Source organism: Micropterus salmoides, unplaced genomic scaffold, assembly GCF_014851395.1.
Source record: "Micropterus salmoides isolate LMB-PRFRI ecotype aquatic unplaced genomic scaffold, ASM1485139v1 Ms_hic_scaffold_12, whole genome shotgun sequence".
Lineage (NCBI taxonomy): Eukaryota > Metazoa > Chordata > Actinopteri > Centrarchiformes > Centrarchidae > Micropterus > Micropterus salmoides.
In genome coordinates, this window is record NW_024040263.1 from 1,367,629 (window position 1) to 1,489,524 (window position 121,896).

The window sequence follows — 121,896 nt, forward strand, 5'->3', positions numbered from 1 at the left end:
TTACCCAACTACAATTTCTAATTCAATACAAACTAAATATTTTTTTAATTATACCATAATCTATTATACTATACTACTATAATAATATTTTCTTTAGGCACAAGACAAAACGTTACTTAATATACTTATAGGTCAATATAATAATTTATTTTGCTTTGTTGCAACTTTCACCATAAATAAAAGCAAAATTTGCATTAATTCATTTAAGATAAAACCAGTCAGTGAATGCTTAATTGAGTTTAGTTCCTTTAAAAAAAATCCATCACCATTACTGAAAAAAATTAAACAAGCACCATAAAAATAAATAGTCTAAAATTAACGCTGCCTGTTAATTACAAAGTGCTGTGGAAAGAGTCACCTCTAGCCTGATTGACAGGTCACCATGGACTTGTCAATCAAAATAAAAACTTTATCGTCTATTTTTCTTTAATTTGACCAAAATTCACTCAATGAACATCATGTTGTGTTAAAGAAGACTTGAAACTAATGACAGAGACCATACACTCATTACGAAAGTGGTTACTGAAGTAATAAGTCAGCTGAGAAGTATCGCTATTTAAAAGTTACTTCTAACGGGAACGGGACTTATTTTTGCAACCAGAGGTGCCGCCTCCTGCTGGCCGTTCGATAGAAAGGGCTTAAATTACTTCCGGGTGGCCTCACTTTTCAGACCCGGAGGTTCCCGCTTTAAAATATGTAAGCCAGGCAGGAAACTAGAGCATTATTAAAGAAGAAAAGATGGCAGACTGAAACACAATATTCAACATGAAGACATCTCCTCTGCTCTCTCTCTCTCCAACACCTCAATGTGCAGGATGAGTGATTGTTCTGCAGCTGTCACTCGTCCATGCAGTGCAGGACAGTGTTAGTCAGCTCAGAGGCAATCTGTACAGCTCTGTACTGTAAACTCAGCTCTGTGTTTATTAAAAACACCCTGCTTGATTTAAGGATTGGGATTCATCCTCTATACACAGTTAAATAGGCTATATTAGTGCTTAGGCTTAAACTAAAGAAAGCAGTGCAGATACTACAAACTGCACTGCTCATGAACACAAACCCACACACTCAAAATGCAGTGCTATAATCGTCTGTATCCTTTTATATTAGGCTCTGTCAAGACTTTCAGCCCCACAGCCCACATGTCGGCAACATGCAAACACATGCATGAGCACTTACACAGATACGCAGAGCATTCAAATTGTGTAACATGCCTGTTTTATGTAAGTGTGTCACACACCCACTCCCTGGGAGTTTGACAGTTTGCAGAGCACTGAGGTAAATAGCAAGAGGAGAGAGAGAGAGAGAGAGAGAGAGACAGAGGGGATGACAAAGTGGGATGCTTGATAAATACTAGTCAAGCAGAACAAATTCATCAAGACAGTTCTATTTCTTTTAAACTGGTACTTATATAGTTAGCATTATATGTATTTCTGAAACTATTAGTTGGTTAATCAACAAAACATTTGCTGGTTATAATGGATGTTTGCTGCATATCATTAATACTTTGAGTTCTGTAAAGTGCTGTGTAAGAAATAATGTTAACATCCCAATGAAACAGTTGGAGGTGTTTTTTAATTTTAATTTTTTAACAGAAATCAGTTCATTGAATACATTAGCATTATAAGCACTTTTTTTTTTCACAACACTTAAGCAAAACGAACAGAAAAAATCTGTGCTGCTATGTTTTCGTGTCATTAATGGGCACTGCTTGTCTCCTCTGATCTCTGTTGCTGGTGTTTCACAGAGGGCGGGGCTCAGTGCACGCACACACACGCCATCATACTGAGGTCAATGCGCTAGCAAGACCTCACCACTTCAATAAAACACCAAAAGAGCGACCACATCGGCAGATGCAATACTAGAGCTTGTTGTAGACTTTGTGGCTGTATGGGCGGAGTGAGATATTCCGGTCAAGCTTTGTAAACGAGGAGAAGCGGTGCCCACATGAGTGTAGCCTCTGTCACACCCACTTATTACAAGGTGTGTTTATGCAGCATATGGAGGCTGACCCATGGGAAGAAATTATTAGTAATCAACTATGGTAATAACCTATTTAGGACAGTACATGCATTGCAACAATACATTTATCGTGAATTGTCCCCATTAAATAATTGTACATACATTTGAATATTTATACGTGCATAATGCATGATTACATTTTCTTATTCAATTGTTGAAATTGTATTCATCCACTACATGATTACAAACTCTTTCTGAAGGCAAAATGTGCTGTAACTAAAAGCCCTGTGAGAGTGTTTACTCTGATCATTGGTTAGATGTGTTTGAGGCAGGAGCAAGAAAGTAAGAGCAAGAAGAGGGTCCTGAGGAAGGTCCTCTCTGGCCGAATATCTAGAAGGCAACATACTTTGTTGGTAGTTTAGTCAGACCTCGATTCTCCAGATAGTTGCTAGCAACTTTTGATTTCGCTCATCTACATCCCAGCATACAAAACGCACCTGGCTACAGAGTACAAACAGAGTTGGACTGAGGTTGTATCATGATCCCTCCACAAACAAACTACTGCAGTTGAATTTTATTTGTTATTTGAGACCATTTCCTCTAAAAGGTCTCGGTGTGGCTCTTTAGTTCCAAAAATCAAACCATTCAAAAAACAAACAAACTGGAGTCCGATTCAACCAGCTCAAACAAAGATTTGAAAACGCCCTTAATGTGAGAATAAAAATAATAACTAGTTGATGCTCTAAATTAATATACTGTTGTATGTGTATAGAAATATTCTCCTCACCCCATTCTTTCTATTTGTTCATACAACTAGGTGGTCTTGGTAGGATGTTGGCTGAATTGAATTGCCTCACAGCAGAACGCATCCATTTTGTGTGGAGTCTGCATGTTTTCCTTGTGTTCATACGATTTTCCTGGGTTACGGAGGTGCTGGTTTGCGTTCATTGTCTGGAGACTTTAAATTACCTTAAGGTGTGCACGTGAGTGTGTTTGTCTGCGGATGTTAGCCCTGTTAAGAGTTCTTCCCTGCCTTCTACCCATCGCAGCACAGAAAACCAAATGAATGCATGTACTAGGCTCTGAGTTATCCGTCTAACACCAACAGGCATATTCAAATGCTCTCCTCCAGTTTGATGGAGCAGAAAATGCACGGCGATTGCATCATCCATTTTCCAACAAGCAGGCTGTTGTGTTTCCTTCCATCTGCTCCCAGTGAAATATGTGATGTTCCACCATCTATCACCACAGATTTTCATTTAACCGGGATGCGTCTGCTCAAGCTGTGCAACAATGTGCCTGGGAAAGAGGTCTAAGGTAACACAACATGTGTAAACAATTACAAAACATGCTCAGTGTCTGAGTCTGTGTGAGTGGAAATCAACAAGGGGCATTTCACCTTGTAGATTGGACTTTGTGTGTAAGTTCCAGACACATGCTGTATTTCACAAGAGCGGTCAGAGGTTAGAAGCAGGAAGTTGACGCATCCCTAGAGCAGGCTCAGCATATTACTTACAGAAACTTTGACAGAGAGAAAAACATCTCTTCTTGGGGGGGATAAAACTTTTCATCTTCACGTTACAAAAACACTTTCACCTACTTTTCTTAACACCTACCGTATGTATCTCTAATTATTCAAAAATCTTTATAATTCATAATTATTGTTTTCGATGGACGATTTTTGTTTCTATTGCTCTAAATGTTGTTTTAGAGAAGTTTTTACCATGGTTTAAATCTTATTTCAGAGGACTGCATGAATGTGATTGCCTCGTTGGAGGGGTCTAATTGCTGCATTTAGACCGACAGTAACCCTGCATGTAAAAACTCAGCCCTCGTATTCATTTGAATGGAGCTAGTCTGTCAGCACACGGGGGTTGCCAAAACAGGAGGCTCTGGCAAAACAACACAGGGCAAAATACATGAACCTGGCAGTACCCGGCAAGGTGTTGCACCATGATAACAGTCTAGAATTGTACAATCTTGTCTGTAAGCATTTCAAACCACTGCGCAGTGTTTTGGCAATATTTCCTTGTCTCACCAGTACCTTATACACCACACCCTCACCAATGCAGCCCCTGCTTAGAGACTGGGGGTTTTCATTACAGGTATGCATGGGGCTTGCTGGCCTACTGGACCTTGTTGTGTATCCACAAATATGAAATTGTTAAAAAACAAAATGAACCTTAATTCAGTATCCTAATGTTTAAATATACTGCAAAGATGAGTATGTATCATAAAGTTGGCAGATATGTGTTTGTGTTTGTGTTAAATGTTTTTAAATGTTTTGCTTTGACAGAAAATATAGCAAGAGAAATCATTTTTTGATTATTATTCATTTTATTTCTTTATTTTTACCCTTTCAGGACTCATCTCATACTGTTGTTTGTAGTAAAATTGTTGAATACATCGCTGAAGTCATCATAATAAACTTATGTTGCCGTGTTAAGAAATGCATTTCTTAACCACCATTACAATAATGCTGTATAAACATTTTGTTTCGTGAGAGATAGCTTTAGAACAGACAGAATGAATCTATTTTTACTTTGGCTCTTATTCTTTCCTTACTCTTAACTCTGACAAGAAGTATATCTACACAGTCAGGATATAACAAGTGTAATTGCATAAATACATTGATAAGCCACTCAAAGTATTACTTTAGTGTATGTTGTGATTTATTTTAATTGTACGCAAAATGATGAAATGATGAAAATTTGAAAATGTTAAAAATTGTGGAAATGAAAACGTTGCTCATGCTGAGGCAAGTGTCACCGTACAGGCAGAAAAACCTCCAGCTAAGAAGCTCAAAATGGCTCGTAACATCAGGTTATATAAAACTAGAACCAGAAAGAAATCAAAAAGGACATGCCAACTTCCAGTGAGGAAATTCTACAGTTGAGTTCTGCAGTTGAGGTGTGCACTGCAGATCAACAAACAGCCAAGGGGAGTCTAGTGCTTGATTGACTGCATCGCCGAAAATAAGGTACTAATACAGCAATATGTTTTGGCATCGAATCCGGCCATGTTTCAGTGACTGTTGGAGAGAGGGCATGGACTGTTTGAGAGAGAGGCAATTTTCTTTTCAACTTTCTATCTGGACAGTGCCCTTTCTTCCCAAGAGAGGGTGTTGTGAGAATGAGAAAAATGTGAAGAAAAGGACACTGGAAGCAACTGGTTCTGGTTCTTGGTCCAGTTCTTGATCTTCATAGATACTGTTTGACTGCCTGGCACATATACCAGCCATATAGTAAAATTATTCGCCTGTGCTTTTACCCTGAGGTCTGTGTTTTAAGACTGTACTTTTGCAATCAGAGCTAAGCAGTCAACAATTATCAAAGTGAAAGTATGAAAGATGTTTTCTTTGATATACTGTTTTATATTTTAATGTGTCTCTGCAGTCTCTTGTGCTGTGACCTTTGCTCGACCTCCGTGGCCTATGGTTGAACATGATCAGATTTCAGAATAGATGGTGATTTCCAGTAAAAAGAGGAAACAAAAGTCTGCTCTTGCTGGCAACTCGACCCTTTAGATGAATAAAAAAGGTCTCCCTGAGGGCATGTGTGTGTATCTCGCTCACATGAAGGGAGGCGAGAAAGGAGGAGGTGAATCATTATTTTGATCAGCAAAGAAAGCACTGTTTGCTAATGTTACATCAACAGTTGTGAAGAGACAAGCATCTTCATTTTGTGGCTATAGGAGCAGGGGAGGCCTTTCTCTCCTTTTCAAGTCAGAAAGAGATGAGGAGAATAGAATGAGTGTTGACATGAATTGATTTAATTTATTCTGCATTTGGAGTGATGCATTTAAAACTGATTTTTTTTATTTGCGCATGCATTCAAGATTATGTAAGAGAAGGGAGGTTCATTTATTTTGTTTGAGAAGTGTGGCCTACTATGTTTGGCCTTTACGCATTAAACATTTAAAGGATTATATTAGCATGAGCTATAGAGACCTGCATGATATGTTTTATTACCTTATTTGGAGAACTGTTTGTGAACTGAGGCAAAGGGGTGTTGCAACTATTGGACAGAAGGACCATCTACCCATAAACGGAGATGTAATGTAAATACCAATCAATGTGATGATCAAGTTCTGATAGCCAATGATTGTTTGAGAAAAGGGTGGGGTCCTCCCTGTCCATTTCTTTATTTAAGTTGCTGACCCTAGAGCTTGGGGCGGAAGTAGTTGGTATGAGTTGATGATTGGTTAGATGGGATTTTTGCTCTGCTGTTAATTCCTTTTTCTTTTTAAATACTTAGTTTAAAAGCTCACTGGTGAGGCGGAAGAGGTACTCCTTTTTAAAAAGGGAGGACTAAACCTCTTGTCTGGAGGGTCTAGGTAGAGCCTAGGATATTGTAGGGAATTTAGTGAAGAACTTTGTAACTGCTTTTTAGCATTTTTTGGAAAGAAATACTTTTCTCTTTGGGTGAACGCCCCAGGAGAAACTAAAAGGCTTTTCCAATTTCTCTTCGTCTTCTTCCCCTCTTCTGGACCGGTGAGTTAGTATTTACTTACTTTAACATCCACAACACTACAGACGGTCAGGCCAGTACCTAGTTTTGAACCTAGCTTGTTATCAGAGGTCGCCCTTTTTCCTAAGTGGTATCTGAATTCATAATGCGGGGTTCCTTGCAGTGGGCCACTTGTTGATACAACTGGAAAAGCTGCAGCTGAATTTTCCGGCCTGGGTTCTACCATAAAATTAGTATGTGCAGTCACAGTCCTGGCTGGTTAGACTTCAGATTGTGTGCCATATTATGCAAGCATCATATTGTAGTTACAGTTAGTATGGAGCTTTCAGCACACTGAAATAGCATTTATGGGAATCTTTTAGAGAGCTGTTCAATCAGAACTCATAAATAATTTGGTAAAACGTGATGGAAATGGGCACAGAGTTCAGACCTGAGGCTGGCATGCAGGCAGTTGCAGTACAAAAACAAGCAGGAGAAAGTGTGTTTTTAAAAAAACTGTGAGTGCAGATTTCTCCTCTAAATACATTTTTGTATTGGTCTAATCTCACTCAACTTTTGACTCAAAAGAAACACATAGATGTCAACCAGAACATGGTCATTAATCTGTAAATATGTAATATACATGTATTTATGAATGGGCAAACTTAGGACATGAGATGTAATAATAATAATAATAAATTTTATTTATAATGCACTTTACATTTCAGGGAAATCTCAAAGTGCTACAACAACAAGGGGTTAAAAACAGTTCCAGAAAATAACAATCGCAATAAAACACCGTAACAAAAAATTTAAAACCATGACTGTTAAAAGGCCTTTTGAAATAAAAAAGTCTTTAGGCCCTTCTTAAAAACCTCCAGAGTTTGTGGGGCCCTTAGGGGCTCTGGGAGGGCATTCCAGAGCCGTGGGGCGACTGCCTGGAAGGCCCTGTCTCCCATGGTGGAGAGTTTATTCCTTGGTTGGTGCAGGCAGTGGGTAGAGGTGGAGGAGCGGAGGTTTCTTAAGGTGGTGAGTGGGGTGAGGAGTTCACTGAGGTAGGCATGTTAAGATGTAAGATGTTAAGAATAATCGAGTAGAAGTCACTCCATCGCTACTATCCCATACCAATTAAAACAAACTTACCATTGTGTCAAGTAATTAATTAATTCAGTAATTGCTGCAAGAGCCCTGCATGTGATGAGACCATATATTGGATGCCTTCTATACGTTTGTTTGTGTTTTCTTCTGATGTCATGCGAATTCCTGTTATTGCAGGACACAAAGCCAGGACCTATCTATTGCAGTCATTTTCCGTTTCAGTCCAGCACAATTGTGTTGATGTGAAAACAAAACGTGAACAATACTAGCAAACGGTGTAGCACAACCCACGTTATTGGTGAACACAGATTGCCAAAGAATCATGCTAAGGGTTACAGAGAGGAATGAAATGAAAGAAGTGAGAAACATCTGTGATATTGTACATATGAATATTTGTGTATTTCTGGCTGAATTAAATTGCTGCATCATCATTCAAAAGTGCAAAGCATTCACCTGCTCTCTTTCAAAGCCCTCCTTTATTCTCATCACTTCCCTTAATTTTGTCCCTTGCATTTTCCTATTTCTCTCTCTGCTTTCCATTTCCTCTGTTCCTCTTCACTTTTATTGCTCTCTAAAGCTGCAGTACAATGGCTCCTCCATCCTTTTTATTTGGATGTGTTCATCCTCTATCATTTTTTGCCTCTTTTCTTCTGCTTTCAATGACCAACTCCCTGTGATTTTTACATTATATAGTCTCTTCCTCTCTCTTTTGAAGCCTGTCCAATGTTTAGTGCACTCAAGCAAGCTGAACACTGTCTACATACAGTCCCCTCCAAAAGTATTGGAACGGTAAGGCAAATTCCTTTGTTTTTGTTGTTCACTGAAGACATTTGGGTTTAAGATCAAAAGATGAGCATGAGACAAGAGTTCAGAATTTCAGCTTTTATTTCCTGGTATTCACATCTAGATGTGTTAAAACAACTTAGGACATACCACCGTTTGTACTAGACCACAGCATTCTTAGGTGAGCAAAAGTAATGGAACAAATAATCTTAAAGTAAATAACATTTAATATTTGGTGGCATAACCCTTGCTTGCAATAACTGCCTCAAGCCTGCGACCCATCGACATCAGCAAACTGTTGCCTTCTTCATTTGTGATGCTATTCCAGGCTTTTACCACAGCTTCTTTCAGTTCTTGTTTGTTTCGGGGTGTTTCTCCCTTCAGTCTCCTCTTAAGGAGGTGAAATGCAGCTCTGTTGGGTTAAGGTCAGGTCATTGACTTGGCCAGTCTGAAACCTTCCACTTTTCCTCCCTGATGAAGTCCTTTGTTTTGTTGGCAGTGTGCTTTGGCTCATTGTCCTGCTGCATGATAAACTTCCTCCCCATTAGTTTCAATGCATTTCTCCGTAAATTGGCAGACAAAGTGTTTCTGTCCACTTCTGAATTCATTCTGCTGCTACCATCATCAGTTACATCATCAATAAATATTAATGAGCCTGTTCCAGAAGCAGCCATGCACGCCCAAGCCATGACATCACCTCCACCATGCTTCACAGATGAGCTTGTATGCTTCGGATCAGAAGCAGTTCCTTTCTTTCTCCAAACTTTGGCCTTTCCATCACTTTGATAGAGATTAATCTTGGTCTCATCAGTCTATAAGATTGTGTTCCAGAACTTTTGCAGCTCGTCTCTGTACTTCTTTGCAAATTTCACTCTGGCCTTACGATTCTTCCTGCTGATGAGTGGTTTGCATCTTGTGGTGTGGCCTCTATATTTCTGCTCTGACTCTTCTTCCAACAGTGGATTGTGATATCTTCACCCCTGCACTGTGGAGGTCGTTGCTGATGTCACTTACTGATGTTTTGGGGGTTTTCTTCACAGCTCTCATGATACTTCTGTCATCCACTGCTGTTGTTTTCCTTGGCCGACCTGTTGGACGTCTGTTGCTCAGTACACCAGTAGTTTCTTTCTTTTTCAGGACATTCCAGATTGTTGTGCTTGCTATGCTCAATGTTTGTCCAATGGCTCTGGTCAGTTTTCCTTCTTTTCTCAGCTTGACAATGGCTTGCATCTCTCCCATAGACAGCTCTCTGGTCTTCATGTTGGTTTATCCTCTTTAACAGGAAATGCAGTATTTACAGGTTTGAACCAAGGATGAAAACTTAGACTAGTCATGCAGAGCTATTTAATGTTTGGACAATCAACCTAAAAGGCAACACCTGGGCAACAAGAAACATCTGTCAGCCACATGTTCCAATAGTTTTGCTCACTTGAAAAATGGTTGGGTTCAAACAAAAGGTGGTATGTCCTGAGTTGTTTAACACATCTAGATGTGAATACCAGGAAATGAGAGCTGACATTCTGAACTCTTGTCTCATACTCATCTTTTGATCTTAAACCCAAATGTCTTCAGTGAACAACAAAAACAAAGTAATTTGCCTTACTGTTCCTATACTTTTGGAGGGGACTGTAGTTATGTATTTTATCTGCGGCTGGGCACATTATTATCGCATTAACGCATTAATTAATGCCAAAAATAATTTAATTGCATGTTAACGCAGTTTATATTATAATTATTATTATTATTTAAAAGTCCGTTTCTCACTGGCTCCGAATACACATACTTTCAAACAATAGGTCACAGGAGGGGTGAGATGTTGATCAGCCTGCAAATCACCCACCCAAACAAGCAGTGGAGGGAGGCTTCAACAGACTACTTGGATGCAGGAAGTAGATAAAGAAAAGCAAGACAAGCAATCAAATGCCATAGCGAAGTGGATAGCTACACACTGCATGCAGATTAGTATTGGGGAAGATGTCGGTCTTAGGAACGGACTTAAAATCGCAACATAGTCGCTTGGCCCTGCGGGTTCTCTCAGGTCATCAGAAAGGGAGACAAGTGCTCCGCGAGGAAACGGTAGGCGCTCTATGAATAGTAACCATGGCAACGGCTTCTGTTTACTACACAGCTGTAGCCTATTTAAGTTAAAATTATACATAACTTTACCTGATAGGCCTACATCTAGTTTTGTGGGGATGCTGACATGCAAATTCCCTCCTGTTGATGTCCCATTTAGACTAACAGGACATAAAAGAAAAACATATATATATATATATATATATATATATATATATATACATATTTCTGCTCCACAAAATGCTTTGGCCTTAACTTCAACCTTTAATTTTCTCAACCTAAGGCCAGTATACGCATTATGCATTATGCAGTCTTGCAGGTTTATTGAATGTCCACATTCTTAGTCTCAGTCTGTGTCAGATTATATGATAAGAGAGCAGATATTGGGGAATTCTGCAAAAAACCCAGATTACATCCAATGCTAACATTTGTTTTTAACTGGCTTTCCACAAAATGTGCACATGGCAACTACAGTATGGTTAAGGTTAGGGAAAGAAAATATAAAAAATATAGAAAGAAAACAATAATTGAAGTTTTGTGACCAAACTCAAAGACACCCTTGGCTCGCTACATATAAGACACACAAAGGATAATGGGCTGATTCCTAATTGTTGGCATGTACATGTGGGTCGCAACAGAAATTGCATTGTGATTAGGTCCTACATTTTCACTGTTATTGTGAGAATTTTGATGCTGGCAGTTTTTGGATACCAAAGCTACATCGCCCAATGGCGGGACATGCCTGTAGGACCACAGTTGTGGACTGCCGACGAGAAGATTTCATTACATTTCTCACACAGCTGTAAACTTTTGTGTGGGATAGCCCACAATAAGGACATTAACAATACATCATACCTGGGGTGGCAAAAGACAAAGGTGACAAAGCCACAGAAGCAAGGCCAAAGGGAGTGCAATCCCCACACAAGCAGCAAGGGAGCACCTGTCTTCAGTTCTGTCACTTTGCAGGATCTGGTAAGTACCTTGTTTAAATGCAAATCCTGGCAGCTGTAACTTAAGTCTAGCTCACCATCCTTTACTGTTTTTATAAGTACAGTTTCTTAGACAACAGATATTCCATTTGATATTTTTTCTACTATCAAAATTGCTTGGGGAAGCATATGTTGAAAGAAGTAGTAGTTCAAAGATTATTTTAAGATCCCAGGTTTGTTAATGAGATTGAGAATGAGAAGTGTGAGATATTTTATTTGGAAATTGTTATTTGCAAATTGTTTGGGTGTTCTTTTGCTGAGGATGTAACACAGCTAAATCGGGCTTTCCTTATGCTATTGTTATTGGCCACAACTTGTCAACCAAAGCATTTATGGAGCAACTTTATCATTCATTTGGAAATGTGAGTCCATTGTAAGTCTAATATACATTCTGTTTTAGCTTTGGCTCTTGAGAGAAATATTTAGTGGCTACTTACTAACCGTGTGTCCGTCTGCCATGTGGTGCTGAGCCGGTAGTGTACAGTGGGTTTTTAGAGTTTTTTTGCTGAAAACAGCTGCCTGCTGCAGCCAAAACCGCGAGAAACTTCATAAAAATAAGGAGAGCTGCAGATTTGGGTGAAACTTCTTAGTCGGATCATTACTACCATTACTAAGTGACCCCTTTAACATTGTCACGTTGTTTTCACATTGCCATTTGATACATTAGTTATAACTGCTTTAAAGATAAATTAATAAGTCTAGAGTAGCAAGTCACTATTGTCAATTGGATTTCTGTTTTCAGTAGTCATGACACACATGTGTACACCACCGGCATACACATCTGTCATGCCTCTTTGTCTCAAGGGGAACATGATTCTCTTTGGTGCTTCAGAGACCCTTCTTACTTAACAGCTGTCCACTTGAAGTGATAGCTCCAATCTCTCTCTCCCTCTCTTCCCTCGCCTGCTTTAGCACATACTGTATGTTCCACTTTCCTTAAATATGCTTTACTTTCCCATAACTTCAATTAAAATTTAAAAGATTTAGCTTTGTGCTAGTTCAACTTCAGTGGATGATTCCTAATGATTTCTATGATTGACACCTTACCTTTTGTGTGGTTCCACTTTCAGGTCAAAATGTAAAATACCATGTTGCTGCTTAGCTCTACAGTAGACAGTCAGACAGATAAACAGTTGAACAAAACATTTCTTGAAGAACAGTATAAGTATAGTATATACATGTACTTGGCTTGTTCCTCCAAAATAATGAGCTAAATCATCTCAGTGCTCATTTTATATGGCTGGCATCCTGGTGATGTTTAGTCATTGTGGACTGCACTGCCAATAAAACATTGTTCTATTTGCCAGAGAATGACAGGGAGAAGAGAGAGGAGGTAAGAGGAGGGTACGAACAGATGGAGACTCTACAGGCTGAGCAAGAAATAAAAAAAGAAACCAACGATCAAGGTAAAAAAAAAAAAAGGTGAATATGATTAAAACTATTAAAAAAAAATAAATATCTAACTACCTAATACAACTGATTAAACTTTCTGCTCAATCTCACTTTTCTTTTTGTTGTAAAATAACTATAATAAATGTTCCAGCAGAAATCATTGCTCATTGACTGCAATGCTGTTCAGTAAGTGTTAGTGATCTTAGCAGGTTAATCAACTGACAACTGTAATGAGATGAAGGCTTTTGCTGAAAAATACAAATGATCTTGATTTTCTGGAGACAGTCAGAGAGTCACTTATATATTAACACAGACAATTATCTACATATGATTAAATCATCTTTACTTGTTCAGAATGATACAATGCTGCTGGCGTCATGTCAGTGACCTTTTGGTTGCAAATATGATCTCAGAACGATATGCAAGATCTGTTTTTGTACAAATCATTTTGAGAAATGTTCAATATCAAATCAGGTCTGATACAATTCTGATCCTTTGTTAATTGTAACCCTTGTACACCAGGTATCGCAGCTGTTCTGCTCCTTTACAACACACTGATTGAATAACAAAGTCGCTTTGTTGCTTTGAGTATCATTTTACATTATCTGTAAATTGCTGCTGTTGGTTAATAACTGCATCTGTGTTTGGTTGATGGACAGTGCAGTAGATGAAAATATTATGTCTGCATCGAGCCAAACTTTCTAAGGATATTTAACAAAATACTAAGTGTGACGATGAACCAAAATCTGTCAGGAAAGGGATAAAAAAGACAGAGATGCAATTAAATCAATGCACAACAACAGATCTTAACCAAATTCTGTGCCTGTATTGTGTTTGTAAAGGATTATGAGTGCATATCGATTTGTCTTGAGAACCACACTATAGAAATATAAAAATTAATATACTACATCATGTCAGAAATAAAAAATGTACATGAGCTATCTGCTGTATAGCTGCAAGCCAAAAAAAAAAATTGTCACAGATATTTCCAGTATTTGTTTCAAGTGCAGAGAGAGATCCCAGCTTCTTAAAATCACGTAACTGCAAATATTTCAATCTGCATTTCCTGTTTGCATGAATATGACTAGTTTGAGTGAAATACCATCCGTTGTTTAATGTCAAGACCGAAGATTGTAAAGTTTATTTTATATGTGTTGTTTTATACTTTTTATTCATGCATCTATGTGTTAACGGCTCTAAATAAATACAGTATGACTGAAATACACAAGCAGCAAAAGAAACAAAGGAAGTATGAATTTATTTTATTTTATTCAAAATGTCAATATATCGTTTTCAATGATGACTGAGACGCATTTAACCTTTTGACAGATTTGATGTCATTGATGAGCCATCAGCAGGCGAGTCCCTGCACTTGATGATATTGGATCATATCTGACATTCAAACGCCTCTGCTAGAGTGAGAGCTTGATGCAACAGTCTGTGGGAGTGGAACTACGCAGAGGCCATTGATTACCTCGTGGGTGTGCTAACAACCATGCTTTGCTTCACAAAAAACATAAATATATAATGTGTAAGTCTTTACTGCTACACTGATACACTTGAGCAGTGTATTATTGATGTAAACCATCAGACACACAAAAAATTAAATAGTAAGAGAAGAACAGAGCAGAATAAAAGTTTACTCACTGGGTTGACATCATGTGCTTCTTACCAGTACCAGCTCAAAACATGCAGGGAAATTCTGATTATTTTATATAATTTTGCCACCTTCATCCACCCCTGTTAAATATCATATACTAAACCTTTACTGTCAAAAACCAATGCTACAGGGCTTCCCCCACTATGATGCTATAGGGATCTCGAGTGTGCCGAGGGGTCTTGACCTTGTGTCCATTTGTGACGAGTCAGGGAGTGAGAACGGGTTGATCAAGCATAGCTATTCTTAAATGTTTAATGGACTACAGATAAACCTTGTATATTTTCATTCTATACGTATATTCTTTACATATTATTCTATATCCAATATATAGAAATACAATTATTTTTATTTTATTTATGCAATGAACTATATGAATTGAATTGTTTGTATTTTCCTGTAGCTTTGGCAATACTGTTGTATTAACATTCATGCCAATACAGCAAATTCCATTTTGACCTGACTTCTTTTCTCCCCGAGATGGAAGAATTTAGAAAGTTGCGTGACGCTGCAGAGAGCCCCCAGCTGCAGTTGTGCATGGATCATGCTTAAAATTGGGGCATACAGGGACAGCGACAGAAGATCGCAGAGCGACCGGGCACGGTGCAGACGGTTGGTGATTGTTCCCTCTGGCTGGATGAAGCACGATCTGCTGGCATTTCCTCACGTCATTCCAGCATACTATAGCTGTTTCTGCTGGGGTTTCCCAAAGCAGTTTTACAGGAGTGCTGTCCCAAATACAATCAGGATGGGCAGGTACATACAATTTCCACATACTCGGGACACACTGAATGAAACAAACCAAGGTTTTTACTCTGTGGCTGCTTTCCCTCCCGACTCTCCATGGTGGAAACCATTAAACACACGAAACCCTCATTTAAATACTGCCACCTCCGTTGTGTTTGCACCTGTTGTCATCTACACAATAATTCTTAGTTGATCACCCATAACAGGTACTACAATTACACATGCAATATTTTAGAACACGCAATTTGGTACTCTGTATTCGGGATGTTAGTAAATCCGGCCCTTTATGCATTAATCCATCCTCCATAATCCATGCATTCCACATTTGCGTACCTTTAAATCACATATTGTTGTGGCGTGGTCCTTGCTAGTGAACTGTCTGTCAAAAACAGTCACAGCTAACTAACAGTGTGGTAGAAAGTGTGAGAAAAATCCCCTGCCTTTTCCAGTTGGGTGGTGCGTCGCCCGGTCCCCCTAATGAACAAATCGCCTCTGTTTCTACATGCAGAAGAGACATTAAGAAAGAAGCAGATAAAACTGGCTTAGTGTGCATAAATATTTATAGTGGGCAATTACATTTAAATCTTGTTTGTTATAAAAAAAAGTATTTACTACATTTTTCTAAAAAAAATACATATTATGTCAGGTAGAAGATCACAGGGCAAAATGTTGTCCAGGTAATGATAAAACAATAAAAACTATTACTACTACAAAGATTCTGAGATTTAACGTCATTCTCACTGGTTGACCAATCTTATTACACTACACCAATACCCATAATGCCTCTGGCTTCCTCCATAGATTCAGGAAAAATTGTTTTAATGAACAAGAACAACAGTCACAGCAATGACAACAGCAATGAAAGAAACAAAAATAACTATGACAAAAATGGTAACAAAAATGGAGTTGCAAACAGCAATTACAGCAGGAAAGAGGATCAGGCTAGCATCGCTAATTATGATCCTCCACAATGTCCAGCTTTGAATAGGCTGCTCCTCCTTCAGGCCAAAATCATCATGTCAGCTGGATCCAATGAGCCAGAACCAGCCAACCCTACCGACTGAGACCGGTGTCTTTGTGCATCACCCTTGCCTGGCTGCTGGAGTCCCCATGGTGGCCAATTTCCTTGTAATGTTCCTTCTTCCATTGCTTATAAGGCCAGCTCTCGCATGGGAGGGGGGTGGGGGGTGGGGGTGGGGGTGCTTTAACAGTGCCTTACAAAACTAGTGCACTTGACAGAGCACAGAGAGATACAAGGTGTGTGTGTGTGTGTATGATGGATCATAGTCACAGAAGTCAAGAGGGTTAAGCTCTTCCATCTGGAGTGTGACATCCCCACTCACCCCCACCCCACTCCTCTTCGTTTTGCTCCACACTACCATTCATCCTAATCACAGTCTTTTTCAGTCACTCTCAACACAGGGCAAACTCTCTCTTATGTCTTTCCTCCCCAACTGCCTGTCAGCCAGCGCACCTTGGGACTACAGTGACTGTTGGCAGTTTCTGAAGGGACTTCCTCTTTTAGGAAGTTTAATATTTGCTTAACTATACCACAATGCAGCTATTATACCGGAACAGGCCAACAGTTTGGCTTATTAGGGAGCTAAAAATCAAAGCAAAGAAAGTGATGCTTTCTGTTCCTGTCCCCCTTGTACCATTATCCAAGTCTTCTTTAGTTCAACAGGCCACATTTACACTTTCCAAAATTTGGCCCCTCAATGCGGCAATTTCAAGGCTTGATTTCACTTTGCCACGAAACTTGAACCTTATGTTCAAATTGCAGCCTATTTGTTTATTTTATCACTTAACAACCATGGGCCTAAGCCTGCGTGTGGCAAAAAGTGTGTTGGCCAAGAAAAGTTGGCCCCAGCTAAATGTTTTGTGGTCATCGGCCATCTGCAGCCGGTTACATTTCTGTTCTTCCATATTATCCCTTGTTTAATACTGCTAAAAAAAACAGCTCTTCGGGTTAACTACAGTCACTCGATGCATCTTTAGAAAGTGTACAGGACTTTAAAGGGGCATTCTATATATTTTACATGTTTAAGTCCATTCCAGTGACATCACTTGAGTTATCTTGACTTTGGGTTGCAGCCTACAAATTGTAACAGAAAGAATGTTACAAAATGATAAAAACAACAACAGTAAACATACAGTGTTCCCTGCTCTTCCCTTCATTTTCCACTTCATGTCTATTTTTGTCCACTTGGGAAATTTGATAAAACATATAGTTTGACTTTTGGTCTATCTATACTCAGTAAAGATGTAATATTTATTTTAATATTTAATATGAACAGAAATCAAATCTATAAATGTATTTTTTTTATCACGCTAATTCAAGTCCTCAAGTTGCCAGGGATCTCATCCATCCATCGTCAACCGCTTATCCTGCGTACAGGGTTGCGGGAGGCTGGAGCCAATCCCAGCTTACATCGGGCGAAAGGCGGGGTACACCCTGGTCAGGTCGCCAGTCCATCGCAGGGCCACACATAGACAAACAACCACTCACGCTCACACCTAAGGACAATTTAGGGTCACCAATTAACCTAGTCTGCATGTCTTTGGATGGTGGGAGGAAGCCAGAGCACCCGGAGAAAACCCACGCAGAACCCGCAACCTTCTTGCTGTGAGGCGACAGTGCTAACCACTGCACCACCACGCCGCCCACCAGGGATCTCAATTAGTAATTTATTTGTATACTAAAACAGACACATGAACACCACTCTTAAAAAGTTGCATCTGTTGTAAATTTAACAAAATGTCTTTTCTTTATCATGACCCTTGAACCATTCTGATCTTGTTCTTTCTTCAAACACAAAACAAACATCATCCAATAAACTAACACATAGTTTTTCATCAAGACCATCACAATAGATGCAATGTGTGTGTAGAAGTTATGACTATAATGATTTCTTATAACACTAATGGAGTGTATATCAGTTCAATAAAACTGTAAGTTGTCATATATTTTATCAGAAACAATGTCACCTATTGAGATTGGAGGCTGTACAGATTGTAAAGCCCCTTGAGGCAAACTGTGATTTGTGATACTGGGCTATAAATAAAAATGACTTGACTTGACATATCTCATTATATGGCACATGTCTTGGTTTGAAAGAACTCCTTCCTCAGTTCTCTGTTGTACTGTTGTAAATCATCGTCGAGTCACAGTATCACTTTGCCTGTGTACTGGACCCATTTAACCACCAAGAAGTGATAAGGGAGCGATCTATAATCTCTGACTGACATGGGTTATCACAGAGGCAGAGGGCAAAAGGTCAATACAAAGAGGAGAGAGGGGATGCATGGAGTGAGAGCAGGTGATGAATGGAAGGGAAGATGGTAGTAACAGGGGAAAAAAGGAAGGGATGGAGATCAAATGGGAGGTTTAAGTAGTAATCCACACAATTTTTTCATGAAGCTCAGACCAACGTAACCAATTTGTAAATGCTTTTACACACACAAGACACAACAAACTGGGTTACTGGGAGAAATTAGGTCAAGGCAGGAAATCACAGAACAACCTGTACAACCTGGTTGCTGTAAAACCTTCATTTACATGCTGCTGCTCAGTAATCACAATATTTCCCAAGTCCAACCATATTATGGAAACAAGGCTGGTGTGTTTTGACGGTACTACTTACAGTGAGAGAGTGCAGTTTTCCAATGCGTGTGAATTTTGCAATATTTTGATGCGCAGCCTTTTTTTTTTTTTTACACCTCTAAAAGCTGTAATTGTCTGTTTTGGATCAGACTTTTTGTCAATTTTTTTGGGATACAACACAACCTGCTACCAAGGATTAGCAATGAGATCAATTACGGATTTATGAATAATTACCGTTATCGCTCAATCCTGTAAATGACAACAAGATTCTGCATGCTGATCAAATGTCAAATTTAAATTAAATGTAATTTAAAGCTTCTTTTCACATGATTTCCACGATGACTTATACTGTATCAAATTTTCAGCCCCTATTTACTAGAAAAACAACTATATAGGTTGATTATACAGCAGCTTATTAAGACCCATATTTACCTTTGTTGTTAGGGCGCGACCTCTAGTGGCAGTATGACGGTGGCAAAGGAATAAGTCAGGTGACATAGTATAAAGAGCGACAAAGTTTACGAAACGAGGTGATGAGGGTCGACAAATGAGTCAAACACAGGCCTGTCACTTATGAGACCGAGGATGACTTATTTAAAGTTTTAAATGAAATAACATTACATAAGGGATTTATGTCACCTGAGTTAATGATGTGACTTAATGTATTTATTTTAACCCAATCCACAATCTTTTCCTAAACCTAACAAAGTAGTTTTGTTGCCTAAACACTAAGTTAACCATGTTTTCAAGTCATGTGACTTGTAGCAAATATTAAATATTAAAATATTTTTATTAAATATTAAAATATTTTTACGGCCCTGGCTTTTCCTTTATCCCACCTACTGCTAACACAGTCATTCTACACTGTACATGACCCTAACCCCACAGAAAGTACAATAAGCAAAATCTAAACCAGGACATCAATCTGTAAACCCTGCAAACTCCCTTTGAACTGTGAACACATAAACAACGGTAGACTTCTTTTTAGCAATATCACAACACTCCCAGATCCCAGTCATTAACTTCATAAGAAGAATTGTATTATTATCGAAAGGAACAATGGCCGAAGCTACCAAAAAACGACCAAAGTTGTTACTTTAAGGGCATGTAAACTCTTTCATTCAGCCTACACTGCAACAACAAAATTATTTTCCATCTAATAAATGGAATTCCTATAACTTAAATTAGAGATAGAGATATGGTTGTCGACGGTGTGCAGGTGAAGTGATGCAACAGCTTTACAGATGGTACAGGAGCAGAAGCAAAAATAACAGTATACAGTGTGCCAATAGAGGTGGGTGGATTTGGTTTGGTTACAAAGGCAGAGAAAGAGAGACCAGGAGAGAGAGACAAATAAAATGGAAAAAAAGCTTTCAAAGGACACAAATTACATGGTTCCAATAAAAATCACTAAATATAATTAAAAACACAGGCATTTAGACTCAAACATGCGCGTGCCTCTCTCTCTGTCTCAGAAGGCCGAGTGTCTCTTTTGCTTCATGGCTCCCTTGTTTCCTCTCATTGCTCATCGCTCTCTCCTGTCTATCTTCGTGTGCTTGGCTTTGCTTTAATTATCAGCTGGCTGCCACCGACACAGAATAACCATTCCTGACAACCAGGTGTGGAATGACAGGGATGCACACACTTTCTTGCACCCCAACATACACACACACACACACACACGCATGCACACACAGACACACACACACGCGCACAGAGACTCACACTTAAACAGCATGCATGCAATCATGGGCCTCTACAAACATAAACAATGGGAGACACCAGCAGATATGAACACACACACACACACACACACACTGTAGTCTCTCAAAAAGTTGTGGGAGTGGTAAACAATGATGGCAATATTGCAGGCTAGTTGGAAATGAGAGAGTGGGCGAGCAAGGATTAATTACAGGTACGGAGGAAATGGAGAGAATAGGAAGAACGAGAGGACAGAGCGAAAATATAAGGTCAAGAAGAGGCGCTTGAGAGCAGAGAGAAAGAGAAGGGAATGTGAAAGAATACAGCTGTGCCAAAGACCGAAGCCATGTTTGCATGTAATTATCATGCAAATTTTAAGCTGACTTTTGAAATGTTGCAAAAAAATTAGAAAAAACTAAATGTGAAATAGTTGCGTTTCCATCAGCTAGTTTGGAGCGAATGAAACCAGGCTACGGCAAACGTGGTTAAGTCAGTAGTTGACGTTACGCATGGCTGTAATAAACAGGACGTATGTGTTCCAAACCAGAAGCAAAACCAGCCGCATGGACCTGAGAACCATTGATCTTAGAAAAATGGAGAGAGGTCCAGAGAGGTCCAGAGAGGTCCAGAGAGGTACCAACAGCGGAAACAGCTGATCAGACGTGAGTTACACGTTCGCTACATCAGAATTTATTTGGTAAAAGTGTTTCCATCTCCCATTTAGCGCATCAACTCTTTTTCAACGAAGGCAAAAACCACCTCAAGCAAGCGTAAAAACTTCTTTTTCTTTTCAAATTTTGCCGTTTCCATCAACCTTTTCTAATGCCATACTTCAAAATGCGCATAAAAAATCATTGATGGAAACACAGCTAGTGTGCAGGTTAAGGAGGAAGAGGAAGAAGAGCAAGAGAGGTTGGAAAAAAGTGGTGCTTTTTGGCTGAACAGTTAGAACGTTAGCATTAGAAATATTTGATTTATACAAAGGATACCCATGCTAACAGGTAAAACGAAAATGACAGACTGTCATCAGTAAACAACGATGGTTGTTTAAACATAAAGCTACCTCTGTTTACGGTCTCCTGACAAGCATCTTTTGCGGTTAATCGAATAATGATGGTTGACTGTAACAAAAAAAGATTTCTTTTAATCTATGTTTAACCTTAAACAAGTATTGGGCCAAAACCTAACCAAACCTTATAAATAGGTGGCTTCAAGACTGTCATGTGAATATTTTTCGTAATGGTCATTTCGAAGGAATTTGGAAAGCAGAAACTGGTCTCCAATGTCGCAGTACTGTTCTGTATTGTTAGCAGAGTATGCGTTGCTATATTTAGTCTCCCATAGTGTTATGCTAAAGATGCATGTTGCATGTGTTTATTGAATGGCACCTTTTGATGAGGTCATCAGGAAATACTCAGGAATATCTTCAGACAGGCATTCTTTCTGATTTGTAATGATTCGAAGTTCATCTACGTTTAGCCACAAACGAGCATCATCGGTATGTAAATGGTCTTTAAAATATCATTTATCACTTCAGAGGGATTTTTTCATGCTAGTTGAATCTTAGATTGAGCATTTATATTTCTTCATGTTAGCCTATGCTGGTTGCTGTACAAGCTAGATAGCCCAGTATAACCTCAAAGCTAAATACCTTTAAATAACCATTTCATTGTGTTGAACTAATAACTTATAGCAGCCACTTGTTCATGTCTCTTTTTTAGTTTTACCCTAGTGAATGATTCACCTACCTCCAGTGTGGTGATTAGAGGAGGAGTTAAACCTGTCAACTTGCACAAGGGGTTGTAAGAAGGACGGAACAGTCACTAACAAGCTTAAGATGCACTTTATTCGCACTGTTAAATGCACTTCTACCCACACTGCATTCATATTGTGTTAAACATTGCATTTGTGGTATATTGGTAATCATACATGCTGTTTATTAAAACAAGAAGGACTTTCAATACTCTCACAGAGCATTGATCTATTCTTCTAAACTTCTATACAATGATCGCCCACTGCATCAAAAAAAAGACAGATTTACTGCTCCATGTATGATTAGTATTGTATAGTTGCACTGAGACTGCCGTTGCCTTTGCATTTGTGTTGCACTCTGTCCGTGTTGCATTGTGTTCTCATTGTGTTGCATCACATGGAAGTGCCAAACTTTAAAGATAATAAATTTTTACTAAGCCATACACCACATTGAAATAATGAGCAGTAAAGTTCATACTGGTTCTCTGGAGTAATAAGTCATGTACATTTTTTAAACAATTAGCACTCCACATATGCTATGATGTTCCAATTCCAGAAACATTAATATACAGTATCTTGTGCTGGGACAAAAATTATTCAAAACAGCCTTTAACTGGAAACTTTCACACTTGTATCTGGCTGCTACTTGTGGGTGTATTGTAGGTTGTCTCGGTGCAGGTTTTGTTTAGAGTTTGGCACAAATAGCGAAGCGTTATGCACAATGATAAAGAATGAACAGATGCCTTCACCCCTCTGCTCCACTTTCACATAAGAGCACTCTGTAGAGAGGACAAACAAAACCACTGGAGCAACAATGTAGTCCAAGTAACTACAGTCTTGACAAACTTAGTGTCAAAATGGCAGATGGTAAAATGCATAATGAAGGAGTGTGCAAGAGAAAGAGAATGTAGAAGTGATGTAGGAAGTGTGTGTGAAAAAATGTATGTTATTAAGAACTGAGGTGTCTGTGCTATGTGCTCAACAGTGTCATTTACCCCATAATCCCTTGTTACTCTGCTATTCTCTGCCAGTTAGCCCACTTAAATCCTCCAGAGGCACACACATGCACACATGTCTAATCAGTTCACTTGATTAGGGTGCTGTTCAGTGACTACTATGGTAGGATTGTAATTGTCAGGCTTTCTTCCACTTTAATCACTTTCACCTGTCTTTTTTTTTTTATCTCTCACACAAAATATAAGTGTCCTCCTCACGCACACACAAACATATCTTCAGTGCTGCATGTGTGTGATGAGCCATCCCACAGAGGTACACAGTTCAGACCCTGCTGCTGCATTATTATCCAAAGTATCACAGCGCATCTACCAAGTAGCATTGGAATACTGTTCAATGGGACTTTTAAAAAAGGACAAATTAGCTTCCTCTTCTAAGGTTTATGTAATGACATGACACAATAAACAAGACAAAAATGCATTACTCCCACATCAAGAAATAAGATTCGCTTTTCATGCAGTGCAGTAGGGCAGATAGGTAGAACGTCCTGGCAACACTTCAGTTTTATTTCACCACTAGTTATGTACTATTCAGTGTGATCATTTGATGTACATACTCATACATGCAGAAACATGTTTGATAAACAATACTTACTTCATCGCTTTAGGGCGATGTTTCTTACTTTTTAATTCAACTCAAATTCAGACGCAACTGCCATGTTCAGAGAGACAGTGCACGCTTCTGTTTACAGTAATAAAGGTCTTGTTAGTTTTACTGCTCACAGTAATAAAGAAATGGAGAACAATTATTATAAGCTGCCTACCCAAATCTAGCAATAATTTTTTCGTTTATTCGATTAATCTAACGACTTATTTATTTATGATTATTCTAAAGATAATTACTTGATTGTATAACAATTATTTATCCAAAATAAACGTCAAAAACTTGTCTCATTAATAATTCAATCATCCTTTTAACTGCATTTACCATAAAGGCTCTAATACGTGTGCACTCCAAATTTGTGACAAAATTTGTGACAAACCAGGCTTTGTCACAAATGAGTGACAGTGAAAACATTCAGTGCTGTCCAAACCCTTAGTTAACGTTACTGTAATTACTTTAAAAGAAAAGTGGTTGTCTCGAGTTGGATGCCCAAGTGTGAGAAAGTGCAAGTTTACCACAGTGGGGAGCATTGGCGCAAAGAAGTTTTTAATAGTTATATTTTCGGTTCATTTTGAAACTATGGCGGAACAAATCCTCCGCTCTAGTCATGTTATTTAATGGGAAACAGTGTAAGTTGATTAAAATGATAATGCTACTATGGAACCAGTAAAGCAAGAATGTTGTGGGGACTTAATAATTAATACAATATGCCCATCCCCTTTGGCATTGTCAAAGAGTTCAGAAGCTGAACAACCCAGCACAGTAGAAATAAAAATGTTAATCCCCTGCTCTGTTGACTCTGCATTTTGACTCCAAATGACCAACCACCCCTTTGCAGTTTGGGAGTCGAGGAAGTGCTCTGCTGGTGTCAACTCGTCATAACGATTTGTGTGCCCAAGGAGCACAGCCTCCATAAATGAGGAAGGCAGAAACCTAAATATAGATATGATGGAGGGGGAAGCACAAACACTCCACGACAAACACTATCAAGGCTGGGTCAGAGGCAAGACAGGAAGACCACTTTACACACACCCTGAATAAAATAAATACGACCGTAAGAATGACAGTACATTATGAACTGCTACTAGATATGACAGAAAGCAGCTTGTTAAATTCAGTGTAGTGCTCATACAATTAGTCATTTCATCAATTAATTAATCAACATGAAATTAACCGACATCGATTAATCATGGAAGACAATGACCAAGCAAAAACAAACATTCTCTGGCTTCTTAAATGTGAAGATTAGGTGTATCTCTGTCTGTACATTACTGCAATCTGAATATCATTGGGTTTTCGACTGTTGGTCAGAAAAAACAAACACTTTAAACCAATTATTATGGCCACTTTCACAATTTTCAAACATTTTATAAACTACTCGACTGATCGATTAATCAAAAAATAATCTCTGGATCAATTACTGATATAAATAATAACTAACTGCGACCTGTGTTCAGTGTCTAGTCTAAATTTAGTGGCTCATTTGCCAGGACTGGTAAACTAACAAGACTAAAGCTCTGTAACCACGCTAGCAGCTCTGTGTGGCTGAACTAAGGCACAGTTGTGGTTTGAGCTAAATTCTAACATCAACATGCAAACATGGTCACCATGACACAGCTAACACGCTGATGTTTAGCAGGTGCAATGTTTACCATGTTCGCAAACATGTGCCAGCATTTGCTAATTTGCAATAACGTGCAGCTGAGGATGATGAAAATGCCATTATTTTTGCAGATGTTTGGTCATAAAGAAAATTATTTGATTCCATCTACTGAGACATTTCTCTCAAAATCTGCTAATGGTAAAGTCAAGAGATCACCATAGTCAGAGGGATTCATCCTCTGGGGACTGTGAATGTCTGCACAAAATCAAAACCATGGCAAATAATTACATAATTGTTGAAATACTGTATTTGAGTCTAGACCCAAGTGGTGGACTGAGCAACCAATTTACATTGCCATCTCAGAGGCACGTGGCTAGTGTGGCTAAAAACATTCACTGGATAAAAATATTTTTTTAACCACGTACCTAACCCAACCACACAAGTTAGACTTAATTGTTTTGTGATCGGCACTCATTTCAACAGCGTGTACAATAGGGACAAAGTAAGAGAAACGATGTGTGTAAATCCCATTGAAACTTTATTATCTCATAATGTTATTGGCCTGTGTTTTATATGCCTCTTGATTTATTTGTGAAATGAATTTCTGGACATAATGGTGGTAATAACAACAATACAAAACCACAAAGAAATTATATTCACAGCGAGGGAGTCTCCTGTCATTTGCTCTGTTCATCAGCTGTGTTCACTGACTGCATCTCCTCTACCTGTCAGCCCCCTGGCACTCAATTCTCCTTGCACCACTGGGCTGCACTGTGTGTGTAGGTGGCCCCAACCTTCCCTGTGAGGATATTTAAAGTCTTTTGGGATGGTTGGCAAGATAGAAGAGACAACACCTGTGTGTGTTAATAGTGTGTGTGTGTGGTGTGTGTGTGTGTGTGTGTGTGTGTGTGGTGTGTGTGTGTGTGCGTGTGTGTGTGTGTGTGTCAGCCTCATCTCCAATGACAATGATCTGTGGTCCAAGTCAGGGGCCCTAAGTTATGAGAGCACATTGATCCCAGCGAACCTTGGAGTGATTGAGGGTTGTTTGTGTGGACAGTGGCTCCCATTACTGAGTGCAGCATTGTGGATGAGAGGATAGAAAGCATATGGTCTTGGTGAATAACCTGGATTGTTCATAAAGACAGCACACCACTTCACGAGGTTGTTCGTTTCATCAAGGTTTCCCCCAGGAAAGTGGTTAGCAGAGGTGGTAAGTGATGTGCTGCTATAATAATTACTGTAGTTAATAGATAAGGCAATTGATCTATCAATCACTTGCTGAGCTGAATCAGATCCAGCCCCTCCTCACCAGAAAAATGACTGTAGGTAGATTGTTCCTGCAGATTATTACAACCCATATTTCCGTTCATTGTTAGGCCGCAACCGCTACCGCTAGTGGCCGTATGACGGTAGCAAAGGAGGAAGTCAGGCGACATAGCAGAAAGAGCGACAAATTTCCGCGTAAGGGGGTCGTTGGGGTGGATCGATGGGTCATGTAAACTCTTTTCACCCAGTTGAGCACAGTTCAAATCCTGTGTGAAAACAAGTGAACGTTCACTTATTAAGAGTTTAAAGTTAAATAGTGTTAATGACACATGTTAATCACATGAGTTATTTAGCATATTTATTTTAACCCAAACCCTGATCTTTTCCTAAACCTAACCACAACATTAACCACATGTTTAACGTCACATGACTTACGTAACGTACTTAGGGTCCGGTAAGCCTTTTGCAGGACTCTGATAATTGACCTATTTTGTCATTCAGGTGTGAGGACATGTTGGACAGATCATGACACATCTTTTTGTTATCAAAATAGTTACTAGATGATTATTTAAACAATCGCCTCACTCATTCAATACAACAAATCTCCAGATTTGACTATCTGCATATTCCTTTTACACTTCTATGCACAATCTTGGGGTATTTTTCTTGACCCGTAACACCCTTCCGGGTTCACAGAAAGGTTTACATGTTTTTTCGCAGCAGTATCATTTCAGTTCAAAAGTATGAGAACTGCTAGTGGTACACGTCAGCCTTTACTAACGTCTGACAATCACCACCTGTCTGTGAGAGTTTTCAAAACACCCTTGAGGCAACTGATGTCCAAAAAAGTAGTTGGTACTCAAACTTAAGGTGCATCTGTCACAAAAACTGCTCAATTATTTAACATAGCACTGAACAGTCTTTGACAAAGAGGAAAAGCGAGTTGTAATTCAAAGCTTGCTGACAGGGACAGACTCAGCAGAGAAGTTGCTAAAAGCATCAACGTACACACTCAAGAACTGAATTGTAGAGCTAAAATCAACACCTCTGTGACACAGTCTCGACAAAAATTATACATCAAGCGGTTCTCAAACCTGGTGTTTATAGCAGAGCTGTCATTCAAAATCTAAGGCAGTAAAAAATTACTTCTAGCCTGCTATGAGGAGAACAAACTGTGGAGCCTTCAGCGATCTAAAAGTATTATCATTGCTTTCCATCATTTTCCCTACATCTGGACAGGTTTACATTTAGAAAAAGTCAGAGGGTGTCTTCAAACCACAGTGAACAGTTAACTATAGTGTAACTGTAATCGTACAGCCAAATATTTCTTGGGAGTCGTTAAGTCAAACAACCCTTCTGCAGGGTCATATATAGAGGGTCAGCATTGCTTTATATGCTTGCTATCATTGGCAGTATTCTTGTCTCTTGCCATGTGCTGCCACATTGCTATGTTTCTTGGCACTTTAACACCACCAACTGTCAATCAATGCAATTCGATTAAAACACTGCTCCATAACGTCAGCAGTGGTCAAATGCTTCACAAAGTACCATCACATACAAAGCAAGCATATCACTGTAAAAATACTACGGACAGACGCACACACACAAATACAAATGCACGGGAGCTAAGAATCTCAAGGCGACCCTGTTTACTCTTCCTCCAAGCTCTCCACTGTAGGTCACCTACACTTCCTCTGCCTCTAACTGTGATTGGCTCATGGTCATTGGCCTGCGACCCCCACCCCCTCCAAACCGCCACCTTGGCCAGAGAGATGGTGTCTGACCAAGTTGAATTATCAGGATAAGGGGATTAGATGGGGGTGGGGGCTGACCTTGAGGGAATGTCAGTTTGTTCTGGTGCTCACTTTCCCTCTGTTCTGCTCTCTCTCAAATGCTCCTTCCATATTTGTATAGTGATATCTTCTCCTCCCCTAGCAGTATATGGGAGGTCATGTTGTTCCTACTGAAAGTCAGTCCCAGTGTCAGAGTGCAGTTGTGCTTTCGGAATTCCACAACAATACCGCCAACAATTCCAATCACATTTTGTCTTGTCTTTTCCAAAATGATTAATATTTCCTATTGTCTCTCACACACTAACACATACAGGTGAAACTCCAAAAATTAGCATATCATGCAAAAGTTCATTTCAGTAATTCAACTTAAAAGGTGAAACTAATATACTATATGAGTCTTCATTACATGCAAAGTGAGATATTTCAAGCCTTTATTTGATATAATTTTGATGATTATTGCGTACAGCTTATGAAAACCCCAAATTCAAAATCTAAGAAAATTAGAATATTGTGAAAAGGTTCAGTATTGTAGGCTCAAAGTGTCACACTCTAATCAGCTAATTAATCCAAAACACCTGCAAAGGGTTCCTGAGCCTTTAATTGGTCTCTCAGTCTGGTTCAGTGGAATTCACAATCATGGGGAAGACTGCTGACCTGACAGTTGTGCAGAAAACCATCATTGACACCCTCCACGAGGAGGGAAAGCCTCAAAAAGGTAATTGCAAAAGAAGTTGGATGTTCTCAAAGTGCTGTATCAAGGCACATTAATAGAAAGTTAAGTGGAAGGGAAAGTGTGGAAGAAAAAGGTGCACAAGCAGCAGGGATGACTGTAGCCTGGAGAGGATTGTCAGGAAAAGGCCATTCAAACGTGTGGGGGAGCTTCACAAGCAGTGGACTGAGGCTGGAGTTACTGCATCAAGAGCCACACAGACGGGTCCTGGACATGGGCTTCAAATGTCGTATTCCTCTTGTCAAGCCGCTCCTGAACAACAAACAACGTCAGAAGCGTCTTCCTGGGCTAAAGAAAAAAAGGAACTGGTCTGTTTCTCAGTGGTCCAAAGTCCTCTTTTCTGATGAGAGCAAATTTTTGCATCTCATTTGGAAACCAAGGTCCCAGAGTCTGGAGGAAGAACGGAGAGGCACACAATCCAAGATGCTTGAAGTCCAGTGTGAAGTTTCCACAGTCTGTGTTGGTTTGGGGAGCCATGTCATCTGCTGCTGTTGGTCCACTGTGCTTTATTAAGTCCAGAGTCAGCGCAGCCGTCTACCAGGACATTTTAGAGCACTTCATGCTTCCTTCAGCAGAAGAGCTTTATGGAGATGCTGACTTAATTTTCCAGCAGGACTTGGCACCTGCCCACACTGCCAAAAGTACCAAAACCTGGTTCAATGACCATGGGATTACTGTGCTTGATTGGCCAGCAAACTGGCCTGACCTGAACCCCATAGAGAATCTATGGGGCATTGCCAAGAGAAAGATGAAAGACATGAGAACAAACAATGCAGAAGAGCTGAAGGCTGCTATTGAAGCATCCCGGTCTTCCATAAAACCTCAGCAGTGCCACAGGCTGATAGCATCCATGCCATGCCGCATTGAGGCAGTAATTTATGCAAAAGGGGTCCAAACCAAGTACTGAGTACATATGCATGATTATACTTTTCAGAGGGCTGACATTTCTGTATTAAAAATCCTTTGTTTTTTAATTGATTTCATGTAAAGTTCTAATTTTCTGAGATTTTGAATTTGGGGTTTTCATAAGCTGTACACAATAATCATCGAAATTATATCAAATAAAGGCTTGAAATATCTCACTTTGCATGTAATGAGTTTATATAATATATTAGTTTCACCTTTTAAGTTGAATTACTGAAATAAATGAACTTTTGCACGATATGCTAATTTTTTTTAGTTTCACCTGTACTTGCTCAATGTCAGGTTGTTTAAGACACTGCAGCCAGCACTTAAGGCTATAAGAAACACATTTCTTGTTCACTGTTTCCAGCAACAATAAATCCAGTGAAGGTGTGCTTAGTTGTCTCCTGACATCAACATTTCCTCATCAGTGAAACTATACTCCCCAAAAGTGATCCTCCTGTTTATAGCCATCACACAGCCATGGGTATACTGGACACCAAAAGCAAGTAATAATGTATTCTGTGTGCACTGGTTGTGTCTGTATCCCTCAGACACAAAACTCCACTTACTCTATCTCTCCCTGAGCAGCCGTGTCATCCAGTCATCCAAATATCATCAAGTTAAAGGGACTACAGCCAACGTAAAGCCACACTAAATCCAGCTAAAGCCCCATGAGCCACTGGATGCAGCTGTAGCTGAGGATGAGTGTTGCTTTACATCAATGAGCTAAACCGCTTTCTTTCTGGAGAGTTGTGGTCATTCATCCCTGCTACACCTTAACAGCTTGTAGTATGAGCACAGACACGAGAGTCCAATGTACATAGGATGAAGTTGGGATCTATTTTTAATGTTCACACACAAATAACCAACAACAGCCTTTAAACCAAACAGAACAGTATGAATTGAACTTAAACCCACCCTCACCCATCATGCTGTGTGACTCCCCAGTCACCACTGTGGACTCCTTCTGCTTCCTGGGCACCATCATCTCCCAGGACCTCAAGTGGGAGCTGAACATCACCTCCCTCACCAAAAAAGGCCCAGCAGAGGATGTACTTCCTGCGACAGCTGAAGAAGTTCAGCCTGCCAAAGACAATGATGGTGCACTTCTACACCACCAGGCTGCAGCGCATCATTCGCTCTGCAGAGAAGGTGATTGGCTGCAATCTTCCTTCTGTTCAGGACCTGCATGCCTCCAGGACTCTGAGGCGAGCAGGAAAGATTGTAGCTGACTCCTCCCATCCCAGTCACAAACTGTTTCAGACTCTCCCCTCTGGCAGGAGGCTGCGCTCCATCAGGACCAAAACCTCTCGCCACAAAAACAGTTTCTTCCCGTCTGCAACTAGCCTCATTAACAAGGCCCGGGTCCCCCACTGACACTCCCCCCTTGCAAATGATGCAAATGTCACCTGCACATGTAAATACCATTTCAACTCGTGTCGGGCTCAGACCTGGCAAGTTGCACATATTTGTTGTTGATTGTTGATCTTTGTTGTTGTATATGTTTATGTCGTCAGTTTATATATTTATATGTACACAATATTCTCTTCTGTTGCGTTACTTCTACACGGCACAGACCCAGAATAATGCACATGTAAATATCTGCAACGTTGTTCTTCCATTCCATATTTATATATTTCTACATTTATTTATGTCGACTATATGTTTGTCTACTTGTAGCACCTTATCACCACAGCAAATTCCTCGTATGTGTAAAACACTCCTTGGCAATAAAGCTCCTTCTGATTCTGATTCTTCTGATTCTGATTAAAAATGGTCACATTCTCCCTGGCAATTCAAAACCAAAAAACGGTGTGCATTGACCTTGACTCAACACATTCATTCTTGTTCACCCCAATGCCTCCAAATGCATCCTCCTTTGAAGGATCAATCTCTTGAATTGTGACGCATCTTTGGTTTTGGATGTCAACATTTGGTCTCAATTCCTACATTATCTTCCTTCATCGCAACTCGTAAATACCTTCACGTGGAGGGCCAGGATTCCAGTCGCAGTGAGTGTGTTGGCATTTGCACCTAGAGATGAATTTGACATCTTCTGAGAAAATACCAACTTTAATTTCAAATTGAGTGTAGTGTACAGAGATTAAAGTTCAGTAAAAAAAAGTCTGATGCGCTACTGCAAACTTTAGAAATGTTGAACATGTTGTTCTGCATGAATGATTATTGACAAGTAGTACTTAGCATTAACTAATTATGTTATTTTTTATTATTGTTTCCATCCCTCTCTGCCTCAAGCTGATGTGTGGTGAGCGTTCTGGCAGTAAATGGCTGCCGTGGGTGGGTGCTACACATTGGTGGTGGTTGAGGTGAGTCCCCCCCCCACTTCACTGTGAAGCGCTTTGAGTATCTATGATAAAGCGCTATATAAATGTAATTGATTATTATTATTAGCATTATTAGAAATTGACCACCATGTAGATCATTGTCTTACACGAATTTGATGAATAGAAACAACCCACACAAATGAAACTGCTGTCCAACTGGAACTAATATTATACTAGTGGTAAGATATATATAGTAGGCTATCTGAAATTATAATGAATACACTAACATTAGCCCTAATACCGGCCAATAAACAAGGCAACATGTAACTGGGGAATACCAGCAGAGCTGGGAAATAAAACAATAATAATTATCTCAATACAAAAATAAATGTTTAATTTAATTAATTTGAATCATAGATAAATCAGTACTTATTTTTCTATTTAGATATTTATTTTGTTGAGGAAAAGGGACTGAAAACAGATTTTACCTAATGTTACTCATGCATATTTGTCGAAAAAAGAATTTCTCATAATTGTTTTGAATGTTCTGCGCTTAGATTTGTGAAGTGTCCACTGTTTGGCATTAAGTGGCACAATTAACTGTCTGGTTTCTCCAACTTTCACTCAGGAGCCAAAATCAGCCATTAAACTTAAAAGAAACAATGATTTGACATTCATTGTGATAATTATCGATATCTAATGATATGAAATTTTTTTGCGTTATAACATTTCTGGCCACATCACCCAGCCCTTTTCCCACTTCAAGTATTGATTATAGGTGGTGGCAGAAAAGTTTTACCAGAATGCAGGAAATGAAGTGTTTAATGCTTAGTTTTTTCAGGGGGACCCCCAGAACTCCCACCGGAGGATGCAGGGGAGGGCTGGCTGTGGGTTGGGTGGGGATTTGTCGGATATCTGTTAAATACCAATAAAAACAATACATTTTTGAAAAGAGTTACATCCATTTAGACAATGATTGGATGTTTAGACATCACTGGGCCTCCCCTTCTGATCCACAGAAAAAAGGCACATTCAATGTTTGATGTATGTGGTGGAAAACCATCCCCAGTGAACATCATACTAGAGAGGTGAATTATTAAGACAAAGTGGTGAGGAAGCAAACTTGGAATGGTACTGCAAACCCACTGGGGCAATCAGGTATGTTGTCCTATCTGTATTTATGTACAATTATTTTTTTTTGTCTGTGTGGAGGATGTCACTCATCTAGAACAAATGAGGAAGGCCTGATATATTTTTTTAAAATGTATGCAAAACTGGTCTAGGATTAAGACATCACACTGGTTTAGGCCTAAGGGTCAAATAAATCCTGGGAAAGGTGAGGAATCATCAATATGCACGTATCAACACATTTTGGGAATTAGATAATAGAGGCTGTAATGTTCAGTCTTGTTACTGGTTCAAATCCCTGCAGTGGCTGGGAGAATCAAGATAAATGGTTAACCCATTAAGTAAGTGACAGCCCTTTTAATAAATGCATTTGATCGATACATCCAAGCCTCACAATGCATATGACTAATACTGGGAAACTCCCACATTTAAATGAGTGAAACAATATAATCATGTCAGTGATGTGTCATTAGTTCTTCCACTAATTATCTGCTTAAAAATCATGTGGTTCAACATATTCATAACTGGGATATACCCCAACAGTGTGATTACTGCTGAGTAGCTCTGTTGAGGCAGTTGGGAATTCAGTGCCACCACAACAGTGGTAAGATGAAAGCCTTAGTCCCTTTCCCACCAATCACAAATCTCTCTCGGGCTTTACACTGGCAGCCTTGTTGTCACAAGCTTGCTCCTCTAACCTGCAGGCTACAAAACCACTCATGTGAATGTGAGGCAAGATTCAAGGTAGATGATAAAAAAATAAAAAATAAGAGAAAATGAAAGCTATCGTGTCATATCAAGGCTTTGATAGAGATATCATGGTACTGTCAAAAATACTGTCCTTGTTTGATGGGCCAAGCACACACAGGGGAACACGTAATGAGCCAATTACACCCCTCCTTCTGATCATTCTTAATGATGAGATGAAATGTAATCCTCTGGAATTTTAATTGCCTTCCTGCCCTTGCATCTATACTTCATCAGTTTTCTCCAGTGGCAATGATACATAAAGTGTTTTGTTTATTAGGAAGAAAACTGCAGTCTCTATCTATCTATCTATCTATCTTCCCTCCTCCTTACCAGGCCTAACATCTATTATGCCCTTCTGTCACTGTACAAATGAATGCATCAGATCACGTTCATTTTAATCCATACAGCAAATTGTATATGCTATAAAGATCAAACAGCAATATAAGACTGCATGTCATTATCAGTGTATCTATTGTACCCATTTATTCATTGTGCATTAGTAATAGTATAAACATACCTTGCAGAAAGTGATCTACTATGTAACCAGCAGCAATAAACCTCATAGACTTAAAAAGACCGTGGTTACTCAAAATCAGTTAAAAGAGCGTCCCCTGTTGCCTGTTTGATCACCTTACCTCTGAAAATCAATATAGACCGGGGTGCTAAGATCTGCCTAGACAACTATTTCAGTATTGCACAAATCCAAAGAAATCAGGATCAATACTTTCTTCAGTATATATTTTTTTCCCTTTAAAGGAGTCCGCACGTACAGAGAGAGAGAGAGAGAGAGAGAGAGAGAGAGAGAGAGAGAGAGAGAGAGCCGCCCCCGGACCTGTTGACCCAGAGCCATATGAAAAAACAGAAAATCATTACCCACTGCGCGTTTGGAGCGACCCGCAGGGGCGTCACGTAATTGAAAAGCGCCTTTAATTTCTTTCTGTTGAATTTGCCCTCCTCTTCAATAACCAACAGAGGCTTGAAACCCCTTAACAATCACATGACAAGCACTAAACATTCTATACAACGAATAATCCGCTATCTTAGCTATATTCTCTGACAATAAACATAATATCGATGATGTTTTTGTGTCTTTGGCAATGAGTTGTCTTGTTTTTGCAATGCGTAATGTAGGCCCCTCTTAGCCTATCCCTTTTGAAATTGGCTTCTCGAATTATGATTTTCTTCATAGACGGTAAAATAATTTGTCAAACTGGTGCCTAAAAGTGAGAAAACACTGCATATAAACGACCACAATTACAAACAACGTTTTTACTGTATTCATGCTTGTCTGGGAGCATGAAAAAAGCAACAGGAAAAGGGGAGAAATATTTGCTTTTACCTTTTCAGACATCAAAGAAGAGCGCGTCGATAGTTGTTCAGGAGAAGAAAAAGCCTGGTAATCCGTAAATTAAGCTCTACTTTCAAAATTCTTCTCCCCTGCTCTCTGTAACTCCAGAGCCTCTTCTGTGTCTCCGCTGAAGGAAGATGTTTGACATCCGAGAGATTTTCCCTTCCCCTCCGAGCGTCTTCCCTTTGAACATTTGTTTCAGTTTTGCGCAAAGCAACCGTTTAGCAGTTTATAGAGAAAGAAAGAAAAATGAGCTGATGAATTGGACACCTGCGCATATCAAAACCGGATCCGGGAATCCACGTGTCTTTCTTTTGCTTCCTTCTTTCCAGTCTTTTTTTACTCTTCTGTTCACCGCAACAGGGGGACTAATATTGATGAGCGATCCAAAAACGGTATCCAAGTTGACCAGGGGTTATTCGCTACATCAGCGGCACGACTGGCGCGATGCGCCCCGGAGACTGGATAAGTTATAGGGGGCTGTAGATGGCAGTCGGTGTCGTTCACCGGTGAATATCAGGAGCGGCCAGAGGAAGATACGGGAATAATAGAAGACATGCATGAGTGTCTCCTGGCAGCACCCTGTGCTCCCCGTCTCTCCACTTTCAATCAATGTACCCACGACCCCCGCGGGGTTCTCCAAAACGATGTCCTTTGTTGAATCTCAGGCAAAGCATAAACTGAAGGTTATCGCTCAACGCCCCCACCGAAAATGGGTTTTAAAGTATATAGGCTGTGGTCTCCTTGTGCGACTCCTCTCTCCAAACTCGCGGAATTCCTCAACTGATGCAAATGCGACTTGGATCACAAACTGTGAAGCTGGTTAACCCCGGCGGACTGGATAAAAAGGGCAGTGGACACTTGCACTTGTCTGTTGCAGTTGTTTGGCGGGTCCCCGGTTCATTTCGAAGCGGGGGTGCGGGGGCTATCAACAGTTTGCTCAGTAACCACTTGAAACAACGCACAAAACATCGACGGGCTCCACGGGTAACTTCACCTCAGCAACAAAAAAAAGAAAGAAAAAAAAAAAAAACTGAAACGGGACTGACAGCCCGTGGGCCACTGATCGTTCTCCTGTGATTCCTGCAATTATTTCTAAATACTGTATATAAGATGATGCAAAGTAATCAGTTAGCCTACTGGATTTACATTGTGACACTTGTCTTTGCCTTTATTTCCACAAGCCACTAGCTTCCCTGTCTCTGCCGGAGGATACAGGTGGGAGGCGAAAGGGCCTTTGAGGTGTCGGAAATGAATATTTTAACGGGAGGTGTGTGCGCGCGTGCGTGCCAAAGAGAGAGAGAGAGAGAGAGAGGGACAGAGAGAGACAGAGCGAGACAGGGAGACGTGGGAATCAAAATCAGTGGTGAGCAATGCGTGTGCATGCGCTTGAGAAAACACTGTAAAAAAGACAACAAAATAGCAACTGTGTGCTACAGAGCAAGAGTGGAGGAAAACAGGGAAAGAGAGAGGGAGAATGTGTGGGATTAAAACACATTCTTAGATCAGCACCATGGACAGCGACGGGGCAGGGATGGTTTCTATGGCTTCATGGCTTTATGGGAGAGGTCAGGCAGTTTCCGGCCGCACACTCCCACAAACATCAGATAATAAGTTATAGGCCTAGGCTAAATATGAAATGTCATGTAATTACAATAGTTAGGCCTACGTTTTAATAGACGGTTAAGCTTCAAAGGTTAAAACTCAAACCTCATTCCTTGCATCAGACCAGCTGTGAGTCAGATAAAATAATTCCCTCAGTGAAAGGTCAAATAATCCACAGAGGTGAGACTCTGAAGTGTTCCCATTTTTGACTTAGGGTCTCCTTCCATAGGGTGACGCGGTGATGTAGTGGTCAGCACTGTCGCCTCACAGCAAGAAGGTTGTGGGTTATCATATAAGATATGAGTTGCTGAAAACAGTGATTGCAAATTCAGCGAAATATGAGTAACCTAACCAAAAAGTAATTTCACTTTAAGAGAAAATTGTTATTCACAAATCAGTCACTTTTGTGAAACATTAGCTGGTAATAATAGACCAAACACAAATTGAAATTCACACTTCAGCCATTTGCTGCCTGGGATTATTGTAGGCTATCATGATCAGTCGCCACATAGCAGACCGGCGTTACACACCTGAGAATCTAAGAATCTGAGAGTTGAATTAACACATTAGCAGCAAGCCAGCCTGTCCGCTTCATTCAAGTAGACTGAAACAAGCTGTGAAACAAGAAGCTTTATGTCACAACATTAAAAGTATTTGCTGGGCCACAAAAACCTGCCAGTCACCTAACAAAAGGGGTAATGCAGCAGCTTACGATATGTTTTTTAACTCTCCTTTTGATGTGTGCTGCTGTGACAAAGAAACCTTTGGAAATTCAACTTACAACAAGGATTTTTAAAAACACTGGCTGAGAGTTGAGAGTTCCCATTTGGGTTAAGTACAATTTGAGTGGGTGTCTGTGTCACTCCCAGGCTTGCTATTCAACTATGTACTGCGAATGGCTGACCAATAGAATCTAGTAGAGAAATCCTTTTAAAACAAAGTACACAACAATATATGTGACAGTCGGGGGTACACCTGCAAAGTTGTGAGCTGCAACTGTAAAGTTAGAAGTTTAGAACATTTTATGTTAAAATATTTTAAGGAGCACTGTCCACACCAAACCACATTTGTAAACAATTTAAGTCAGGTACTTTGCACAGCCTGATAAAATGGACCATTAAAAAGTAATTTGTGTTTCTGTTAGATGTTGATTATTTCACTAGGATAACCACACATTAAACATGATACTATGGCACACTTCAGGGTAAACTACTGATATTTATAGTATATGAAATACCTTTACAAACTAATTTAGGAAAATATGAGGATAGAGCATTAAGAGGAAAACAAGAATAGTAAAAGTATTCTGAAACTACAATTAGCTAAAGCAACTGATTAACATGCTATTCCTATAGACAATTAGATTTTTCATGTCAGAGGTGAGCTCTGTTGAGAGTGTGGAGTGTATCTGCAGTGCCTGCAAATTGAGTTTCTTTTGGCTGTAAATACATGTCACTTCATTGTTCTATTGCTATGTTATTCAGTTAGGCTAACTGATCATATTGATCATCAATAGACACTTAAGTCCTTGAGGTCTTGATTTAAACAGATTAAACTGTAAATACACACATGAATTGAGAATAAAATCTGCACACAAAAACTGGATTCAGAAACAAAATGACAGAGCCAAGATGCAAATCTGTTGCAAAGAGGTATTCTATTGCTGATGGATTTGTTAACAATGTCCAATATGAGAATATCCACCCTGACTGTCCTGCAATCACAGTATATTACATCACGTTATCAAGGTCAAACTTTGAGATTTGGAGATTTATTCGTCCTTTCTACAGATTTATTGTATGTTAATGCTGAACAAATGCAGATTTCAAGAGATCACTGATGAGAACTGAACAAGACATGACACTCCTGTGGTGTTTGGATGTTGGTCATCATCTTCTTAATCTCCATCATCATTAAAACTATTTGTAGTATTTAATTCCCTTTGGCTTAGCGCATCAGTTGGCCCAGCAGCCCAATCATTGCTGCTGCTGTTGCCTAAGAAGCAAATGTTTGCTTCACTAGAGCTTGTTGAGCTTTGAAGCGGTGGGAATAGTGCCATAAGCAAACACTAACAGCAGTTAATTCTAAGATGAAAATTTATATTTTCGTCAATACTTTTCTGTGTAACCTGGGTCTTTTTGGTTCATTTATTCCCTTCCCTTTCAGCAATGGCCACAAAAATAGTCTGTAATCAAGTTAATAAGATACAATTATTTCTGTCTATTCAACGATTCCTGTTCTTCTCTTTTTGGGCCCTCTTTCTGCTGGCAGTTATGGTCCTCTGCCTAATGGCAAAACCACCCCTGAAAATTACTCTGAAAATTACTGTAGTTAAGCTTTTATTTGACAGACCTAACATCCACTCTGAGGCCTTCAGTCCCTCGTTGTTACTTAAAGCGGCAGTAGGCAAGAATTGAATATACACAATGCAAAACCTTCTACATCTCTCCGCTAAGCCCCTCCCACCAGAGCCACAAATTCGTATGGCAGCAGAAGAAACTGGCTGTCCTGCAAAAAACTCATTCCTCCTACAAATCATGGTGCTATGAGAGGCAACAATCGCCCCAGTGTGGTTAATTATACATTGAGGCTGGCTGTGGCTCAGGAAGTAGAGCAGGTTGCCTGTTTTGGAAGGTCGGTGGTTCAGTTCCCGGCTCCTCCAGTGTATGAATGTGTGTGAGTGTTAGTTTCTGTTTGAGCACTTAGGCTCAGTGACTGAATGTGCGTGAATGGTGTAAAAGCGGTTTGACTGGTCAAAAAGTGGCTATACAAATACGGAGTATTTACATTGTTTTTTACAAAGGAGGCATGGGCAGTTTTTTATTTTTGGTGGGTTTTTTCTCACCAATTGTGTTTGCAAAACTCCTCCTGAGGCTGTGCTCTGACTGAGCTTGACTGAGAAAGAGCATTGCGGGGAGGCAGGCTGCGCAGCATGTGCATAAGCAGTGACTGACACTGCGTTAAGGACTGCGTTAAGGACTCTGTCTGGTTCTGATTGAGGAGCCAGAGGAACTCACAGATTATCTGTCTGGATATAGTGACATTTTCAGCAAAGTTGTATAACTCTCTGAACCAGTTGGTATGGATACTCAGTACTGTTATCAACATATGTTCATGTGCCTCAAAAGCAATAGACTTTAAAAGCTTCAACTTTAAAAGGGCAGTACGATTTTCATACTGGCACATTCCTATATCTGAGCTTTATCTCCCTATGAGCCCGGACACACACTGAGATCCTCTGGTAAGGTGTTGCTAGCTATACCACGGTCTACACTAAAAACCAAAGGAGACATGGCCTTTGTTGTCAGGGCCCCTACACTCTGACGAAATCTACCAGAGGAGATCAGGCTCGCAGAGTCTGTTCCTGGTTTTATCTCAATTCTTAAGACGCACTTCTGCAAAACAGCTTTCACTGAATGATGCGTAAATTATTTTTCATTATTTGTATATTGACTTGTCTATGCTTTATTTATTGACTAAACCACTGTGCATGATACCAATTTTTAAGCGACTTGTCTATGTTTTACATTGATTGCTGTATTAAAAAGTGCTATACAATTAAAGCTTTTATTATTATTAATGCCTAGGTTGGCAAATGTGTTGATATGTGCCAATAAACTAACAGTCAATTCACCAGGTGCTGACTGTTTTGTTTTTAAAAAAATCAATTTTCTCTGTTTGGGGAATAAAACTGCCAACTTCTTGGCATTTCAACACACTCTGCATCTACTCTCCTGCCTACTTGCATTTTAAGCCGCTCAACAATGAAGGACAGTGAGTTATGAGCAAACACAGGCAGTCGAAACATATTATACTCCACAGCCAGTAAAGCTAATGACACATCTGGGGATTGTGCCAGAGATCTGTCTGTTGTTGTATTTCCGATATTGTTTGCCAATAGAGGGTTGGTAGAGGGGGGATGGACTACTCATTGCACATTTATATGGTGATTTAAAGGTATAGTAAGTGACGTGTAATCCAAGACACCTTTTTTGAAATACAGCAAATACTTCCTCACGGTTTACTAGCTCTCCGTTTTGTGTGTGCTCTGAAACAAAATCTGGATTTCTTACACAGCCCTGGCTCTGTAAATGGAAATGGGCCTTTGCCACACAACCTTGTCCCAGTTAATCAGCAACAGTTAGTGCTCGTTTAAAGGAGTGATGAGTTCTAGACACCGGCACATTTGAATGTCCAGGCACTGTGAAGAAGGAGAGATGGCCGAGAAACAGACCAAGAGTAAAATGCCTGAAGAGTTTAAATAGAAAAGAAAGGTATCTGATCAGGGAAGGGCAAAGACGTTTCAACACTGGAATTTTGGGGGGTGGAGCTTCTAAGGGGAGCACTGAAGGGAGGGTGTATCTATTTGGCAGTTGGGTTGAACAATCCTTCTGCAGAATTACTTACTCTTACAATCATATTTGGTCAACACAAAAGTGACTACAAACAATATCACGATCGCGCATCTAACAAACACGTATGACATATTACAGGAAGCCCAGCAATTGTGGTCAGTTAAAAGACCTCATTGTGAAACCACTGTAATCTAAACCAGTCGAATAAGGGTTGGATTGGTAGTTGTTAATTTGCATTCAGAAACTTACTGTACTGAACCATAAATCATCCCTTAATCAGTTCTATATAAAAAAAACTAAGATATTCATGCTATGGTATCAAGTAGGCCCATACAAGATAATGTCACAATGTAAATTCCTCTAGGAATTGAGCTGTTGTTTTTTGAAATGGTAAACAAGAGTACCATTTGACACAGAAGTGGATTATTTAAGCCTTCAAATTTAGACATCTGCAACTTAAATTCATGGTTGAATTTTTCCTGTATGTCCAAATCAGGAACAACAAAAAAAACATCTACAGGTGATGAACCTACAGTATAGGTCCTTCTTCATCTCACACGCAGAAACACAAGAGAAGCACAGCGAAGGTGGCAGCATGGTTTATCAAAATATGATTGGATTTCACCTTGTCCCCCGCCGCTGCAAACAGAACAAGGAAGGTCAAGCGCCCTTCAAGACGCTAGTGAGCAATCCCACCCAGGAGGCAGAGCGGTCGTTGTGCACCTCGGTCACGTTCCAGCTGTCCGCTCAATGCCCGCTTGTCTCTTTTCACATCAGGTCCTCATGCATATCGGTGATGGACCAGGGAACAGAAAAGGTAGACCACTGAAATATAGCAAGCAGCATGACATGGTAGAACACACCCTGATTGATTTTTATTCTATGCATTCTGCACACATGCTTGTGTCCAGGGCAAACTCACAAGGAGAGCAATAGAAGAATAAGCTACAAGCAACCGGTGGCAAGTGCTGTGAAGGTATGTGTTACAACATCCAGGAAAATAAATAATAAAAGATCTCAGTGCCACTAGAATAATGATATAGAAACTCTACAGTAGGCTAAATGTCTTTTGGTATTTCTGTAAAACAACATTTATGGCTGCACTGATCTCATCCACATTTGCCACTTTTTTTCTGGCTCTGCCACAGGTATCTTAGGCTCAGCTGTTTTTCCAACCAATAAAACAGCCATCAGTTAGCACAAATCTAGACCCATTTGAATAACTGAGATTAATGTCATTTTCAGATTCAGGCTAAGCATGCAAAGAAGCACCCATTTTCTCTGGAAAGATCATTAATTAATAGTTGCCTTGCCTTATCCATAAAATTACACAGGCATAAACAAGGCAGAAGTGTACACAGGGTCCAATATTAGCCATTCACCAAAAGCAAGTGAAAAACATTAGCATATAAAATAAATGAGGTCAGCCACCATTGGCGGGTTGCTGAAACAGGCCTACCCTTATTGTTGACCATGTAACAGTTTTATTTAGTTAACTTTACACTGGGTTTGAAGATAAACAGGGTTTGTTGACTTTACAGTAGTTTATAAGCTGTCATTAATTGTAGTGCATTGTACATTAGGCTACATGGTTGTGCTCTGTAAGTTAAAAACAGGTTACAGGTTCATTGTTGATTATGCAACGTCACAGTTTTTAACATTACACTGGGTTTAAGAGTCTGGGGAGTGTTTTGACTTACAGTTAAGCCATCATTGTTCATTACATGGTTGTGCTCTGTAAACGAAAAACAGGTTAACAGTATTCCTTATGGCTATGCAGTTTTATAAGCAACCTTCATAGAACGCAGCAGGTGATACAACATCCGTAATAACCACGAGAGACTTGAAACTTGACTTGGACTCTTGACTTGAGACTTGACTTGGACTCCAGCTCAAAGACTTGTGAGTATCTCTGCTAACCTACCTTATTAAAAACACAGTAACTTTATTACCTGGGTCATCCTATCTTGCATCTGTGTGCCCCCCTCCAGCCAGCAACATCACTGCTCAAGAGGGATGCCCCTTCCTGCAGATCGGTTATAAAGGGGTGGAGCTCCGGTGCCCCCTTTGCTCCGGTGCACAAACATTGCGTGAAAGTGAGTTTTTTACCCACCAAACAACATGCTCAGTGTCACACTGAGTTACATTTCGTTGATGCTTTTCTGTCAGAATTTGCTGTCCTTTTCTTTATGCAGTCAATCAGTACGTGTTAATATTAATGAAGGGTGTTTCACTGACCATTTTTAGGCAACTATGGGCGTTTGAACTGCCTTAACAAAGGAATCCTATCTTATGCAGTTTTGTGGCCACTTGAAAAATAATTTGGCCAGTAGTTGTTGTTTTTTTCCAGTTTACCAGCCAATGGCCAATGGTATGTATATGTAAACACATGTACTGTACATAGTAAATCTTATGGATGGCATCTGAACAGGGTATTTAGAGATATACATCATATCCCCTATTTATTTTTTTAATGACAACTGATGGAATATTGTTACTGACATGCATTGAGTATGAGGACATATTTATCATTTCATCACGGCGGCTTTAGATAAGCCTAGACTATTGTTGCTTCTGTTTATGTGATGTTTTGTTTTTCTTGTGTTTGTGTCAATATGTTTTGTGCTGTACCACAAATTGCTTGTCTGAGGACATCAAAGTTTAAGTCTAAATTAGTCAGTATCATTATATAATTCATTTTCAAATTTATGTTTCTATATCACACTGACATTTACTAGCTCTTATAGCGCTGCTGGTAGTTGCTATTGTGAGGTAAGCATTCATGCTATCATTATTTTCACAATACTATGATAAAACTGTAAACCCCACTACTTTATGGAGATGATTTCATGATCTGAAAAACTGGACATCACACACATGCAGTAGTCATACAGAAAGACCCCCTGAAGAGAAGTCCTCATCAAAGTAAGGACTAGGTCTGGGAAGGTCACTCTTTCACCCACTGACCATGTGATTGCTGCACTCTGTCAGCAGACCACTTAAAAACACCACCAAGCATCCACTGAATGCAAGAGTTTTACAGGAGTCTTCTGTTGTTGTTAAATGTATTTAGGTATGTTGTTATACTGTGTTGAGATACTAAAATTCTCTATAAAAAACTGAAAATTTAACACCAGCCTGTAACAGAGAGTAGAGCTGCAATGATTAGTCGATTTTATCACACACAGTATACACACAGAGGTACAGATAGTAAAGGTGATGTTGCTATAGACTAAATGAAAAATGGTACAGATATTTATAGTAGTGTTAATGATAATAATCGTAATGTTAATGATTATAATAACAATAATAACAATAGGACTAGTAATAATAGTTTTAGCAGAGGGTGTCGAGCAGGAACACGGGGGCAGCAGGTGACTCGCAAACACAGATCCAGACTCCACAGCTCCAGAGCCAGAAAACCTGCAGGAAGTGATAGGAGGAGAGAGGAGAGAGACTAGAAAGCACAAGACTACCAGAAAGTTGTGTTAGTAACATGCATTAATGGGATGAGGTTGCATACAGAGGGAGAGAAAGTAGAGGAGAGAGGAGCTCAGTGCATCATGGGAAATCCCCCGGCAGTCTAGGCCTATAGCAGCATAAATAAGGGATGGTTCAGGACTCACCTGAGCCAGCCCTAACTATAAGCTTTATCAAAGAGGAAAGTCTTAAGCCTACTCTTAAATGTCAAGATGGTGTCTGCCTCCTGAACCCAAACTAACCCTGCATTCTGGGAGCGCAGTGCTCTGGTGGCGTAGTAAGCTACTATGAGCTCTTTAAGATAAGATGGTGCCTGACCATTAAGAGCTTTGTAGGTAAGAAGAATGATTTTAAATTCTATTCTGGAGTTTACAGGAAGCCAATGCAGAGAAGCTAAGACAGGAGAAATATGATCTCTTTTCCTGGTTCCTGTCAGAACACGTGCTGCAGTATTCTGGATCAGCTGAAGAGACTTAATAGACTTTTTCGAGCAGCCTGATAATAGGGAATTGAAGTAATCCAGCCTAGAAGTAACAAATGCATGGACTAGTTTTTCTGCATCATTTTTAGACAGGATGTTCCTAATTTTCGCAATATTACGTAGGTGAAAAAAGGTGGTCCTTGAAATTTGCTTAATCTGAGACTTAAACGACATGTCTTGATCAAAGATAACTCCAAGATTCCTCACGGTGGTGCTGGAGGCCAAGGCGATGCCATCCAGGGAAACTATATCTTTGGATAATGCGTCACGGAGGTGCTTAGGCCCCAGAACAATAACTTCAGTTTTATCTGAGTTTAACATTAGAAAATTATCATCATCCAGGTTTTAACATCCTCAAGGCACATTTGAAGTTTGCCAGATATAACTGAGTATCATCTGCATAACAATGAAAGTTTATGGGATATTTCCTGATAATATTGCCTAACGGAAGCATATATAAAGTGAACAGGATTGGTCCGAGGACAGATCCTTGTGGAACTCCATGACTAACTTTGGCGAGCATGGAGGACTCATCGTTAACATGTACAAACTGAAATCGGTCTGATAAATAGGACTTAAACCAGCTTAGAGCGGTTCCTTTAATTCCAATGAAGTGGTCCAGTCTCTGCAATAGGATCTGATGGTCAATGGTATCGAATGCAGCACTAAGATCTAATAAAACCAGTACAGAGACAAGTCCTTTGTCTGATGCAATAAGGAGGTCATTAGTAATTTTCACAAGTGCTGTCTCTGTGCTATGATGAGCTCTAAATCCTGACTGAAAATCCTCAAATAAACTATTGCTCTGTAGAAAGTCACACAGCTGTTTAGCAACTGCTTTCTCCAGGACCTTAGAGAGAAATGGAAGGTTAGATATAGGTCTATAGTTTGCTAAAACATCTGGATCAAGTTTGGGCTTTTTCAGAAGAGGTTTAATTACAGCTACTTTAAAGTACTGTGGTACATAGCCTGTTGATAGAGATAGATTGATCATATCTAGTATAGAAGTGCTGACTAAGGGTAAAACTTCTTTAAGCAGCCTAGTCGGGATGGGGTCTAAGAGGCAGGTTGATGGTTTAGATGAAGAAATTATTGAAGTTAGTTGGCAAAGATTGAGTGAAGCAAAGCAGTCTAAACATATATCTGGTTTGCTGTTTCTAAGGTTCCTGAGTTTGGAGATAAGTCAGTGCCAGTTGAGGGCAGGTCATAGTGAATTTTGTTTCTAATAGTTATAATTTTATCATTAAAGAAGCTCATGAAGTCGTAACTACTGAGAGCTATTGGAATACTTGGCTAAATAGAGCTGTGACTCTCTGTCAGCCTGGCTACAGTGCTGAAAAGAAACCTGGGGTAAATGACGAGTAGTACGCTGCTCTGGCATTACGGAGGGCCTTCCTATAAGTTTTAAGAGTATCTTGCCAAATTAAACGAGAATTTTCCAGTTTGGTGGAACGCCAATTCCTCTCAAGTTTCCGCGATATTTGCTTTAATTTGCGAGTTTCAGTATTATACCATGGAGCTAACCATCTTTGTTTTAGTATTTTCTTTTTTAGAGTGGATACAGAGTCGAGTGTCATTCGCAGCGAGCCTGCAGCACTATCAACAAGATGATCGATTTGAGAGGGACTGAAATTAGCATAGGATTCTCCGTTACTTTGTGATCTGATAATAAATTTAGAGCTGATGGAATCGCATCCTTAAATTTAGCTACAGCACTATCAGACAGACATCTTGTATAGAAATTTTTGCCCAATGGCGTGTAGTTCAGCAATACAAATTCAAAAGTTATCAAACAGTGGTCAGATAAATAGGGATTCTGTGGGAACACTATTAAATGTTCAATTTCAATACCGTATACAAAAACAAGGACGAGGGTGTGGTTAAATCCCCTACAATAATAACTTTGTCCGTTTTAAGGACTAAAGTTGACAAAAACTCTGCAAATTCAGATAAGAATTCAGAGTATGGACCAGGTGCTTGGTACACTATAACAAAAAGAATTGGTTGCAGCGATTTCCAACTTGGGTGTGAAAGACTAAGAACAAGGCTTTCAAATGAGATAATGTAGTTTAGGTTTAGAGCTGATTAGTAGGCTAGAGTCGAAGATAGCTGCAACTCCGCCTCCTCGGCCTGTGCCTCGAGGAATGTGAGTATTAATAGGACTGGGAGGGGTGGAACATATTCTCCATCACCCAGCCAGTTTCAGTAAGACAAAATAAATCAATCTCATAATCTGATATTAGTTAATTTACTAGTACACCTTTAGAAGAGAGAGATCTGATGTTTAAGAGTCCACATTTAATTTTCCTATTCGTTTGCAATATTGCACTTGTGGATTTAATTTTTATGAGGTTTTTATGTACAGCTCCTCTTCTGTTTACCTTTGACTTAAATCATTTCAATGGTCGGGGGGCAGACACCGTCACTATAGGATTTTCACTAAGTAACTCCTGAAATGGAGGAGAAGTGTGTTAGACTGCGACTCTGCATAAGGTTTTGGGTGGGTAACTGCTGAAATAGAAGGGCAGAGAAGTGTGTTAGACTGCGACTCTGCCTCCTGGTCTCAACTCTGGGTTGTCATGGATTTGGTCCACAAATAAACATGGCCAGATTTCTAGAATAGCTCTGGCCCCAGGGATGCACTTAACTATGGCCACTGACTTCGCTAACTTCACGTTTCTCAAAATGGAGCTGCCAATGATCAGAGTTGGTTTCTCAGCGGGTGTGTCGCTGAGTGGGGAAAATCTGTTAGAAACGTGAACAGGTTGGTGATGACCCGTGGGCTTTGAATGCTTACGACTTTTCCTCCTTCGGACAGTCACCCAGCCACCCCTACCTGGCTGCTCAGGGAATGCCGGGGGACGGCTACTACAGACTAACTTAGGCCGTTCCACACCGACTACCAGGGCTTGCTACTGAGACTGATCTGCCAAGGTGCGGAGCCGGGCTTCTAAATCACTGAGCCTCGCATCCATGTCTAAAAATAAACTACATTTATTACACGTACCATTACAGCTAAAGGAGGCAGAGGAGTAACTGAACATCTGACACACCGAGCATGAGAAAGTAGGAGAGGGAGAGGGAGAAGGAGAAGCCATCGCTAGCTGCTGAGCTAATGTCGCTAACGGCTAAGCTAAAGTACTGTAGCGTTAGCTACCAAAACTTTTGAACAACTATGAGATTAAACAGCAGTCACTAAAAGATGGAAAGAACTGTGAGTGCTTAAGCAAAATTACTGTAAGAATAAGTGTTTAGTCGACAGTTGGCCGCTGTAATCTAACAAATTTAACTGGTATTTATTGGGAGCAGCACAACATGGTACCAACACACAAGCACCGGAAATGGAAATGAGTCAACACGCTTACCGCAATACGTCAGCAACGTCAACGTAGTGTATATTTGGGTTGAGGACAAAAGAAGACATTTGATTATGTCATCTTTGTCTTTGGGAAATACTGAGACATTTTCCCCAATTTTCTGGGAGAGAAATTAAATAAACATTAATAATAATTATTAGTTGCAGCCCTAACACATAGAGAGATTTTTTTTTTACTTGGAAGGATGCAGATCCATGTTGACAGATGTTAGATGTGGCTAGCCTGACGGGCCATTGAACAGCCTCAGCATGGGATATTTGTAGATGAGCCTTTCTCTGCTCCATTTCAACTCACTTGCGGTTCTTTAAGTCAGTTGCAGTGACCTTGATGTAGAAGTGAAGTGTCCTCAACAACTGGGCCTATTCAAGTTACAACAAAGGAAAAATAAACTTGAATGAGGTCACACTGACATGGGTCAAACACTGCACATGGGTGCAGATTTTATGGTAACAATTCAAACAGGCTCAGGTAAGCTGTAAATCACAAACAAGTTACCTCCTAATATCGTGACCTTTCTGGCATTCAACATCTCATCCCAGGGCAATTTATGTGTTCCGAACCATAATGAGAACTTGTTTCCTTGTGAGATTTGATTCATAGGAAGTCAGAAAATACAATTTTACAATGACAGTTTTGACTGATTAACCACCTCAAGAACAATTAAGTTCCCCCAAAAAGCTTATGTTCACACATTAGTATTTTAAAGGTCAGCTATCATTCTCAAATACTGCACTCAAATGACAGTGTAATGCAGCATTATTCCTGGCACAGAGAAGCAAGACAGATATTTGGCCTAAAATGTCTCTTGTAATAGTTATGGAGTTGGAGTATGAAAGCCACCTAATGCTACATTAAAGATAAGACAGAGTAGTTTCATTCAGTAGTTATCCTTACTTCTTTTCTCTTACTGTCTGTTTTATTTTAGCTGTGGAAGACAAATGGCAGCGAGAGATGAGAGAAGAAGAGGAAAAGGAATTAGAGAAAAAGAGATGATTGAAACAGATAGAGTACTTTAATCAATAAAATGTGTGTAAGATTTTCTCTGACCTTAAACGTCCATATATAATTAGTAATTATTTCCCACCTTTCAAGTGCCGTATTTAAGTATGAAATATTGTCACTGAATGAAATAAATTTGAAATGCTTAGTCCACATCCTTTCCTCATGCCATTAGCTGTATTATTTCTCTTCTTTTTCATCATTCCCGCCTTCTTTTCCCATCAACACTGCCCAAAATCTCTTTAATCCCTTCATCCATATTCAGTGAGAAAGAAATTATAGTTCTTTTAAAAGATATGGAGATCATGAGAGACGGAGAAAGAGGATTTTGGTTAAAAGCACCATAGTGATGATGAAACACGTGATATAAAGCATACAAATAAAAACAAAAATTTTGCCAATTTGGACAAAGAAGAAACAGGAGTTCAAAAAACATTTCAGTGAAAATACTTTGCATACAAATAAAAACAAATTTTTTTTCCAATTTGGACAAAGAAGAAACAGGAGTTCAAAAAACATTTCAGTGAAAATACTTAGAAGTACTGTTTCTATATTTCTTGTTGGTTTAAAAAGGTCTAAACTGTATACTTATTTATACATTAAGGTACTGGCCCTATAGTATAATAAGCACAAGCTTTTAAGAATGTTTTTACATAAATAACATTTAAAACCTTATAAAAAAGTAGTAGCACTACACTCATAATATGAGCTAAAACAAAAGCACTACCCTCCGAGTGGAGAGTAGGTCTCGTAAGTAGTACACCAGTGCCAGTATTCAAAAATGTAAAGCACTGGGTTAATGTACTATGCACATCTAAATGTTTGCTAGCTAACAACTAAAGTTAGCTCATTTTAAAGTAGGCTTAACATAAGTAGGTTAGCTAGCCAGTTGTTCATAGCATTTTCTGGCCTTCAGCAGTTTAAGTAAAGTAGCTGGCTAACCTCATAACATTTCAAGGTAATAAACATCACATAAAACTGCATTTTTACTTTTGTTATTGTCTTACCAGGCAGCTGACCTCCCCAAGATGTAAAAGGATTTTCCAGCAAAGAGTAACATTAAATGATATGCATCCATCGAGGTCTCTCTGTTCACGTGTACGTTTTTGTCAGATTGCCCACCTGTGGGTCCAGATCTTTTTATATACAGTCTATGGTGCAGATACATGGAGGCTTGGCTGCTTCTCGGCCACTTGGACTGGTCAAGTTGCACAAATTGAAATGGGGGGACATTCCCCATGTACGTGGTATGGGTTTAAACGTGTCTTAATAACTTACACAGGCTAAAGTCCTGCTATAACCAACATTACTGTTACGCTAGGTTGATTTGTCATAGGGATTGCGCTTGTTTTCCATGTTTGAAACACAACGTTATAGCTGTAAATAAATTTCAAGAGGAGATCCAGATGTGGTCAGAGTCCTGGACTTTAATAATGTTGATGCTTCTGCACAGAAGAAACACCTGGTTTACGTTAAGACAGTAAACTTTGTATGTTTATGGCTGTTTTTTTGATGCAGTTTGTCTTTGCTCTGGTGATCGACAGTGTCTATGAGTTTCACTGTAAGACTCGTGACAGCCACACTTCAGATTTAATATAAGTTTGGCTTAAGTTCTTTGGGGTGAATATACACATGCAGAGATTTAATATAAGAACAGAAATCAGATATTGTTTTGGTGTGTTATGGTAAACATGTGCATCATACAATTTTCGTAAATTTAAACTACTGGGTCTGTTATTTTAAAGAGTTATTTTATATATTTTATTTGTATAAAAATTTTAATTGTATAATAAAGATATATTTTATTAGTTAATCAGTTTTGTAATTCCATAAAGCCTTAGTAAGTTGGTGACTGATGGACTATACTTCAAGCACCTATGTAATATTTGTTTTCATTACTCTGATTTCTGATGGCTCTTGGTGTGCTTTAAGCTGCCTGATCCAATATGTAATCATCAGCCTTGATGCACCCATAGCATATATTAGGTACAGAGTACTGAGTGCAGCCATCGAAATAGTACATATCCACTGAGACACCTCAACTCTGACTAACACCGTAGGAAACTGAGATAACTTTCTTGTACCTCTCTCCAGCTGTTTGCATTACATACAGTACATCTCTATCATTAAGAGGCAAAAGCTTGAAACATCTGCCTTCTTCCTTCCCTTTTGTCTCCATCATATTGTTATGGGGTAACAATGATGAGTCAATATCTTAGGTTTAGTAATAATTGTCTTGTACATGGTCAATATCATCTACAAAGTATTAAGGATCTTTTTACCAAAATTACAAAAAAAGGTATCAAGTCATGTGGTTTTAAGAATTTGTAATTTGGATGAACTGCCCATTTAAAAAGCATTCAGTGTAACATGGCACAACAAACTTCCAAAACTTCCAGTTCATAAAATGTGGAAAGGTAATAAGCAATGTCCTTCTGCTGCAGTGGAGCAACTTGGTGGAACATTGCTGTTATGTTGGCCCATAGATGTGGGAGTGTGTGAGGCAGAAAGGTCCAGATAAAGTACATGTGGGTTGGAAAATAGAGGTTTAAAATTGACTGAGAATATATTACCAATTCATTTGAGCCTTAAGATGCAAGATCTTTGTGTTTGTATGTGTGTGTGCTCATAGATTTCTGTCAGTGATTTGGGACACATTCCTTCGGGGAAACTGCACAGCCATTCAAAGTAGATAAGAGGTCTGATAAGCGAGTGCCTTGCTGCTTCAGCGCTTAGTTGTTGATGCTTAGCAGTTATGATAATGTATTAAGGTATCAGCGAGGCAGGTAATAATTTATCTGATCTCAAGAATATGCAGTGTTACCATTGTGTATTTATATCCTATATGTTTATTGTTGTGGTTATGAGCGAGGTGGATTAGCCCACTTCTCTCTGTAGCATATCTTTATTATGTTATGTATTTAGATAGATAGATAGATAGATAGATAGATAGATAGATAGATCAACAAGATACACTCAACACTGTGATGCTTAAATGGATACTTGTACCAAATTTTGCCCACTCAGATACACCACATGTAGCTTCACAAAGTCACTAAGCCAACTGCAGACTCATCAACACCTACAGACTTGGCCTACCTGGACACATGCACATGCAACGTGCACATGCACTCTCTCTCTCACACACATACACAGACAGTTAAATGGTGCTTTGCAGTAATGCTGGCGGGCCAAGTGGTGAGGTTGCTCTGCACTCAGCAGCATTTTTACTGACTGCCAGCCAATAGCTCAGCATCTTTCTCGCTCTGTGTGTGTGTGTGTGTGTGTGTGTGTGTGTGTGTGTGTGTGCGCGCTTGAGTGTGTCATTGAACATCTGTCACCATACATATTATACTGTACACATGTGAGTTGACAGCTAAACATCGATGTGTTAGCACAGGCATTATTCATCATGCCACCTGCAGCATATCATGTATATCATGAAGAAAATATATGTGTTGCTACATTAGTATGCACACATATTGCTTCTCTTTGTCCAGTTTTAAGGAGCTGGACCTATTCCAATGCCTGCTCCCTGGCTGCATAGCCCAGATTAATTGCCCCTGACTGGGCTATGATGGCAGAGAGAGCTGCCTTATCCAGGAGCTCCAGGGAAGTTCCAGGCCTCTGAGCTCCCCCCCAAAAAAACTCACATTGTATAGCAAAGTGTATATCTCTCTATCTGCAAGCAAGGGGACTTAATGGTCTTTTTTGCTTATGATGGTATACTTTAATGGCCAATTATAATGAGTGCACAGGGCTTTGACCTGGTTTGCAGAGACATCTTTACAGCTGACAGTGTGCACAAAAACAAGGCCATATAGCCTCATGTTCATTTTGCTTATCTTTCTGCTTTGGCCAGAATATGGTGTGACAACCATGTACTGAGGCAACACTAGCATACATGGCAGAATATTGGCAGCAACTTTACTTTTGGTTGAAAGTTTGATTTCAAGGTTCAAGATTTTAAAAGTCATTTCTGAACAAATAACAAAAGTGTAGCCAGAAATAGGAAAACCGCAAAGATGAAAAATAAACTCACAATCACCTAAAGGTATAATCCTCAGACTTTTCGTTATTATTCATTACTATTTATGGTTTGCTTTTCAGTAATTCAGTAATTCAGTAATTACCTCGCTGTATAGTAGTGTTCATTGTTACTGGCGGAGTCAGCCATCCTACACACAAAGGACTCAAAGGTAATGATGTGGTATATACTTCAGTGTTCATGTGATCTCATTGATATCTCATAACACAACATTTCCTACTGCTACTAGACATACATACACATTAAATGCATTGATGCAACTTATGACACATCTAGGGTGCCTTTTATTGGTAAGCAGTAACAGGAAACACACTGTCTTTGCCATATAAGCAAGTGCTTACCTTTTGTGACAGCAGATCAGTTTTAAATATTGCATGAGAGGAATGGAACAAGAAAAAAGGATGCACCTGAGCTCTTTTCTGCATCACATGCATGCTAGGCAAATTCATTTGGTCTTGCTGGAGTTGTGAACACATGCATACATGCTCATTGGTGGTTTACTCAAAAATCGTGAGAGATGCAGGACAATTGTGACCCGGGAGGAAACTAGGCGAGGGCAATTAAAAATGACAGTCTCCTGGGAAAATAGGGAGTTACTCACTAACTCTGACCAACAGTAAACATGGGTGGGGCAAAATCACCCAGGACTGGTGTTTTAAGATATCTTAAGGATTCTAACTTAGCATTTACTGTAGCATAAATTATCACAGAACAGCTGGACTAAGCATGAGCATGCTGTGGGCAGTTAACTGATTGCACATTAGAGGAATTTTAAGTTCACAGAATTCAGGCAGTTACCTCTCATTTGGGACCAACAACATGTGCAGTCTGTCCAAGCAGCTTTCTCACTTTCATACTGAAAAGGCCGGTACTTCCTTTTGTCTCAGTAAGACACAAGTTCAAAGGCAATCTGTCAGCTGTATTCAACATCTGTTGTTTTTGTTTCTCTTGTTTGCTTGAGAAAAATATATTTCACAATCCCTTATTTTTTTTAGACTTACCTCTTTTCTATTACCATATTTCTGTTTTTAAAGAAGTAACTGAAATAATCTTAAGTTTCGCGTTGTCCCTTTTCCCACAGACATTCTCTTCTCCATCTACTTTAACCTTTTACTCCCTTTCTTTCAGCTTCCTAACCCTCTCATTCTCTGTTCTCTCAGTGCTGAAAATGAGCTGACAGAGAGCCTGAAGCGAATGGACTGAGCTCCAAACACCAATCTGGTCCCAGCTCAAATGTCAGCCACTCTAGCACACACACACACAGAAACTTTCTCTTCCCAACCTCCGTTCTTCTAACTTTCTCCTCCTCATGTACCCCCTGCCCCCACCAACACACAGTCTTCCTCTTCCTCCTTTCTTGTTCCACTGCTACTCTTGATCTCTCTCTCGACATTTATCAGTCTGCACTCATCTGCTCTGTAATTTCTTGTCATCTCCGTGGCAATCTAGCTATCTAAAGGGAGGTTAAGCATGGGAGTTAAAATAGACAGCACAGGGTGGAGACAAGGGGTGCAGTGATGTTTGCTGGCTTGTTCACAGCTGCTGCAGCGGTCTTAAATGGAGCCCATCATTTCACAGAGCTGAGCGGTCATTATGGGCCTGTACTTTAAAGCCAAGACAGCTGTGAGCATATCGCCTGCTCGTGATGCTGTCACAGGTTAGGACAGTCAGAGTCACAAAACATTAATTTTTTAAATAATAAAATAAATAATAATAATAAATTTAAATAATACTCGGAACTTCGTATTGTTGAACTGGACTAAGATCCCTTTTGAAACTGTTTGTCCTCTTAGCTATCATGAGTATAGCTAGGCATTGTTTGTAAATTTTTGATTCCAGTGCAATATGATATCTGAATTTCAATACCGATAAAAAAATTATTAATTAATTATGAGCATTAATTAATTATGTGAGTCAAATATGAGCTCCTTCGTCTTGGGTACGTTGAGGAGGACTGTCTGACCAAGTCCCTGTTTGTAAGGAAGGTGAGCATGGTGTTTTGTAATAAAGGAGGGGCTGGGACAGTCATTGGTATAGAATGTGTATAGAAAGGGACTCAGAAAACAGACTTGGGGGGCTCCATTGTTGACTGTGATGATAGTGGATGTAGTAGGACCCACCCTGAGTGCCTGGAGACTGTCACTGAGGAAACTGTGGATCAAGTGGAACAGGACAGTCCACCTGTTCCTTGGAGATGGTGGGTTTGCTGATCGTCAGGAGCCTAGAATGGTATTAAGGGTTGAGCTAAAATTTATAAAGAGGAGGAGTCCAAGCGTTGGAAGAAGGCATGTCACAGCATCCTATGTCCCTCTTTTGGCCTTGGAAGTAAACTAGTAAGAGTCTAGCTTTGGGCTAACAGCTGGGAGGATGGCATTCAGTACCGGATTCTCTAAGCATTTTTCAATTTTTCAGGTCTATATTAAATCAGTTCAGAGGGGAGGGGTTTCCTGGGGATAGGAATGATGTTAGATATTTTCCCCGACATCTACTATCATCACTGTCCCAAATTATTTTAGGGGTACTATAATATATGTCTTCCTAGGTCATGTTAGGTCCAATTGCTGAGCTAAAGGTGACAGGCAGTGACTCCCCAAAACAGTTGGTCAGACTCTTCTCTCTGCCTGCTTGGTCGACGCAGCTGCCTTGATAATGATGCACTGTTATCCATTTCCTAGGTAACCCAAAGTTAAGATAATCTTTATTTTGTTTCATTACAGACAGACTGACTGGCTCTATGTAGAAAGTGTTGCATGTGACTTCAATGTCAAGCAACGTGACTTAGCTTAACTTAGATACGTTTTGCCTTTATTAACAGATGTCTTAGGATAACACACTCAAGGCATTTTGGAAATGCAAAACAATGTGTGTGAGATATATGAAAGACTGAAATACACATCACAGGTGTGGCATCATACTAAAATACTGCCCATTTGTTATTTGGTTTTTAAGTGCTCAAAGAAATGACACTGTGCCATCATCATCACTGGACTATTGGAACAGTTTTGACAGTAACATGGGTGAGAGTGAAAACAGTCTAAATGAGAGAGATAAACACTCAAGAACTGCCCTTTAATGTTCTTAATGCAATGGCCTCTGGTTTACTGCTGTCACTGTAATTTATTTGTAATGTGAGCAATAGCTAGATCACTAAAATGGAAAATACATGTGTGAATCTACATAGGACAGCAATTTTATTTATTCAGGACCAGCCCTATATACAGTGGTGTGGTGGAGCAGGGTGGTTCTTGGGGTGGGCCTCAGTGCTATATGGTGGGGGGATGGAGGCCCCGTAGGGAGGCCATCTCCTGTGGATGTACCATCTGGTGCCCCTGGCAAACAAGGGCGTTGGTATGACCGGGGCTGTACAAGTTACGGCTTGCTGAACATTTGTACATATGTGGGAGATCTAAAGAATAGTGAGAGTGATAATAGCAATGCTGAATATTCCATCAGTAAAATCACACAGTGACTGGAAATAGTGACAACAACAAAAGACGTGAGAACATAAGATTTTAACAATGATATGGAAGTGAAGGAGAAGAGAATGTGGTTGTGATGATAATTTTGAAGAAGATGAGATACTGAATGGGCTTTATCTGACATGATTGAGGAGAATGAATTAAATATGGGGTTAGTTCCATCAAATATTAACTAACTGGTTCTCTATACATCACCAGTGAGACTTAGCATACAGCCCAAGCAAGGATACTGACCCCAAAAGTGGAAAATATTAAAGAAATCCATAAGCATCTCTTTGTTGTTGTTTTGACACTTTGACCATATATGACGTTCTTGGTTTACTGTGACTGTAACCATACAAAATGCAGTCCAGTACAGGGGATAAAAACTAACTGGTAGCACTAAAATTCTTGCTCCACCGACTACCAGTGAGTCTCTAATGGATTGGTAGTTTAGTTCAGTGGAAACATCTTGCTCATGCATACATGCTCATTGGTGGTTTACTCAAAGCATGAGTGACCAAACTGTGTGAGTGAGAGTCAGGTAGAAGGCAGATATAGATGAAGTGTAAGAGAGGATCAGTGTGTGAGTGTGTTTGTTTGAAACAGAAGCACACCGTCAAGGCTGGTGGCTGTCAGGTTCACAGCAGCATGCCCACAGTGTGACATCATTACTCTGTCGAGGAAGCGTCTGATGGACGGGCTGGCCTGTGTGTGTGTGTGTGTGTGTGTGTGTGTGTGTGTGTGTGTGTGTCAGCATCGTGTATGTCGCTCTCCTCTACCCCAGAAAGGCTATTTGCTTTCGCACGTCTTCCTCTCAACTCCAGCATTTGCATATTTAATCAGACTGCAGCGTTTGACTGACCCCTGCTGAGCAGCATCAGTAGTGTCATAACGCTCTCCTGCCCCCTTTGTGTTCTCCGCCATTACTAAATCTTTGATATAATCTTCCTCATATTGAATCCCATTTTGTTGAATCCACATCCCAATTATATGAGATTATGAAATTATCTCTTTCATAATCAACTTCTTTTTATCTAGATGTCCTCTCTTCTGATTGTCAGAGACTTAATGAGGGAAATCATTAGAGCTTTTTACCTGGATTCACCTCTTTGGTATATTTTATGAACAGAGTAAGTCCCCTTATATGTTGTGTATTGAGTTTATTTGCACTTTCTTCCAAATGACCTCATGGGCAACAGCATAAATTTCCATTTTAAGCGGGCCTAGTGGAAACCTTAGCCCTTTGCAGTGTTTTGCTTTACATACTAAAGCAGGGGTATTCAATTAAGATTCAAAGAAAATTTCCAGTAGCAAAGGTCCGGAACATCAAAACCACTAACTTGCATTATCAATCATATGTGTAGTTGTATCAACATATGTTTTTAGTCAACAACTGACTGTCAAATCAAATAATATTTCAACAATACTTTGGGTAATGTCACAATTTTTTTTCCTCAACATTTCTTCTGACTGAACTAAAAATGTTCTCTGTTTCATCACAATTTTTGAAGTTATTTGATCAAAGCCATGCTGACCTAAGTTGATCTAATTTTTTTGTCTTTTAAAATAAGCTGTACATTTTTTTTTTATTGCATTCAGTTTATATATATGTGTATATTTACATTAAGGGGAGCCTTAAGATAAGTTACACAATTATTTAGAGAGAAATGTTTTCCTAGTTTTTGGTTGAAGTAGTAAAATGCTAGATTAACATAAGGCAATGCAAGTTTACTTCTACAACATAGGTCTATATTTCCCTTGCTTTTTACAAGCTATTGGTAGTTTATTTTATCTGTAATTTGCACCTATTAAATTGATTTCACACCATAGACTAGATCTTATACCATAAAAAAAACTTATTTTTTCATACATTTGATTAAATGCAAATAAATCAACTGTAGCTATTTATTTTGCTTTATAATATGTTGTTACCTTAAGCATAGCCTTCTTAAAGATAGAAAAAAATCAATTAAAAGTTCTTTAATGTGTCAGAAAATAGACATTGAGTGGGTGGTGGCATCTTACCGCAGTAGCTGGGAAAAATGCCTTTTTCCTAAAACTTACATTTGATTAAATTAAAATTAATTTGTCAACTGTACGTATTTATTTTACTTTATATTATGTTACCCTAAGCATAGCCATCTCCAAGATACAAAAAAACTATAAAATATTATATTATGTGTCAGCAAATAGACATTGAGCTTAGGGGGGACATCTTACCCCAAGCTACCCCTGTCAGTTTTCACATCAAACTGGAGGGATAATAAATAACTAATCTAATAATAAATTCAAAATTTAGGTAAACTAAAGTCTGCATTTTTTTTAGAAAAAAAGTTTTTTTAAATGTGCATCTTAAAATTGAGTGCTTGATTTCATAAGTGACTGAAGAGTAGTCTCAACCAATTTTATAATAAACACTCAACACATCAACACATGAACAGCTGTAAATTAATACCTCCTCTTCTATTTCATTCCCTCTTATATGCCACTTCCCTACTTTCTCTTGTTCAGTGAGAAATGTGGGCTTGGGCTTGTCCTGCCAGCTATTATTGGAGATATATGAAATATTCTGGTTTGAAATGCCCATGTGAAGATTGCACATGTAATAATCTGTACATTGATTAAAAGCCATGTGAAGTCTCTGTTCGCTGTCGTCTCCACTCTCTGTGTGTGTATCTCACTCACAGACTCGACTGCAATGTTTAGCGGAATGCACAGATTTGATTGGCTGAGCAGCATCCCATAAGACGACTGGAACACATGCAATTGGTCTGTGAGTTTCCTGGGCCGCTAAACCAGTACAGTAAATGCTAGAAAGGCTGCATGGGTTAAAATAGAAATGCTCCATCACAAGGCAGCAATTCTCAATTGGCTGGGTCCGGATCTGGACCGCGGTCCGCAAATTTATGACTTCTTTACTAAAGCATCTATTTTTTTATCTGTCTCCATTACCCTGCTACACACAAGAAAAGAAACAGGACTAAAACTGTATTTGAAGGATTTCATTGCCTCAGAATTGGGTACAATGTCAGTAGAGAGATCTGTGGGCACTTCTTTGACTTTCATATCTACCTCTCAGTGTCTGATGGGGGGGGGATGGTGAAATTGAACAACCACCATCAGAGAGTCTCACTATTTCTGCTTATGTGTGCTTTTACTGTATATACTGTTGAAGAAAGTTTTTCAGTTTCATGTGGGCAAACAGAGTGAATGTAGGTGTCACAAATTGTGGGAAATCGGAGCTCTTCTGCTCTGCAGCCCCATTTAATAATTTACACAGAAAATGTGTTTTTCCATGTAACGTTTGCATAGTGCTTCAACCCATAGAAAACCTGTAGAAAAACCTGGCATGAGCCTCAATAATTCAGCAGTTATTAAGCAATTCAGCAGTTCTGTTTAGACTACATTCGGTGGTACAGGTTCATACGTTTGTTGCCATGGCCTACAGAGATGGCCAAATAGCAAATTTACATCATATGAACCCTTGCAGCCACATTGATGCAGAAACTGTAATTTTAGCTTCCAGATTCAATGAATTGCTGATATGGATGTATGGATACAGTTTACAACTGTCCCTGTAAAAAGGAATCCTTAGCTGATACCCTCTTAAGCTAATACACCAGTTTATACATTTGCCATCCTATCTTTTAAGGCAGCGGGTGAGTGTTTCACGTCGCTTGGTGAGGAATGAATTTTGGAAAGGTTCAGCGGAATAACATATAATTTCTGTATTTTTAAACCTGGGTCCTATTTATATGATTATATTTTGGTGTGAAAAAGACTAGCAGGTACAAAAATCCTCTTGTTGCCACTGAAAGGCTCAAACTGTTATACCAGGTGTCTAACAACATCATGGAAACAATGGGTGTCACCAGGTGTTGGATCCTTGCCATGATGTTGTCAGACACCTGGTGCCGTAAATTAAAATGACTGTAGTCTGAAACTATAGTCATTTTGACACCAACATGTAAATACCATATTTACCCTTTAAGACTTGAGGAGTAACTGGTGTTTCCCATAAAGCCTGAAGAGGTTTTAGGTATCCTCTTCACCCACTTCCAGTTCGATGCTTACCAGGACATTGTAATGTCACTGCTGTTAAGGTTGCTCTTAAAAAGGACTGCACTTCCATATGTTCCATATGCTTTGTGTTTTGTTCTCAGTTTTCAGTGTCTCCCTTTTGTTTTGTGTTTGTAGTAGAGCTGCTGTTTCCCACTCCCTTTGATCCTACTCTCTAAGCCAATTTCCTGTGTTCCTTCCTAAATGCTAAATGGAAACGTACATTTGACAGTGAAGACCATGTTTGTTCGGGCTTGGTCTGGCTGCTGCTCTGGCAGTAAATGCGGAATGAACTGAGTAGTGCAAACTGACTCTTAATAACTCATCTTCTGTCAACATGTTGCTTGATTGGTAGATAGCTCACTGGCATGTTTACACCCACTTTAAGAAAAAGTGAGTTCATCGATTACACAAATGTTTCTGCACTCGAGAGCCAGAAACTCATTAGCCTTTCGCTCTCATCTTCCTCCTGTCACTCCAATTTTCTGCTTCCAATTTCTTGGTTTTTCTCTCTCTGTTCCTTGTCATTCTCTCTCGCTATCTGTCAAAGTATAGCTAAATCAACAGCTCTTACAAAAAGTGTTCAAATCACCCAAACAAATTATTGACACACAACAGATGGTCATTTATGCATGGTTGTGCACCAAGGGCAAAATGCTTACCTCCTACAAAAAGGTGTGGTTGTATTTCTGTGTTGATAGAAAATGAGAAATAAAACTGACAGCAGAGATATGAGAAACGTTTTCTTTTTGTTTGTTTGTCTGTTTTTTTTTAACCCATATCAATACATATCACAAAATGGCAAAATATTCATTATTAAGGCCTAATTTAAACTTATGTTCAAGTTTTTATTACATACTCTTTTTTTTTGGTTATTATTTTATATTGGAGAACTCCAAAATTCAATATATGATAACTCTGAATAACTGCCCAGCCATAAGCCAACTCATAAAATCATTTTGTTTGCTGTTTTTAGTATCCTGTGACATGCAGGATCATGTCTTGACCTCAGTGTTCTGTATGAAAACAGAACAGAAACTGAAGCGCATGATCGAACTAGACACTGAATTATTCAACAATCAGGTCTGGCAGGGGCCATGTGTGTGTGTGTGTGTATGTGCACGGGCATTTGCTCCTACATCCGTCTGTGCGGTACCTGCATTTCTTCATCATTCCATTTTTTCTCTTCCTTTCCACCTCCACCCACTCTGACTCAGAGTCTGTCTGTGTGTCATCCAGATGAGATGAATATGCATTGTATTGAAATGAGGGTCATTTCAGCACTGTTTGCAATAGCAGAGCACACATGGGAACTGTTGCCATGGTGAGGAGCATTTGTTGCTGATTGACCCATCAACTGAACTGACATTATTTATTTTTCAGCAAACTATATAGAAAGTTGAGCTGAGAATTTGAGTAAAATATTATAACTGATTGAAAAAGCAGTCATGGGACACAGACCACATACCATTATAGAGTTTCGGAATTAATTGACCCACCCTGATAGACCCTTGTCTACCATGCCTGTAAGCTCTGAGTCCACTTTTCTTGATGGACTGTTTCTGTGGATTCACCCCACCAGCAGAACAAGCACAACCATTCATTTCATGAGGTATGACGCATAGATATAAGCCAATGAAGTATGAGTCCAGTGACAGGCTCGTATCCATTATTATGTCCAGAACATGGTGTTTTATTGATATTTATTATGTCACTTAGGCCAATTTTGTAGGGAGGTCAGGATCAGCCACCGGTGGAGCTGGAGTCAAGTCAGTTTTTATTCAAGGATACTTCAGCAGGTTCAATGCTTGAGTCCTCTGGTTGAGTGCTGGTCTTCACTCTGCTCCTCAAACATCAATAGTATGCGCAGGCTAGTGAGTTTGAAGACATTCCAGTAGAGCTTTTGTGATAGCTGCTTTGGCTCAAGTGTATTTGTCAATTTATTGCGGAGGGCTTTACAATTTGTACAGTCTCTTCTCATCTGAATCAAGGGTATAAAGTTTTTAATTTCTAAAAAATAGATAAATATCCGTCCAAGCAACGGAGGAGGAATGAATTTTACAAACATGTTCAGATAATTTTGACTGCAAACAACACCTATCCTAAACTACGTTTTAGAATCACATTCATACATTACAGTGCTTTACTGAGTGACAGGCTTACCTTACCTTACTTCTCAGGTGGTTTGTGCCATGATTATCTGTTAAGCACAACTAGATAGATTCACCTACTTTCGAAGAGAAAAATTGCCAAGTTTGCTGATAGGACAAATGTCTGCTGCTGATGTGCTGCTTTAGCTGTGGAGCTGGTATAAACAAGAAGTGACATTAATATATGGTACATAGAGAAATCTGAGAGTGAGACAAAAGCTTTTTGTTGACGTTCAGAATACCAGAATGGAATTCAGCCTCAATACGATCCACATGATAAGACCCGCCTTTTGAGCAAGAGCAACTTATACACTTTTCCTAGTAGATTTTTTTCTTTACAGTAATCGAGCAAGTTTACATTCATTCACTGAGGGTTATTGAAAGGAAAACTGGAAAACTAAAGCAGGTATAGATGTGTAATTTTACAAAGCTGCTTGCTGATGTGAACCTGTGATGAGGATTTAACCTTTCCAAAAACATTTGTAAACTTTGTACACTTGTGTACACATACATTTCTTATTTGGATGAGTGTGAATTTCCATAAAAAAGGGGGATGGATTGCATAGTTAAATGATACCAGTATAAGGAAAATAAAGAGCCCACCATTTTATCAATCTGCTTTCATTACGGCCCACTGATCACCCAAATTACCATCCAGTTTTTGCAAAAATTGACAGTTTTGACTGACTTTGATTTGAAGATTTCCTTTTCCATTTTAAATCTGCATATGGAGATTCTATCATGCTTCTTTCTGTGGAGCTCAGGTGTTTTCTTCTAACATTTATAGTCAGGGATGTTAGAAGAAAACTATAGAGTGCTGCTGAGACATATTGTAGGTCTCGCTGTTTTGAAATACCGGTAGTGTATGTTTTTTCCTTTTAGAATTTAAGAGAGCCATTTTGTCGAAGAACTTCAAAAGTCAGAATTTTTCCTCGCTTCTTTTTACTCCTTCTGCCTCCTCAGGCTTGGACAGAGGTTTGGGAGGAGGGAGATGAACGGAGTTAGGTACGGTAAACAGAATGAAATGTGTTTGCTCACAGAATATTTATCATATATCTCTGTGTCACTGTTGTCAAATATCTGTCTTGCTCCATTTACACTCACTCACTCTCTCCAGAGTTTGATGTCCTTCGACACCTAAAAGATGCAAGTGTCGCAGAGTGTTAAACAAAATGGTTAAACATCAAACAGCGTCCATTGGGTGCATTAATGGTGAATTAATTGTGAATGGCAGCTCAGCACTGATCCATAGACGAGTCCTTTCCACCTGTTTAAAGAGTTTTATGAGTTCTGTCATGAAGCTAGATGAGATATTTCATGAGCTCAGGCCATTAAAGTCAATGACACACACACACACGACAATATCTTACTTGAACAGTCAGACCTGTACCCGTTTTGCTGCATAATAGGCTGCATAACAATAGATGCACGTACAGCTGTAGGTCACCTTGGCAACAGCTATCAAGAGGCAAATGATTCTCGCGGCACTGTGAAAAAAAAGAACACATAAAAAAACCCACACCAACACACACACAGAAACATTTATGAGGGTACATGGAGTCCATTCATCAACGCTCTCATAGTGGGAATGTTGATTGCTTGGAGCCTGCTTTACTTAAAAAAGAAAAAAAAAATCACATTTGCTTTTCAGCCCTGTTGCAGCATCAAATCCCCATTGAACACCACACAGGGATCTGAGCATTCATGGCAGGCCAACCACTGAGACCGACTGTGAATATCAGAGGGAGAGGGTGTTGCAGGGTGGCAGTATTTGCTTGCATTGCCACTGGCTGCGTCTCTGCTTCCTCTCACCTCCAACACTTTAGGTTGCTGTCTCTCACTCTGTCTAGTCTGCCTTCTCTTTTTCCTTTTCTTAAATGACACTTGCTCCCAACCCTGCCCCCCAGACAATGAATCCTAAAGACTTCGGTGATCCCCTGACATTTCCTCTAGTGCCACCATGACGTTGACATTTGGGGTTTTGAGTGAGATGTCTCAACTGTTGGATGGATTGCCATGAACTCTGATAGAGACGTTCATTCATTCTATAATCAAGTTGCCCAATACTTTGTTTTATACAAGCAAAAACGAATGTCATTCCCATCAGCCTTTGCTATATTTTTTCTTTAGTGCTAATTAGAATATTTTTACATGCTAACCTGCTAAACAGTAAACGTGATTTACATATACCTGATAAAGTCAACATGTTAGCATTGTTATTATGAGGATGTTAGTGTGCATAAATTAGCATTTAGCTCAGATAACCAGATCAGATTAGATACTGACACTGTTGTCCTGGTAGGCTTCACATGCATGACACACCACTTTATTTTTTTCCTACTCGACCTGGTGGTGGGGGCTTCACTTGTCTTCTTAAAATGAGGTCTGATGTGAGCCTATAATGTGAATTTAAACAGTATTTATGATATTTAATATATATTAATTAACTTGACTTGACTATGTCAAGATATGTAAATATAAATCAGATGCCTCTTGCCAATAAATAGATGAGCTCCACTGAGACCTGAATGACTTGAGTCTAAAGATAAGGACATTAAAAAGAACCTTCTTGTATGTCCTGTAATGTCGGCCTCTCAATATCCTAGAGACTGGGAGAAGTTTTTTGTCTGTATTAACTTAATTGTTTGTGAAACAGAGATATCTATAATAGTGTATGTTTTGTCTTATAGTCTGGTGCCATCATGTGGCAAACATAATCATTACAGCAAGATTCAGCAAACCACAAATGAAACACCTGTCACTACGGAAGAGTGGCAACCTGTTTGTAAAAATCAGTATTGCCACCCCTAAAGTCACACTGTTATTGGAGCTAAAGGTGTGAGGGTGTAGCTGTCATTACACCCTCACACCTTTAGCCAGTGTATTTCCAGATGTGAATATTTGACACATATATATCCAATTAGTAACTTAGGTCACCTTAACATCCGTTAGCCAGCTGTGAGGGTTTTTAATGCTCAACAGCTGCAGTTAACCTTTGCACTGTATATTTAACACTTAAATATAAAGATTCAGCTTCCAGTCATGCTGTTATTTTAGACCTAAATATTGCTTTCAGTTTCATACACCATTTGTTTTGTACACGTAAGTTGGAACTTTTTTGCACCTGTGTCTATTTAAGTGTGAGGTCCTGTGACGTTGTACAAGTGGTCAGCAGCAACAGAGAGAGTTGCAGCTGCATTCTGACTGTGCTTCCTGTGAGATACAGCAAGTTTGTCACTTCTCTTCGTAATCTGTAAGATCTCAGCACTGCAGGGACAACAACATACACGGTGAGTAACACAATGTTTCAGTCCCTTTAATGTGGCATAAACAGCAACAGACTGTCATTTTGAATTATGGTTTGTACGCCTGCTGTTTTCAGAACTGTCACAGGGTTTTCTCCTACTGTACAGATTGTACAACGTTGCTGGACCACTTGCTCTTTCCGTGAAATAGAGTCCAGGTGAAGCTTGTGATAGATGCCAAATCCATTTCTTTAATGTGTGTAAAAGAAAAATGAAGGAGAGAGGTTAAAGTACAATTTGTGCTGCTTTTGGACTATAAATATTAGCAATGTATTTCTGTGGATAAGACAAAAAAAAAGTATTACAACAGTACCAATCAAACCACGTTGTTGCTGTTATGTCGCATGGAACCTTTCGGCTAGCAAGGTGCAGCTCCATGCTGTTTCCTTTAATCCCTGTAATCAAGATCTGTTTCATATTCAAACAGTGGTTATATATAAATTTAACCTATACCTCTTCAATAAAATGTTACCTTTCCTCCCAAATTTAGCTGGGTAGTTCAAATTTTGTTGTTTAGGAGGATCAGCTAATTGGCTACACTATATGGTAAATAAAAAAAGTACTAGATACATAAAATAACAATGCTTTTTCAGTTTTACCATTTGTAAACCTACACGTACGCCTTCATACCTTTTATTTTTTTTTTACCTTTCCATTAGCTGCTTTACCATGGAGGCTACAGCCAAGTATGACTTTGAAGCTACAGCTCAGGATGAACTCAGCTTCAGAAAGGCAGCGCGATTGAAGGTTAAGGAACATACACACAGGCCATACAACACACTCACCAAACCCACCTTAAGTTTCTACATAGTTCCTACTTTGTGTTTTCAGCAACCTAGTGGACACCTTTTTAGTTATGAATATGAAAAACCTTTAATTTGCTGGCAGAATGTTTATGTTTTACATGTCACCTATGACCGGAAATTCAATACATTCACACATTGTGAATAACTTGGGAAAATGTCTGTGAAGTTTTTCAGTCATCCAGGTCATAGTTATCCAAGGAAAGTTAAAATCAAGGGCATCAAGGTCTTCAACCAAGTCTAGTTGCCCTTGATTTTAGCCTTCCTTGGTTATCGTGAATAACAACATTTCAATTCAATTCAATTCAATTTTATTTATATAGCGCCAAATCACAACAACAGTTATCTCACAGCGCTTTTCATAAAAGAGCAGGTCTAGACCGTAGTCTATGATGTTATTTACTGAAGCCCAACAATTCACACCAAGAGCAAGCACTAGGCGACAGAAGCAAGGAAAAACTTTCTTTTGTGTCGTGTCATTGTTCTCTACAGCACTTCTCAATAGTTTGTACAGGTTATGAAAATGTGTGATGAAATTACATCCTGCTGCTAAAAATACAAATGCATTTCCTGTTTGCACAGTGTTTCAAAATGTATCAAACAAGATAGCAAAGGTGATGAGTAAGTACAAGTATTAGGAACAATAATCAAGCGAAAGCACGCAAACTCCTCTCACCAGAGGGTGAGAGATGAGTCTGGCAACCAGGGGGAACTTTGTGACTCTTATATCTAAACTACAAATTCATTCACCACAAAGTCTTTCTGTTAAGTTACAGTGATGTTTATAGACATGATCCTTCCCCCTTAATCAGTTACTGCAGTTAACAGTATAATATGACTTGACTGCATAAAAAAATTTAAATATTGAAAATGCATATTCCTTTTATTGTAATATTTTTATTTTAGGTGTACATAAAGCTCATTGTGCCGTACATTAAAATGCACACAGTAACTTAACTGCATATCAGAAGCACACACACACACACACACACACACACAATTTTCAGTTTGCATAGGGCCAAAGTAACTAATGCATCTGGTGTTTGGAGTTAGAAAACTGGCACTTGATTTATGAAAGAGGTCTGATTAATAAAAAACCTAATTAAAAAACAAATCACTTATATTAAAATTATAAAACACCCATTTGAATTATATAGAGAGTCTGGTCAGATAGGGAATCATTAGCTTGAAAGTGCTGAATAAGTTCACTCTGCAGCACAAAATGTAGATGACACTGAATGCTCTTTATGTACTTTTTATTTTTTTTATTTCAGTTGCATCTCCAAATCAGTATTATGTGAATGTAATGTGTAGTATATCGAACTCGATGTGAATGTGTCTTATGTGATTGTGTCCCACTATGTCAGATTCTGCAGACCACTGGAAACTGGTACAGAGCAGAACTTAATGGAGTTGAGGGGTTTGTACCCAAAAATTTCATCAACATTCATCTGCCCAGGTAAAACTCCCATAAAAAGTATACAGAGATAGTCAGTCTATTGTTGAAATGACACATGAAAGGAATCAGCATGATGTTTCATAAGGGAAATACATTTTGAAGTTTAAAATTATATTTTTAAACTATAGTTAGACTGTGTACAAGTGGAAAGATAGTCATCAGATCACACTCAACAAATGGTCACTGAGATAAACAAGGGCTTTGCTATACTATTACTACCAAACCGTCATTTTCTTCCTCCCTTCACCGTCACTCCAGCTGGTACCAGGAGGACTGTAGTCGCACAGACGCCCAGCAGAAGCTGATGTCACAGCCTACAGGGGCCTTCCTTATACGCAGTAGCCGACATTCAGCCCTGAGTGACTTCTCCATCTCTGTCAGGTGCATTCAGTGTGTGTCTACTGTTTTTGTGCATAACTTTTCACAAGCTTGAAATTTTCCAACTCTTTTCCAAATAGACAGATGTGTATTTAGAGTGATTTATGTAGGGGTTAGTGAAATGGAGTAGAGATAGCCCTTAGAGTTTGGGTTGATGCCAATTATATGTACGTTTTTAGTTTATTACTAGCAAATTTGATATAGTGCTAATAGCATTAGCATAATGCTAGGCCTATTTGTATCCCATTTAAGATTTAGATTTTTTTATAGTTCTTCCTTCTTGTTGAAATGATCTAATGAGGATTTTTTACCTGCAGTCCAGGGTCAGCATGGATTCAGCAACAGTCTTGGCCTCTCTCAGCCTCAGCTTTGCTGTATTTCTTATTATATGCCATATGCTCTGGCTCGAAAAAATCTAGCACGCTCCCTGGCTACCCAGAGGCTAGAAATAGAAACTCAAATCACCTGTAGTTCTTTTGTGCTTCCAACTACATCAGTGTACATATCAGGTAAGAGCGATGGTGCCAGAAGTACAACAGATTATGCAGATTTTATTATATTTCATTTTTTTCTTTCTTTCTTTCTTCACTGTTAAAGTATGCCTTTTTCATGTCAGTGTTGTGCATTATCTCTTATGCCATGGCCACTGAGAACTCTTAATTCTGACTGGCTGGGAGATGTGGATTAACTTTTAGTAACTAGGAAACCTATGATGCTGGTGTTTCCAGAATCCAGTATTTTCCACAAAACAGTGGAGAATTTTTTCACAGGCCTCAGAGGATGCTTCATGATAGACGGACTAGGGAATATTAAGAACAGAGTTAATTGTGCTAAAAAGAACAAGAGGTTTGTGGCAATTATTTAAATATTTGAAATATTATTTGAAATAAGAGAGATTTTTCTATTATTTTTATTATTATATTATTTTTTTCGATTATCTTTTTCCCATTTCCATACACTCTCACCTAGCAGCCTGAGTTAAGTCATTTATCCAAGGTTCAGATTTAAATGGTGTCAAGAATGTTGCAACAAGTGGATAAAAAGAAAAGATCAACTCCGCTGTATTTTGACAAGCAGAGGATTCCATAGCCTCTCTAGCAATATTAAAGCACCAGAGAATCGAGCAGCAATGGTGGGTTTGATCATCCAGATATGAGGTGGAGTGTATTGATTAACGGTTTGATAGGGAAGATAAACGTCAAATAAAATAGGGACGTGCTCAGAGAAGACTGCTTCGTATATGTCTACGTTACAAATAGGTACACTGCATGACAAAACAAGGTCTAATGTATGACCATGGAGCTGTGTCGGACCAGAAACAAATATATACATTCATTCCACACAGGCTGATATAGTTCCAGTGTTCATTCCTTTTAATTTTGATGATTATAACTGACAACTAATGAAAACCCCAAAATCAGTATCTCAGAAAATTGATCAGTTTAATCATCACAATTAAATGAACTAAACATTTGAAATGTATCAGTTTGTGTGTAAGGAATGAATATAATATCCAAGTTTCACTTTTTGAATGGAATTACTGAAATAAATCAACTTTTTGATGATATTCTGATTATATGACCAGCACCTGTATAGGCTAACTGCACACAGTACCGGCTGAGATTGACCCAATTTAAACACGGTTAGTTCAAAACGTGAGCCAGTGTTAGCTGTCTGCAGTTGTATTTTTCTTGAAGATAGTAGCGAGTCCACCTCTTCGACCAGTAGTCCTCGGAGAGTCCTCGAATAAGAAATCCCAGTTGTGACAGGAAAAGATGTCATTCAAGATGAAGGTCTTATTCACTAGCGATCTAGCATTGACCAGGGCAGCTCTGACAGGAGCGGCAGAACTGGCCATCCGAGGTACTTGACCAAAGATATCTGTGGTTAACGCCACTTCTGCGGGGGGCTGAGGTGAGGAAGCTGGGCCTCCACATCTGGGCCAACAACAGGGACCAGCCAGGTGTCAGCAGGGTCCAGGGCAGTGGCGGTTCTAGACCAATTTTATTGTGGGGGCCAGGCTGGAGCCAGTTTTTTTGTCAGCGGGGCACATTCAATCCGGGAAAAAAGGCAATGTTCAAGCTTTCAAAATGTCTTCTTTAGTAGATATAATATAATGTTTTAGTCTGTTTCAGTAACTTAGTTATTTGTTTCAGTAACAGGGTCTTTTCAGTAACTTAGTTATAGTTTTAATAAATTCCATTATACAAAAAAACATGTTACAGTACGTTATTTGATGCAACACAAAGGCTTAATGAACAGTAGAAGCTCTAGTGTTCTAGACATTCTCTAGATCCCAGTTTTTATTTTGTATCCCACTATAACTTTTGCTAAGAAACAACAAATGTCTCCATATTCACCCCTGTTATTAGTCATGATGTGAAGTATACACAAAATTAAATACTTGATAGTAGGCCATTATCTGTGCATTATAAAGGGGGGATCCATTTTATGGCAGGTTTAGCTACTTCCATACATATAGTTTATTTTTATTTTCATATCTATTAGATTATGTGCTGGGCCACATGGAGGTTGCTTCGGGGCCAGATGTGGCCCGCGGCCGCCTATTCAATAGGGCTGCTGTACTTTTCGTTCAGAGGGGGGCCATGGGGGGTCCAAGGACTGTGTTACAGGGGCACTGGCAGGTGAGCAGGTATCTCTGACAGCAAAGGAGGAAGAAAAGTTTTCTGCCCACTCCGATCATATTTGATCAATGTTTCCACAGAGAATCAGAGATCAAGCAGCGTTTGGCGATCATAGACCAGCAGAGAGTCAATATTTTGCATAGTGACACAAACAATAAATATACAAGCAAATTTGACAGTGAGTGACGGCTGGCCACACACACTGTCGCCATCTTTTTCATTTACTCAAGTTTTACAACAATTAGCTAATTAAATTTCAAATCCATTTGGTATTTGTGAGAATTGAGACATCCAAACTGAATAATGGTAGGAGGAGGAATGTGACCAATAGGGCTACCACACAGAAAATAAACAGAGAGCACTTGGTAACATCCTCAGTTTTAATATCATGTAGGCTAGCAGCAGTAGCGCTATTCTCTTTTCTTTAAATTAACAGCAATCAGTAAATGTCTCTCTCTCTCTCTCTCTCTCTCTCTCAAAAATATGTCAGGATTTTGAAACTCCCAGCCCAACCTTGTGAACCCCTATCCTGTTTAGGAAGATGTTGCCGTGTAACGCAAAAGAGAAATTTCTGAGCCCCAGGAACTATATTTTGTGATATTTAAAACAGAAAGTGAGGACAAAATTACAGTTATCTGTAAAATTAACAATTAATATTGTTAAATTGATTACATATGGCATTTTGTTGTCAAGTGGTCAGGGCATAAGCGGAATAATTGTCTCATGTTTGCACATTCCAAGGCTGTAATGAATCCTATGTCATCTTTACAGTCATGAAATGTACAACTTGTTGGGTATTTTCCTTTACTTCCTTCACTAATCATTTTCGCAGCATCTCACATTTTCACAGCAACAGACAGATTCATAAATATTGTGTTGGGCCATTCATGACATAAGAAAAGGCATACAAAGACAAAATAAAGCACTCTCTGCACTATACTCCACTGTAGACATGCAGCAGATGTGCTGCACTTCAAGGTGATGCGGGACAGCAGTGGGCAGTATTACCTCTGGTCAGAAAAGTTCCCTTCTGTCAACCAACTGGTGGAACATTACAAACACAACTCTATCTCTAAACAGAGTGAAATATTCCTACAAGAGGCACAACAACAGGTAGGAAACCTGCTTGTGGAAACCTGATATGAGCAATGGAGTCAAGAAACATACACTAATTATAATGTACTGTAAAAGGATTTGAATATTTATGTATTTAATTATTTATTTAATTACTATACTACTATAATAGAAACATACACTATTGTATTATAATGTAACCATGGTAGTAATAAACTTATTCAAATTAAGGAGTTTCATTTTAAACAGAAAGTTTTAAAAAATAGTTCGTTTTTGTGTTCCAACAGCATAAAGGGGGCTCAGACAAATCGCCATTTCCCCCCACTCCTCTCCCCACTGCTCCACTCTCCATCGGCCCACCTAAACCCGCACGACAACAGGTACTCAACAGCACTGTGTCTGTATGTGCATACACTGATGCTGTGGTTACATACTGTTTGTCCCTGTCCATGTGTAGGTTACTTTGGCCTTATAGAAGTCAAGAAATCAAATTAATTTAAGATACCCTGTGTGTGTGTGTGTGTGTGTGTGTGTGTGTGTGTGTGTGCATGATAGCTTGCTACAGTGGTTAGATGACTTCAACTTTCTTTTAAAATGCGAGCTCCTGCTTCAACCCCAAATTACTCACCATAGACAAATAATGGTTTTGAATGAATTACTAAAGAAAATGTTTGTCCCTCTACAGCTTAAAAGGGGCTGCAACAAGGAAAAGTGTACCATTTTTATTACTTGTCTTCATTTTTTCTAATCTACATTTCAGTATGACATTGTCATATGTCTTAAGATCTTTGATGAACCTGTTATGTTCAATGACATTTGGTTCATGGACTGAGTTTATCTTTTCTGTCTGTCTGTGTATGTCCTCCTTCTCTTTACCTAGCACACAGCCTCCTCCACGCTCAAGGTCATAGCTTTGTACAGTTTTCATGCTGAAGAGAGAGACGAGCTGGAGTTCAACGCCGGCGATATCATCACGGTCCTGGAGCGCTCCGACCAGACCTGGTGGAAAGGCCAGCTAAGGGGCAAAACAGGCCTGTTCCCCTCCAACTTCACCAAACCTATCTGAGAGGAACTCACAGAGACAAACACTTTGTATCCAAACATACGTTTAATGTCAATTCTTGCCACTTTAGCTTTACTTACAGTAAGTCCCAACCCTAAACTGGCAGCAAAGGACTCAGCAAAGTGTTATGTGACAGAAAGTGTCAGCTGTCGAGAATAAAAAAGAGGACTAACTTGTTGGTTTAGGTGCACACACACACACACACATTCTGCACATGGAATTTCTGTTTCTCGTCATGGCAAACATACTGTTGGCGTCCTGTATAAGAGATATATAATAGGACAACTGTTTGGCTGCAAAAAGGACTTCTCAAAGATTTATTAAAGTTTACATATTGCTGTCAATGTCAGGATATTTTATTTAGACAGATAGTAATCCTTAACAAAATATTTGAAAATGTGGTGTCTGCTTTTACAAATAACTTATAACAAAGCCCATGGCAATACTATCTCATGGTCATGTACTGTAGGTACCCATTTCAGTTATGATTTCAACAATAGCATTTATTTTCAGAGATTTATATTTTGAATTTAAGAAGTGATGAGCACTATTATAGAGTGTTGACAATTCATTTTTTAAAGGATAATGATTCATACATTATCCTGTCCTGCCCAGTGATGGAATGCAACTAAGTACATTTACTCAAGTACTGTTCATAAGTACAATTTAGATATACCTGGTCCAGGTCCATTTTAGGCTAGGAAATATTGTACTTCCCCCACTACATATTGCTACTTGTTGCTTTTCAAGTTAAGATTTACATGTAAAATATTTGATCAAGATGATGCACTATTTTTGATTAAAGTAACCGATATTACCGGATTCCAATATTTTTATAATAACAATTATCAAATGACAATGTGAAAACAATGTCACAATGTGAAAGGTGTCCCTCATAGTGATGAACCTACAGAGAATTATCACCTGAATCTGCAGGACCCTTCCATTAAAGGAGCTTAAAGGAGTGACGTTTAGCTTGTTGTTTGCAACTTTAGTGTTCTGGTTCACTCTCACTGCTCTTGCAGTGTTATTTGCAGCAAAAAAAAAGGTATTAAGGTCATTACTGTACACTACTTGCTCAGCACCAAACAGGACACAGACACATATAGACTAGCTGGTAAACGTTTAGCAGCTAAAGAGCAAGATATTTCCCTCAGGAATTGGTTGAAACCAAAAACAGAGCTAAAAGAGAGTTTTGAATATTGGACACATCCATCAGGTGGCCAAAAACAGGACTTCAAATGAATGATAATGTTGCTATGTAACTGCTTTATGTGTCAATAAACTATTTGCTATAGCATTGTGCTGCTAATACTTCTGTACCTTTACTAAAGTTTGAATGCAGGAGTTTTTCTTTTTCTTTTGATACATTATGCCAACAACATGATAACAATACAGCAAAGTCCATGTTACAATGTTTTAATTGTGGAACCTTTGACGTTGTAACTGATTGCTCAACCTCCATGAAAGAAAATGTTCTGCAAAAACATAATACCTAAACCACCGAGATGATTGTATTGTGATCATGTCTGCAAACAAGATTTTTTGAAATGCTGAATAGACAATAGGCTCACTTGGGCTGGTCTGTTTGCAGCATGAACAAGGGGAAGCCTTGAAAAGAAAAATAAACTCCACAACCTTATGCGTTTCCACACAACCAACCCTTTTCAAGGAAACTTCTGCTGCCTTCAGTTCCGTCTGTAAATTAGTTCTTCTGATTAGACATTTTATATAGGTCTATTATTAGTCCGTTTTTTTAAAGAAACATTTTAAGGTTCAGATGTGATTTGTATTTATATAAACATTGTGGCAGAATAAAGAGAATATGGAAACCAGGCTTTATGTTATATTGAAAATAAAAATATTTTAAAGAAAAGGACAAATTCAAAATCAATTCAATGACCATCAATAACTGACTCAAGGCTACAATTAAAAACTTTGAAAGTCTCCTTAGCGTATGCCTATTCGATTAAATTCAAAGTTTCAAGAACAATGTTGCCAAAGCATTAAAATATAAAATATATATACATATTGTCCAAATATTTGGACAGCACACAACAGCAATATATAGCTATTCTAGTACTCTTTAATCCATTTGCACTTGAAGGCAGCATGGGTTTTCAGCGCCGGGCCCCACCTCTCTCTCTCTCTCTCTCTCTCTCTCTCTCTCCCGGCCAGGTAAGAAAACTTTCCCAGCTTTATTTTTACCTGTATGGCGTCACACGTAGGTAGCTTAACGCCCAACAGACGCCACAGGGAGAGTTTGTGAGCTCCAGGAGGGGAGCCATGGCCGAATCCCAGCTCATGTGCATGGAGGATGGCCACATCGGTGCCAATGTCCCGGAGTCCAAACCGGAGTTTTACTACAGCGAGGAGCAGCGCGCGGCAATCGAGGAGCTGCTCAAGAACGGCGATGGCGCCTTCAAAATGCGACTTAAAGATGACAACATAAAAGACTTTTTGTCTGCCAGAGAAGTCAAAATGTTGATGAACACTTTCAGACATTATGACTTGGGCAGTGACAGCAGCGACAGCAAGGCATCGCCATCTAGATCCGAGCAGGGAGCGATTGGCACCGATGCGGATTCGGGGGTCCATTCCACCTACTGGCCCGCGATGTCGGACACCGAGGTGCCGCAGCTGGATATCGGCTGGCACAACGGGGGTTTCTTCAAAGGGGTAACCCGGGTGGCTGTGCACACACACCCGCCCAAAGAAAACGGACCTCACATCAAGGAGGTGGTGCGCCGACTCATCCAGGAGGCCAGCAAGGTGAGGAGGGCAGGGGACATGACCAGTGCTAGGTAATGATGATGATGATGATGATCATGACAATTTTTATTGTTAACGTTATTATGACAAAATTACAGAGCATTTGGAAATGTATTGTCATTAGGCCTATACAGTCCAACTTTTTAAATCTCCTACCGCATTTTATTATAGAGTGTCTTGTTATTTGTTTAACGTGGTCACAAAATACCAAACTAAATATGGCCTAGGTTACACCTGACAACACAAAACAAATCTCAATTAATATCACAATTAATGGAAATGCTGGGAGGCCAGCAAAACAGGTGTGTGATTGGTGATTGAGCTAAACCACAGTGCAAAGTTGTGCAAAGGAAGGTACTATTGTTTTCATTTAGTTAGTATACATGTAAAACCACAAACCTGAATGACAAACAGATAAGGAGAGGTGGTCAAAGTTCATCAAAATGTAGCCCACTGACAAAGACAGATATGTATGTTAATGGTGTTTATGATGGTTAAAGGTCAGTTTGCTGGCTAGCCTGTCAAGAGTAGGCCTACCATAAGAATTACTGTATGGTTCATTTGATCATGGAAGGTCAGTGTCTGTTGCAACACTGTACACTATATGGCCAAAAGTAGGGACCTTCCTCAAATCTTTGCCACAAAGTTTGCAGCAAACTATTGTCTACAAATATAATTTTGTTACAGTATTAACATTTCCTTTAATTGGAATTAATGGGCCCAAACCATGAAAACCAGCCACAGACCAAGAGTACAAAACAGTATGTGGGCAGGAGTGCCCATATACGTTTTGCCTAATAGTGTACATGTAATATTACTCAGCTAATGTATTTCTTGCCTTTTTACTGGGACTTAGTTTACTATTATTAAGGAACAAAACCGTGTTTGTACAATTACAAAGCTAATCTGCTCCTTTTCAGCATTATAGTCAGATACATAAGTCCCAGGCAGGGTGAATGAATATTGATGACTGATAGATAATACCTCCTCACACAGATACTGAAAGCCTGAAGTGGGTCTGTCTATTTGCCCATCTTAGTGTTTACTCATAGACTGCTGGAGCTCAGCTGAGTCATCTCTTCCACCCGCTCACAGTTACACAGAGGCGGCCTCTGCTCGGCTTGCCCTGCCTTGTTATGCCTCTTTAAAACTGGGTCAAGGAGGGCGATAGGGCATGAGTCAATACTCACTCAACTCATGTATGGATTTTCCTTAAAATGTTCTTTCAAAATCCCCTTTCTGTTATCTTTCCCTCCCTCCCTTCTCTGTCTTTCATTTATTTTGTGTTTTGTTTTTGCAGTCCCGTCGTTAATGTTTTGTTCTAATTATTTTGCTTGCTCACATGCTTACCTTTCCTTCCTCCTTCTTCCTGGTTTCAAAGTTCATATTTTACCTACCAGTCAGCTGTAAAACAAGATCCCTGTCCCTTGAAATACTTCTCTTTTCCCTGCTATGCTCTTAATAAAGAAAGTGATTTACAGTACGCACATCAGCTTGGTTGTTCAGCCAACTTGTCATGTTGGGCACACAGCCGGTATACATCAGTTAAGTGTTTTCTTTACTAGTTCACTTCACCTTCTAATAATTACCTAGATAATTCAAGATTTGGAACAGGCAACCCATCTCTCAATATATTTAATGTCATATGTGACCAATTTTAGGTAAATTGTAGTATCGTTCTTACCCAAAGTTGTCAAAGAAAGAAGTTTAATGCATATACAGTTAGGGTTTATTGTGCTTTATCAGAAAGTCAGTTGTTAAAATAATAACACACATTTGAGGTAACACATGTTGAGCAACCAGTTATGCAGGCACAAATCATCTTTGCACACAGATATTAAATTTCTTCTCATTGTTTTTTGTCTCATCTCATTTTATTTGATGGTCGGTCGGCACTGACTCTACTGTCCACACATGTCCAAGCTTGTACCTGACATCCACTCAGCATTTTTTCACAGTGAGGCACTGGGTGGAAACAACAGGCCTTTTCTGCCTGACAGAGGAACATTTGTTGCAAATTTAAAGAGACACTTTTCCATGACTCTGGTTTTCAGGGAACAGTGGAACAATTGAATATTCTGCATTTCGCAAACCTTTATCTTCTGCGTGGACTGAACATGTCCCTACATGTTTGAAAGGACAACCTTTCTTTTTTTCCTTCTCTTAATCCTTTATCCTGTATACCATAAAAGTTCAATTAAAAAGCCAAGCCCCAATTAAATGCAGAGTCCCTTTACTTTTTCTTTGCTGAGAAAGAGTTTTGTATGAAATTATTAAAGGCCTGTCCCATTAGAAGCCTGTCATAAGTATAGATTAGATTAGAAAGCTTTATTAATCCGCAATGGAGTAAACTCTGTTGCCACCAGATCACATAAAATAATATACAACATAAACAGAAAAGAAAACTGGTACATGCATGCAGGAAAAGAAATTAAAAACGATACACCCATTAAAAGCCTTCTAAGACTGATTACAGCTGACAAATAGGGCCAGCTGGAAACCTTAAAATCAAAATGAGAAATATTCATAAAAAATTGCTGATAAAAGCCCGATTGGTAGAATTCCGGGGCTTCTTCAGTCGGCCACTAAAGGAACTACTAAGTGTAAATACACTGTGAAGTCGATGGTCTACAAGATCCATAACTTTCTTTAGTTTGGCACTTGTTCTCCTTTCTGCCATGACCTCCAGTGGGTCAGGAGCAAGGCCAATCCCAGAGCCAGCTTTTTTAATCAACCTATAAATCCAGTTTTTATCGTTGACGGTAATTCTGCCTCCACAGCAAAGCACAGCATAAAAAAAACAAAAAACAAGGGCTATAATGCCTTGATGAAAGTATAAAGCAAGTTTCTGCTGACATCAAGGAATTAAAATTTTCTCAGGGAAAATAGCCTTGACTGGACTCTTCTTCCAGTTTAGTTTACTGTCAAGGCAAACCAAGAGATTTTTAGGATTGGACAGTTTCAATTTGCTGATCTTTAACGATTACAGGAAGAACCTACTCCGTCTTTCCTCCTTAAGTTAGGGGTCAGGGGTTCTGAGGAATGTTGAAACGTTTTTACCGTAGATATATTTTAAGAGCTGGTGTGTGTGTCGCATTGAACATTACGTCGCGGCAGTTGTGTGTGGCGTCGCTATGGCGACAAGCTACGTACTATCTCTGGGTACTGTCTGCAATGGAAAACGGAGCAGGGCCGAGTAGAGTCGAGTCTATCGATTTGCGCTATGGTAGCATTTTTCGGCAAGGCAGCAGAGATAGTCAGAACACCGGCAACAGTTCAACGTTTAGTCCTGATGGTAAGATGTGGAACAATGATGTTGTGGACTTGTGAGTAACTTATACCATCTGCTAGGTTACGGTCGGTTACGGTTTGTGTTTACTCCTTCACCCCTTCTATATGCATATCACAGAGGATCTTGAAAGGCTGACAATTGTTTAGACAGGTGACCTAGGAGAACCCTTTATTTCATGATATGAGAAGTCAGTGCTATGGGCTGAAGTTTAGTAATGTCACAACAGGACACCGTACTTCTTTTGGGAATTGGTACAAAGGCAAGATGTTTTCACACGAGTCCTCCACACATGCACAGTCCTGGTCGTAACTGGCTGCTACACAATATCTGGACGTCAAAGTTATTAAATTATGGTCCAATTGTCCAAGGGGTGGTAACATCCTAGATGAGAAACTCTCCTTAATGTAATAGATAGGAAGTTTTTTCACCCCTTGTAGTACATGTCACCATTTCTTTAAAGGAGGGAAAGGCAGAGAGTGAGCAGCAATTAAAGTCCCCATTAATGATAACCAGCCTATCTGGGGAGGAATGTTACAAGTCACGCGTCACTCTTGAATTTGTATCAGTAGCTAGCTTCCCATTGCCCGAAAGAGGAATATACATAACAAGAACAATTACATGAGAAGACTCCCTTGGCAGATAATAATGTTGGCAGCTCACTGCAAGCATCTCAAAGTTTGGATCACATACTTTCTCTGTCAGTGTGACATGGGCATGAAGACACCACATGTGGTTCACATGGGTGCAAACGCCTCCTTCCAGTTTCTTCCCACACATCATTTTAATTCTGTCTGTGTTGTGAAAACCCTTCCATTTTGACATGGGACTCCGGCTCCTTGTCGAACAGCCAAATCTCTGTTAAAATATTAGGCTGCATTGCTGGTAGAGGCAGTCGCACTTCAGACCCACTGCCAGTTCATCTGATTTGTTAACCAGGGAGTGGACATTCCCTTATAATGAGAAGAGGGGAGTAAAGGTTTGTATCTCTGCTGGCTATTCCTCACCCAGACCCCTCCTCAATAATATCTGGCCCGCGGCCAGATTGCATTGATAGCAGAAAAATAAATAAATTGATGGTGACTGGTGCTGAAAGAGATTTCAATCATGAGAGCAGTCATTACATAATCACTTCCTCTTAGGTGATAGCGTGCCCATGAAATAAAAGCGCGAGAACGTTTTTTGCAGCAATGCTTCATGTTGAGTTTATTGAGAGCTTTTACTTTGAAAAGTTATGAAGGACATTTAAAAGAGTATCTGGCTTGCTTGACACACTTCTGAAAAAGCCTTCAGTAAACGTGTGATTGGATTCTTCCACAGGGAAATAAAAATAAGCGTCCATAGCTTTATGTATGCGGATCAAACGCCAGGACGCGCGCACACACACTGCAGCACATGCTTTATTGTGAGCATGTAAGTGTCCCTATAATCAATTTGTTTAACAAGGGAGAGGGGGAAAAAAGGACGAGTATGCAAGGGTTAGAAATAATTTGACTAGAACATTTAATTAATGTCTCTGTTCTCTGCTCTCCCATTGTATCAGCCAACAGAATGTAACAGATGGAAGTTGTCAAACTTGTAAGGAGAAAGCAAAAAAATGCAGACATGCCAGTCTTTGTTTCACAAATGCTGCGTCTGTTGTCTCCTACTATGACGCACTACAAAATGATAATATATATAACGAGCTATTGTTGTGTCCAATGAAAATTTTTTTCTTATTTGATGCCTCATGTTTTTCGAGATGGGCCATTATTGGGTTGATAAAGCATGGTCTGAAATTAGCTACACTATTATTAAGGTTAATGATAACAAAATGATCAGATCAGTAGCCCCTTGGGGGAAATTTCTGTAGTTGACCTTCATTCTGACAGTCATTGATTTATGGATAGATAAAAACCTATTGCATATACAGTACAGCTGGACATTGTCTTTTTCACTGTTGCATTCCACCATATGGGTCTCCCCGAAATTTAACTTTACTTGCATAAAAAGTGCATCTGTTTGGTTTTGCCTGCATACACAAGAACTCAAACTCTCTTCCTTTATTTGGTGAAAGTGAAGTGCGAAAAGCTGAATGGCAGCATTCTTTAAGCCTAAATTACTCCTCTGATCTTCTTTTGCTCTAAAGCTACCTCTGTGATCTGTCAGCCTGACTGGAAGACAGCAGAGTGATAATACAGTAGTGCTGGTCATGCAACAGTGCAGAAAGACAGTACTCTTTCATGTGGCCTGTGCCCTCAGGGTAAGTGTATTCCTGTGTGGCAAAGGGCGAGACAGATTAGCTACTTCTTAGAAAGGTACCGTTCATGAGAATCAACTTGCTTGTTGTTATCTGGAGTTATGCATATTTAATTAGTTCCTTGTCAGTAAATAGATGAAGGTCCAAATCACTCTCACTGTTCTTGCCTTTAATCTTAAACTATTAATTGTTTCTCATACAGGTGATAGCAATAGTGATGGACATGCTCACAGACCCCCAGATCTTGCAAGACCTGATGGATGCAGCCTCCCGTCGCTCCGTGCCCATTTACATCTTATTGGATGGCAGTGGTGTGCCACACTTCCTGGATATGTGCTCTAGACTGCAGATTGGCTCACAGCACCTACAGGTAAGATGTCACTTTTACATGAGAGATGAATGTAGCACAGACATGTAGCAAGAGAATGACTGCGGATCAAACGCCAGGACGCGCACACACTGCAGCACATGCTTTATTTATACAGACACACAGCTACCAGTATAAAATCAAATGTTCAGACAGATTGTTTTACGTATATGTTAATATATATGTTGTGATATATGAATATATCCTGTACGTGGTCTCACTGTGACCTTCTGTGGCTGCAGAACATCCGAGCCAGATCGCTTCAGGGAGTCGGCTTTGGTTTGTCCTTCGGCAGACTGCCTGGTTCACTCTGTAATAGGTACATGCTAGTGGACGGGGACAAAGTTGTGTTTGGCTCGTACAGGTGAGGTCTGAGCGTGTGTGAAGGTCTGTTATTTTAACACTAATTCTGTGTTACACAGTAATTTAAGAATTTAACTAAATTAAAGCTCCTTTGTGCAGGAATTTAAACATTTCTGACTTCGGAGAATCATACTGTGTTGGCATGATAATATCCGACTTGGGGACACTGATAAAGAAGGGCTGAAAGCAAGTCATTGAAAGCACTAAATTACCCAAAATAGTCATTTTACAAACAAAAACTATTGTCATCAGAATATTTTTATATTCTATAATTAAATACAATTCTATACATAGTGACTTTGAACAAGTCATAATAAAATGAATCAGGAAACTAATGTATGCCGAAAACTCAAAAACCTGTAACAAAAATATTACAAAAAAAGCACCTTTTGAACTGTTGATTTCGTGAAACGTGGTCACAGACATGAACAGTCAGATGATCATACAGATTGTAAACAAACCACCAGTCTTGGCAAAATTATGTGGAAACATATTGTGGTCTTTCTCAGGAGAGGTGCACTCTAGCAGTGTACTTCTTAGTGCAATCAATCAAAAATGACAGCGTTTTGCAGTCACACGCATATAAACCTCCCTAAAATCATAAGCTGACATGTGGTCCTAAAAAATATGTAACCTAAAATGACAGCCTTTCCTTTACTCTGGTGACTCTCTTTACAGCCACCTGAAGTCTGCTCTATCTGCAGTCTCTAATTAGAGTGATGATGTCACTGTCAATATCCGCTGGTTAAACTTTGTGCAACAACCATGTTACAAAATAACCACAGATACGTGCTAATGTGCACATCAAACTTGTTGTTTTGAACTTCTCTCTCCAATATATATTTTTTTTTCTCTCCAATATTAACTTCCTCAGGACCGTCCATTCCCCCAGTGTCTTGTTGCACTTAAGCAAACTAAAGTCATTTAATGTTTGCTGTAAATCTAATGGACCAATGAGGACACACAGAATATAATTATGTTTATTTATAACTGTTGTTAAACTTGTCTCTGTTCCAGTTTCTCCTGGTGTACGTCTCGCATGGACCGGAACATGATCACTGTGATGACGGGGCAGGTGGTTGACTTCTTTGACCGCGACTTCCGTGAGCTTTATGCCATCTCTGAGAAGATGGACCTTTACAAGGAGTTCCATCTCACCCCCCCTGCTACTAACGTGGCCGCGACAATACGCTCCAAAGCAGGGCCCAAACGCCCGCCTTTACCAGCAACCACATCCCGCTTCCAGGTTACCTTAGGGGATTCACGGAAAGATGGCATCCAGGTGCCTGCACACAAATACTACAACCCAAAATACTTGCTGGTGTATGGGGACAACCCACATCCAAGGGGGTCTCTGCAGGAGCTCAGACCTAAAGGAGGGTCAGCTCTGGCTGAGGTTGCTGAGGAGATGGACTCAGGAATGCCACGACTGACCAGCAGTGAGAGGATGGACCGGCTGAGTCGTCTGCCTTCAGAATCCCCAAGCGAAAGCTTCAAGAGTCCAAATGGAGTGACGCAGAACAAGAAGGATTGGCTCATGTTTAAGAAATTCTCCAGGGGAAAATCGTCAAGTAAGCTTTCGGTTAACAGCCCGGCAGGCAATACTTGTCCTTCACCCACAGAAACCAATAGGACTGATGAGAACGAGGATAACTTTGAGGTTATCGTGAAATCTCCATCCAAATGGAAGAGTAAGAAGCCTTCGAAACTGAGCCGGAGGACAGACTCAGAGCAAACTGTCAACTCTGCACACGACAATGAGAGTAAGTCAGGAATGAAGTGGATATATAAAGATTGAATACTGAATAAACAAATAACCTAATCCAAACTGTGGTAAATCTGAGAGGGTACAAGATAATTAGCAGTATAGGAAGGCAGAAAAAAACACTCTCAAAGTATGCAACTGGTTACAGTAGGTTGTCTTTACTTCATTTTAAGGGTCACATGCCAAAGAATTTGGAAACCGTTGTTCTAATACAATCTTCCCTTATTTTATAGCAATAAACAAAAGTTACTTTTGAAAAATGCTGGTTATTTGTCAAATAATTTATAATACTGTGGAAATATGTTTACAGACATTATCCTCTTTGGATCCTGAAAGATTAATTCTGTCTTTCTCACCTCACCAATCTCATTAATAATGATGTTACTGTTTTTTTTTTTCACACAGGTGTTAAGCGTCGAAGTCGACAAAAACAAACCTGTAAAACGTCCTGAGGAGATCCTGCCTGCCCTTGAAGGAACACATTCTTAAAATGTATTACATAGTGACTTCCTTTAAACCCTTGATTGTGCAATATTGTTTATCCAGGGCCTTCCAGAAAGACCAATTGAATGTACAGTATGTATGTTAGGTGCCAAATGTAAAATGAATAATTGAAGTTTTGTGGTAAGTCTGTTGCAGAAAGCTTTGAGATATTTCCTGGTGATCACTTGCGTCTTGATTCCTCTGAACATCGTTGGGGCTTGAGGGGTTTAGGGGTGACCGCCTCCTTGCTGTGCACTCGAGTGCAAAGTGGTATGTTGTGAGAGCACAAAATTTGAAGCAAGTTTGCCCCAATATTCTTTGGCTGTTAAGATAATGTAAAAAAGCATCAAAATCAGGAATTATCTATAACCCTTAACCACACCTGTCCTTTCAAGAGCGGACTATGCTGCAAAATCCAAAGATGGATGAGAACCACTCTGATCATGAGACACCTAGAGCAGGATGTTGTCAGACTTTGGATGACTCTTACTTTTGCTTCTCCCTAATAATAAAAAATGGAATCACCTGAGCTTCAGTACTCAATTACAAAGCGAAATTCTGTTACAAAAAAAGTAAAGAAAAGTGTCCCTTTAGTAAGATGTCATTGCGGGCTATAAAGTGTGTACAGCATTGTACTGCAAAAAGTTTTTCCATGTTTTTGCTGTCTGGTTAATGCACTAATAAGTTGTGGGATCTCTTGTGCATTGTGCTTAATAAATGGTTTCACATAAGGAAAACTCTAAAGGTGCCATGAAGATGTTATTTTTAATATTTAGATTGTTCAATATTTTTAGACAGAAAACTATGTATTTTAATACTTTCCTAAATTTGTAATATGGGTGGTGATGGAGCAGTGGATAAGACACATTCCTTTGGTGTGAGATACCCAGGTTCAAATCCGCTGTTAGACACCATTGTGTCCCTAAGCAAAATACTTTACTCTAGGCATGCAACCTCTTTTATTTATTTATATGTATATATACTGTATATAATTGTCAGTCGCTTTGGATAAAAGCGTGAGATGCTTTCATTCAAATTTTGAGTCAGGGTTTGCCTTTTAAAAACCATGTCTCAAAGTTTAGGTTAGGAACTTTATTGTTCACATTGTGGAAAATTGTATTTGGCTTCACAACCATACTGTAAAGCTGATGAGGGGAAAACCCTGGAACACAATATTGCAAAAAAGTAATTAATAAATCCAGTAAAAAAATTTAATGAAAACAGAAGAAAGGCTAGATGTTTGTGAAATTCTAAGCTGTTTGCATGTCTGTTCAATGGGGCATCACTTTGCATTTTCACCTTGTGTCTCACAGTAGGATTTCAATATTTGAGACGGAAAAAGATGATTGCACAAACCTGCCGCTAGCTGGCTCCATTTTCCTCCCTCTGCTTGTCTTCTATGGGTGTTCGCTTGCAGCACAGGCCTCAGAGAGGCCATAGAGAGGAACCACAGGCCTGTTGGGAACTCAAGGTTGAGTTGAGGGTGAAGCGGGGGAGATAGGAGGGGGGTGATGTGATGAAACACTGAAACAGGAAGTCAAGCACGCAGCAGGAAGAGGCGTTCTCACACTACTTTATAGGCTAAATTTACTGACACGCAGCAGGGATGAAAACATGTTATTTCCTGTGAGCATAATATCTTAAAGGTTTATGCTTAAAGACAGTAGCTGTTTACACTGCAAAATACAATTAGCGATCAAATCTTGTCAGTGAGAGGTAATTAAAGCAACTGCCAAATTGACTTGAAATGTCTCACCTCACACTCATTAGAATATATGACGCTCAGTGGCACACCGTTGCATCACATCAGTTCACTGTTATGGGTTATTTATGTTCCGCAATTATGTTTTTACCAAAGCATCTTTTTAATGAGTGTTAAAGTTAGGGTCACGGTGCAAAATTGTAGCAGAATTGCTTGAGTACAGAACTTTACTAAAATTGAATATGATATTTTAATGCCCTTTACTCTGGCTTGGTGTGTGTGCTGCCTTTTAGTCTTTTGACCTCTGGCAGAATTCTTGAGCTGTGTTTAAATAGCAAGGTTTTGTTTGTAGCTTGCAGATATATGCAACAAACACACTAATAATGTAAAAAATTTTGCTGACTGCAGAGTGCACAAACAGTCAGGGGCAGTAAACCACCTTGATGGTACAATACAGTGGTACCAAACACAGGAGCAGAAGAAGAGTGCAAGCTGGTTTAAAGTTCCCCTCCAAAATGTGGTGTGCTTATTGTTCAGTTGGATGTTTGACCTGCACTTTGCAGAATGATGTGCAGAGTTTGACAGTAGAAAGTTTTCACATTCATCTGCTGCTAGTTTGGAAAACAAATTTCTGCTTTCATATGTGTCCCCAGAGTTCAAAAGAAGTCTGCTGGCTGCAGGGCCTTTTTCTATTGTGCCCCTGTTCTCTGAAATAATCTTCCTGCTGACATCAGGAAGTCGGACTCTGCTGAGGCCTATAAATCGGTTGAAGATACTAGAAGACTTTTGTCCCTCATCCAAGAGACTTCTTCAGTCTACAACGAGGAGCACTAACGAACCAGCATTATCAATCTTGGCAAACGATTCCACAGATGTTAAATATCTCAGTTTCCCTACCAGTCAGTCAGAACTGAAGTCGCTTGGATGAGGGACAAAAAGTCTTTTAATATCTTCAACTAAGTCCGGTTATCCCTCAGCCTCGTACCTGTTACTACTTTACATCAGGCAGATCGGTCTCAGTCTGAATTGCTCGATTAACAAGTTAGTCTTAACGAATAGTCAATGTTCATCCTGCCAACGAGAACTCAACCAACAGACACAAACTATTTGAAACTGACTTCATGTTTCTAACCCTCTGCTGCATTGGTTTCTGAAAGCTTGGCAGCTTATAGGGGACTATCTCTCCCTAACCTTCCCCTCTCATGCACTTCTGCACATCTGCCTTCCTGGTACCTTCCTGTGGTTGTTGGTGCCTTATCAAGTCCTTCATCTGGATTTTCGTCTTTCCCCTTCTCTCTGTTGTCATGCACGTTATCATGGCTCTCTCCCTCTGTGTTTGATTTTCCACTCTGTGTGAATAGTGTTGTCCTCTTCTGTGTTTGTGTGCCCTCCTGTTTCGTGGCCTGTACCAGGAAACATGATTTGAGCACAACTGGATGACTTTGGGGTTAACCCTGGGTTTTCTGTACCGCAACGTTGGTTCTCTTCTTACCGGGGTAGATCACCAACTTATGTTGAACGTTCCAGATAAGAGATGAAGTCTATAAAAATGCCACCCACTGACCAATCAGCTCTCTTTGAAAATATCATCACCATCTTTAGACTGTAGACTTTAGCATTGTCATCCTACAGACACTGATTAAAAGCCTAAAGCTATTGTACATGTTTTTACAGTAGCCTAAGCCTACTAACTGCTTTACAATGTGTTTTATATTTTTATTTGCTCCCTAGTCCGTTTCACACAGCCTGTCGCAGCAGTAAAATAAATGGGTTTAATTTTTCTTATGTGAGGATGAATATTATGAGCAGTTTGGTAGGGATATAGAAATAAATTTTAAAATGAACGTAGGCAATTTTTTAGGTTAGCTTAAATGCTACTACAGAGACTGTAGTCATGTTCTGCCCCACCTTTTGCGATGTGGGCGCAGGTAATGGTGTTTTCAGTAACCTAAATGTTGAGATTCAGTCTCTCAGCCACTATTTGAGCACCTTTTATGGCATGAATGGATTTTTTGTTTCATTGCTTTATGAAGTAAATTCAGGAAAATGTTTGGAACAGTTTTGTGTGTTCAATGAACTAATCTCATTCTCAAGTGACGAAGTTCTTAAAAGTGAGGTGGAACGACCACTTATTCAGTGCCCGAGTCTTTTAATGTGGAAACGCCGACACACAGCCGAGCTGAAAGAATAAGGCTGATGTTTTCATAAACGACATCAGAACACACCAAATCAACGCATTATTATAGACTATGCCTGTTCATTTAGGCATTTACACTTTCTTTATGTTTCAGCTACAGCAGTGCTACTTAGGCACCGTCCACACTTCATTTTAAAACGGAGACCTTTTGCTACGTTGTCATCTCCCATCCAGACTAAAACAGCGAAAACGAAGACCAAAAGAGAAGTTTGAAAACGTTGCCGACCCTGTTTTTAGTTTTGAAACTCCGGAGAGTTTAGTGAAGATAGGCTCACATTTGACTCTCTGATTGGGTCTCATAAGTCATGTAAAGTTGAAACACAATTCTACTGACAGTGTTTTTTACAGTGTATCTTTATTAAAATATTTTGTACTGTGCAAACACTTATAGCCTACACTTATACCATGCTGTATTTACTTTGTGACGACTCCCAGATTGTTTTCTGCGGGCACTCCTTTTAACTCCTCCTCCGCTTATCCAGATTGTGATTGTTAGGGTTAGTGAAGCCAGATAACGAAAAGATATCCTAGGTATGTTGAACTCGCTTCGTGGTACAGGCCCGAGGTTTCTATGGATGTGTGGCTCAGATCCTTTGTCATCTGAAGCTGCTCATTTGTCCTCTTCACATATGTTTTACAATCTAAATTTTGTCATCTTAACTGTATACACTACAACTTTCTGTTCCCCTTGAGGCAAACTATGGGCTATATAGCCTAAATAAAACTGACTGATGTGAATAGATTTCTAACTCACACTTTTAATTGTTTAATTGTTTGCAATGTGCATTTTGGACCTGATACACACTGAAATATAGTCATGTTATCCCTTTGACATACTGTTGATATGTTAACTTAATGTCTGAAAAAAAAACATATTTTACCTGGTTTAAACATAAATATTTTTAATGCAACATCAAGAACAAGGTGTCACCTACTGTATGTTCACAGTATATGATAATTTCTCAAATGAAGAAGACCAGAGGAAGCCGCACACAACATGTGTTAGTTTGATAACACCAGATTTCTAAACTTGTATCTGTAATCTTAAAATAAACCACAAAGGTGGTGTGTGTGAAGTGCTTCACCCTTCAAGAAGCACATACAAGCATGTGAACTGAGCATATAAACATACTCACATAGAGACAGTGAATATGAGGAAGTGAGGTGTGGTCTGATGGTTTCAGGGTGCGTTCAACTGAAAACACAGCTGTCTATTTGATCCTTAAACCCAAAACAGGATCCAGTCTTATATGTCAACACACACCTGAATACTTTTTATTAAATAATTATTTCATGAGAACATAAACACAGTACTTACAATGAGCTACAACACTTCTTTCATATACTACAGTGTACACATTGCAAATAAAGCAGGAATGCATATTGCACTTATTGCACTGTGCTGTAAAGGTAGGTAGGACATTAAACAATTCTTGGCTTGGTCTGATTAGAACAAATGTTCTATATCACTCTATAAAGTAGTAGAAATTTTACAACAACAAAAATCCTGCAATTGTTTAAAATATATATTTATAAAATGAAGCATTAACAACTGTGGTCAGATGACAATAGCGCATGGATGTCTTTTAAAAAAAAAGCTATTTACTGTTTCTTTACTTGTAAATGTCTATTTTTGATCCTTATGAAAACTTAGGAAGCTGAGAAACATCTTGCCTTTTTATAGTATACATAGAAGTGCTGGGACATCACATGCTTAATTTGTCTTCCTGATTCCAGAAAAATCTTGACAAAAAAAAAAAAAAAGTCTGTAAACAAAAGCACAAATTTACACACACAGCTCAGTGCACAACATGTGCTGACATAGATTCAGCTTCGTCCAAAACCGTTTTGTCGACAATTTCTTTGTGGCTTGTCAGGCTGACAGTGAGAGCAACAAAAATGAGTCAATGTTTTTCACCTTTGACACTGTTCTGTTCAGTCTGTAAAACAGGAAGTGGAAAGAGAAGTCCCTCTTTTAGACCAAACGACCCCTGTCAGTGTCTAGCCTCCAGTGTTATCACACAGTGGTGTTACAGGTTGTTGAGTTTAAAACAACTTTAGGGGGACAGAATCCCACTGTTGTGCAGTACCATAAATGTCCATAGAGGGCGCTGGACAGCTCAGTCCTGAGGAGCTTGATTTATCACCTTCCTCTTACGAACTGAGACCAAGTCGTAGAATGGATCCTTGGTGATACTCGCTCTGTTTGAAGTAAAGAAGATTTCATTATAGAGTGGCTCATGCAGCATTATTTGTGTGTGTAGGCTTGTAATGTTATCTTCTTAAGTTCAATTTTAAACCATTGTTTCTGCTTGTGTGTGGTCTGACCTGATGGCCTCGATCCACGAGTCTCTTTCCTCCGCGCTGGCAGCACAGATGGTGTAGGACTGGTGTTTCCCCTCCACCACTCTGCCGTCTGTCTCAGTTTTACACGCTTTGATCTTCTGCCCTCGGCTGTTGGGGTTATACAGCTCCAGACAGTACTAGACAACACCAGAAACACAGGATAATCAATCTGTAAAGCTATATATTGTCCTAATTTGAGTGCTATATCCACAGAACGTCCCCGATTCATTCATTCATCCATCCATCCATCCATCCATCGTCAACCGCTTATCCTGTGTACAGGGTCGTGGGGGGCTGGAGCCAATCCCAGCTTACATCGGGCCAAAGGCGGGGTACACCCTGGACAGATCGGCAGTCCATCGCAGGTCCCCGATTCAGTACAATTTTATTTAAAATTTAGATGCTAGCATTGAAAGAAAACACAGCTGACAGTATCTCACCGGTTTGCGAGGATATGGTACTTCTCTCACACAAAGATTCTCTAGAGGGATGATGCCTCTGGGCTCTTTATCCTACAGACAGGTGAAAAAAGATGGAGTGAGTCAGACAATGTATGAGGAGGACAAGAGGGAAGAGCTGAGAGCAAAAATGTCATTGGCGTCAGAAAAGAAGGGAACCAACCAAATGAGGATGTGGTTATATTTTAGGCTTGTATTTTGCCTGTGACATCTGACAAACAAAGGCCTTCCATATACCCATGTACCTTCCAAAGAAATTCGTGATTCATGATCACAACCAGAACTTCTTAGTTGGGGATTCATTATTAAAAGAAAGCAATGACTACGGTGTTGAAGTTACTTGCTGTGATAGCCCTATCATATACCATGACCACCTCTCTAAGAAGATTTTCAGCACCTGCCTTTTAGAAATTACCTCAGCAAGTGACAGCAAGAAGTTATTTTAAGTGTTTGAACAAATGATGTCTTTATCTGGCTGGGGATTTTTTTTTTAATGATCAGAGGAATACTAGGGCTTGAAATACTAGCAGTGTTGGAGTCTTACAGTGGTGAACTCAAAGTAGTAGAGGCAGTTGTCAGTCAAGATGAACCATCGTCTCTTCCATGTCTTAACCCGTCCTCCTGAAATGCAGAGAAAGCAAAAAATAAGGACCTCTTCGTATTTATCAGTTCAGTTATTTGCTGTCCCGTCCATGTGAACTCACAAGCGTTAAAACACTGTAACTTCACACCAAGATGACGAAAATAAATACATTTTCTGAGGTTTTCTGTTTGAAGTTAAACTTCTGCATAACCTAACACCGATGCAATGTGGTTTACATGCAAACACATAGGGGTATACTCCACTATTAGCTCATTTTCTGACTGCTTCCTCTGTACTTTCCTGTATTAGCCTACTGTATCAGCTAAGTCAAATGTAATGTAGCACCACAGCACAGAGCATACTTAAACTTCCACTTATTTTGTATAGGAATTATGGTGTTTAAGTCTGTTACCTCCCAAAGTATTCATCTTTGTCATAACAGACTAAAATGGAGAGGTGTTTTACCAAGTTTGAGGAGCCAGCCTTCTCTGTCAGGGTTGAAGAACGTGTGGGTCAGATCATTCCCATCATCCTCTGGGATTTTGAAAGGCTCGTTGCGAATACTCTCATACAGTTTCTGAGTAGAAAAGAGTTGGATAGGTGTATTAAAAAAAAAAAAAGCACTACAAAATTGCAACTATTTAATGTCTTGTACCATCTGCTTGTGAGCTAACGCCTAAATAGCAAAGGAAATTAAAGGCAAAAGTTGATTTGATGCAACAGTCTAAACATGTCCAAACAATGGGGATACAAATTGCTTCCTAAAATATTGCTGTCATCATTTACATATTATTCCATTCGCTCAAAATGAGACACCAAAACACAAATATGTCTGTGTGATTTCAGTAATAGGTGACGCAGAAGGTTTTGCATTGTATGGTCAATTGTTGCAGCTTTAAGTAATTCACATGCAACACTGTCAAATACCACATGTAGAGTCCAGTTGGTGGCGAGTGTCTGTATTAATTAGCTTTTGTCTTATCATCTTGTCTTTGATCTCACATGCATGACTTGGTTATCTAGCTGGCTTTAGTCCTTGTTAGGCTATTTCTCAACATGGTCTAGCTATCGCGGCGTGGTTCTTTTGAAAGCCTAGTAATTTTAATTGTGGTTGATAAACGAGGTGAAAAACCAGGGACTGATGCAGTGGAGGGTGAAGGACAAGTAAGTAATACTGATAACGTTTATCAGCCAGCAGCAGCTAATATTAGTGGGGAACAAGTGGCAGCAAGGAGGTAAAAAAAATCATTCATCTGCTTTTTGAGGTAACATGAAAAGTGGCCGTATGTTTGGTGTCTCTGTTCAACTTTTCTCTCCATGCCCTCATAAATGCATAATCTGTAAGTTATGTAAATGTTGTAGTTGTTGTTATTGTTATAATTAAGGTGTTTTTGAAAATGTTAGATTAAATTGAAAATGTTATTAAATAGGATTCTTATTATCATTAAAACAATTAAAATGATTGGTAACAAGAGATCACGACGACCTTTTCTGTCTGTCAAAATGAGGGACAACGAGAAAGTCTACTGAATCAGTTTTCAGAAAGAGTGGGACATTGATGTGTTCACACATCGGCCCACTGTCTAGGTCACGGTTAATCACCACCACCTTCTGTAGACTACTGTTGATTGTGACTAACTTGTGGATCAAAAGTGGCCCTGAGAACACTTGAACATTATTATGTATAAATGTTTCTGTTCCAGATGATGTGGTGATTGTGTTAACTATTATCTTTTCAAGGTAAGAAAGTACTGCATTTTTTACTGCATGCTTGGAAAATGAAAACTATGAAGTGAAACTGGCATTTTATGGGCTCCTAAATCAAGCAGGAGGATTCACTTGAATACCCCAAATAATTATATTCGCCATTCCTGGTATCACGACAATGTGAACACTAAGAAACGAAATATTGTGGGTTTTTTTCACAATGTCTCGCTTAATATTAGCCCAAGTGACTGCAAACAGCTCCCAAGTCAGTGACGCTGTTGGGTTCATACCCTCCAACTCTGAACAAAACCAGGAGATTCCTGAACTTAGGCTTTCAGGAGCTGATGTTAGTAAGACAGCTAATATGATAAAACATTTATGTTTATGAGACAGATTTAAAAAAGTGTGAACCTATCCTTTAAAAAGTGGACGGTGGACCTTGTATCATGTATTGCATCGAGCCACGGGCTGACTATAATAATCAAATTTCCAGAGGCACAAACTGATGGACAGTTTTCTTCCAGAACTTGGACTTTTGGCATTTGGGTTTTTACTTCCTGAAAAGTTTGGACACTGTGATTAGCCAATGAGTCTCACCGAAAGCAGGTCATTAGGTAGATCCTCTCCGTTGTTGATGCCTCTGTTCATGGAGATGAAACGCTCCAGAGTGGTCTTGTCCTTCACATTTGGGTTGTGGAGGCTGGTGTTGAGCATGATGATAGCAAATGACAGGATGTAGCACGTGTCTGATGTAATAGAGGGAGACACACGCACACAATAAGAGGAAGCAACATAATGTCCATCATGTAGATTGCGAGCACTGTATTTCACATAAATACAGAGTCAGAGAAGAAGAGAAGTATTTGTGGGGGGAGAAAATAAATGAAAGTAAGAATGTCAAACAGAAAGATGATGTGGTCATTTCAACACGTCCACTCTTATGCACACACATTTCCTCAACACAACGCAAACACAGTCCAGGCAGGAAGTGGACAGATGTATATTTAGTGAAGCTCACCAGTTGACTGGAAGACGTGACAGTTGCAGTCACAGTAGCGTGTGGCGAAAGCCTCCATCATTCGATCAATCTTCTGGGCTTCACCAGGCAGACGGAAACTCCACAGGAACTGTCTGTCACATGCACACCACAATAACATAAACCTCTGCGCATAATGTTTATTTAGGTTTGGGACCAGTATGTCAACTGCGTGGCTGTGTGTTGGCAGCAGGTGGTTTTCAAGTGATAAGCATGACACAGATTTTATGCTAAAATTTACTCGCACAACATTTAGTTAATAGTGGTGTTCGGGATTTGTAATGACTCTTCTTCCTTCTTTTTCCAGTCATATCATGCAAATAAGGATTACTTAGTTACTAGTGGTGTACTACTTTCCATTTTGACTTATGTACTTGAACATGTGTTTAATGCTACCTACTTTTACTTCATTAGATTTAGAGAAATCTGTGAGATCACTGTTGTTGTGAATCTGCGCTATATAAATAAAACTGAATTGAATTAAATAGAAAATGACTGTACTTTTTATTTCACCGACAGCTGTAGTTGCTTGTTATTCTACAAATTAAGAATAATTTAATAAATGTACATATAGTAAGTCACTATTTTCTCCTTAAATGGGCATTCCAGCAATTTTACAATTGCTCTTCTACCAAGTGTGATGAGTTGGCCCCTGGCCAACAATTTGCCATACATAAACCTCATGTCAGTTGAGGTTGTGGATAATTACTCTGGCACTGATGTGGCCCATATCTGGCCCACAACATACCAGTTATAGGCGAGAGTACGGTTTGGCACTGATCTTGGCACACCTGGTCCATTTAAGGTACTGTGAGAAAAATGCAAAAGTGTGGACCTTAGTTGGGCCAAACAGTCATTCCTGTCTTGGGAGTCTAAAGCCATGCGAGCAGCTCTGTGAGGCTGTATTTAGGCATGGTGGCATTTAGGCTAACATGCTAAAATAAAGCAGGTTTAATGTTTACCATATTCACTGTCTCTGTTTAGCACGTTAGCATGCTAACTTTGGCAAGAAAGGCAGCAACAGAGGGAGAGTTATTATGACTTTTTGTCACTAATATGCTTCAAGCAAAAAACTTGGATCCTACATTTCCCATTCAACAACCAGCTATCTTTTCATTTGAAACTTTCTTTTCCTGTTTGGTAAATGCTCACATCTTTCAAACTCAGCACCTCCAGTTTGTAATGCAAGATTTGTACATAAATATTTCTAGCCACCAATCCACTGCCAAGATAACCCTGATGACACTATATCATCTTTAGAGTCATTTTCTGCTATGTGACCCTCCAAAGCCACAAACAACATTTTTCCCAAGCTGAGTCGTACTCCACATGACGTGTAAACTGATCTTCATATGTAAAATTGGTGAAGTGACCTTTTTATTGTCTGTATCCAACTCAGCAAGTCAGTGACGTAGGTAGCTGTTACTTTCCACTTATGTGGCTTCTGACATTTTCTACACTTCTACATTTTCTTCTTAGTCTACAAGGAAACTCACTGAAGTTTGTGGCTAGTTTTGTAGCTGATGACAAGTATCAATGTTTATTGGTAACTGTCTATAATGTCGATTATGTAATGTAATATAACAGTGGTAAAATTATTTGTTTGATAGTAGCTGCATTTTAGTGATTATCTAAAGACTGTCATCATTTTTTTGATTTTGTTTGTAATATTATGTGTTTGCTACAGAAAAACAAGCAATAAAATAAGATTATACCAAGTCACGGAAAAAGTTCAGGGACATCACGAAATCAGTGTTAAAGATGGAACAGTGCAGTGTCAAATTGTATTTTGCTCCTGACAATACCATGTCACCATTTCACATACAATAAAAACATAACTGCCATCGTATTTTTGCCATGATTCTGTGAAAATTGTAAAATGTTCAATTGCTGCAATTCTAAATGTATTTATTAACATTTACCATACAGTATGTGTCAATCCATTAATACTACTTTGTTTTGATTAATTATTTTTTGGGCTATTATCAATCTGCCCTTTAATCTTAGTCCTTTTTCCTTAGCTTAGTCTTTTTGATTATTATTATCGTCCTGTCTTTCACGAGTATAAAGGAGGTAAACATATTTTAAGTGATAAGAGCTATACATGCAAGTGTTCCTGTTAATTCTGTTAATGATGGTGATGTTGATCAATTAGAGTGCAGTAGATAAGGAAGGAGAGAGATAAGGGGTGCTGACCTGAGGGCCTGAACCAGGTTGAGGTCGGAGAACTCGTGGAGCTCCACAAAGGCCTTCAGGGTCTGGAGGTGGATCTCCTCCCTGAGGGACAGGTGGGAGAATGAAGACACATGAAACCAGAGGAAGATATTTACATTTATTGTTGGAACCTGCTCAAAAAAATATCTGTCTTCCTCCTCCTCCTGGTATTACTTGTATCCTTTTTTCTCCCCTTCCCCATCTTCCTCCTCTTGTGGCTCCTTTTCCATTCTCCACCTTTTCCCGGTTTCTTTTTTTACCTTTGCGTTTCCTTTGTCCCATCATTAATCTCTTCCCCTTTCTTCTCCTGTATCTAACCAATAATTACATTCTCTTTTTGTTCTCTTTTCTGTCGCAAATCCTCAGTGTTCTCGTCATCCATTTTCTTTTTTGATACTTGCTCTCCACCACTATTATCCTCATCATTTCTATATCTCTTGACACCCTAGTTCTTCATACTCTTTTTTTCCTCTGGTGTCTGTCCCCTCTCCTCTTTCTTACCTTTCTCCAAGAAATTCCCCAATGGCTGTCTTGTTGAGTCCATCCTCCTTGTAGAGGAACTCAGCGATGGACTGAGCACTTCCATCCAGCAATTTATTCTCCACCAGGTAATTGATACCCTGCATGCAATGCACATTTAATTTATGACACATGCACTTTAACACACTGCTTAATGTGCTGTATTTAAATGTGTTAAGTTTCATAATGAGCTCATATCCGGTTGGTAATACCGAACAGGCTCGCAGCTTCTGTAATCCCAATTCCTTAAAACCAATTTCGCTTCCTCTTTCTCCTCCAACATAGCATTTGGCAGAGGAAAAGGATGGTTAAAAATATGTAAAAAATGCAACATTGCTGCCTATGCCAATATAGGCAAAAATAACACATCTACATCAAAAAAGAAAGGACAGAAATTTTTTAAATACTGAAATTGTGTATGTTTGAGTGTGGATTATAGTTTTCTGAAAAACTCCTGAAAAACATCTCACCACATCTCTTTTCCATGTCACACTTTCATATTGGTTAGTAACATTATAGATCTAGGAATCTGAATTTATTCAGTCTTACTTTAGGTCCTTACGTTTAACCTCTAAAGTTTTTCTAAAGTTCTGGTAACCTAAAACAGCTGCAGGTCATAATAGACAGATTCCAGTAAGCAAAAGTGGTAATGCTTTTACTTTATTTGTTGTTTGCAAACCTTTGTGTCCACAACAGTTACTAGCTTGACGTTGCACTGAAACCACAGAAACTGTGCTGTGGACCTGCATCAGTGTCAGTTCTCAGTGTGGTTAAGTAAGAGGAAGTCCACACAGCAACAAGCTAGAGCTGCTTGTTGAAGGTGATCCATTTATAAAGCTAAGAGAAACACAGTAAGATGTACAAGTTTTTGTTCGAACCTTTCAAGAAAAGTAAGAATTAATTTCTTACCAAGCATGATGTTGATCAGTATATTTTAGTTAAAAAAGACTATCAACAGTGACCCATACATGCATCCACTTCTGAGCTCACCTTTTTGGGGTCCATGTTGAATTTTTTCTTCCCATTTGAGAACTGTTTGCTCTTCTCTATTGTCTTGCTGCAAGAAAAGCAACATTGAAGAAAGAGATCAATTGTATTTATGAATAATTGTAATTAGATAATGCATATACATACATATATATACATTTTGAAACATGTTTTGTACTTGAAATGATATCAGACAGATATTCAGAAGCACTCATCTTCAACTTCAATATTAACCTTCTGTATATTGTGCTTTGCATCACACCATCATTAGTAACCATGATAAATATGTATTTGGTTACTAATTTACTTATTCGCTAATCTACACACTATATCTTGTTTGTATAATATGTCACAGCTCTGCCTATGACTTGAGTCTTCTATGTGTATTTTCCTGTCCCCTTCGCCCTTGTGGATGTGTTTGTGTGTTGTGGCCGTGGCTTACCTACCTGGCTCATCTCCTCACCTGACTCTAATAAACTCATCTACATGCTGCTTAAATAGCCCACTCCAGCCTTAGTGGTACGCTAACTCTCAGCCAAACCTATCTCCGGTGATCTACTAGTGTGTTTTTTGCGACCTGTTCCTTGTGTTTCAGCGACTCTTTGTTCTCCACTCACTACCTCTGCTAAACTCCAGTCATACTGCATCATCTCCAGTTTGCATGTTTCCTGCCTTCATCAGCCCTGCCAGCCCATTCACCCACAGCTCGTCTGTTTATAAAAGACTTTTAACACACATCTTAAACTACTCCTACTGTGTTCTGTGACTGTTTTTGTGTCTGCCTAAACAGAATGGAACACTTCATTTCACTTTAAGTAAAAGTATTTAATGAACAAACGATATGTGGGTGAATGGGCTGGCAGTATGACGGGAGTTCTGCTGAGGTGGTGAGTGGAGAACAAAAAGATGCTGGCAATGGAGTCCTGAGACACAGGAAAACACATATTATCAAAAAACACAAGGAAAAGCTCACTGGAGACAAGTTTGGCCAAGAGTCACTGTACCACAGAGGGGATGGAACAATCTGGTGACAAGCGGCCAGGTGAGGAGATGTGGCAGGTAGGTAAGCCATGTCCACAACACACAAATACACAAGGGAGGAGCAGACAAAGAAATACACAGAAGACTGAAGTGATAGCGAGAGCTGTGACATAATCTGCACAAAAGTATAAAATAAACACCAATCTATGGAGGGTTGTGTGGGACTGACCAGACATCCATCCATCCGTCGTCCCCTTATCCTGCGTACAGGGTCGCGGGGACTGACCAGACAATGAGGTATAAATCTTAAATGCACTCTAAACCAATTGGCTGTTATGTATCAAGAGAAAGGCAGTTTGGGGGCAGGCTGAAAGATGGGATTGCTAACAAATTTGTGATTACTTTATTGGATGGGCTTTTTTTCCCGTTACATTCGCTATCTAGCATATGAAAACCATTGAAGACACATTGTTTTGGTGGAAGTTCAAGAAAAAAAGTTTTGTGATTCTTTAAATCCAGTACAAGTAAACATGTTGAGAGCTAAGACTTTGTGGAACAGAAGATAAACCAGAGGTGGGTGAAACTGAAAAATTGAGTAGGTGCAATTGGTGGGAGTTCTAAACAGAAGTTCTATAAAAAGAATGTCTTCTTTGCAGGGGCACTGAGGGGGTTTTACCAGATTAAAACTTACTTTTCCTCTGTAAACTCAAAGCTGAGTATTTCCGCCATGACGTTGTCTATCTCCATCTTTAACTTCTGGACAAAGCAAAATGAAAGAAATATCAGTTTCCTTAACATTAAGAGCAGCTAACACATTTTACCTGACATGTGTCTGTTTGTGAAAAAGTGTGTGTGTGTGTGTGTGTGTGTGTGTGTGTGTGTGTGTGTGTGCGTCTGTGTGTATGTACCTGGATATCATCCAGAAGGTCTTTCTTATGCGTCTTAATGCTCTCAATCTCCATCTTCTCATCTGCTGTAAAATCTGAGGAAACTGTACAAAAATGTGAAATACATTATCAGCAATTCATGTTCCGTTCTTCACATTCAATAATCATCCCACACCACTTTCATCAATAGGTAGTGCAGTTAAAATACTTACTAATACTTATTTTTATTACCTTATATTCTATTGTAGGCTTCCTTTGAGAGATTAGCAGATTTGTGGAAACACACTTCTTATTTTGAAAATTTGACTGAAGTTTGAATGACCTTGTTTCTTTAGTTTTGAAAGGATTAACACATTGCAATCCAAAGGAGCTGTACTAAGTATCTTATTTTGTCTTTCACTTCAGATATATCTGTTCTAATGTGTAATGATGTATGTCTACACGCAGAATCAATCCATGTGGTGTATATTTAAAGATAACCACAGAATAAAGGAGAGAGGTTTCTCTTGAAGATAGGCAATATAGGTGATGTGGTTTTCTTATGAAAGACATCTGTCACCACAAAATATAACCATGAATAAACCTTGAAAAACACCATGCATGAGCATACAAATACATGGATACCTATTCATTTTGTCACGCAGTAATGCTCTACTTTCTGGTCTGCCTAAGATAAATTTAGCTCAATGACAAGTACTTATAAACTCAGCTGCACATGTGTTGGCAAGGACCGGAAAGAGAGCACACATTACATAGATGTTAAAGTCTCTGCACTGGCTACCTATCTTTTTATTGGTTTACTCCTTGATTTATTGTGTGAAGCGCTTTGTGTTACATCTTGATTTATGAAAGTGCTATACAAACAAAGTTTTAATTGATTGATCCCTCACCACTCCTGAATTAGGGTTGCTCAATGAGATACAGAAATGATGCACAGTATGACTCATGAAAAACTTACGCAGTCAAGAAAATGTTTTCATCTAAGCTTTGTGATTGCATATGAAACCCTACTTGAAGGTTGCTAGGTAACATATTATGTGGCCATTAACATTCAAATGTGCTTGATGTTATGTTACAAATTACATTTTCAGGTTCTATATTCATCCATCCAATGTGGTCATAGCATCACGAGTTATTATTCCCTCATTTTGACAATAGCGTTCAGCAATTTCACACATGCAGCCCACTACGTGGGTGGGCTCAATTATCCAGGTAAGATTTGTGATGAAAAGCTGTCATAAAAAGGCTATCCGAATATACCATTACCATTAAAGCCAGCATTTTGTTAAAGGAGCCCAAAATTAAATGCTAACAACAATAGCATGATATAATGGTGAGCAGGAATTATTGTTTCCCATACTCACCCTCTTTGTTTAGTATGTTAACGTGCCAACATTACCTAATTAGTAATGTACAGCCGTATTGAAACCATAAATATTAAAAACGAAAGTTTGAACTGATGATGTCACCAAATTAAAAGGTAAGGCATCACGAAAGATTTTACAATTCTTCCTGAGCGGGACATAATGAATGTTTTGGCAAACCATCCAATAGTTTCACTCAAAACCACATTTATTAGATTTTCTTACTTTGTTCTCTAAATTCTGGTGTTTTGCCTCTTCAAAATGTATTATTTTCTCACAGAATTCCAACTTCTCCCTTAAATTTTTTAAATTAATATCAGAACAATTGTTTTTCTTCATATTTTTCCAGTTATCTATATAAACATGCTGGTCTGATGAGCTTCATGTGCTACTAGACAACTTGGGTAAAATTTTGATCAATTTGCAAGGTAGCAAATGACATTCTTACAACTTTCTCCTCACTATTTTCAATAGCTGGATAATCAGCTGTAGCTATTGCATTTAGGAAAGGAGCTTTAGGCAAAGTTAGAGGGCTGATTTGAACATCAGCAGGCAGAGCGCGTTCCCACAAGACAAAAACAGAAGCAGTATAAATGTCTTTCTCATGAGCATATATAGCAATACTGGCAGCAGATGAACACAGCATAGTTTTTTTAGTACCAGTAAAACTAGAGCTGAGAGTATGAGATCTGAAGTTGCTCCATCAGGGTAGAGAAGAGTAGCATTTGTTTCACGCAGTTAGACACCAATATGAACGTAAAATAGGGCAGTTGTTATCCTCAGAGAAAAAAACAGTGTAGAATATTAAGTTAACAAAAGGGTAACTCTTAATGCTTTCTGTAGATATCTGTCAGACGTTTGGTGTTAATGATCTAAACACAGGATATCCACTTTCCCCACCCTTCCTTTACACATCTTGTGCAACACAGCTGACATGCATCTATTGCTACATTTACATAAATCAGATTTTGGTTTTAATCTGAAAAATAACTGTGGACATCCAGTAAATAGCTTGATAACATGCCTTTAAGGGTGGATTATTTAAATGTCTAACTAAAGAGAGCAACTTCTGTTTTTATATTATTATCAGTGGTGTGCGGCCCAGTGAGTTATGACTATCTCTTCCCTATTTCAGCTGAAACCCACAAGTGTCTTGTGCATCGTTTCACCACAGGGTTCAGATGGTGATAGATGGTATACCAAGAACTGGCAGCAATGCCCCATCCATTTAAGAACCACCCATTCTCACAGTTTACAAATAGGTTACACCAGAAAGAGTGAAATGAATTTCAGTTTTTTTTATATCACAGCTGAACTAAACTAGAAATCTGACAGATAAAACTTTTATTGTTTCTTGTGTGAACCCCAGCATGTTGATAACCACAAAGTCGGGCTCTAGTAAAATAACTATCACATACATTAATGTTAAAAGGATAGTTAGGATCATATGTATGAAATTAAGACAATTGTTTGCAGGTGAATAACAGCTGATGTCATGAAACAGTGCCCTCAATATAAAATATTAAACAACACTTTTTTTAGACCTCACATTATATAATATATATTACAATTTTTTTTTTCTTTGTGGATATCGCTAATAAAATATAGAATATGAGAATCAGCAATAAAAAGAGAGAAAGAGAGAAAGCAAAACAGGCCTTACCCATTTGGCAATCAGTCATTTATATCCAAGGAAAAAGTGGAAACCGGCAACACCAAAACAGTTACACACAGTCAAGTCAAGATATCAGGATATGCAGACTACCTCAGCACATAGTGCAGTACCACTTGAATGAAGTAGATGCTCTTTTTTAACCCCACCTCTTCCCCATCCATCACAATATCAAGCTGACATCAGCATAAAGACAGAAAGAATGAGATGTAGATCCTCCTTCAAAATAAAACCCTTACTGATTGGTTTAGTCCAAGTGAAGCAATCAAGACTGTCCTTTTTAAAATGTTTTCAAGGGGTTTAAGAACTCTAAAACATTGACAGAACTTGTATTATGTTGAGCTGTGACTGACTTGACTGCATGATTAGATCTTCAGATGTAGATCCAATAGCAAAGAGGAGGAAGCAGCCCACCATAACAAAACAATTATAAAACACCTTTGTAATTTGCTTTTGTGGCTTGAGAATTACGTTTTGTAGACTTGATATTTCTTGCAACACTGGTAGTGTATCTGTCAGTGTTGAGTGGTTGAAATTGTGAGCGTAGGTGAGTGTTTTGAAATTTCGTTGGACAATACAACTTGGTTGCAAAACACATTTCAGGCCAGGAAGTGGGTTTTGAAAGCCAGGAATCGCGTCAGATGTTGAGGTAAGCATTGAACCCTTGACACTTATCAGCAGTGCTTTTGATATCAACAGTGCTGTTGATAAGTTGCTGTTGATCCTTTTTTGTTCTCTTAACTGCAATGAGACACTTTTATTTTGGAGATGAAATCCTCTTCCATATTGAGCCTGGTGTACTAACTCGGGCTGACTTGACCCTCATTTATAGCAGAAGTGACGAGTGGTTAATATGGTGGTTTTGCACGCAGCATCCTGAACAGCATCTAACTGTAAACTTCTGGTGGTTATTGAAACTGATGTAGAACATCTGCTAAATGACTAGAGTATAAAGACAACCTCACTAAAAGTGAATATTAGCACTATATATATATTACACTACAGTTAGGACACTATATGGATGTTACTATAGGAACATTTTCATAAAACAGAAGAATTTAGGAAGACACCAGTAGATAAAGTGGTAAGCCATCTTAACCACATGATCACAGTAACTGCTGGAATAAGGAAGAGTTTCTCAAAATTGTTCTGACAAATGCATTGGCTGTTTGAAACATTTTCTTACTTAAGATTGAAGTAAGATGCAAATGTACATAGGTCTAATTGTCTAACAAGCAGCTCCTCTGCTTTACTTGCTCATAGTTTGACATGAAAATGAATGACAAAAACGTTACTGAAGTGCCATCTAGTGGCAACAGGGGAGTATCACTGGTATTGTCAGCTGTATGAGCATGTGACGATTTGCTTTTGTATAGTGGCTTATTTTCCACTTATTTCCTTTTAATATTAGCCTACTTTAGTTATTTATAACTAATAGTATATTTAACAATAATAATATGCATTATACTTATTACTAAAAACTCAAAACTTAAACTAAATTTAAACTAAAGTATTTCTCTGTGTGTGTATGGTAACAGTAGAAGTGTGTGTGTGTGTGTTTTGCACAAGTTTTAAATAAAGCCTACTGTTATTGTTACTGCATCTTCCCCATTTCAAAACACTTCATGGCCATTTCACAGCTCTAAACTATTGCAACAGTGTCTTTTGCCATATAATTCACCACATTTATAGTGTATTTTATACTCTATGGACAGCTTGCAGAAGTTGTGTTGTTTAGAAGAAGAAAAAAAACCAACAAAACCGGAAGGAGGGATTGGTGCAAACATAAAGGAAGAGAGACAGAGAAAGAAAAAGAAAAAGAGGTAGCAAAGGGAGGGGAGTGAGGGAGGTGTGTTACAATTTCCTGTAGTTGCATGCTGATCTACGCCTCTGAGCCTTCCTCTCTGAGTCTGTTTCTGTTAGAGTGAAGAGCACAGACGAAGCTGAGCGGAACAGGATGCAGGCTATCAAATGTGTGGTCGTGGGAGATGGGTACGCCATTATTTTACTTTACCTAAATTGTTATAACTTAAGCTGGCTTCAGATATTGAATCAAGAGGTGTTAACCCAGCTGATGCATGATGGGGACGTTTGGTCCTAGGCTCAGAATTTAGGGTTGTTTGATAGAAATTGTCAAAGATATTCACAAGGCCGGAACAGCCTTAAGTCACAGTTTTCTCAACTTCCGCAGTGATGTGGCTGTGTGATATGGTGTTTACTCGAAACACTTAGCTACTGTGCTCTTAAACGTGTTGAAGAACACAGCCTGTCCTGTGTTATGCGTATATCTTTAGGTGTGTGTTTGAGAGTGCTGGATGCAGGCCACAACTTGCAGGGAAATGCTGTAATGTAGCAAGCTCAGACCACAGACTCTAGATGAAAATCCAAGAAATGCCAAAAAGAGTGGTTCATAAGACAAGAAAAAATCAACAAATTACTGTAAAAGAAAAGAAACAGAAATAAAGACATAAAAGCTATGTTTTGTTAAAGTTGGGCACTTGCACTTCTTAGTATTAGAAAACCTGGAGTTTGTTCGGTCTAAAGGCTTAAATGTACTCTCTCAGAACAAGTTTGGACAATGTGTTGTCTACCATATTAGAAAATTTAACTTCTGCACACTTCTTATTCTTGAAGGTGGGGCAAAAGGGCTGGCATGATGGGGGAAATTTTTAAGCGGAAGCACTGTAGTTGTTACTGCGAGAGATCAGTTACATGTTAAACAATTTACAGGTACAATTTCCTGGTGTGTGTTGAGCTTCCTGGTGTGTGTTGAATGTGACACTGAGATTTAAAATTGTACAGTGGAGAAGTAAGGAGACTGAAGTCTATAATACTTGGAAAGTGAGGCATTTTGTATTATTTTGGTTTACTTTATGCACTAAATTTAAAATAAAAGTGCTTATGATGGTAAAGAGCTGACTTTGAGCTTTGATTTTGAGGTGAACACACTTTGTTTGGAGCAAAGGAAGGAGTAGCGTGACATTGTCAAAGTCCACAAAGGACATTAGAAGGTCGGGGTGGAAGAATGGGACTGGGAATGGGAAAAGAACAAAATGTGTGATATTAACACAAGAGACAAATGTTTATTTCCAACAAAGTACCAACACTCAGCATTGGTTTTTGTTAATCATGATCACAAACCAAGTGCTTATCACTGTAACGAAGTCGAAGGAGCCTTAATCTATGAAAAGTCGTCATTTTAACCTGAAACGTGGTCTTAACTACACGCTTTAACCATAGCGGTGTCGAAAATTGCTTCTCTGTGTCATTCTTCAAAGGGATTCATTCTCATGACATAAACCACCTGAATGCTCTTCAAACTTTGTATTTTGAAAATACATCCTAATTGCATCTGTCATGGCTGCAGTCCAGAACTTGACCCAGATTATAGAAAACACACCGCCAGCACAAAGGCAATTGTTGCTGTTCAGCAGAGAACTTGAGCAGTGGGGGAAGTAATGTGAGGAATGCGAAGAAAAGAATTTGTCGACAGCTTGGAGCTCTGCCCAGTTTTACACCTGTTGACACCTATCACTTCAGAAAGTATTGATGTACATTTTTGAAACATTCCCAACAGCACTTTTGAGGGAGTACGTGTATATGAGCCTTATGAGAGCCAAAAAGCTGTTGAAGCTGGTATGAGTATATGAGTAATTTCTGCCACGATTTCTTTTTCTTTTGATCGATTCTGGTAGGCGCTAACGTGGCATCATGCTGTATGCAGCTTGAGTTTGGGACTCCACCAGATGAATCCTGTGCAGGTGGACCCTGTGGAGACAAGTTCGGTCTTAAAAGAAACTCAGCAGCTACATTGTTTGTGTGATGTGTGAACACGTGTTTGTTTAACTATGTTTGTGACTAAACCAATATGTCAAAAATGGTATTTAAAGCTTCCAGTAACACAGAGAAATGAGGAAGTTGGTCTCAGGTTGTAGGGAAGTTTGTCCATTCTTTTGTCAGTTACTGTGTACATATAAGCTAACTGCTGCTGATAAATGGCCTTATTATAGCATTGGCCTGTTGGATGGGTGGATGGACCGTTTCAGCAATTTAGTTACCAATACAGTTTACCTCTTAAAGGGGCCATGTCGAGTTTTCTTGTAGGCAAAGACGTGTTCACAGTGTTACTAACCAAAATGCATTGTGTATACCCCTGAGATCAAGCAAAAGTGTTGAGTACATTTCCTTCCTCATAAAGCGGTTGTTTAATCTAGCATTGTTTACATCTACGGGTCTCGGCTTGCAGTCTTTTTCCCTGCCTTTTCTGGCACACTGCAGCATCACTTGTGTTACCACCACCTGTTGATGTGGAATATATGAGACCGTTGGTCAGACTGTGCATAGTGACACCCATGTGTGTGTTCCGAAAAAAACAAAACAACAAAAAAACAAATACAAGAACCCACTCAGACAAACAGCTCCATGTAACTAGAGATCTAAAACTCCACAGGGAACCTTTAACAAGCAGCGTCCTATTAGTCATTCAGATATTACAAACAAAACCACACCCTACAGTATTTCTAATTCTAGTGGACATTTCAAAAATACCAAAACGTATAACACATAAAACACAACTAATTAAAACTGAGCCAAATTGCTTGACATTATAGCTTTACTCTGCTGTGCTCTGTGTCTTCTCATATCCTCAGTCTTAGAAACAAACGTGTGATTAGCTGATTGACACCTTTGAGCTTTGAAGTAGTGGCAGCCATTACTGTGGCTTGTGCCTTTTGGACTGAAGCAAGCGGAGGGAGAAAAGTGGTGTCTGACACTAAGATGGAGGAAATGAGACAAAGTATGTTGTTGTGATGGTTACAAGATTCCAACCAACAGCCTAATATGAAGAACGAGAGAGACGAGGAGAAAAAGATAGAAAGAAGGGGGAAATACAAGTGAGCTAGAGAATATGACAAAGAGAATAAGGTTGAAGATAATAAAAGACAGAGAGAGTGAGAATCAATCTCCTTTAAAGACTGTGCCCAGCTAAAACCAGGTGATGTAGGATGGTGTCAGCAGGAGACGGAAAAAATGATGGAAAACCAGATTAAGAACACAGCCAGAGCCAGATCAGAGGCTGAAGTCTTTTTTTTTTTTTTTGATAGCTCAGTTTGTCTGGTTCCTGTTTTCAGCACTAACTGATGCTTCTGAAACAGATCAGTTCCTATTTGACTCACACACAACCACAACACATACACTGGCTTGCACTTCTATACTTTTGAGAGCCTTCATCATAACATTAATCATCACAGTTACATGTCTAACCCCAACCTTTGTATCTCACCAATACCTTAATGTAACCTTAACCGTAAAGCTGCCTTTTGGAAAAGTGATGACCTAACCGTGTCATCTAACTCAGCATCTTGAATGCATTGGTTCTCACAAAGATAGAAGTCCGCACACACACACACACACACGCACACACACACACACACTGCTTTTCTTAGTTGACAGCTGCTCATACCACTTAGTCATCTTGTTCTTGGGATGGCCTTTTTAAGAATTACAACTCTAATTGGAAATTGATTTTCTGATAATTTAGAGTTTTAGTGTCACAATTTTCTCTGCTTAAGATAGGATGTGAAATAAGCATATAGTGCATGAGGGAGTGATTTGGACACAGAGTTCTGTGTTTTCAGTGGGAGCTATTACCAGAAAACCTAAAAACGGTTCACAGTTTAAGGAAATTTCAATGTTGCACCACAAACATAATTCAAACTACCGCGCTTGCTTGGCATTGGCAGCAGAAGTCAGTGGCAAATATTTTAATTGAAATGATTTGCGAACCTTGACAAATAAAACTGAAACTTTCTGCATGGCTAAAAACCAGAAAGGGTAATTGTTTTTTTTGTTTTTTTAATCTTTCTGTGATGTGCATGGACAAACACTTAAAGAAAGCACTTACTCTATGAAAGTCACACCATTTTGAATGTATACTCACATAAAGCTTTTTTTTCTTTTTATTACATTTATGTCAACTCTATAACAAGATCAACTAAACTCAAATAATTTTCCCATACTGCTGCACAGATCCACTTCCCTTACCTCAGTTGTTTATGTGTAATGCAGCTTTTTTGAACCACAGATAAAATTTGTGTTAAGAGTTTAGATGGGGAGCACTACAACACCAAGATGCCCAGTAGGGACTCAAGCTACATTTAAGCGCTCAAAAAGTGCACTATAAGCTGTACTAACCCACTTAGGCTGTTCATCTTGCAAGTGAGAACAACCAAAGACAAACAACAACAAAAAAACATAATTCAACTATAACAATGGTTACAATTCAAGGGTTACAAAATATATGGCCACCTGTTATGACGTGACCAAAGTTCAATACAGAAGAAGACCGAGAGATGCAGTTGACAACTCTTGAAAAAGTAAAGTAAATGGACCCTGACCAGAGATTACCTGTCAAACTACAGTTTCCAATGTCAGGTCACGCTAAATTTATGCAGTAGGCCTATTTCTTTCAAAAACAAATATTTGGGCCTAAGTAACACTCAATGGGAAAATTATATTTAAAAAACATTCTTTGTTATTTAAAAGAGTTTACCAATAAAATTAGCTTGGACTGTGTTGATCTGGTTTGATCAAATGATTGATTGCTGGCAACAAGAGCAAAAAACCCATGAACTGTCATCAGATTCCTCATTGTTTAAATTCTGATTGGTACAGGTGGGAATATGTGACATGATCTTTTTCAACAAACCCACTTCTAACTAATGAGAGCACCAGAGAAAAAAACACAAATACAGAAATATCATATGATATATATTCTGTATTGTTATCACTTTGTCAGACAGTATGTATGTTCATGTAGTGCTGTGGCTTACAGTCCTTACACCCTCTAGCTTACACATTAAAAGGCTGCTGAATGAGTGATTATGATTGTGGGTGATGAGCTGATGGGTTCCAAGCTAATTGGACACAAACCGGATTTGACCAAGACCAATAACAGAAAGCACACTCACTCAGTCGCTCATTGTCAACCTCTTATCCTGTGTACAGGGTTGTGGGACGCAAAGCAGCTGTTTACCATATTCCAATTACATACATAAGAATATGGGCGTAAATATCACCCTCATAGACACACCACAAGAACCGCCTTTGGGCCCTGAGCTACAGATCAGCTGGTTTCATGACAGGCTCACCCCCTGCTTTGTTTGTTTGATTACAGCAACAATGCTGAAGCAACTCCTCATTACCTCTTGCCAATCTTCCTTTTACCCGTGCCTCTGTGGACAGGGCACGAGTTCTGGTGTTGTCGAAATGCTGTCAGCAAAGCTCTGGAACAAAATACGAACAGGGCTAGTTGATACTTGTTCCATCATCTCCTACATACAGCCGTGTGGTTTCATCACTCAGGATGTGGAGACAAGTTGCCCATCTTCTGTCTTCCTCTCACTGTCTTCCAATCTCTTAGCCTGAAACATTCTTATTGTCGTTTTAATTGTCGTTTTATAATGTCTAACTGTATGTGTTTTTACTTGTGTGATTTAGAGCTGTGGGAAAAACATGTCTTCTCATCAGCTACACAACCAATGCCTTCCCCGGGGAGTACATTCCTACTGTGTGAGTATGACGCACCCAGACACATGCTCTCTCTCTCTCTCTCTATCTCTCCCTCTCTCTCTCTCTGAAGTGATATGAAAAGCATACAGTAAATTACATGTACAAGACTAACACGTTGCAGTTTCTATATGAACACTAATGAAATACAATATGCAATTGTGTGCATGCATATCCAGTCAAATAGGCTATGGCATACACACAGACAGTAAAAAAAAAAGATACACACACACACACACACGGCAGGACGTTTGCTGAGATGGTGTTAACACTGACAGGTTTGGGCTGGTGGCAAAACACTCTTTACCCTAAAAGCTTTCTTGTAAAAAAAAAAAAAAAACAGTTGACAAGTAAATAGAGAAGAAAATATAAACACTCCTCTACTTCAACAGTTATTGTTGCAGTGCTTGTGAGCAAGTCCCAGATTTTATGTTTTCTCTGCTAGCCAACATATTGATACATATTGAATAAAAATAATTAGCAGTACAGTATCAGTACAGCACCTTTAAAAAAAAAAAAAAGTTACAGGGAAATAAAAACAATTCAGGACTACAAACCAAGCAATACATGTCATTAAAGAATTTAATGAAATTAAACAAGACAAGACAAGATAAAATAGAGAACGGAATGAACAAAACAGATATCTTAAAATTATGAAAACAGAACTTGCTGAAATTAATAAAATGTGGTTTTATGAGAGAAGTGATTTTGTTGTCTGCAGTAAAATCATTAAATTAACCTGACTGGTACCCAGTGAAGAGAGGCAAGAACATGGGGGATTATTATTTATTAAATGATCAATGGATGGACCCTGGTTGGAAAAGTCTGTACCGCAGACCTTTTCTTTCAGTAGTATGCACTCATTGCTCTTTAGTATTGAAGCTAGTTGAAATGTGTGTGAGTTGTTTTAGGAGTACAGGAAAGTAGGAAAGTTTCTCAAAAAAGCTGATTGATAAGACTGTAGTGTTTCAATGAGGCCACACGGGGGCAGTTCTGCTTAAATGTTATAATCTAAAACATTGCAGTGGTTATTTAAAGTGGTGGAAACTAAGTATAATGAAAAAAAAAGTATTATCATCAAATTGTACTTAAAGCATCAAAAGGAAAAGTATTTCCTGGGCAGAGTAGCTCTTTTGAGGTTTATATTATATTATCATATAATTGGAATATTAGTACTGATGCATTTTACAACATTATACAATGTTGGGTAGCTAAATATATAACAATGTATCATAGTTTATAATTTGACTAAATGTTATGTATGTAAAATCATAATCTGTAACATGTTATCATACAAATGTAGAGGAAAATAGCATATTATGGAAATAAAGTAAAAGCGTATCATAGTTGTACTCATGTAGAGTACTTGAGTAAATGTTGTTACATTCCGCCACTCATTATTTCCTTAAACAAACAGGTGTTTTAACAACAGAAACCAAATATATTATGCATTTTTATGGCAAACAAACAGCAAACGGAATAGAAATGGATGTAATCCAGTCTATAAGGATTAGTCTAGTGCTCATTAACTGGACAAGAAATAGTCAGTTAAGTTTAATGAGCTACTGTTTGTACTAAAAAAAAAATAATTTTCTGACTGTAAAGCACTTTTTTAGTACTTTTTTATTTAAATACTTTTTTTATTTTTTATTTTATTTTAAGGTGTATTACTGGATCCTGGATTACTATGCTCTAATAAACTTCCTTCCCCATGGTTTCTGCAATCAGAAGCTTCTCCTTTCAGGTCTCAGATGACTTACGTGTAATTATGAGACTATACCTTGGCGTGTTGACATTTCAGTGGCATTTAATTCAAATGATCGATTGTTTAAATGATCACTTAAATGAAAGATCGGATGACTGACTAATTGATTGATTACTGACGTTCCACAGATTTGACAACTACTCAGCTAATGTGATGGTGGACAGCAAGCCAGTCAATCTGGGCCTCTGGGATACAGCTGGACAGGAAGACTACGACAGGCTCCGGCCACTGTCCTACCCACAGACGGTATTCCATTACACACACACACACACACACACACATACACTAGTAAAGATAAAATCCACTTTGTCTCCCGCAGTGGAACCCAGGAGAGTTGAGATTGATGAGAGAGTTGCCAGATCCATTTACAATACTGCAGCCTGACTGAGCTACATCTCATTAAATCAAAAGGCAGAAATAAAGATGTTACTGATGAAGCTGCTTAATGTGTGAAAGCCACCTGACTAATATCAGACAGAAACATTCTACAAAGAAATACCTAGAAAAATATTGTCTGTAATGTGACACATCACTGTGATTATAGAAAAGACAAATGTAGTCTACTGCTCAGAATGCAATAGAATGCATTGGTGCCCAAATAAACATAAAACCGTGTCACTTTGTCAATTAAATCAACAGTTTTGTCACAAAAATTGTGTTTGTTCATTGTTGTTGATGTGTTTTATCCTATAACACAAATGTGTCGCGGCTATTATATTGCAGTTAATTACATGCTTTTTTCCCTATAATGAGTTCCCTTTTTCAAAACTTCACAAATTTCTCTTTACCAATCTGCATCCAAAATGCACTAATGCAACCAAAACCAAAAAAAATTGGGCCCATTTTGAATCAGGCATTTAAAACTTTCTCCAACAAAATTGCACACAGTTAAAGCTACACAACAAAAAAGGTAATTATGCCCTTTACAATACAGGCATAAAATGACATACATGTTTTACTATAACCTTTTTAAACTTGCAATAGACATAGTCCCAGTCTGGTCAAATCTACCATCTAATCTTCTCTCACTATCTTATCGTCTATCCATTTAGGATGTTTTCCTTATCTGTTTCTCCCTGGTGAGCCCGGCATCCTATGAAAACGTCAGAGCTAAGGTGAGTCTCGTATCTGTGGTACATTATTTTGAACACGTTGTGATTTAGTTTAGGTTGAGCAAACTGTGTCCATTTGGAAATGTAACTTTTCATTCTAATTTAATTTCTTGGATTATGGCAATATCCCTGTAAATTAGATGATTTCGATTGATGGCCAACGTTTGGCCTACACAGCCACTGATGCACACATTGTGCAGAGAGCTAATATACTGTAAAATTTCTGAAATCACAGAGTATGAATACATTCCAAGGTGGAAAAAAATACAAAAACAAGGATATTCACCAAGGAAAAATTCAGTGTATAAAATGCATATTAATCCTTAGTGGAACATTTGACTACTTGGTTGATTAATAATAGTTGTAAGGGTTTGGTTTACTAAGAAATTAGTAAAAAGTAGACCCCAAGGTGATGTCTTAAAATGTCTTGTTTTGTCTGACTAACAGTCTGCAATCCAAATATAATAAATATACAATGATATAAGCAAAGCAAAGCAGCAAAGCCTCACACTGGCGAAGCTGGAACCATGCAATGTCTGGTGTTTTTGCTTTATAAGTGTTAATTAAATAGCTGCAGATGAATTCTGTCAATTTACTAATCAGTTAATAAACTAAGCTCCGTATTTTTTATTTGTATCCATCCATATTCTTTTCCTGCTTGTTAAATCATTCAGCCCTTCAATCTCTACGCACTGAAAAAAATTCCTGATTGTAGATGAATCATTGTGAGATGGACTCTGGAGGAGCAGACCAGTGTGACCTCTCTCAAAACCACTCAGTGCTCTTCAACCCCATAAATATCTTATAAGAATATCAATACGATATAACAAAGGAAAACAACTGTTGTTTGTTTCTATTTATTGAATTTGTTTTAGTCCAATTCACCTGTACTTTGCTCTTTGTTTTGAGTGCCATAGTAATGAGAGACTGAAGTGTTACCAAATGAAAGACGATGGTAGATGGTAAAAACGTGAATAACACTTAGTACCAGAAAGAGGGCTTTAGTCATAATTTAACACTCAGAAAACAAAGCTGTCTTTGGCCTAAATTACAGATACTTACGTGTATGTGGTTGAGATAAAATGAAACTTTAATATATTTGGCACATGTGTGATCATAACAGGTAAAAGGAGGCTGAATGTTTAACTGCCACTGTTTGCACTAACTGCGCACAATCAATTAAATACATTATTTGGTCATTTTTGAAATACTCTGTAGCTCATTCTTACCAGGGCAAACCTTTTGATTCTAGCCCTTTCAGACTCTTTTTAACACCAACCTTCAAACTAATCTGTTTCTGCCTTTACATTCCTTTCCTTCATCAGTTTCCGAAAGCTCATTGTTTTCTGTGTAGAGGTTCACAACAACTGACAGCAAGGCACCTTCCTGTCAATAGTTATCAATTGTGAGCAGCTACATGTCGAGCAAATGAAAGGACAATGACATGGCGGAATACAGATTTGCCCCCATGTCCATTGATCACCAATCAGATAGTATTTGTTCTTTTCTACATTGTCCGACTCGTGATCAACTGGAGAGAAAGGAATGAAAGGTTAGTGTAGGGGTTGACAACCAGTTTATGGAATTATAAAGAAATTAGATATTGACAAAAACATTATAAAAGGTAAAGCAGATACAGAATTACACAAACATCTCTGTCTAGCAGTTACCAGTGTGAAATAAACACATGTACATATACAGAAGAATTGTGCTATGATATATATTTATATACAAATGGACTATAAGGTATAGATAAGTAAAATAACATAGAAAAAATAAAAAAACTGAAGACATGCAGTTAAAAAACACAAATACAAATAAGCAAGAACTATATAAAAACACTGCAACAGCTAATTTATTCATCATTTTCATTTAATTAATACAAATTTGTGTGCGTGTGTGTGCGTGTGTGTGTGTGCGTGTGTGTGCGTGTGTGTGCGTGTGTGTGCGTGTGTACATGTTGATTGGGCAGCAACGTATGCCCTGTCTATTTGTTCTAGGATTTTAAATTTGGGGCGCTAATTTAGCTTTTTGGACTCTGAGATCACAGATTTGAACTCATTAAAGTCAAGTCTTATTTTATTTCTTTAGTTTACAATATGAAGATAAAGGTATAATATGAAGTGGACCTGCTGACAAAACATTCCAAGTTCTGGAAGTACTCAAAAACGTCCACCAGGGAATTTCCCTAAAATAAAGATAAAGCTGAAAGTTAATGAGACCCAAGGAGTCCATGAATTAGTTTAACACATTGGTTTAAAATTTCAGCTATACAAGGTAAGTCTTTAAAAAGAATTGACTCAAAGAAGCAGTAGCACGATTCATCAGGTAATACCTATAATCCCTTCATGTCAACCGACTGGCTTGTTAGCAGACTTCTCTAATAAGCAGGTCATTCAAAACTTTCACAGAATTTGCTTAATTCGTTTAGCAGATAACATCTCTCATTTCATCACTATGGAAAATGGTTGTACAGGGCATAAAAGAGGCAAAGAGTTGAGTGAGAGAGCACGAGGGGGAGGTTTAAAAAAAAAGGGGGCGATATGAGGTGAGAAGGGATAAGCACATGAGAGATCAGAGGGAACGACAAGTTGAACAGAAGGAAAAGTAGTGGGCGCCTGTGTGACAGAACGAGCAAAGAAATTGAGAGAAACTGTAAAAGAGGAGAGTGGAGGCAGCCAGGACAGGTCTGAAAATGAAAATCTCATTTATGTTATGAAATAACTTGCAGTTTGACGCTGAAACTTGGATTTCAGGATTTGCTTTAGCAAAAAAGCAAATGCAGAGCCTACATCTATCCACAACTAAATATTATTCGAATTTTGCATACCTACAGATTGCCATTTGTATTTTAAGACTTATTTCATCACAAAGTAAGAAACCAGGGGGCATCCTTCATTCACTTTGTACCTCCTGGGGTCCAACCTTCTCCTCGCCCCATTTTATTTTATAATAATAATGAACTTTATTTATACAGCACTTATCAAAGCAAAGTTATATGGTGCTTTATAAGTCCTGCCCCAGATTTAAAACATTACAGGACAGAGGCTGTACAACCAAGACATAAAATCAGTTTTCATCATCTCCAACACATACCTTCACTTTGTGCCTTCCCCTTTCTCTCTTTTCATTTTGTTTGCCATATCTGTCCTCTGACAGTGGTACCCAGAGGTTCGCCACCACTGTCCCTCCACACCCATCATCCTGGTGGGCACAAAGCTGGATCTGAGGGACGAGAAGGACACCATTGAGAAGCTGAAGGAAAAGAAGCTGGCACCAATCACCTACCCTCAGGGCCTGGCTCTGGCTAAGGAGATAGGTGAATAACACTTTTTGTCTCCTTGTCTGATGAAGGCTTGAAACAAAGCAGCACTTATATTTACCTAGCACTCAGTGAGTGATATTAGCCAGACTATTGTGTTATAGTGAAATGAAAATATGGTCACCGTATTACAGTTTGTGTACAATGTTTATCAATTGTTGTGTTGTGCTTTCTGTGATTACTGCCAATACTGTGGTAGTATATTGAGTTTACTGACAGCAAAAGCATGAATGGTTAGTTTGGCTGGTGATGGCGCTTAGATAAGATGATTGCCTTTGGTGTGGGAGACCTGGGTTAAATTCCCACTGTGAGACATCCACCATTATGTCCCTGAGCAAGACACTTAACCCCTAGCTGCTCTAGAGGCGTGCGACCTCTGACATGTATAGCAATTGTAAGCTGCTTCGGATAAAAGCGTCCGCTAAATGAATAAATGTAAATGGATTGACTCTGGTAAACAATCATTCTCCATGATAGAGGAAAGTAGCCTATGTGATATTATTCATTCATAAAACACTACTGTCATGATATTTCTATTATTCTATGTCTTTTGTAAACTTTGTGCAGTTTTTAAATGCCAATTGAATAGATCCTACCGCTCTCAGGGTTTTTTTCTGATTGCTAGTGCTAATTTTAGCTGCTGCTTTGTATTCTCTTAGCACATCTTTGTCTAATGACAAACTTTCAAGTGAATTATGAGATTTGTTGGGTTGAAACTCGCAGAGCATTTCCCTTCTCTCGGAACCCTTGCAGAACAAAAACTGCATATTGCAATAGAGCTGTCTGCTCATGAAAGAGTGAAAGCATCCAAAGCGACGGCATGTTTGTTTGGCTCTCGCTGTTTGCACTACGTCTCTATCCAGGCGCAGCAATATGATGTCATAAGCAGACACGCACTTGAAAGAATTGTTTGATTCTTTTTTTTATTTTTATTTTTTTGTCATGTTTCTTTATCTGCTCTGTAAAGCGACTTTGAGTTTGTGAAAAACGCTACACAAATTCAATTATTATTATTATTATTATTATTATTATTATTATTATTATTATTATTATTATTATTATCAGCTAAATTATCGGCCAAAATTTTATTTTCCGATATGATTCCAATACTGAAAAAATGCCCAATATTGGCCGATAATTTCTGTGCATCCCTAATTTATATATATTACCATATATATATTGATTAAATGACTACATGTTATGTGAAAGGTGTAGTGACAAAATATTAGAACCCATGCCGCAATTTTATGTGTAATTTCATGGCTCCACTGATGTAGTTTCCTGTTGCAGCAGGGAGCTTTTATGGTCTTTCAAAAAGCTCTGATAAACCCAGGTATGCTACCAACACGAGGCCAAGTGGCAAAGTTAGCAATAGTGGGTGAACAAAATGGAGCATTTTGCAGCCAAACAGCCAGGTAATTCTTTGAGGATTTAAACATAACAGTGTTAAAAGCAGATTAAATATTGGGTATATATTATAAATAAATGTAATAAATAATGAATTGTTCATGTGGACAGAAACATGACTCCAAATGTATGTATGCTAATGTTTCTCCGTGACTGATTCACCTTTAACATAACTGACAAATCCATGGTTTGTCATAATAATAATAATACATAATGCAGTGAAAATATAATTCTCTTCTTTACAGCCAGAACACAGATGCAACAAATATGTCACAGATGTAGCATGAAGATTTTATGAAGTTGAAAGCTATGAAATTAAGATTTTATATCCCATAATTCACATCAGCCAGATATGTGTGGTTTTGTTGGTTTTCTGGTGGAATTATGTCTAGGAAATGGCCAAATCTGGTTGGGAAGCTAAAGCCCATTAGTCCCCCAACTGACATGTTAGTGATGTTTCAGAGGCTTTTCCATTTCTATATTTCAACATGCAGGTTCCATGGGATGTCCTGCATTTAGTATTTCTTTACCGAAATGGTTATATACACTGGATACTTACACAGCATCAATGCATAAGTTTATAATTGCATCTTGTTAACTTCAACCTAACTTTCCACTTGGGATTTGTGTTTCTATGTGTAGTTTGATGTGTGTTATTCTGTGTATCCTTACTTGTATGTATAGATGCAGTGAAGTACTTGGAGTGCTCAGCTTTGACCCAACGTGGTCTGAAGACTGTGTTTGATGAGGCCATCCGGGCCGTGCTCTGCCCTCAGCCCACCAAGGTCAAGAAGAAGCCCTGCTCACTGCTGTAAATGGTAAGACTTGAGTAAACATGGAGATAGAGCAGGAAAGTGGTCAAAGAAAGAGGGAGAAGAAAAGAACAACTGCAAGATGTAGTGAACAAGTGAGGGCGAGTAGGAGGGGTCATGATGATTCATTCATTCATTCGTTAATCCCTGGATCAAAAGTCTGAATGCATCCTGTTCAATGTGTGAGGAATCCTCTGCTCTGATAATACACAGAGAATAAAAGCAGATTCTTCTGAAATAATTTCACAAATGTCATATTTGGTATGAGAAATAAGGGTTCCTTTCACAGTACTTGGGTAATTATTTCCAAGACTTCAGGGCAGATTTCCAATTTGCCAGGTAGAGGACAGACAAATAATGCAGTGAGCTAGAAATGCAGCAATAATTTTCAAGCCATTTCTCCACAGGAGAGACATTAGCAAATGAAAAGTACAAAGAAAAAAGGGGGCTAATGTTGAGAGGCTGCCTTTTTTTAAATTACCATAATAATTGCAGAACTGAACAGAACTTGCATCCTGCTGGCATTTCAATATTCCAAGGTGCAGAGTGAATTTAAAGACATGTTACAGAGACATATTTTACAAAATGACATGTGGAATAATGAGTCACTTCTATAATTGTTTTGTTCTTAATGTTGAATCAGAAATAAATTGTCTTGGATGTCCTACATGCACTGCCTTTTTAAATTATGCGTGTGTTAATGAAGATGTTACAGATTAATGTGGTCTTCATTGTTTTACATTCTTGCAGGACCAGAAGGAGGAAAATTCATTCAGACTGCTGAACTCGGGTTAAAAGAAGATGATTTGAAAGTTTTGATATGTTTCTAATAGAAAACTACAACTAGATTTCCACTAGTTTAAAAAATATATATATTTTTTTCAATTTTAATAAAACGGCAGCAAAACTTTCTGTACAGCACACTCTGAGTCTGATTTTTAAAGTGCATGATAGATGCTGCACCAGACAGAATTTCTCTGTAATATATACCAGTTTACCAGCAAGTGTGGATGCCGCAGTTCAGATACTATACATTCACCCGATTATTTGTAATACGTTTAGAATGCTAGCTTTATCCAGTGGACCAAAATTTCTGCACACCAGACTACATCCTGCTGCCCCGTTCAGGCCAACAATATATAAAGGTGTCTTGTGCAGCTTCAAATAATGATAATATTTGTTATGGTGTTACAATAACATCGGTTCATAATGTCTTTGACTGAGTGACGAACAATGATCAGGAATGTAGTTTTTGTATGAGCAGGGAGCTGAACAATGTTGTATTTGAATAAAAGTTATTAACAAAGGTATTATTTGTTGTGATATTATAATAAATGACATTTGATCAAGTAAAATATCTGCAGAGAATTTCTTCAGAGTTGACATGACTATTTCCACACAGCTGCTATGATGATCTAACCCGTGGTTTTCCAGTCACTGCATAGTCCACACAGCTTCAGACATGCAGCATCATCTACATGATCCCAGCAGTGTTTAATGAGCACAGTGTGGAGGCTCTATCTAATGTTGATATATATGACTGCATTTCTTCCATCTGTTCCAAGCATCATCTGTCTCACTTTGCTTAGGGCAAGACATCAGGACAG

General features: G+C 38.9%; 4 protein-coding genes across 4 annotated transcripts; 3 read left to right on the forward strand and 1 right to left on the reverse strand.

Moving 5' to 3' along the window:
* Nucleotides 1-66,803: 66,803 nt before the first annotated feature.
* Nucleotides 66,804-75,674, forward strand: grap2b (GRB2 related adaptor protein 2b). The gene is made up of 7 exons (XM_038712753.1): nucleotides 66,804-66,937; nucleotides 67,612-67,699; nucleotides 69,123-69,214; nucleotides 69,473-69,595; nucleotides 73,188-73,350; nucleotides 73,599-73,691; nucleotides 74,192-75,674. The coding sequence occupies exons 2-7, from the start codon at nucleotides 67,622-67,624 to the stop codon at nucleotides 74,375-74,377; spliced, it is 735 nt and encodes a 244-aa protein (XP_038568681.1). The 5' UTR covers nucleotides 66,804-66,937; nucleotides 67,612-67,621; the 3' UTR covers nucleotides 74,378-75,674.
* An 855-nt stretch (nucleotides 75,675-76,529) lies between these two features.
* On the forward strand, nucleotides 76,530-86,396 carry LOC119898606 (protein FAM83F-like). The gene is made up of 5 exons (XM_038712754.1): nucleotides 76,530-77,146; nucleotides 82,877-83,044; nucleotides 83,284-83,405; nucleotides 84,422-85,167; nucleotides 85,575-86,396. Exons 1-5 carry the CDS (start codon nucleotides 76,661-76,663, stop codon nucleotides 85,619-85,621), a joined length of 1,569 nt encoding a protein of 522 aa, XP_038568682.1. The 5' UTR covers nucleotides 76,530-76,660; the 3' UTR covers nucleotides 85,622-86,396.
* A 4,401-nt stretch (nucleotides 86,397-90,797) lies between these two features.
* On the reverse strand, nucleotides 90,798-104,453 carry cyth4b (cytohesin 4b). Its single transcript, XM_038712755.1, has 13 exons — nucleotides 104,297-104,453; nucleotides 101,291-101,373; nucleotides 101,074-101,138; nucleotides 99,405-99,471; nucleotides 98,397-98,515; nucleotides 97,878-97,958; nucleotides 95,664-95,776; nucleotides 95,243-95,391; nucleotides 93,404-93,515; nucleotides 92,900-92,976; nucleotides 92,338-92,409; nucleotides 91,880-92,034; nucleotides 90,798-91,753 (listed from the first exon to the last, which is right to left on the reverse strand). The coding sequence occupies exons 1-13, from the start codon at nucleotides 104,313-104,315 to the stop codon at nucleotides 91,672-91,674; spliced, it is 1,194 nt and encodes a 397-aa protein (XP_038568683.1). The 5' UTR covers nucleotides 104,316-104,453; the 3' UTR covers nucleotides 90,798-91,671.
* A 1,688-nt stretch (nucleotides 104,454-106,141) lies between these two features.
* rac2 (Rac family small GTPase 2) lies at nucleotides 106,142-121,644 on the forward strand. The gene is made up of 7 exons (XM_038712756.1): nucleotides 106,142-106,297; nucleotides 111,803-111,874; nucleotides 113,765-113,882; nucleotides 114,689-114,751; nucleotides 117,908-118,067; nucleotides 120,162-120,295; nucleotides 121,040-121,644. The coding sequence occupies exons 1-6, from the start codon at nucleotides 106,263-106,265 to the stop codon at nucleotides 120,290-120,292; spliced, it is 579 nt and encodes a 192-aa protein (XP_038568684.1). The 5' UTR covers nucleotides 106,142-106,262; the 3' UTR covers nucleotides 120,293-120,295; nucleotides 121,040-121,644.
* Nucleotides 121,645-121,896: the final 252 nt, after the last annotated feature.

Bases quoted from the DNA above. Each gene is read 5' to 3' on its own strand.
- grap2b (XM_038712753.1), top strand. From the start codon at position 67,622: ATGGAGGCTACAGCCAAGTATGACTTTGAAGCTACAGCTCAGGATGAA. The intron at 67,700-69,122 runs GTTAAGGAACAT...CCACTATGTCAG, and splicing joins GAAAGGCAGCGCGATTGAAG to ATTCTGCAGACCACTGGAAA. The intron at 73,351-73,598 runs GTAGGAAACCTG...GTGTTCCAACAG, and splicing joins TACAAGAGGCACAACAACAG to CATAAAGGGGGCTCAGACAA.
- LOC119898606 (XM_038712754.1), top strand. From the start codon at position 76,661: ATGGCCGAATCCCAGCTCATGTGCATGGAGGATGGCCACATCGGTGCC. The intron at 83,406-84,421 runs GTGAGGTCTGAG...TCTCTGTTCCAG, and splicing joins GTTGTGTTTGGCTCGTACAG to TTTCTCCTGGTGTACGTCTC. The intron at 85,168-85,574 runs GTAAGTCAGGAA...TTTTTCACACAG, and splicing joins CTCTGCACACGACAATGAGA to GTGTTAAGCGTCGAAGTCGA.
- cyth4b (XM_038712755.1), bottom strand. The intron at 98,516-99,404 runs GTGAGCTCAGAA...CATTGCATGCAG, and splicing joins TCAACATGGACCCCAAAAAG to GGTATCAATTACCTGGTGGA. The intron at 91,754-91,879 runs GTCAGACCACAC...TACTTCAAACAG, and splicing joins TCGTGGATCGAGGCCATCAG to AGCGAGTATCACCAAGGATC.
- rac2 (XM_038712756.1), top strand. From the start codon at position 106,263: ATGCAGGCTATCAAATGTGTGGTCGTGGGAGATGG. The intron at 113,883-114,688 runs GTATTCCATTAC...CTATCCATTTAG, and splicing joins CACTGTCCTACCCACAGACG to GATGTTTTCCTTATCTGTTT. The intron at 114,752-117,907 runs GTGAGTCTCGTA...GTCCTCTGACAG, and splicing joins ATGAAAACGTCAGAGCTAAG to TGGTACCCAGAGGTTCGCCA.